General features: G+C 39.9%; 2 protein-coding genes across 3 annotated transcripts; both read right to left on the minus strand.

Moving 5' to 3' along the window:
• Positions 1 to 20,076: 20,076 nt before the first annotated feature.
• On the minus strand, positions 20,077 to 75,276 carry GXYLT1 (glucoside xylosyltransferase 1). Of its 2 annotated transcripts, XM_073000470.2 has the most exons (8): positions 74,712 to 75,276; positions 55,507 to 55,599; positions 48,560 to 48,734; positions 44,463 to 44,588; positions 41,381 to 41,632; positions 29,992 to 30,115; positions 28,183 to 28,355; positions 20,077 to 20,816 (listed from the first exon to the last, which is right to left on the minus strand). In XM_073000470.2, the coding sequence occupies exons 1-8, from the start codon at positions 74,954 to 74,956 to the stop codon at positions 20,655 to 20,657; spliced, it is 1,350 nt and encodes a 449-aa protein (XP_072856571.2). In that variant the 5' UTR covers positions 74,957 to 75,276; the 3' UTR covers positions 20,077 to 20,654. The 2 variants fall into 2 exon arrangements, with proteins under 2 accessions (XP_072856571.2, XP_072856572.2); XM_073000471.2 differs by lacking the exon at positions 55,507 to 55,599 and having other exon boundaries at positions 74,712 to 75,271.
• Positions 75,277 to 79,027: 3,751 nt separating this feature from the next.
• YAF2 (YY1 associated factor 2) lies at positions 79,028 to 120,893 on the minus strand. Its single transcript, XM_073000472.2, has 4 exons — positions 120,513 to 120,893; positions 119,897 to 120,022; positions 86,750 to 86,902; positions 79,028 to 82,131 (listed from the first exon to the last, which is right to left on the minus strand). Exons 1-4 carry the CDS (start codon positions 120,536 to 120,538, stop codon positions 81,894 to 81,896), a joined length of 543 nt encoding a protein of 180 aa, XP_072856573.1. The 5' UTR covers positions 120,539 to 120,893; the 3' UTR covers positions 79,028 to 81,893.
• Between the last annotated feature and the right edge of the window lie 1,003 nt (positions 120,894 to 121,896).

The raw sequence follows: 121,896 nt of genomic DNA on the forward strand, positions 1-121,896 counted from the left end.
CCACAGGGTCAGTCCTTCCCCCCACCTCCGGAATCAATTCCTGTTCCATTTCCAGAACTCAGCTACTATTCAGTCCCCAGTCTAATTTATTTTATACTTGAAATGTGAAGGGGCTCCATCTTGTTCCTTGAGCATGGCAACCAAATGTCTTGACATGACCCAAGGTATAAGGCACGGTGTTTGCATACCAGAACCGTACTAGACAGTTGCATATACAGAGGGAAGGGAAAGTGGGGGGGAAAGAAATATATAAATTGTTTCCTGGAAAAATGTAGGTATCGGATAAGGTTGCAGCAAGATGTGTGCATGTTATATGAACACACTTTATTTTGCATCGGCGCCAATTTGAATTTCAAATACTAGTTTTGCACAAATTCTGACAGTTTCAAATGAAGCTGCAGTTTCACATATAACCAATGAACAACTATGTTCTGCCCATACTTACTGAGTTCACAAGAAATGACAATGGAAAAGAGTAATATCCCCCCCCTTCCCCATTCTCAATGCTGGAGTAGATAATGGGTAATGGAACCAGGGCTCAGAGCCTGTAACCATGGCTCTTCAAGTGGAGCTCTGTGAATTCACTCAAAAAGGTTTTGACAGCACCTGCGCTGGTCCTCTCGGAATCTTCTAGAGCTTTTGATATGGAGATTTTAGTAAGATGTATGAATATAGTTTTAGATATACGTATATAGATGTTTTTACTGCTTTGGTGTTTTTAGTGTTTTTAATGTTTTTAGATTGTTTTTATGTCTCCTAATTTAAAGAATGTATTTTACTTTTGCTGGTCAATGACCGTAATAAAACATTTATATTTATCTGGGGATGCCCTTAAACTGTGGAACTTGCCCAAGGCTACATGGGCTGGCTCTCCTCCTGGGATGTGCAGTGGGGAATTGAATTTCAATGCTCTGGCTCTACAGCCAGATACCCAACTTACTGAGTTATCATGCCAGCTAATAATTACTTGCTGTCCAATCTGTTATGATCCATAGTAACCCTTTTCAGGAATTTCTAGATATAGAATATCCGGAAGTGGTTCACCATTCCATTCTTCTGAGGCTGCTCTGGAGATATGCAGCATCCTCAAGGCTACACAGTCTGACTCTTTTCCTGAGACATATGGTGGAGAATCAAACTCCCAATGAATTGAGTGTCTAAACTACATGGATGCTGCACAGGATTAGGAGAATGGCAGTCTCTCTTCTTATTAGGCTCTATAACGGGTGTCTGTCAGAAGACTATCAGTCCTAATACCTTATGGCTACCATGGGGTTTAACCACTCCTACCAAATGATGCATTCAGAGAGTGACTTGGCTTAGGTGCAGCTGTGAGTACTGAAGTTCTTCTGAGGACTTGAATTTTTTTTGCTTCAGCTACTAGAATTGTGGCTGGGGGAGTTTCTGGTGAATTTTGGGTGCTGTAGGCCAAAAATATATACATGAAAGTCTCATGCCTGTCTGACTAACCTTGAAAGGTTCACCTGGCCAGTGATGAGAGATATAAGACGGTACTTCCATGGACAGAAAAGCTAATTGGTCTTTTGCTGACATCCAAGAGGCTTTTAAAAAGCAGATGATATGGCCTGTAGGCTAGATGTTTACACCTGCGAGAGCAGCCTTTCTGCCTGGTGTATTCATATCTATCCAAACAATGTGCCATCAGGTCAATTTTGACTTATAGTGACCCAACCCCAGGGTTTTCTAGGTATGAAGTGCTCAGAAGTAATTTACGAGTCCATTTTTCTGGTGGCACTTTGGAAGTGTGCTGCTTACTGTGGCCAGGCACATAATTCCATCACTCTAGGTGAACTTAGCTGGGCCTTCTCTTGAGAGACATAGTGAGGGTTCAAACTCCCAGGAGGCACAGTAGAAGTCTGAATTCCTACTATATGGCTCCAGAGCCAGGTAGGTACTCCAGCTCACTGAGCTATATCATACATATATTAATGTCTATCCATACCTTTAAGTATCATGTTCTTTACCAGTGTCCAAGATGCAGCTTAATCCACTGCTACAGCCACTTGATAGGACTTTGAACTACAGAAAGATTTAACTTCACACTTGCACTGTTATAGCAGCCAGCTAGTCTGTCTAGTCTCTGGAATAAAATGCCAGCAAGAATATGTCAGGCTCTTTTCTTCCTTATGTTTAAGACAACGGTTCCCAGCCTCGGGTACCCAGGTAATCTTGGACTGCAACTCCCAGAAGTCTTCACCACTAGCTGTGCTGACCAGGGTTTCTGGGAGCTGCAGTCTGTCAATATCTGGAGACCCAAGTTTGGGAACCACTGGTTTACGAAGATATGGGAAAGATGGAATTGTTTAAAACTGTCATTAATAACTGAATCTCTGCGATGCTGTAAATAACAACTTTTAAAATTAATTCTAGATTTGTGTAGTATTATTCATTTTTATGGTTATAATTATTTTCTATTGTGTTGCCATATTGTTTTTAATTTATTTATTCGCTTTTGTGGGGTATTGCAAATTATAATATTGTGTGAACTGCCTGGCGTAGCGCTTGAACTAATAGGGGCAGTCTGTAAATTGAATATTGTCACATACAGCACTGATGGTACCTGTCTGTCATGGGTTTGGAGGGAAAGTTCCATCCTATGGGGAGTGGAAGGCGGGACATCAGGGGGGAGGAGCTGTACTGTATATATATTTGGAGCGGGTGTGGAGAAGTTGTTGGAGTCTGTGGGTCAGACTGTGGGTCAGACTGGGTACAACTGTTCGTCAGATAGTACATACCTGATAGGTTCAGGTTTCTATCTAGGTAGCCAGAACTGATAGGTTCAGGGTCTGTGCGTTACCTTGAAGTGTTCCGTGGGAACCAATCTGTTGTATGTGTACGATTGGGACTATACCAAGTTCCAGTATCCTATTTACCTGATCCTTTTATTTACCCTGTTTGTTGTTTCAATAAACCTTGTTCTTTTGTTTATTAAAATCCATTCCTGGTCTGGGTGACTGAGTAGAGCGAATGGTTGGTGGCAGCATAACTACAGGGTGGGATACTCCAGTAGGTCTGGGGTTGCCACAAATATATAAAATAAAATTAAATAAATTACTTATAACTGACACCGATTTCCACGTTGCTGCCACTGGTGAGTGCGGCCCACAGGGGTTGGTGGAGCAGAGGGCATTGTCACTCAAGCCAGAGATGCTCTAGCTTGGCTCTCCAGTCTCTTCTCTTGCATGGCCTAAGGACACCCGACTGGTGGGGGTCAGGCAGGCAGTGCCCCATTTGCTCTGCCAGTGAGATCAGCTTGGGTGGCCGCAGTCTTGGCAAGAGGTAAAAAGAACTATGCAGAACACAAGAACGTTGAGGCCTCATGGCAAGTGTTGCAGGCAGGGAATGGTGCACATAGTATTTCTTAGAGGCAGTCAAAGTACATGCCTACATGTATTCACGAAGGCTTTCGCTGCCTTCAGAACAACCTTCAGAACACAGCCAAAGAGCCCAAAAAACCCGCAACAACCATTACATGCCTACATATCTATACTTTTCAGAATATACTTAAATTTATGAGAGCCTTCATGCTACTCTTATATTAAAGGTGCTAGCTGAATCCTCTGATTATTTTTATGACCTGAAAGCAACATTACAGAGCCAGAAAAATCAATATCCAGTTTACAGAGATTCTAGTGGCATTAAAAAGTCACCTTCATTTGCGGAAGGTTTGTGCAGATTTTATGTTCCATAAAGCAAACGAGAACAGTTACAGTATTATTCCAGACGTATAACTTCAATTGTTCCACTAGCTCAGGAAGCACTACTGAAGACTCTGCGGCATTGCTTTGAAAACTCCGTTAACAATACACCTTATTTCAGCTCTGCAAGGAAGGGTGGAATGGCGCCATCTGCTGCGTATGTTTGGTAAGTGACCTGCAAAGGGTGCAGCACATTTACAACTGAAATAAATAATTAGGAATCACACCTATGGTGCCGTTGGTTGAGCAGAATTAACTGCATACACTTCATTTTAATGAGGCATAACATCAAATACCACAGCCAGTATAATGCAGCAAATACAGAAAATAGTTTCTAGATTCTATGATATCAGTTTTATTGTGCATGAAATTTCTTTACAATTCAAGAAAGAGAATTCATGACAACACATTTTAGGACATGAAATAGCATATTATGAAAATCAGCCATTTTCAAAAGGGATACGTTATAAATGTGCTGTGCTGCATAACACCTCTCGCACTTAGAAATATTCTAATTTCACAGAGAGAGACGGGGGGCTTTGTTTCCTTTTTAATATTTGTTTATTTATTGTTTCAGATTTAATAATTGGCTTTTAATGATGTAAGCTGCCTCTTTATACTCACTGTCCTTAGCTTTAAATATTGTCTTTTAATGATATAACCTACCTTGGCTTCTTTTTAAGGAGAAAGATGGGATAAAAATATTTTAAATAAATAAATACGCATACACACATACAATAAATGTGTTCTGCTGCATAGCACTTCTCACACTTAGAAATAGTCTAATTGTGTGTGTGTGAGAGAGAGACGTGCTCTTACACACACACAAGTAGAAGATGAAGTATTTACAAAGCTTAGTTACTTCCTACACTTTCACATATTTTGCATATTGACAATAGATTGCTAATTAAAAGGCAATCAATGTAACAGGTAATCTCACCGAATCATTTAAGATCTCAAGGAGGTGCTTAAACATTAGAAGAAATTGAAACAATGGAAATGATTTGCTGCACAGCAGACAGCCATGGTGAGGAAAATTCCCTTGTGCTCCTTCACCCTGTTCCAGGAGAAACGTTGCTCCCAAGAAATATGTATTTTGGGAAAGCTCGGGAATTAGTGACTTTCCAATTATACTTTGTGTCAGGAAGTTGTCAGCTGGATTCGGGAGCCCAATTAGAGGAGGAATCAATTAGCATGGGAAAGCATTTAATATGGAACACTGATTGCATAGGGTTGAAATAATAGTTCTGCATTTGTGCAGCCTGCATTTTAAATTGTCCATTTGCAAACCAAGGGAAAAGGCTGAATTGTTAAGGTTGCATTTTAATTAAGATCTTATTTGCATTCACTTGCATACTTCCATTTTGATGTGCACCATCCTGTTGGTCTAGACTGTGACCGGTCTAAACCACAAAGTTAACACTGAAATGACATTCCCCTAGTTTGATAGAGGACTACACATTTTGCATGCAGGTTTTAGGTTCAATTCCTGGCAGATTTATTTAGAAGAATCTTGTATGATAGAGCTTTGGATAATTTGACTTCGGATATTGAGAGCTGCTGCCAGTCATACGATCAAATGGACCAGCGATTTGACTGGGCAGAAGGCAGCTCCATGTATTCTTAAAAAGAAATGTATTCTAAGGAACAACTGCATCTGTATGAGATGTATTGTCCACATTCCAATGGGGTACTCTTTGAGACACACAAAGTTGTATTTCCAACAAGAACCGACTATCCAAATCACCTAGTGAGATCAGTCCTACAGTCTTGGGAAACTGTATTATATTTCTACTCAAATTACAATAATTATGCCTAACTATAGCTATTAATTATGATGGAAGGGCCAGTGGCTGCTGGTACTCATTATGGCTGATGAGGCCGAAGTCTCAGCAGCTAATGGTGGGCAGAGCCATATATATACGACTATATACACATGCTAATTTAAATAAGTATATGCAAATTTAATGCATAACATTGTCCTCCTGTCCAGTGGTAACTGCCCAATGTTTTAATGAACTATTAGCAGCCACCCTAATTGCTCATGCTGCCACAACTACTGCAAGGTAACGGTTATAGTCACAATGGTGGCCATTTGGAGTGCAGGTGGCCTCTTCAATCTGTCACCTGAGACAAGGGCCTCACCTTGCCTTATTGGAGAGCCAGGCTTGCAATGGAATGGAGAGAAAATCCCCTTCCTTTCCTGGTACATTCTTCATGGTACCCAAAGTCTTCCTCAGCTCATGAAACAGGTTTTTGTGGGGCACAGAGAGAATGCAAGAGACAAGGAAATTGCTGGTCCTGGCATAAGCAGTGGGATTCTAGGGAAGTATACCATTGGATCATGGCTGTTGAAGTGACCAAAAAACTTAAAAGCAAAGTGTGCTGCTTATAGACCACTTCATAGCACTTAAAGCACTCTCTGGATAGTTTAGAATTTGATTGTACAGAGTACACATGATCCTGCCCCTCAGCAGGCTGGTTATTCAAGTTACTGATCTCAGAAAGACAGACGGTTGAATCAATCTTGAGCTAGCTACCTGAGCTTGTTGGGATCAAACTCAAGTCATAAGCAGAGTCTTGACTGCAGTACAGCAGTTTAATCACTGCACCACGAGGATCACTGTGAAGGACAAATTTCAATGTACTCCTGTTCCATTTCATGAGGCAGGAGACTGTGCAGGAGGGAGAGGCTTGCTTTTACAGAACTTTTCAAAGGCAACAGTTTCTGACTATGGCTCTTCACAATGGAGGCTAGTATCTTGGAGGTAAATAAAGTACGACTCCAGCATTAAGGTACCTGTAACCAGTCCATTCTAGAGTTTTGTGATACTGCCTGTTTTATCCCTCTTGCTGGGCTTGAGCGTCACTACTTTCTGTGTACACTATATATGTGTACATGGATATTATTTGTGTGTGTGCGTGTGTGACTATATCACTTAAGCAGCCACACAGAGAAACAGCAGCAGATAAGAACATTTCCAGTTCGCATTTTAATGTTCCATGGAGTGAATGAATGGGATCAGGCCAAGTAGTATCTGAATGAATGTTTGCCTACCCGTGTGTATGAAGAAAGCTCTGTGTTTATGTAAAAGGCTCTGTGTGTGTGTGTGTGTGTGTGTGTGTGAATACCTACTCTGGCTCCTATGTCTGCTTGCTGCTCTCAGCTCCTCCCACCAGTAGTTGTTGTGACTTCTGCCTTGCCAACCACACTGGATACCAGCAGCCACTAAACCTTCAGTTTTGAACTGTCAGCAATTTGGGCACATTGCAAGAGTGAACAACATTTGCTTAGGGCCACTTAACAAAGGATGGCTGCCACGAGGAGCAGCATTTTTACTTAAGGCGTTGTGTGCATTGGGTTACCCACAGAGATCATCCTTCCATGGCTTCCTTTCACTCTCAATAGGAGTATGAAGGCATCCAGTACAATATCAATTCTTTAGTGAGTTGATAAACACATAAAGTATTTTGACATGGGATTGCCTTGGGTTCTGTGTTTTGGGAAGAAGACAAAGTGTACATCAACTGACTAATTAAATAAATAAAAGAGGAGAGTTGCCATGGAAACAATTTCACAGGGCTTCCATCTGGCAATTGCGTTGAAAGAAGCAGTCTTACATTTGCACACATTTCTAGCTCTATTACAGACAACCACAGAGTTTGAGGCAGATTTTCTGGTCATTTGTCACTGCAATCATGCCACAACACGGGGGACTTTATAAGCAGAGTTACAATTTACATGCCACTGTGGAATCAGTTACAAAGAAATGAACTGCAGTGCCTGAATTTCCAGTGAGAGTACACTCACCAGGAACAGCAAAACATCCGAAGCAGAAAAAATGACAGAGAAAATGAATTCAAATTCAGTCCCTCAAAGAAAACAAATGTGCATAGTATAGCCACACAATCCCAGAACAGTGCCAGCTCTTCATTGCAAATCCATTATAGGTTGCAAAGGAGTAAATGGTTTGTGTATTCCTAGATAGGAGACACAGCAGTAAACACACACACACAGAGAGAAAGAGAGAGAGAGAGAGAGAGAGAGAGAGAGAGTATTTTGGGGGGAAAGGCATATGGAGAACATATACATGGAAGACTCTAGAAAACATAGTTCTGTTCTAAAGCAAGGCACATTCTTGTCTGGTGAAAATAATAATTTGAGGAAAGCAGGAGAAGAGAATGCTCCTTCAGTCATGCTACTGCATGGGAACCACTTCACTGCAGAAGGACTGTTCTTTGAGAGGTTCTCCCATAAAGTCTATGGCGCAGTGAGACTACTCTGAGACTACCCAATAGACCATTGGGGCAATTCCCAGGAAGCAGACCAAATGAGGAGGCATTCCGTTCTGCCTTTAGACCAATACATGTGGAGAGAAGCACTCATATATGGAGGTAGGGAGACATTTCTTTCCCCTCTGGCTTCCCCTCTCTCACTCCTAGAAGTCTGACTGGAAGCCCTAGAATTTTAAAAATCATGTATGAAATACCTTCACTATTATCAATGAGTTAACTTAATAGTAACTACCATAACATTCCACACTGAAGCAGATGTTCTTCCTCCATTTCCAGACACAAATATTTTCAGGAAATGATTTTCCAGACAAATCATCATCATCATCATGTGCCATCAACTCAATTCTGACTTACAGCAACCCTTTTCAGGGTTTTCCAGATAAAGAATACTTAGAAGTGGTTTACCATTCTCTTCTTCTGGAGCATCCTGGGACCGTGCAGGTTTTCCAAGGCCACACAGCCTGGCTCTTCTCCCAGAAGGCCATGTGGACTATTAAACTCCCAACCTCTGTCTCCACAGTCAGGTACCTAAGCCACTGAGCTATCCAGCTTGCCGTTTAAATGCGCGTTTATACCATACCAAAGGATTTCTAAATGACAACACCTTATCACTTCAGTTACTTTAATTCTCTGCCTCCCCAAGATTCTGCAAAGTTGAGAAATACAGCTCATTGATTCTCAGTTGTCAGTGTTTTGATTTCCAGTCCACAGTATGCAGAGCAAGGAGAAACAATAACTGTATATATACCAAATATCGATTGGAAACTATTGATTCAAATCCCCAAGCTATCAACAGATTAGTTACTTGAAAGGAGAATAATTTCAACTACTCTTTTTGACAAATGTGGATGAGATAAATCTTTTTTTAAAAAAAAATCTTTACTTCATGATATATGAGAATATGAACCGTTTGGAGAAAGAAAGAAAATGTTTGGTTTCATACATAAGGGACCAATGTTATAAATTTTCCATTGCTGGGGCAGAATGAAGGAAAAGCAATGTTATATCAGACCACTCACCTGTCTAGTCCAACTGCCTGTTCATAGGCTATTCAGTTGCCTATGAGTAGCACTCTGCCTGCAAGTGAGTGCAATTGTATTCTCCATCTCACTTCATACACTGATATACAGAGGCATATTACCTCAGAGATAATATGCAGCCACCCTGACTTGAAGCCATTAATGGATCTAACCTCCATGAATTTATCTAAAACAGTGATTCCCAACATTGGGTCCCAAGATGGTCTTGGACAACTCCAATAAATCTAAGCCAGAACAGCTAGTAGAGAAGGCTTCTAGTAGTTTTAGTCCAAAAACACCTGGGGACCCAAGGCTGGGAACCACTGATCTAAATAAGTCCCTCTCCACCCATTTCCATGATTGTACCAATGACTAAGATGGCAAAATCACTTGTTCTGCCTTCTGGCTGAAATCCAGTAGTAAGTCAAAACTAGGTCCATTGGATACAATGGAACTTGCACAGGATTTGATTCACCAAAATCCCCACCGATTGAACACACCTACTCTTGTAACTTATTTCTGGATTTGAGCCTCTGTCGGACATCCTAAGATCCTCATTTGCTATTTATTTGTGCCATTTATATAGCCAAGTGGAGATATAAACCCTGATGTCCTGAGTCTTCATCCAACACTAATCCCTAAAGAGCTACAGCAGAGGCAAACACAGGATGGTACCAGTAAACAGCAGGACAGGAATGGTATTTAGACACCATTTTGAATTTTAAGTTAGAGGATACAATTATTCATTTTAGTCAGATGAAAATTATTGGAGTAGAATTCCAACAATAAGAATGGTAATCAGAATCAAGAATTCCAAGCAATAAGAATGGCAATCAGAATCAAGTCCCATCTTAGACATTTCACAGTTGGGATGAAAAGGCAAGATGGTGCCTTCCGCCATTCTCATGCAGAAGCCAAACATACACACACACAAAAACTGGCCACCAGTGGCAATGACACAAGGTCCTTCATATTGCTAAGGATTACAAACTATCTTACTGCAGTCCTGACCTCCTACACTTTGCCACTGCTCACCATTCCCTAAATGTCATGGCCATTAAGTAAGAAACAAACGCTCAAGATAAGATAAATAACCAGGTGGGGTTGATCATCTTGTCTCATTCTGTGTTTCTTAAACAATCATTTGGTCATATGTAAAACCTTTTCCATTCTCTTCTTTCTGGGAAATTAAATACTGTAGTTGTTGATGCACTTTGTTAGAGGAAGTTAGCTACACATCTCCTCTGAAATGACTACCAGTGTATTCCATGCATGGAAGTTTCTCTGGAGATTCTTTTAACAAGTTTTTTTTTTCTTCTTCTATCTGAATTGTTCTCCTGATGCAATAAATCTACTTTAAAAACTTTTACTTCAAAATTACCAAAACAGTTACTCCTATTTAATAGCTGTAAGCTCAACACTAGCTTGATAACAATTCACACATTCACATAATTCTCCTTAAACATTTCCATCAGCTTTCCCAAATGAGTGTCTGCCAGATGGTAGAATAACTACTCCCTTAATATCTTATGGGAGCTGCGCTTCAAAACATCCAGTGGGCACTGTGGCAACACTACATTGTAAAATATGTACACTGTACAAGTTTTCACTGGCATTCATGATAAGTGACTGAGGTTTGATTGACAGTTACAGGTTGGATGTGTGCAGGAGAGAGAGTTAAAATACCTGACAGGTGGATAGATTGTTTGTCAATTGAACTGTGAATTGTTTGGTTGACATGATTCCTACTGAGAGAATGGTTGCTTTGGTATAAGAGGTGTGTGACAGGGAGAAAGACAAAGCAGAGCTATGAAAAGCTGAGACAGATTTGGAGTTGTAGAGATAGTTTTAAGAAAAAGCCTTGTGTTCATGATCTGAGAAGTCAGAAGCAGAGACAGAGATTTAAGTCTTATGAAAAAGAGTAAGAGAGCTGTGCAGTTAGAGCGATATTTGTAAAGACACTGTGAAAAAATAGTGTGATCTCATTGGAACTTGTGCAAAAATAAGCATCCAGCTAAGGAAGTGAAAGCATTTAAACTATAAAGAAATGGAGACATAAAGTAAAAGGGTGTTTGACTGTGTGAGAAGAATTTGACAACTTGTAATGTTGAACTTCCTTACTGGGGGGGGGGGAGTATAAAACTTCTTTATTGCTTTACAAATCTTGAGTATAATTTTTGAAAATAGCTATCAGCAAACATTATAGCCATGAACATTGTTGGCCATTGCTGGGATACATGATTCATGTAGTTTATGTTGTGTCACCAGAGTGAAAAATGCTGTTTTGTTGTTGTTGTTGTCTGCAAGAAGCATTCATAGTCAGAAGGTAAAGTTGGCCCTTAGCTGTGGCAGTATTTTCAAAGCAGTGGGAAAGGAGCACTGGCCATTTGTCTAGTCTGGTGGTGGGGATATTTCAGGACAAGGAGCCCTTATTTATGAGATAACCCCAATCAGAAGTTTAGGGTGGTTGTCATTTTGGTGGCAGCACACACCAGAAGATGAGTGCGCACTGTTTGGGAAGGCTAGTACATAATAGACACAATTCATTCCAAAGCAGCATGTTAAGTTCATTGATTTGAATATCTGGAATGTTCTAACTCTACAGTATATTGAATTGTACAGAAATGTACAAAATCACCCATTGAAAGACTTCAATAGAAAGTAAAATATTGTTTTCTCACTAGTTCTACATTCAGGTTGTAATCCTATGTACCTTTACCTGGGAAAAAGTCTCACTGAACTGTGCTTCACTGACCCAGACACTGTTTAGGAGGATTGTGCCCAGTAGGGCAGTGGGTGGCAGATGGCTGACCACAATCCGTATGACCTTTATTTGGGTACAGAGCAGAGGCCCCCTACACATCCCAAGGTAGCATCAGTTTTTTTTCTCTCTCATTTCTTTTGCCCTTAATTATTCATCATTGGTGCAATGTGACATGACTAGCATGTTTGATCCACATATTTCTGTTAATAACATAATTATATAGCTATGGACAGATTTCTCTCCTTTTTTTGAGAGGATAGATGTTATGTTGTGCAGGCAGAAGATATGTAAGAGCTATGCGATGGTACCTGAGGAGAAATGCAGAGGGGGCATCTCCTCCTCAATCTGGTGCCAGTCTATGACCCACCTCTTGGTTGTGTGGTAGTTGTGTATTCTTTTTGTGTGTGTTATATTTAAATAAGGGGAAGCTAGGGAAAGAAAAAATCAGGCAGAACTGTAATGGTAACAGAATGGCTTGTACACAGTTATGTCTCAGCATCATATACTGTACTTAAGGAGTGGTGAAATGTGTCCTCTTTGTAGTTATGAGTGGCCACCCCAAGAGACGCCTGGAAATCTTTCACTAGGAATCTGCCCTTTTTGGAGGTGGTCATGACATTGTGGATTGCATTGCCTGTGGATATGCAGCAGGCTCCCTCCCTCTTGATCTTCAGGAAACGTGTGAAATTGGAGCTTTTTAAGGAGGCCTTCAGAAACATCCTCGCCCATGATTTGCTTTCACTATCCCAAGTGGTCGTATTTGAATTTAGTTAGCCATTGGCTTTGGGGGTTCTTCCCCCCTATCTCTTTTTATGATTTGGGTGTTTTCCATTGGTAGGTTGACTACACTGGATGTGGATGTATATTTATTTGCTGTTACCCAGAGTAGCAGCTCACTACTTATAGAGGGTGGTATATAAATGTAATAAATAAATAAATAAATAAATAAATAAATAAATAAATAAATAAATAAATAAATAAATAAATAAATAAATAAATATAAAACGTGGTCGTTCCTCGCATGTTGAATAGACTGCTCATTTCAAAGCAGGACTGGGGGTGGGTTAGGGTGAGGTAGTGAAGTGAAGAAGACTGACATGCTGAATTTTTTAAAAAAAATCCTGCCAATGCTGCCCTATTTCCTGCCTCATTACTAATGCTCTCCCTAGCTCACTCTGGGTAATTATAGCAAGTTCTCAGTGTCACTTTAGCAAAGCTTTTGATGTGTTAGCCAGCAGAGGTTATCTGATAACCTCTTTAAAATGTTCAACAAAAACGTATGATCTGGGTCACTTTTTATTGATTTGATACACCAAGGTTTTGCCCCCAAGGAACAGGGTGTCTTCAAATGTATGTGTGTGTGTGTGTGTGTGTGTGTGTGTGTAATATGACATTGTCTCTATGAATCCCTTAGAAAACATATTATCTTGCTGCTACTTTTTCTTTCTTTCTGCACTGGAAAAAAAAGCAGAGAAAGAGGGTTAAAAAACTTTGATTTCTATGTAGCAGCCCAGGTCAGCAGAAAATTATTCTATCTACAGTGGTGCCTCGCTTAACGACGTTAATTCGTTCCAGCGAAATCGCTGTAGAATGAAAACGTAAACCGAAAATAAAAAACCCATTGAAACGCATTAAAACCTGGTTAATGCATTCCAATGGGCTAAAAACTCACCGTCCAGCGAAGATCCTCCATACAGGGGCCATTTTCGGTGGCTGTATAGCGAGGAATCCGTCCTTAAACACAGCAGGGAGCCATCTTGAGCACCCGGTGGCCATTTTGAAAACCTGACGATCAGCTGTCTCGACCATCGTAATGCGAAGAATTGGTTCCCGAAACAGGGAATCAATCATCGCGCAGTGAAATTCCCCCATTTAAAACATCGTTTTGCGATCACAATTGCGATCGCAAAAACATCGTGAAACGGATTTGTCGTAATGCGGGGTAATCGTTAAGCGGGGCACAACTCTATCTATCTATCTATCTATCTATCTATCTATCTATCTATCTATCTATCTATCTATCTATCTATCTATCTATCTATCTATCTATCTACAAACAAGACACAAAATTAAACAGAAAAGGGAATGGTGCAACATTCAATTCAGCTGAAATCAATAGATATAAATCATCATTTGATGTGAATACAGAAATTGCAAAGAATATACTGTGCAGTTATGTACATGTCCGCCACCATCACTAATAAGCCTTACTACATGTCAGCAGAGTAGTAGTTCAGAACTTCTGGCTCCATATAGTGCTGTAGCAACCACTTTTTGGAGCTGGTGTTGTTTGGCAGTTGACTAACCCAGACTGTGGTGATGGGGAAGAGCCCGCCATAGCTGTGCAGGAGAAATATTGTTTACTTTCAGTGTTGCTACAACAATGAGACGGGCTTCCAGAGTTTTTTCAATGTGGGAGGTACTGGTGATGCCACAATTTGTGGGCGAGTGGGGGACATACACTTTGCTTTCCACCCCAGTCACTAGGAGAATTTGGGCACCCCTGCCACATGGCCAGACATTATTAAGTCCTGCTATACATATGCTACACTAATGCAGAACTCTTATTTGTTTTATTTCTAGGCTACCTTTATCCTGGTGGTGGGACCGAAGGCAGCTTTGTAATCACAATGATTACAAGTCAGAACTGATCCCTTTTGTGTGTGCAGAATTTAGAAATTCTAAAATTAAATGTCAAAAGTCTAGACAGATAAGAGTACTCACAGTACAAGAAGAAGAAATTCAAGGAAATGGCAAACCCCTTTCTTATTTAAGTTTTTTTAAGCTACTGATACTGCATTAATATGCTACAAGAACCTATTCTTTTAGGTCCAAGTCTCACAATTGGAGAGTCACAACAATGTAAATTATGCTAGTTTAAACCATCTGACACTTAGAATGTTTTCTGTTTGAAAGCACTCTCTCTTTGCAAACATAAATCATGGCTGCTCTAGCAGCAGATAGTAAGAGTTATTATTCTTCTAGGACCATCCAAATAAACATATTTTTCCCCAAAATTATCATTACAGGTGGCCACATACTTAGAAATTCCTATTTAATATGTCTACATAGTTGTGTACCTAAAACCACACTGAAGTGTTTTACCAAAAAGAAACATCAAACTCTACTTCCCTTTCCATATACAGTGGTGCCTCGCCTAGCGACGTTAATCCGTTCCGGAAAAAACAGCAATATAAAAATTAAACATCCAGCGTAATTAATTTTTAATTCCTTTCAATCCCAAATTAGGAGTAAAAAAAGATTAACATCTTCCATTTTTCTGAAAGTTTAAAAAAAAAGTGCTCTAAAGAAATGAGATTTCAACGAGACAGCTTTTGTAATTAAGTGAAACTTTTACATACACTTTCCTGAATTTAGTTTTTAAAATGTACACATGTATTAGACATTGATTTAACATGAATTGGTCCTTTAAGATGTGTACACAAATAAATAAATAAATGGTTGGCTGAATATTAAGATTCATAAGAGATGAGCATAGAAGAAAAAAATGACTTGGTAGCCAAATCCGTAATTACATGAATGAATATATGATATTAATGAACTGAAGGAGGAAGAGACACACATTGACCTCCACAGAACTAAATGAGGGTAATGAAAATGCAATAGGCCACACTCATAAATTGCACACCTCAGCAGGTTTTATAACTTTAATATGAAAATAACTAAAAATACTATAAATAAGTGAAAACTATGAAGTGGGGTGGGACAGAAAAGGATTGTATTTTCATTAAATATCACTGTTAGAAATACTTTCTGGCAATCCTTTGCCAACGTGGAAATGTTAGATGATCCTTATGAGAGAAATGACAGATACAGTAGACTACTGAATGAAATTTCACCTCAGTTAAACCTGACACAATGTACAAATCAGTACATGAAAAGGCCTCCCCACTGCAGGCATTCACTCTGTAGGCATGAATGCCTCCTGCAACAAGGTAGATAGTAACACAAGAGCAGCATGTGAATACTTGAAACAGGCCCACTCACGCTCGTATGATGAGTGCCTCCAGTTTTTATAATGCCCAAATAAAGCTCAAACAGTGAGCAATGGCTCTAGCTGAGTCTAATATACAGGTATACCTAACTACCATGACTACGTGGGTGTATGCGAAAACAACTTTCTTCAATTGATGCCATCCAATGCTTTGGACTGCTATTTCCATCTATCCCACCTAACATGGCCAACAGTGAGGGACTATGGGAGTTAAACACCCAAAATGCCTTGAAACCACCAGGATGGGCTACAAGGTATGTGGCTGATCGTATGTTTAGACCAGAGGAATTTGAGACACCCCCTTCAGTTTGAAATAGCTTGAAAGAGTAAGTTGTCAGACACAATAATAAATTTAAGAACATGACCGAACAGCCTGAAGAACCTACAACAACAACAATAATAAATTGTTGGGCCTTAAAAGAAAAGAACAACAGACACAATAGAAAACCATTTCTGTAAAAGTAATTGTACTAATGCTTTGCATGGACACCAACAGCCCTCCAATTCAGTTTTATTTTCTAATATTAATTAACACTATATTTAGATAAAAATACAATCTGCCTTCATAAAAAAAATTCACTTTTATGCATATGAACTGTTTAATATTAAAATGAACTTTGTTCCAAAATGTCAACACACACATTAAGGATCAATACATTCCATACAGTGTTTGAGATCTATGTTTTCAGGAGTCACAAACCTAGTAGTGCCTTTCACAGAACAATCTTTAGCCTTTCAAAATGTAAGTACTGGTACTTTAAGGTAGGGATGGGAAAGTACAGCTGCCCAGTGATGCTGCTGCAGCTCCCATGAGCCCTAACAAGCATAGTCAATGGTGAGAAATGTTGGGAATTGCAAGCCCTACATCTGAAGGACTGCACTTTGCTCTACAATCTTGCTCTAACAGCATCATTCACTAGAACCAACAACAAAAATATTGTTAGAGATGTATGTGTGTGCTGTCAAACTGATCCTGACTTATGGTGATCCTTTCCAAGGTTTTCTACATAGAAAATAAACAGAAATGGTTTACCATTACCTTCTTCTGGGTGCGCCCTGGGACTGTGCAGCTTGCCAAAGGCCACATAGATAGACTCTTTGCCTAGGAGGTACAGTGGAGAATCGAACTCTCAACCTCTGGTTCCACAGCAGATACCTAAACTACACAGCTATCCAGCCAGCTAAGAGATTCATAGACAGGACTTCTTGAAGACACCTTGCCAATTACAAAGTTATTATTCACAATAGTAAAGGGACCTTTGAGTCTTGTCTTTTAAGCATTTGGGAAGGCCGCATAATTATTGAATTTGAGTCACACTGGCTTTCATCAAATGAAATTAGACTGAAATTTGAGAGGGACAATTAATGGTCATCAGTTAATCATTGGGCCTCTAATAATGAACTCAGGTGTTGAATGCCAACAGATCTGACATCAAAAAAGGATCACTGAAAAATAAGAGACAATGTCAATGTACTTGGGAAATCTCAAAGTTGGAATGAAAAGGTGTATCAACTGGAGAACAAAAACTGGGTATATAGTAGTACAAGGAGGTTTGGGGAAAAAATGACTGGAGAGAACCCTGAACAGAATCCCTACTGTTAAGTGAACTAAGCTGTAACATTTTGTTTCAACACCTACTTGTAACTTTAATAATAACAGAGATTGGACATCTTGTTACATATTGATATGGTTTTTTTTTCTAAACATTTTCTATGTTGTGCAACAAAAGATATATCATATTTTTGGAATCCTGAACTTTCAGCAACTGTAAATACCTGCTGTATCTGTTACACCAAAATGATACCTTTCCTAAGGAAGATGAATTGAGTTCTAAAGACCTCCATGCTCAGGTATTACTAACTTCTTTTCTACTTAATACATAAAGTACATTAAAAGCTGCCATTTTATGAGATAAAATATTTTTTCAATAATTACTTAGAAATTTTCCCCCTAATCCAGGACGATAACTAATGCACCACATAAGGAAATAGCCACCATGTTTCCACTGAGGCCAAAAGTTTGTAACAAAATATTTTAAAGCTCTGAACAAAATATGCAGTAACAATTTGGTAAGCAAACAAGGAAATAAAGACGTTGAACATAATCAAATCCTATTACATTATCCTAGGGTTAAATGAATTTGGGTAAATTAATAAGTATGCATTAGATTTTAACTACTAGCATTCCTGTATAAACACTTCATTAAAATATGGGTTTTCCTTCAATAATGGCCAGTGAAGCTATATAAAAATACTATTTAAATGTAATAAACTTGATATTAAGCATCGATTTCACATTCAGTCTTATTTTTAAAAAAGTAGTCCAGACGTAACATTTTTCCATTATGGCTCAGCCATTATAGCACACTGGCCAGGACCCAAGGACTATACAACGAGGTTTGCAAAGCTACAGTTGTGTTCAAAATTATTCAACCCCCACTGAAATTGAATGTTTTGGCCATTTTGACATTGATTTTGATCATTCAGTCATCTTGCTTACATTTACATGAAAGAGGCACTTGTAGGTCAGAGAAATATAACCTTAAGTTTATAATGAAATAACCACAAATGTCTTTTCTGTGCTCACATCATTATTAGTTTTTATTCAACCCCCAAGTGACATTCAATCTTAGTACTTAGTACAACATCCTTTTACAGTTATAACAGCTTTTAAACGTGAAGCATAGCTTGACACAAGTGTCTTGCAGCGATCTACGGGTATCTTCGCCCATTCTTCATGGGCAAAAGCCTCCAGTTCAGTCAAATTCTTAGGCTTGCGCACTGCAGCTGCTTTCTTTAAGTCCCACCAGAGGTTCTCAATCGGATTTAAGTCTGGTGACTGCGATGGCCACTCCAAAATGTTCCAGCCTTTCCTCTGCAACCATGCTCTAGTGGACTGGAGGTATGCTTGGGATCATTGTCCTGTTGAAAGGTCCAACGTCTCCCAAGCCTCAGGTGTGTGACGGACTGCATCACATTTTCATCCAATATCTCCTGGTACTGAAGAGAATTCATGGTACCTTGTACACGCTGAAGCTTCCCTGTACCTGCAGAAGCAAAACAGCCCTAAAGCATTATTGACCCTCCGCCATGCTTCACAGTAGGCAAGGTGTTCTTTTCGTCATATGCCTTGTTCTTCCTCCTCCAAACATAGCGTTGATCCATGGGCCCAAGCAGTTCTAATTTTGTTTCATCAGTCCACAGAACACTATCCCACAACTTTTGTGGTTTGCCCACATGACTTTTGGCATACTGCAGTCGACTCTTCTTATTCTTGGGAGACAGCAAGGGGGTGCGCCTGGGGGTTCTGGCATGGAGACCTTCATTACGCAGTGTGCGCCTTACTGTCTGAGCTGAAACTTCTATACCCACATCTGACAAATCTTTTTTCAGTTCCTCAGCAGTCACACGGGGACTTTTCACCACTCTACGCTTTAGGTAGCGCACAGCAGTCGAAGTCAGCATCTTCTTTCTTCCACGACCAGGTAGCATTTCAACAGTGCCCTTTGCCTTGAATTTGCGAATGATGCTTCCTATGGTGTCTCTTGGTATGTTTAACTTCTTTGCAATCTTCTTATAGCCATTGCCCTTCCTGTGAAGACAAATCACCTCTTCTCTTGTCTTCCTGGACCATTCTCTTGACTTCACCATGTTTGTAACCACACCAGTAAATGTCTAGAAGGAGCTGAGTATCACAGTCCTTTTAAAGCTGCCTAATTGGTGCTTATTATGCTTGATTGGTGCTCGTTGACATCCACAGGTGTTTTCAATACCTGATCGAAAACACCTGAATGAACCTCTCTTCTTCAGAGTGGTAGTCTTTAAGGGGTTGAATAATTGTGGCAATGAAGAAACCACAAAAGAAACATTTACTACTGTATTACATAAACAATTGATGTTATTTTAGTTGCATTTGGTTCTTTAAAACGTCCTTGTAGGATTTCATTCTAAATACAATTCCAAATGTACACTATAGTCCCTAAACCCCTTTACAGCATTGGGGGTTGAATAATTTTGAACACAACTGTAAGTCTTTGGGCTGGTACTTCTGGAACTACAGTTCATGCTGCCTAGAACGTATATGTCCTGCACATATAGACATCTAAAAGCAACATGTAGTATGATAATGTGTTGTTTAAAGGTGAAGGGAATTGAAAGAAGGCCCACTAGCAGGCTCATATTAAGCTCTTTATTTGTGCCTACATACCTCTTTAGAGCTTAGTTGTTTAACTACAGATGGCTGAGGTTTATTTCCATTAGGTATCTTTGTTCAGAGTGGAAGCCCAATGTATCCTGTAGCGCTTATAGCTTGTGTGTGTAAAACATGATTGTCGAAATATTTTAAAAAACAAGATATTTTTAAAAGGCACATATAGATTGTCACATTCTTTTGAAAGCAACCACCTTTGAGCTTTGTAAACAACTTGTTCTCGCACTTTTAAAGTGAGGTTAGTGCCTACTCCATCACTGCTACATTCACAGTTTAGCAGAATTTAAGATTAGGTATGACAAAGAACAATTATTTATAAAGTATAAAAGACCTTCATTTTTATCCTACTCATCTGAGGTTTAAAAGCAATGGAATTATGAACATAAACCTGAATAAAAAAATCATTGCAATGAAAATGTGTAAGAAATGGACTTCAAAAACATTATCAACAGTACGCTTCTTTTCGTGAAAAAGAATTCTTTGAGATTGACAACATCTTTGCACTGGGAGATACATCTCAGCATGCATGTAAAATCCAACTTCAGCAATATGCTGTTTCTTTCCTTAAGGCTTCCCATATTCTCCCAACATCTGTCTTGTTCAGTTTGAAAATTTGGAGGGCCCAAAGTGATCACCTTCCTTTAGATCTTCTATCATAAATATTCTGTATGGTTTTTGTTAGCTGCTTTATGAACACTTTATATATTCTTCCACAGTAAGTATGCTGTGTCTTTTGTAGTTCCAGTTCAAGGGGTAGCAGCAATGCATGCATTAGGTCATCACCAAACGAATACTGGAAGAAAAACAATTAGAAATATTTTATAATAGTGTAAATTCAACATTTTGTTTCTTCTAAAACTACTTTCCTTTCTTGTGCAGAACAGTATTTTATTAAATTCTTGCTCTTTAAATGAGAGTAATACATAAGAAAGAACTAGGAAAATGTGACATTCTTAATATGCTGCAATACATAAGGTTCTCTGCTGGCAAGTTTGCAATATATTTTGATTACTCAAAACATCCAATTACTGTCAACTTAAATGAATGCAAAATGGTTTTGCCTTGAGGAAAAAAAACTTTTAAAAAGTCAACATAAACATTCAGGCAAACAAATCTAAAAATGAGTGTCAGGCACCTAAATTAATGGGTTAATTTGCATGATCACATGCCTGCCATGTTGAAGTTTTGATCTGAAATATGTATAATTATCTCAGTATGCCATTCTTTATAATCATATATAGCTCTTATTGAGTTGAAACAATACAAAAAGAATAATCTACAGTACTATTAAAGATGGGGCACTTTCATTAAACTGAATTATGAACAAGCACACACAGTATTTAATGGAAACCTGCGGTAAAAACAGTCATTAATCCAGAGTTACAGGTTATTTTACTATATTAAAAAAAGGTGATATGCAAACTCAACATGTCAAAATAAAATAATTTTGCTAATCTTGCTAGCATTGGGTCAGTATGGATTTATGTCTTTCCTCAGTATTATGCGCAAAGTCAAACTGATCATAAATAAAGCAATGAGATTTTCTTTTTAAAATATTTTTTTTTCTGGCAATATTCTAAGGAACAAAGAAATTGTATTTTTATGAGACCACATTTTCTTTCAGTGTAGTGTATTCTAAGATCCCCAATAGTACTTTTCTTCATTTTTATATGTTCATGACAACATGCAACAAAGCACCATTAAAATATGCTATTGATCTTTGAAGGTTATATACAAGATAGGATGAACATTAAAATAAGCAACATTGCTGCATTTTACAGCTCTTCAGTGAGTAGGCTGAAGTACTGATAAATAGTTTATTAGAAACCTTATTTGCTGAACAAGAAAGCTTAACAATTATGCCAAGCATGAAAAAGTTGCACATGCATTTATACATTATAAACCGCATGAATTAAAACAACTAAATTATACAGATATGTGCTAAGAATAAAAGTTGGAGAAAAATAAAAAAATGGATTTTCAATGTTCAAGCATCACTTACTAATTTCAACAATAAAAGGAGAGCAGATGAATTTTCATAGGACATCTGGCAGCAGTACTTCCATCAGTTCACGCACGTTTACTATGGAATCATGCCACACTAAGCTTCTAGAGCAGTGGCGGTGAACCTTTTTGGGCCCGAGTGCCCAAACTGAAAAGAAAAAAAAAAAAAACCCAGTGGGCGGTGGGCCGCGGTGGAACCAGAAGTGGCAGAAGGGGAATCATGGGCATGGAGGTGCCTCGAGACGTCACTCCGGATCCACCAGCAGTACCAGCTGCTCTGGATCCTGGTCCACCGCCTGTCGAAGTGCCATCACTGTGGCTGCAGACACCTCCTGAGGTTTGGCTGCAGGGGTGGGGATAGCGATCTGGCAACTTATGGCTCACGGGCCCGCAGAAAGGTTCGCCATTGCTGTTCTAGAGTAAAGGTGGGCAATCTGTAGCTCTACAGATGTCACTGGCCTATAGATTTTATTAGTAAAGTCATTAGTCCCAACAATTTCTAGAGGGCCATAAATTACCCAGACCTATACTTCCTAATGCACGATTAAGAACAATTAAGACTCGGACCACACGTTTTCTAAATAGTTTTTATCCCAGAGCTATAATTGCAATTAATAATGAGCTTAAAGACCACTAGTAGTGAATAATTAGTTGGACTGTGTTACTTGGCCTGCCGTGTAGATATCTGTATTTTTAGTGGGGGACTTTTAGTGGGTGGGGAGTGTTTGGGGAATTTTATGTGTGTGCATGTGTCTGGTCTCTAGGTGTCTGTGAATTTCGTTGTATGGGTATGCTGTGTATATAAATTGTTGTTGTTATTATTATTATTATTATTATTATTATTATTATTATTATTATTATTATTATTATTATTATTATTATTATTATTATTATTATTATTATTATTATTATTATAATAATTATAATAATTATTATAATTATAATTATAATTATAATTATAATTATAATTATAATTATTATTATTATTATTATTATTATTATTATTATTATTATTGGTGCACTCTTGAGTCAATATAATATGCTTCATTCTCATGCTGAAGTTTAAACAAATTTAAAACCCACCCAAATTTTCTGCATTCTCTTTAAAGGAAACCAGTGGCTAAAATCCTATTTTATGTTCTATTTTGATTCTAATCTGCTAAATAGGAAAGCCAAATAGCATTGCATACACCTGGGGGGCAGGAATGTTTTAGGAGTAGGATCATACTTCCGTACTGTTAGAGAGCAGGGCGGGTAGGTGGGGCTCGTCAGCCATGGAAGGCAGCCCATCTAGGAGAAAGAAAACTCAAATTTCAAACCCCCACAGCCTTGTGGCTATATCCACTGATGGAAAAGGCTTCAGGAGATAAACTCGAGGCAAAATCCAGAGCCGGAGTCCCAGAGGCAGTTCGTGTCGTTCTGGCAACTCCTGCGACGTCGCTGGAACCAGTTATATTGGCTCTTGCCTTTCCATTGGACTATTTCAGTGACGTGGAGAGGGTGGATTTGCTGCTTGAGTAACAGCCTATCCTTCATATTATTTTACCCAGGCTTCGTGCTCTGGAGAGGACACTCCAGCTTCGCATACAGTTGAAATAACATGGGAAGTAGCAGTTACTGGTTATAAGTCTTTGCTCGATTGGTGTAGAGCATGACACCAGGGGCTACTTCTGATGGTGGGAGAGGTTACTGCACCTCACTAGTTAGGGTGAAAGCTGACAAGCAGATCGATAACCCTGCACCATGCAACAATCAGAAGAAAACTTCTGCCCTAAATTTGAGCATCTGGAATGTTTGGACAATAACCTCTGGCTTTTCTGACAACCTGCAGGAAATAGACGATGTGTGCAAGACAGCTGTCATCGACATGGAACTGGGTAGACTGCAGATGGACATTGTTGCCCTGCAAGAGACGAGATTGCCAGACATAGGATCTGTAAAAGAAAAAAACTTCTCATTCTTCTGGCAGGGAAAACCATTGAATGAGACCAAGGAATATGGTGTTGGCTTTGCAGTCAAAAATACCCTGCTGAGATCCATTGTTCCACCTACTGTGGGGAGTGAAAGAATCCTGTCTCTGCAGCTCCTCTCACCAGCGGGACCGGTCACCCTCATTAGTGCATATGCACCAACACCGTCGTCCACAACAGAAGTCAAAGACAAATTCTATGATGATCCGGCAGCTACTATCAAAAAAATCCCTGAGAGAGAGCCGCTGTTTATTCTCGGAGACTTTAACAATAGAGTTGATGCTGATCACAACTCTTGGCCCACCTGTCTAGGCCATTTTGGCATTGGGAAGATGAACAAAAATAGCCAACGCTTGCTGGAGTTTTGCTATTATGGTCTTTGTGTCAGCAACACACTCTTTAATACAAAGCCTCAACACAGAGTTTCCTGGAGACATCCAAGATCGAAGCATTGGCATCAGCTTGATTTGATCCTCACTAGACGTTCTAGCCTTCCTAGTATTATGATCATACGCAGTTACCAGAGTGCTGATTGCGATACTGATCATTCCCTGATATGTAGTAGAGTAAAAACTGCGAACAAAGAGATTAATTACATCACACGAAAAAGGAAGGAAGACCACGTATTGACATCAATAAGATTCGCAATCAAAGAATAGTGGAGGAATTTGCCCAAGCGCTTCAAGAAACCCTTCCAGGCCCGGCTGATGCAAATGCACATGATCAATGGGAACATTTCAAGAATGCTGTTTATAACACTGCCTTTTCCACGTTTGATAGGAAGACCAAAAAGACGGCCGACTGGTTCAAAGCTCATTCAGAGGAGTGTCCCAGTGAGTACAACTTGCAGGCTCTTCGAGCTGCTCGTAACCAAGTCCAACAGGCTGCCAGGAAATATTTCAATGATTATTGGCTTCAGCTCTGCTCTCAGATACAGATAGCAGCGGACACAGGTAACATCAAGGGAATGTATGACAGTATCAAGCAGGCTTTAGGTCCAATACAGAAGAAATCTGCTCCCTTTAAGTCTGCTACAGGCATGATCATCCAGGACCGAGCACAGCAGGTAGACCGCTGGGAGCAGCACTACTCTGAGCTATATTCCAGAGAGAATGTAGTAACTGAAGAGTGCCTGCCTGTCTTGGAAGAGCTGGACAGTGAACCAACTTTAGCAGAAATAAAAGCGGCCTTGGATTCCCTTGCCTCTGGCAATGAACTTGGGAAGGATAACATCCCCGTTGAAGTGCTAAAGTGCTGTAAAGAGATCATCACCACCGAGCTGTATGAAGTCTTTTGTCTTTGCTGGAGGGAAGGTGGAATACCACAGGACATGAAGGATGCAAACATTGTCACATTGTATAAGAACGAAGGAGACGGGGTGACCGCAATAACTACCATGGTATCTTTCTTCTCAGCATTGTAGGGAAGCTGCTGGCCTGTGTTGTGCTGAAGAGACTCCAGGTGCTTGCAGACAGAGTTTATCCAGAATCACAGTGTGGATTTTGAGCTAATAGATCCACCACCAACATGATATTTCCCTCAGACAGTTGCAGGAGAAATGTAGGGAACAACGACAGCCACTGTTTGTGGCCTTCATAGATCTCACAAAGGCCTTTGATTTGGTTAGCAGGGATGGCCTTTTTAAAATACTTCTCAAGATTGGATGTCCACCTCGACTCCTTAACTTCATCAGGTAATTTCATGAGGAAATGAAGGGCACTGTAGTTTTTGATGGCTCAACATCAGATCCCTTTGACATCCAAAGTGGAGTAAAACAAGGCTGTGTCCTCGCGCCGACCCTGTTTGGGATCTTTTTTACTGTCATGCTGAAGCAGGCCTTTGGAACTGCAACAGAAGGTGTCTATCTTCAGACTAGATCAGATGGGAAAGCTCTTTAATCTCTCTAGATTGAGAGCAAAGACCAAAGTCCAACTGAAATAAATGCATGCAGGACTTCCTCTTCACCAATGATGCAGCCATTGTTGCCCACTCTGTTGAAGACCTCCAACAACACATGAATCATTTTAGTAAGGCCTGCCAAGACTTTGGACTAACAATCAGCCTGAAGAACATACAAGTCATGGGCCAGGGTGTGAACTCATCTCCCTCTATTACTATCTCCATGCAAGAAATGGAGGTTGTTCATGACTTTGTGCACCTTGGCTCAACGATCTCTGACACTCTCCCTAGATGTCGAGCTGTATAAACGCATTGGCAAAGCAGCTACCATGTTCTCTAGATGCACAAAGAGAGTATGGTTTAATAAGAAGCTGACGGCATACACCAAAATCCAGGTCTATAGAGCCTGTGTCCTGAGCATACTCCTGTACTGCAGTGAGTCCTGGACCCTTTGTGCATGGCAGGAGAGGAAATATGCATTGTCACCAACACATTTTTGGTATCACCTGGCAGGACAAAGTTCCAAATAGAGTAGTCCTAGAATGAGCTGGAATTTTTAGCATGTATACATTACTGAAACAGCGCAGTCTACATTGGCTTGGACATGTCGTGAGAATGGCTGATAGTCGGATTCCAAAATATCTCCTTATGGAGAATTAGTGCAGGGAAATCACCCCAGAGGGAGACCACAGCTGTGATACAAGGATATCTGCAAGCGGGATCTGAAGGCCTTAGGAATGGACCTCAACATATGGAAAACCTTGACGTCTGAGCATTCAGCCTGGAGGCAGGTGGTGCATCATGGCCTCTCCCAATTTGAAGAGACACTTGTCCAGCAGACCGAGGCAAAGAGGCAGTCCCAAACGGAGCAAAATCAGGGAGCTGGACAGGGGACAGATTGTATTAGTCTTCAGTGTGGAAGAGATTGTCACTCTCGAATTGGCCTTCTTAGCCACACTAGATGCTGTTCCAAGACCTGTATACAGAGCACGTTACCATAGTCTCTCGAGACTGAAGGATGCCTACTAGGCTAAGATCCTGTTGCTTAGCGTAATAAATAGCACTAGAGGCTGCCAACCAAATCAGTGCGGATTTGGTGAGTCATCTCTGTGACACCTGGTCATAATTAAATGTGTTTTTAATATGGTTTGGTAAATATGTGAAAAGAGGAGGTGAGTAAGGAGCATGGAATGTTGGCAAGAGTGGTTCTTTTCAGCTAGAAGAGGAACTGGATAATGAGGAGGAGTATATGTCCGTTATATCAATCTTGAGTCTGATGGAGGGCAGCCTGATGTAGAGAGATGAGGAAAAGGGTGGTTTTAGAAGTTATAGGTCTAAGAGAGAAGTCTGAGATTGAGGGGGAGGGACAGACATAATAAAAGATTGTGCTGGATGAATTTAAAGTTTAGGAATAAACAACTCTCTTTTTAGCACTGCTATTTTAATAAAACATTATTTGTTCTTTTTGAGCTGATTGATACCAAGTTCAACATCAGAGGGCTGATAATGTGGAGGATATCATAAAGGCCTGAGTGAACGGTTAAGCATACATATGGTTGTATGGACCAGCTAAAGGTTGGTGGCTGTGAAAGAGGGAAAGAGAAAATAAGTGAAGGTTATCAGAGAAAATATATTTATTCCTGTGGTGATTTTAAAAAGACCATTATCTCAACAATCAAGTGACAAGACAAAAGAGGTTTGACATCAGTATCAGAGAGGAGGAGTGTGATGAACTCCTTCATGAGTTCCAGTGATCCAAATGGGCCTAAAAACTTTACGCAGATTAAGCTGCAACTAGAGTGGGCCATTTTTAATCAATCAAGTTTACAGAGTAGTTGATTCACCAAACCCCATCAATTCAATGAGCCTACTCTAATGCAACTTACTACCACAAGCATCAAGATTTCAGCCTTTACATGTTTGAAATGTTCTCCATCATAGCCTACTCTAAATCTACATACTACAACTCTTCTAATTTCCTAATTTTAACTTATTTTGAAATTTATCTAATACCCTATACTAGTTATTGTTTAAGGGTATTAATGTCTTCTGAAAAATATATTTTCTAAAACTTCATTAAAATATTTTTGGAATAATGGCAATTAATAAATGCTGATGAAATAAGATGTGGAAGGTATGCTGATATACACATGTTGATTGAAAAGTTTTAGAGGGGTAGAATATAAAAAGGACAGAACTAAGTTTCAATTTTTTATATTTAATCCTAGAAGGCAACATAAATAAGGATGTTAATTCTTAAATGACATAAGAGATTTAAATGCTTACATTTTTTATTGCCTCATACACCGCTCGAAAAGCAGGTTGTTTATCATCATGGTAAACACCTCTGTTTCCATGAAGAATGAATATTCCATCTTTTTCAGCCTGTTGGCAATTGCTTCCATAAATACAGTGGTCAGGTCGGTAATTCCATTGGCAAGGAAAAACAAAAAGACTTTCTGTTGGTGGAAAAAAACCAAACACAATGCAAAAATTACAGGTAAATTGTTAACAGCGCTCTATACTAGTGATTCCCAACATTTTTCAGGTCATTATCTCCTTTTATAATAGCCAAGTAACCTGTGACACTCCCCCCTCCCAGCATGTTTGACTAAAAAGGCATTTTTAATGGGCTACACTCATCCCCTCTCAGAACATAGAGGCTTCTTTCTCCGTTCCCCCCAACCCCCCGGCCCTGTTTCTCATCCATACACATACATGCGAATTTTAATATGCCACTCTGAAAGGTAAAGGAAGAAATTGCCGTATTTTTCTGTGTATAAAATGACACTTTTTCCTAAATTAATTAGAGGAAACATTGAGCGTCATTTTATACACGGAAGGAAACAGTCTCATGCGCTCGGGCACCTCATCCTGCTGCCGCCGCTGCCCAATTGCCTCTTCCAGAGCTCACGGTTTGTCCCCTCTGGTGGCCCCGAGGCGGCAGCAGCAGGTGGCGGAGGCGAAGGAGCATTCATATGCGCTCGGGCGCCTCTTGCTGCTGCCTTCCTCGCCCACCCAATTACCTCCTCCAGTGCGACTGCTGACTGCCGGGGTTCACTTCCAGCTCACATCGCCCGCCTTGTTCCCTCCAGTGGTGGAGGCAGGAGGCAGCAGAGGTGGAGGCAAACAAGAATTAGGTGCGCGCTCAGGCGCCTCTTCCTGCTGCCGCTTCCAGATCACCTTCTCCCACAATCTCCTTAGGGCAGGGAACAAGGCAGCGACATGAACTGGAGGTAATTCCCAGAAGTTGGCAGTCACACTGGAGGAGGCAATCGGGTGGGCAGCGGAGACAGCAGCAGCAGGAGATGGAGGTGGAGGAGCAGTTGCTCATTAACTGCTCCTCCGCCTCCATCAAGGGTCAAAATTAGGGGGTTCTTATATACATTAGGGGGTAATATACACGGTAAAATATGGTATTAAACAAGGCAGACAACGCACCCCAATAAAACACTTTGCAACCCCCTTGGGGGTCATGAACCCCAGGTTGGAAAACATTGCTTTACATATGAGTGTGGGAAATTTTTTGATCCATGGGCTTTATTCCAATTTGTCAACTGTATATGGAGATCATATTTTAGCAGTAGATAGGGTTACAGGGTACAGAAACAGGGCCAGACGTTATTCCAATTTTGAGATTTTTGCACCAAACAAAGCATGGCCCAATTCTATGTATACAACACCTCTGTCCAAGTCCAGCAGCTGGAAATCAGAACTCAGGTGAATGCAACAGGTTTCTAGGCTTTAAATAACCTTCTCTCACATACCATTGACTGGAGATAACATAATGAAGATGAGGAACTCCAGCAGGCTGCATCTAGCCTAAATGTTGGATTCTCCCCATCCCTAATATGTATGGACATATTAATCTAATATGTTACCATAGCAAAAAGTGGAGATATAGGTAGCCATATTACAATGTTAGGCAGCCTATGTAAGTCATAAAATGCAAATTGAGGCAGAATGGGAAATTAGTTTGAAGATTCAATCAAACTGATCAGCAATTACTCTCTTAAAAGCATACACAAAACTAATGTTATATTGGTAAGTGAAAGTGCATTTTATTTAAAATATTGCCATGCGGAAAACTTTTACCTGGATTATGAAAAAACATAATGTTCAGAAGATCCTGATCACCCCACGTTATATTTAGCTTATATTTTTTCAGCAGTGGCATGAGAATTTCTTCCCACCGTAATCGTACTGTTGTCATATCATTCTTTCAAAATGAAAAACATAAGACCAGTATTAGAATTACAACACTGAATAAACTCTTTCCCATAATGAAATACAATGCCATGTACATCCTTAGCTGCAGCACCTAGACAGGTTCCCATAACATCTAAATTTTATAAACATGTGAACATCTGCTCATACATGTTTTAAGTTAAGAATTTTTAGTTTACAATTTACTTAATATAAAACATAAATTAAGATAAAACTCTATTAAGATTCCAGAAGAACAGCATATGGACAAGGATTCAATAATTAAGCTGTTTTAAACAACTGTTTAAAACTCTTAAAATGGGAAGACACTAAAAGCAAGCACATAGGCTCATTTGTATCAGATTAAAGGATAAGAGCACAGAAAAATCTAAAGATGATACTGCACTAATCTGAAGATGATTTTAGCTGTGAAGGGAGAGGAGCAGAAAGTGATCTTGTGTTTGTAAACATTAGAGTGAACTCAAAGCCTGATTGGGAAACCATTTGTAAGGCTCTAGAATAGGAGATTTAATGTATAAAAAGGGTTCCAAAGTTGCTGAACTTTCTGAGCTAACCTCTCAGGAGATGCTCTGCTCAGTTGCTGTCCTGCTATGCCATGCATGGAAGGATTCAGTCTATGTATGCTTCAGAAATATGCTGACTTTATGCTCATATGTGAGTATTCAGTATATTAACTTAACAGCAACAATAAGAACTCCAAACCAATGCCATGAAAGCTAAAATTCAAGGAATTAGTGCTTACAGCAAATGTCAACTTTGCTAAGAAAAAGATGAAACTGTGCTATACCTCATCTGTAAATGTCCAAAGATTGTACAAACAGTTAAAAAAAATCAGACAAGACAGCAGCAAAATTAGTGCACTAGTCATTGTGCAAAAAAATAAATAAATAAATAACTTGTCAGCCTCCAAAAACCCATAGGAACAGCAGGTACAAAATGACAAAGTCAAAATCTTCTGGGATTTCCAAATCCAAACCAACAGACACTTTGAACATAACACACCAGACATAGTAATAATAGAACAAAGAAATGTCATTGACATGGCAATTCCAGGGGATGCCAGAGTTGAAAATAAAGAACTGGAAAAACTGACAAAATACAGAGACCTGGCAATTGAAACATCTTGCTTGTTGATGAAACAAACTTCAATGGTTCCTGTAGTCATTGGGGGCTTTGGGAACAAGCAGTTGCAGATCTCAGAAATAGCACCATCAGAGCTACAAAAATTGGCAATATTAGGAACAGCATACATACTCTGATGATATTTGATAGATACTTGGGTTTCTGATTAAAACCTGTATTTGTTATATAATACCAATCAATGTTTTTATAATTTTGATTGGCTGTCTGTTATTTCTGAATGATAGTGATGATGTGTTCCGAATAATGATGACCCTCTTTAGGGTTTTCCAGGTAGAGAGTACAGTGGTGCCTTGCAAGATGATTGCCTCGCGGGACGAAAAACCCACAAGACGACTGGTTTTTTCGCTATGGTGCTTCACAAGGTGGGTTTCTTCTATGGCCATGCTTCGCAAGACGGTTCCCCCCCCCCGAGACCGATGCCTCGCAAGACAAATAAATTTCATTCGTCTTGCGAGGTTCCCATAGGGAACCTCACAAGACGATTTTTTCGCAAGACAGCGATTCTTGCGGAACAAATTACACTCATCTTGTGGGGCACCACTGTACTTCCCTTCTTGGAGGAAACCCTGGGAGCACGCAGGTTTCCCAAGGCCACCCAGGCTGGCTCTACTTGCAGGAAGCGCAGTGGGACATTTAACTCCCAACCTCTAGCTCCACAGCCAGGTATCTAAACCACTGAGTTATCACTGTGCCTCTTGGGAAAAGAAGCAGCCTGTGTGGACTTGTGCAAGCTGCACCGATCCAGGATGCCTCAAAAGAAGAGAATGTTAAACCACTTCTGGGTATTCTTTACCTGGAAATCCCTGAAAAGGGTCACAGTAAGTCAAAATCAACTTGATGGCATTAGATTACTTTAGCTTAGTTAATTTTTTGGTGTGTTCTCTTAATTACCTTAGCTTTGTCTCATTTTTTTTTAATTTTGGGGGGGGGTTCCTTTCTCTCCATGTGCTTTTTCAAACCTTTTTGAAACTTTCTGGAATTCCCCCCCCCCTTATTACTATCTTTAAATAAAATAAAATAAATTCCCCAACTATTTAGGTTTTTGGCTCAAAAGGTCTGTGGCATTGCCCAGCCACCAGGTGTTTTGGTGTTTTTGTGGATGTGGCTGGCATAGTGGTTCTGAGTGTCTTGCTCTGTGGATTTGGGGGCTCCCTTGAAGCACTGCCAATTCTGGGTAGACTGGTGGCTAAACGGTTAGAAAGAGACTCCATAAACCTGGGGACCATCATAATTTCTTAATGTTTGTGAAATAAACTTTTAATATTGAAGGCTTCCTTCCATGTGTTTATACAGAGTTTCTATTTCTTAAAAGCCACAGCAATTCTTTAGCAACTAATTCCTCGTATTTCTGGTGTCAGGAATTACGCCTCCTCCAGCTGCTTCTGTTGTTCTAACTGTGCCTTAAGCATAATGGCACCTCTTCGGCAAGCCTACCAAGCAACTGTGGATCCCACAGCTGTTTTTAATCAATGAATATAGTGAGTTTAATTAAGTGTTATTCTATTATTTATTCTATAATGATTTTAATGTAATCCTCAATAACTCCTAATTAAATAAATGTAACACAAAAATTAACACATGTAAGAGGCAAATTAAAAAGTCTGATTTAACTTAATTTTTTCTTTAGTAATATAAAGTATGAAATAAAATACAATAAAATATTGCCTGTTTTTTGTTTTTGTTTTTGTTTTTTATTTTTTTCAGAACAAAAATACAAAATACTTGCTATACAATCTAAACTACTGTGCACCCCATACCCATGGGACCCTTTAGAACAATACTTTTAATACAAACTTCCCTTTCCAAAATTGTGTTGATTGTTGTTTAGAGGTTTTCCCCTTTTCTTTCACTACTACAAATTCAACAAATCCACTCCAAATAGAACTCTCTCCTTTTTTAAACACAGTGAGTTGAGCAGAGATGTCAAGCGCTCCATCTTGCCCGGTGACTCTTGATTACTTTCAGCCTGCTTGATCGCTGTCGGGCCACCACCACCTCCCTTGACCCTTGCCCGGCCTGGCTAATCAAAGTAGCCACGCCTATAACAACTGAATGGGCCACAACGATAATTAATGGGTCTTTCCTTGAGGGCAGGGTTCCTCCTGCTCTCAAGGAGACACTCATTAGGCCCATAAGAAAGAAACTAAACTTGGCGGCGGACGAAACTGGCAATTATGGGCCTGTTGCCAATGTTTCTTTCATGAGCAAAGTGGTGGAGAGGGTGGTTGCTGATCAATTTCAGGCTCTCTTGGAGGAAATAGATGCCCTGGATCCATTTCAGTTGGGCTTCAGGCCGCACCATGGTAGAGTGGTCGTAACTGACCAGATAGGCGGGGTATATATTGAATAAATAAATATAGAAACGGCATTGGTCGCCCTGTATGATGACCTGTTGAGGGAGGCTGACAGGGGTAAAATATCTTTGTTGTTCCTTCTCGACATCTCGGCGGCCTTTGAAACCATCGACCACGGTATCCTCCTGGGGAGGCTCTCCGAGTTGGGAATTGGGGGCCTGGCGCTTGCTTGGCTCCATTCCTACTTGGAGGACCGTCCCCAGAGAGTGCAGCTTGGGGAGAGTGTTTCGGCCCCGTGGAGTCTTAATTGTGGGGTCCCACAGTGGTCAATTATCTCCCCAATGCTATTCAACATCTATATGAGGCCGCTGGGTGAGGTCATCAGGGGGTGTGGGGCGTCGTGTCATCCGTATGCTGACGACACGCAGCTCTACATCTCCTTTCCTCCAACTGCAGGTGATGCCGTTTTGTCCCTCCAGCGCTGCCTGGGGGCTGTACTGCAATGGATGCAGGAAAATGGGCTGAGGCTGAACCCGGACAAGACGGAGGTTCTGAGGGTGGGTGCCCCCACTGTTGGCGGTTTGGGTGACTCCCTCTCATTTTGGGGGGGGTGACCCCTGCCGCGAAGAGTGGGGTTCACAGCCTGGGGATCCATCTGGACCCAGCGCTCACCATGGAGACTCAGGTGGCGTCGGTGGTCCGCACTGCCTTTTTCCATCTTTGGCAGATAGCCCGGCTGCGGCCCTATCTCGATGTGGGGGCACTCACTACCTTGGTACATATGCTTGTAATCTCGAGATTAGACCACTGTAACACACTCTACATGGGGCTACCTTTGAAGTTGACGCGGAAACTCCAAGTAGTGCAGAATGCGGCGGCCAGACTCCTGACCAGAGTGAGAAAATACCACCATATTTCTCCTATTCTGGACGCGCTGCATTGGCTGCCCATTCGGTTCCGTGTCGACTTTAAAGTTTTGATGTTTACGTATAAACCCCTAAACAGTTTAGGACCTCGATACCTGGCGGAACACTTACTCCCACCTACTTCTACCCGTGTCACTCGTGCGAGTTAGGAGGTGAGGCTGAAGAGCCTGACGCCGAGGCAGGCCCGGAAGGAAAAAACAAGAAACTGGGCCTTCTCAGCGATGGCTCCTTGCCTCTGGAATAATCTACCTCCAGTGATTCACTCTGCTCCCTCACTGGGTACTTTTAAAAGTCAGTTAAAAACATGGATGTTTAGGCAGGCCTTCCCCCCCCCCAAAGTTAATTCCTGACTTTTTGCCCTCTTCCCTCTAATTGATTCACTTCTTGCAGATTTATTTAAACTGTGTTATAATCTTCTTTTTATATATTTGTCATGTTTGTATGTTGTAAGCCGCTTAGAGTGGTCGTAATGACCAGATAGGCGGGGTATAAATAGAATGAATGAATAAATGAATAAATGAATGAATGAATGAATGAATGAATAAATAAATAAATAAATAAATAAATAAATAAATAAATAAATAAATAAATAAATAAATAAAAATATTTGAACTTATTTCTCCTCTTTTCATCTGAAGTTCAGTAGTTAATTTATCATTTAATGCAATGTCCCATACTTCGTTATACCAATCTTCTAATTTAATGTCATTTTTGTCTTTCCAGAACCTAGCTATTAATATTCTAGCACTTGTCATAAAATTGGAAATCAATTCCTTCAAACAGTAATCAAGTTCTGTCTTATCAAAAATTGACAAAAAAGCAACTTTAGAGTTAAATTCAATATCTTTTCCAAATATATCACATATTTCCTTGAAAATCAGTTTATAAAATTTCTGAATCAATGTACAGTCCCACCACATATGATAATACAGTGGTGCCCTGCATGACGACGATAATCCGTTCCGGGAAAATCGCTGTTAAGTGAAATCGTCGTCATGCGAAAAGCCTTTCCCCATTGGAATGCACTGAAACCCATTTAATGCGTTCTAATGGGGAAATTACCTCGTCATCCAGTGAAGATCACCCATAGGGAAGCCATTTTCCGAGCGCCAATCACCTGTTAAAATAGCTGCCCTGCGAAGCATGGGTCTGGAAAAAACAGGGCAGCTATTTTAGGAACCCAACGATCAGCTGTAAAGATCATTGTCTTGCGAATAAACGGTCCGCGAAGCACGGACCTAATCAACGTCTAGCAGAATTCCCCCATAGGAATGACTGTTTTGCGAATCGCTATAGCGATTGCAAAAAGTCATTGTCCTGCGGTTTCATCGTACAGCGGGGTCGTTCGTCTAGCGAGGTACCACTGTACTCTGGTTCCTCTTCAGATCGCATAAATCTTTCCCCTTTTGCCTCTGTTTTTTCTTTCCAATTTGGCCACATCCTTTTGGGAAGCATGGTCCAAGAACAGTTGACTCATCTAAAAATGGCCTCTGCCCCATGGAGGTTGCTTATCCTTGCCAAGGACCAATGTATCTTCAGTTCTATTTTGTCTACACAAACCCTTCCTCATTCATGTTTGGCAGGTGCCTCACACCTGTTTTACTCTTTTAGGCTGATAAGGATGATACCCACCCTTTTGGAACTCTGCTCTAGTGAAGAGCTGCCTCTGGCAACCTGATTGCAGTTAAATACATTTACTTTTAGGAACACTCTGACCTTATGAGGTAATCTAGTTTTCAATTGCTCTGTTAATCATTTGGCTTTATGTAATTTTTATATACAGCCCCAGAAGCAGAATGTTTATCACTTTTTAAAAAGTAAGTTCTGTATGGAATACAATGCAGAAGATTTGCTTACTGTAAGAAACATTCCACTGTGAAGCTAGTTTCTTTTAGATGATCTTGCATTCCCATTTAGAAACATTCTGAACAACAGCATGCTGTCAAGTTGATTCTCATTTGTGGCAACCCTTTTCAGGGTTTTCCAGATAGACAATACACATAAATGGTTTACCATTAATTCCTGCTTGGGTGCGCTCTGAGACAGTGCAGCTTGCCCAATGACTACACAGACTGGATCTTCTCCCAGGAGACACAGTAGGGAATCAAACTCCCAACATCTGGCTCAGCTGGGGTCACTGCAGTTCTTACTAGCTTTCTCTACTTTCTTTTTCAGTAAGGCAGAAAAAAAAAGAAACAGGTGAAAACACACAGACAGCAGCAGCTTCTCCCTTTAAAGCTGGAAAGTTCTACCAATCCTGGTAGAAGAGGCTTCCTCTACCACAAAACGGGACATGTTTGAAAATGTTGATACAGGATCATACTGACTTTTCTGTTTCATTGCAGGTTTTTTTAAAGGCAAAGAGGCCTCCTTATAATTTCCTGTTTTAACAAACCTATCTGTACATCCAACAGGAGAACACCATCTCTTCCTGGCAACTGAGACCTAAATAGACAAGACACCACTTCATATAAATGAAGTCTATTCCTCATTGATCGGAACTAATACTTCTGAGTAGTATTAACTCTTCCTTCCTCAAAGCAGTTCAAATCAGAACCACAATGTCTGCTATTTGCACTGGAGGAAAAGATTCCATTAGTATAAACGGTTTGCTTACAGCAAAAATAACAGATGTAGTAGGCTTAATTTAGATCAAATCACAACAGCCCCCCATCTCACCCACCAAATTCAGGTCTGTCTTCCTCACACCTGCTTTTTTCTTTAGAAAAACCATTTACACCATCCACTCCTTTAAACTACATTAGTGCTGTCTTATCCAGATTCAGCCTTGAGGTGCAGGTCTGCATGGGAAGTATTTCCTAGTAAAGATGCTTCTACTATGCACCAACAAAATGAACTCAAATGTCACTTTCTAAATCTGCACACTCACAAATGGTCAACAGGCTACCTGAAGCACATTTGAGCAAGATTCCCTTCCACTTATTTCACAAGTGCCAGCTTTTTTTATTCTAGAAGCAATTTTAAAGTTCTCCATTCCAAATACAATGGGAAAATCATCTATAAATAGTCTATATTTGAAACTGAAACAATGAAATCAAAACTCATCACTCTTTCTATTATGATACTTTAAGTCAGTGTCTCTAACTTTCTTGCACCACTGGCCACACTGGGAATTTTCAGAAAGTGTCATGGAAACCATCATAAAAGGCCTACTCTGATCTTTCACACAAAAAATGGAGGTCATGACAGAGATTTTAAAAAACCTATTTCACAGAAAGTCAATTTGATGTATTTTCCGTCGACTATAGAGCATACATCTAATCACAAGTATAGCCAGTCATTTTTAATGGGCATTTTTTTACTTTTTGCAGGGGCTAGTGTTTTGTTTTGTTTTTTTTGTAACAATTATGCTTACATTATGTTGTGTTTTTTTACATTTAAATCACTAGTCAGTAAGACTCAATTGAAATCATGATTTTAAAATGTAAAGATTCATTCTTGCTGATAGTTATAATCTTTGCAACCAGACAAAGATTTCATATTTAGAATAATAACCAGTCAGATTAGTAAAACAGCTATATCAGAACAAGTTTTAGTTTAATAGGTTAATCACTCATTTTTGGAGAAGAACTTACATTGTTTCATTTAATTAAAACAATAGCATTATATAGCATACATATTCTTGTATTTGCTTTGACATCAATGTGTGTTCACTGTTTGCACACAGATTTGCAGAACGATGGGATTAAGATCTTTTCCTGAACTTTGTTCATTTTATACTTTTTACTGTGAAAAAGTGCATGCTACCAAAATGTCAATTTTGCATGAATATACAGCTTCATGTTACATAACTAAATTCTATTTCATGCTAAATAACATTTGAACTATAATGTATCTTAAATAGAAAACTATGTTTAGATAGATTTTTACTCCAAAAGCATTCCATTTAACTAAATTTGATTTAAATTAAAAAATCTGATTTTTAAAAAATCATCAGTTTTAAACCACCCTGGATTCTTATCCCTCTTTGTTTGTTTCTAGCATGTGTGACCACCTATATCGAGCCAAAGGTGATAGAGTCCTAGGTGTTGACAGTCTAACATTTTTAAAAAACGTTTTGGAAAATGACACAGAAACTGAAATAAGATAGCCTGTGGAACTGTAGTCCTTATCTGACATACTAGAAAAACATAATAATAATAATAATAATAATAATAATAATAATAATAATAATAATAATAATAATAATAATAATAATAATAATAATAATAATAATAAATAAATAAATAAATAAATAAATAAATAAATAAATAAATAAATAAATAAATTGTTCAGAGTAAAGACAAAGGGGCTCGCTTGAGCGGTGTGTTTTGTGCTGTACTCGCATACCACTCCCCTGCTGAAGGGTATGCCAGTACATTCCCCTCATGTTTGCACCTTGTCTCTTCCCCTAATTTTTATTATACTTTTCCAGCTCAGTACTATGTCAGAGATGTCAGCCGCCTCTCCCATGATTTGCTCTCGTTGTCCCAAATGGTCGTATTTGAATTTAATTTGCCATTGCCTTTGGGGGTTCTTTCTCCTCTGTTTCTTTTATGACTGGGGTGTTTTCTGTTGGCAGGTGAGTACATTGCATATGGATGTATATTTGGTTGCTCTTAACTACCCAGAGTAGCGGCTCACTACTTATAGTGGGTGGTATATAAATGTAACATTTCTCTTTCTTTTTTTCCTCTTTCTTTCTTTCTTTATTTTTTCTTTTTTTTGGCTATTCCATCTTGGTAATCCTCTCTTTAAATTAATTGTTTTAAATTGAAATTTGTAATTTTATGATTTTATATATTTTTATACTGTTTTATTTTATTTTGTAAGCCGCCCCGAGTAGACATGGTCTAGAGGGGTGGGGTACAAATCACATAAATAAATAAATAAATAAATAAATAAATAAATAAATAAATAAATAAATAAATAAATAAATAAATAAATAAATAAATTTAAAACTTCATTGTTCCTCACATGTCAAAGACTGCTCATTTCAAAGCAGGACTGGAGGTGGGCTGGAGTGAGGTAGTGAAGTGAAGAAGGCTGACTGATGTGTTGATTTAAAAAAGAAATCCTGCCAATGCTGCCCTACAATTTCACCAGTTTTTATATCATATCAACCCTATGTCACATGGCTTTTTTTAAGGGTCAGGGAAATGGGCAATGTTAATGACAGAAGACAGCGGCCAACTTGTGATCCTAATGAGAACTGTGATTTAAAGTGCATTGTAGATTATTGTTTTGAAAATTATTCAGGATAATTTAAAAATTGCATGCGACAATTTAACTGCTATAGGAAACTTCAAATCAACCCAGAACAACCTGTCTAGTCATATCCTAATCCTTCCGAGAAACTGTATATGGATCAGAAGTGGACTCTACCACCCTTTAAACCCACAGCTCTCTTCTCTTGTTCAGGATCATGCCTAAGTATATGGCACACCTCTCATTCTCTCAAACTAAACTCTCCAAATACAATCTACTCTTCACAATCTTTTCTCTTCTCTCTCTCCCCCTCTTGGAGATCACCCTTCCTTTCTAAACACTCCACTCCTTTTTCTCTCATATCTCATCCTACAAGCATCTCTCTCTTTTAACCCTTTAAAGACCTCCTTCAACCACTTCTTTAGCTACTTACTGTATCCTAATCCCACTTCTGGCACATGACTAAGTGCCAGTCTTCAGAGGCCCCATCCTTTTTCTTTTCTCTGTGGCTGAAGAATGCTCAGGGCCCAAAAAGGGGCCCCCAGATATAAATCGGAAAAGAAAAGAGTGCAATGGATTTCTACACCTTTCCAATCATTCAAGATATTTAAGCTATCAAGACTGAAGAGCTACATTATATTTTCTGCCTCTGGAATAAACAATATAAGAATAAGCCGGATAGATAAATAAGCACAGTATACCTGGCTGATGCTGATTAATCATCCTATAAAATACAGCAACATCATACAACTATCCCTTTCAAACTATTAAATACATCTTTATCTTAACATTTCATATTTTGGAGTACTGAGCAGCAGTACTACAGCAGCACTATCATGGGAAATAAATACAATTATTATAATCTAAATATTGGTTTGTGAGTGTATTGAGCAAGTAGCTTCAGAGAACCCCTCCCCTCCCATGTACCCACACTAGCAAACAGTGTATTCCACAGAAATAAGAAGCAAGGTATTATTAGGTGGTATAGTAGCACCATCTTCTGGTCAGGCTGCCATTCAGGCTCATCTGACAAATATAATCTACTGTACCTCCCACCTCTTTTTTTTTTTTTCCCTTCAGGGGGAGTATGCAATACAATAAGAAACAAATAATATTTTCTCTTCAAGAGTGAGACATGAGAGAACGCTATAAGGAAGAAATACTGGAGAAAAACAGACTCACAAAACCTAGGAACAAGTAAAAAATATTTTCACCCAGATAAAGTATCACTGCAGGACTGGGAAAACACTATAGTCCTGTTCATATATTTTAGCCTGAAACTTTGAAGGCCTTTAAGTGGGTGAAGATGTAGAAACAAAAGTAATGCTGTCTTCTAATGTCTGCAGGGGTGCCTGTAAATGTAACACAGATCTCCAAATCATGCAGCTCTGTTGATATATACAGATGAATGAACTTCGAAATGCTTCTTCGGACATTCACACTGAACACATGAAGGCCAGTGATTTCCAGATAATGGAAATGTTGGGCATGAGACTTATATGTATGACTTCATCTCCCTGATGCTGAAAACTATACATGGTTCCAGATTATAATACTTACATTTGTCTTATATGTGGCACTTAAGCCATCTCAGAAAAACAACATGTATACAATTGTGATGACCAGCAAACATATCTTTTAACCCATAATTTTATAAGCAATGGTAATATGAAAGTAACCTCATACCTTGAAATATTTTCTCCTCATGCGGGTCATATTCATTAACATTACTCCAGAATTTATTCCAGTATTTCCATAATATGGATGCCTAGCAAAGCGATTGTACCATCCAATACGAGGCTCCTCATGTTCTGGTGCCATTGCAGCAATTTGAGAAGAATTAAATTTTTTCAGGAAAGACCAAATATCATCAACAGGTCTTAAGAACAAGATGTCTGTATCGACATACAGTAGAGAGTCCACATCACTGAGAATTAACTACAAAACACAAGAGATGTTGGAAACAATTCTTAGGTCAAACAATTCATCATGCCAGTCATACTGTCTAATAAGCCATCAAAGGAAGTTCAGTATCATTCCTTCCTGGTACATACTGTAAATATGTGAACACTCTTTTTATTTTCTATACCTATAAACTGGTTATACAGCATAAAAAATAACTATGTAACACTGGCAGTACATGGTCATTATTATTCCCCATGGGATAAAATTTGTGCTAGCCAAAATTAGTAACAGAAGCAAAAACACAACCACTACCACCTGATATTCAATTAGGTTTCAGCCACTGAGCCTTGTGGCACAGTGGTTAAACTGCAGTGAAGATTCTTCTCACTACTCGAGTTCCATCCTGACAAGCTCAGGTAACCAGTTCAAGGTCTGTTTGTTTGTTTGTTTAACTTAAATGCCGCCCACACTACCCAAAGGTCTCTGGATGGCTTACAAGAATTTAAATATAATAAAAAGATAAAACAATTAAAATACAATTAAAAACACAGTACAGTAGTACCTCGGTTTGTGAACTGGATCTATTCTATGCAACGTTACATAGTATGGAAATTTTGCAAACCAAAACGCCAGTTGTGCTATGAAAGGGGCGGTGCTATAAGCACAATGCGCCCTGGGAAAACCCTTTCATAGTGCGAAAAAAGAAAGAAAAAGAAAAGAACGCAAACTGGGGCTAGATTTTCTTAGGGATTTCGGTCCGTAAACCAAAAATTACGTAAACTGAGGCGTTCGCAAACCGAGATACTACTGTACTCTAAAAACTGGAGTTGACAAAGTTTGACTCAGCCTTCCACCCAGCTTGTTGGTGGGGGGCAATGTGTAGCCTGCACAATTAAACTGTAAACCACCAAGAAAGTGCTTTAGGTGCTATGGAGTGGAATATAAGCAGCACACTTTGCTTTTTGACATTTTGATAGCATTACCCTCATTTTAGTGTATTTCATACCATCAGAAATGTTACTGTCATTATTACTGGTATGTATTGCTTTAAATTCTAGAACTTACTCAGAACATGTATTAAAAATAGAAAATAATACATTCCAAATAAGTCACTGCTCAAAATTCTCTTCCTTAGCCTAGTAAGTTGTACTACAGTAGGCCAATTTGAATCAATGGAATCTACAGAGTAGTTGACTCACCAAATCCCAATGATTCAATGGGCATATTCTAGTGTAATTTACTACACAGAATTTCAGCAGTTATTTTCTGCATGGAACACAGATATCTACTCTCTTATCATCTGAAATGTTACAAGAAACAATCATTAGTTTGTATTTACTGAGCTCCTCGCACCTGTCTTGTCACCTTACAATAGACAGCTACATGTATGTATTGTTAGTAAATATGCACATGTGAGAGCACAAGTATCACCCTTGTTTCCAGCATACACAGAGCTGTCACCTACTCCAAAAGCTCCTATATATAGGTGTCTCTACCCCACCTTCAAGCTGGTATGAGGAGAGAGAAATGTCATGCTTAAGACTCAGACTGATTTTGGACTGCTATCTATCTGTCTGTCTGTCTGTCTGTCTGTCTGTCTGTCTGTTTATTTATTTTATTTATTTATTTATTTATTTATTTATTTATTGTATTTATACCCCGCCTATCTAGTCATTTCGACCACTCTAGGCGGCTAACAACATAAAGGATAACAAGTTCAAGAAAAATTCATAACAATTAATTAATTAAATAATTTTGCAAGATGAGAAAAATACAAAATAAATCAAATAAAGAGAAAAAGAATAAAAAAGGAAAGAGGATAGGAATTAACTGGAAGGGGAGGCCTGCCTATACATCCACATTTTTAGTTGGTTCTTAAAAGTACCCAGCGAGGGTGCAGCGCGAATCTCCGGAGGTAGATTATTCCAGAGGCGAGGAGCCACCGCCGAGAAGGCCCGGTTTCTAGTTCTTTCCTTCCGGGCCTTCCTCGGAGTCAGGCTCCTCAGCCTCACCTCCTGGCTCGCGCAGGTGACAAGGGTAGAACTAGTTGGGAGTAAGCGTTCCACCAAGTATCGAGTTTATTTATTTATTTATTCGATTTATATCCTGCCCATCTTGTATATTCTACCACTCTGGGCAGCTAGGTATGCTTTGAACATTGTTTCTACTTTGCCAAGCCAAACAACAGTCTGAATGAAATAAATAAAACTGCTGCAGTTGAACTATTATTTATTTATTTATTTATTTATTTATTTATTTATTTATTTATTTATTTATTTATTTATTTATTTATTTATTTATTTATTTATTTATTTATTTATTTATTTATTTATTTATTTATTTATTTATTTATTTATTGGACTTCTATACTGCCCCATAGCGCTACAAGCACTCTCCGGGCGGTTTACAATTTTTAATTATACAGGCTACACATTGCCCCCCCAGCAAGCTGGGTACTCATTTTACCGACCTCGGAAGGATGGAAGGCTGAGTCAACCTTGAGCCGCCTACCTGGGATTTGAACCCCAGGTCGTGAGCACAGTTTTAGCTGCAGTACAGCGTTTTAACCACTGCGCCACGAGGATTCCCTCGCTGATTCACATGTAAGTTGCATTATGTAACTCACAGCAGTGTATTGCTACTAAGTAACAAAATGCTATTCATAATACTAGGCACATGTCACTAGGTATTACCTTGCAATACACCAATACTCATTAGTAAGCATCATTCACCATGGTGTGGTACATAATTTAACCTACAGATATATATCTCACCAACAGGCCTCTGGCCCTTATTTAATGAAACAAGTTAAGGATGTTTTTCAGAACATCCTAGCTTTTCCATGACCACCATAACCACTTACTGGTAAAAAAAGCCTTTGAGAAGCACAGGGTTTGAATAGTTTCTTCCATTCTGCAGCATTCTCAGTTGGAAATGAGATGGGATACAAAGTGTAATTAAATTTTTCTTGGTATGACAAACTACCAAGCTGGAAAAAAAATGCCAATGTTAGTATTCAATTAAAGATATACAATAATAAAAAAACACTGAAAAGCCAGCTTAAGTTTATACTGCACTACTTCCCATTTTGGCTGTAACAGTAAATGTTTCCAAGGCTATAAAATTAATCAAACAGTTGTCAAAACAGCAAGCAATACTGAAATGTTTCTTGTGGACTGAGATGGTGTGAGAGGGTCCCAGTGTTAGGCCATCCCCCATGCCTTCTACCCCAACTGTCCCTCAGGTAATTTTTGCTGAACCACCCTACGTCTGGAAGGTAGTCATATCACCCCCTTTGAAGCCTCCAACTTTGCCAAAATTACCAGTGGAGGTGAAAGAGGAAAACAATAACAGAGAAGGCTTGCCCAGAAGCTGTAAGAACAGATGAGACCCATCAAGAGAAGTCAGGATTCAAAGGATCTAGAAGGGAGGAAGGAGATTCTGGCATTATGAAAGGGAAGGGGAAGGCAGTGAATGGAAGGACTGGTGGTGGCAGGTTGTGAAGGAGGAGGAAAGGAAGTAGAAGACCTATCCCTATGACCCCCACTTCCACCCAACTACAGAATTGGAGGAGTCAGACACAATTTAACTACCCCAGGCAGTTAGAGGCAGAAGTACAGGCCATCCAATGCATGACAAAGGAGAGAACAACTTTAAGCCTCTTGCACAGATACTCTAACTACCTCTTTGAATTTTGAAAGAGGCTCATATAAAGAAAAGAAACCAAGACCAATGGACAGAGGCTGACAGAATTTGGTTTGCTTGGTGTACACCTAGACATGTGTGGTTGTCAGAATCATGGCCCTCCTTCAGTACTCACTGTCTTGGTCCCTATTAAGTGCTCTGCTGCCCATAATAAAACAGAAACTCGTGCTCTCTTCTTCGCCTCCACAACACTGAAGCTGGGAAGAGGTGGTGTTAATTTCCACCAGTGTGAAAACAAGCTTCCACTTCACTCTTCATCTGAATTCTGAGCTAGAAATGGAAATAGCTGTGACCCTTTGTCTGCCCGGCACTTATTTCAGCCAATATGCAGTACATCACAGAAGTGAGTACAGTACACCCCCTCAGATTTCATAAATATTTTAGTATATCTTTTCATGTGACAACACTGAAGAAATGACACTTGGCTACAATGTGAGTAAACAGTGAGTAAACAGCTTGTATAATAGTGTAAATGTGCTGCCCCCTCAAAATAACGCAACACACAGCCATTAATGTCTAAACCACTGACAACAAAAGTGAGTACTATTATGCTTTTTGCTTATCCAAGAAATATTATATCCCAAACAGAAAGTAAAAAATAATACAACCAGGTTTTGCCAAATTCAGATTCAGCCAGCAGATTTATTACCCTTTAAGCCACTGGTGGGAAACAGATTAAGACAGTTCTGAACACCATCTCCCACAGTCCCTCAACACTGGCTTTAAGAGGGGGCGGAGTGAGGGCAGCGAGAGCAGAGGGAAATTCCAGGGCTCTAGGAACCCTCTACAAACTCTGGATCAGCAGACACCCCCCCCAACAGTGGAAGGGGGGGCAGGAACCTACAAGAGAGTAGGTCTTACAGCTAAGTGGAGCAGAACTCCAAATTCAGACGGCAATCTGTACCCTTTCCCAAAAAGCATCTGATCCAGGAGATGCCATGTCTAGTGATCTAGCTTCTTAACCCCGTCCCAGGGGAAAGTTTGGAGAAACTGTATTTTCTGGACTCTATGTGAGTACCTGATGTTTATTTCTCAGGATGCAAGTTTAGCTCAAACTGAGCTGAAGCGGAAATAAAAGGCTGGAGACTTTCTTATCAACAACCTAAACAAAACAAGCTGCTGAGAAGCCTGTAAAGAAAGAGGAGGGCTGGCTGCCAAATAAAGAGATCAAAAGAGCAGTTAATTAAGGGGTAATTAAGGCATAAGCTGGTTACTACTTAATGGTCCCTTTAACTACCCCTGAGATTTTCACATGCTTAATTTCTATTGTTATTCTGTGCCTGAAACACTGGCTAAATCTTAACTTGTCACACGTTAAAGGAACAAAACTGAGAGCTGTGGAACAGACAGCTCTACCATCCCCGTCTTGCCCTGTTGTTTAAGAAGACCTGAGGCTTTAAAGAGTGTGTGGGAGGAACTGCATGCATGAAGAGTGGGGATTCCCATGCTGACTTTGTGTGGTCAGTGGATGATGGACTACAAAATAAAAGTGTGTGGTTTGAACAGATGAGCACAATTAAGTAGAAAATTGATATATAAATCCTGTGTGCTACGTGGGAGTTGGGCCTGTGCCCGCCCACTTAGGACGAAGATTGGTCTGTTTATTGTTTTACTGTGCCTGGATGGAATTTGGATTACATGAAGAAAGAAGGACCGGATAGTGTGGAGCAAGGGGAGGTGGAAACTCAGGTGGACCTACTGGAACTGTAAGAAGCTGCATCAGTGTGCCTGAACTTTTAAAGCCTGAACCGTTGTGAAATTGGACATTGTTATGCATTTGATATATTTATGGTTTAGGTACAGTTAGGTCCCTTTTGAGTTAAGAACTTTAGGGGCAAGCTCAAACAGAAAGGGCAAACAGAGGTCTACTTCCCAGTGGACACTGCTATTTTAAAAACAATCTATATTCAGGATATAGAAATGCCAGCTAAGGGCAGCAAAGAAGACTTTTCCAGTCAATCTACAAATCTATCTAAATTAATAACTCAAGATCCTTTTAAGAATTACATGCAGGAGATGAAAACAAATATCATTAAGCAACTTACAGAATAAATGAAAGCACATACTTTAGAACTTAAAGCCCAAACTTCAGAACTTAAAGCGGAAAATTGAACAAAACACTTAAAAAAATCATTTCATGCAAGCAGTAGAAGCAGCATAACAAAGTATCATGGAAGTGGAGCAAGAGGTGGAGGAGATAAGGGAGGGGAGAGTCTCAGACCAGGAACGCTTGATGTATCTGGAAATAGAACGAGAATCATATTGCTCAAGAATTCAAAATATTGAAGAGGAAGAAATCAAAGACCTAGAGCAGTTGTTAAGTGAGGAATTAACCCCACAAATGGGAATGGAGCCAGAGGAATTTCAACAATCAACAGAATTTTTTTTCAGAATGGGCACAAGATATACCAGGAAAAATAAGCTACCAAAAAAGGTGAATATTAAATTCCTGAGAAGACCAATAAAAGATAAATTATTAGAAGTGAGTAGAGATAATAAACTCAAAGTCAAAAGAGCAGAGATTAGAGTGCTAAAACAAGTCCTTTAGGCCATGCAACAAAAAGGCAAGAATATGCATTTCTGACTAAGATACTGGGGCAAAGAGGCATTCCATTTATGTGGCTAACAGGGCATCTTCATAAATTGGGACTCTAAAATTACCTTGAATAACACAATGAAGGCCAAAGCATTTTTAAGAGAAATGAGATACAAACTTGAGTTGAAACAGATGAAATTTTCAGAGGAGAATATGGAGGAGGAAGATGGCGACGAGGAGATAATGGCACAAGCAGCTGGGAGAAAACCCACCTCTCCAATGATAACAAGACGTAAGCAGAAAGCAGGAGAAAAAAAACAGTAGTAAGTCATCTCAAAATATCTAAAGCAAAACAGTATCCTGTCAGTGAACATGAAAGGACTTAATTCGGTCCAGAAACGGAAATTGATTTTCAACAAACTATTTAAACTAAAGTATGAATAATCTGTATCTAAGACTCTCATCAAAGACAATGGTAGACCTCTGTTAAAAAACTCAAAACTAGGTAAAGTCTTCACAGTATCTGACCAGCAAAAGAAAAGAGTGGCAACCTATGTAAAAAAGGAGCAGACCCTAAACTGATATATGCCTTGAAAGATGGAAGAATACTTATGGTTAAAGTCCATAAAGCGGGAGAAGAAATGTCTGGAAGTCCACAGCTGCCCATCACTGCTTTAATCATCATTTTAGCAATTACATCACTACCCTTGAATACCTACCATTTCTCTGAAATTAGGATGTAACAGATCTTCTGCAAAAATATGAAACTGTAGAGGTTTAATGCTGAAAATAATGGCAGATCTCAACATAGTAACTGTTTCTTCCAGCCTTTCACCACAGGCTACCACTGCCAAGTGCATCTTCTCAGAAGGCTCAGTTTTCACAAAATTGTACCTAATATAAACAAAACAAGATGTAGTAATTATTTCCAAAGTTCAACTTTAAATATAACTATTTTATGTTACAACATACTGTAATGTTTATTTGTACATTTCTTATTTGTACATTGTTTTTACATACAAATAAAATATTAAGATCTGCAGGAAATTCAGAGAAGCAACATGAATATGAAGAGAAATGACAAATGTTTAATGTTTTAAAATCAAATATTTTTGGTTTTTTAAAACAACTAAATGCATCATAAAAACAGAACAACTTCTATTTTTACCGTTCATACTTATGCTATTTATTTAGAGGTGTTTATGTTTGTCTTTTTGGACTATACAGAGAGCAACACCATGAATCTGCACATCTCTAAATTTTATTTATTTATTTATTTATTTATTTATTTATTTATTTATTTATTTATTTATTTATTTATTTTATTTATATCCCGCCTATCTAGTCACTTAAGACCACTCTAGAATATTTTGTTGAGATTGTCTGTTTCACACTGTCTATTATAATAATAATGTCCCAATATATATTATTACTGAATCTGCACATTGTATATCCTTACTTAATCTAATTTCTAACCGATAAAAATAGCTATGTATTATTTTATTATTGGCTAGCCAATAAATAATGATAAACAAAAATAGACTAGCCATTAAAAGCTAGTTCAAAATATAATAGTAATTTGACTAACAGAGCATTAAAAATTAGCATGAACACAATGTCAGGACATTTATTTATTTCAATTAGTTTGAATAGACTGCAGACACATGAAGTGAACAGTAAAATAATCTCCAAGTGTTCCAAGTTTTTCAAAATTCCACAGAGGCAATGATTTTTCACACTATCTATGTATCCATATAAATTGTTATTTTTTTATTTCATTCATTCTTCTACATTTATTGCTTTCTGTCTGTTGTTGGCATCTTGTGCTTTCTGTGAGTTTTTAAAAAAATTCTTGTGGTGTGTAGCAGGAGTTTGACGGTTGTTTTCTCTATGTTTATGCTCCCACCTTTGTTGCAAACTGCCCGGAACAGTGGCATGGATGCATGGATGTGTCAGGACTGGGGCCTTGCCGGAACCTGGCAACCTTAATGCAGGCAGAATTGGCCCCATCTCTCTGGGGAGAACTGATCTAAGGATTGCAGGACTGGGCCCTTTTCCTGCAGCTGTTGCCCAGCGCCTCAGGAGTGCCACCTGTGGAGGCTGAACTGGAGTAACAGGCCTTCCCTCGTTGTTCCTGCCTTGCCTCTTCTGCATCTCAAGACCCTACTGCCTTGATATGGTTCCTCCTGGCTTTGACCCCTGGACTGTCTGACCACAATTTGCATCATCCTTCCACCCAGCTGCTGTTTGGATTCAAAAACCCAGCTGGTTGGTCTCTGCTTGTGCTGTGGGGTTGGTTCTACTTTGCTCCTGTGGTCTTGCTTTGGACTAGGCCCTGGTGCTTCTTTGATGGATGATACTTTGAAAGGGAGAAAGTGAAGTGCACACATTCGTTCAAACACTAGTTGATTTCTGGAAACTCACCAACATTTTAGTGTTGTATATTTGTTTTTCATATAATACAGTGGGTTCAATGCCAGATTTATCCTTTCTTAAGGAAATCATCTTGAAACCATTCATTATAGTACAGTTATTTCTAACCTTGGATCCCCAGACTACAACTCCCAGAAATCCTGACCAACACAGCTAGTGTTGAAAGCTTCTGGGAGTTTTAGTTCAGGAACATCTGGAGACTCAACATTGGGCACCACCCTTATGGTGTCAACACAGTATTTTCTGTGACTCATGGGCTTTCAATTTGAGAACAAACTCCTGGCATCTTCCATCTATGCCACACAAGGGTAGAAAAATAAATGTGTCCTATAATTGCTTCAGTTAAATGTCTAAACACATTGAAGCAGTGTTGAAGCCAACTCTACTACACAAAGTATGCTGTTTCAGATCAAAACAAAACACTAGTTAACTAATTTGTAATTTACTCTTGTTCAAATTCCTGCAACTTTCCCTGTTTGAAAAACAAGAATCTAAAGATCAGTTCATTGATGGAATTCTTAAATACAAAAAGAGTGAATCAAGAATTATTTACTCCCATCTTCTGTTTAAAGGGACAAATAAGCATAGCTAAATGATTCCTAGATCCTCTTCTCTTAAGTCTTTTAGTGGCTTCAACCAAAATCTGTCATTCTCCTTTCACAAAGCTGGCAGTAAGATGTTCTAACTGGAAGAAACTGGAAAGTTGGCTAGAATGAGTCAGGATTAACAAAGCACCTGAGAAGCACTATGAGAGAGATGATATAGCTCTGACTCTTGATCAATTTCTTTATTTTTCTCAGCTATTTTTCTGCTATACCAGATATGTGAATTTTAATGAAGGAAGAAAGGAACATTTCAAGCTTGCAGTCACCTATACTTTTTGAAAACAACAGTAGCAGTGGGATATAACCATTAAGGTTAGGCTTCAAAGACCAATTTTTACTTCCTACCCATGCATGTTACTCCCAAGACGTATAAGAACACTTTCAAACAAAGTAAAAGATTCACAAGCAATGAAAAAATCAAAACACACACACACAAATACATAAAAAATAATATAGCACTTTTCACAGATCCTCATGCTTGTTCAGGTCTATTCTAAATACAGTATGGGGTATTTGTGCCCCTGGAAATACAAATATTACACCACAGGTGCCTGGAAATTCAAATTCCCCCCCCCCAACTGGTCTAGTTACTGGTCACTGCACAGCATGTATGGCCAGCATAATTCCCATCATGCCAATAATGGAAGTAGCCCAGCCCATGCTTCCCCACATATCTAACTACTCCATCAAGGAGGTGGGATGTTGAGTCTCCCCACTCAGCTGTTGAGTGGTCAGCTGCATGGGGAGATGGGGAGGCGTTGGCCAGACTACTTCCATAGTTGGCACAATAGGAACGACATTGGCTGCATGCACTGAGCGGTGACCAATAATTAGACCTGCTGGTTTGGGGGGAAGGACTGGAATTTCCAGGTACATGTGGTGCTGATATTCATATTCATATCCCCAGGGATACAAATATCCCATGTTATTCTATTCTGAAATATTTGCTAAGTCTGACAGAGAACTATAAAGAACATATATTTATTATTTATATAAAATTTTGCCCCACTCCTTTAAAAGGGATCCAAAGTGATTTATATCATTAACTGTAAGTATACATATCCTGTTCAAGTTGGTGCAATGTAAAGTTTTTCCTATGAAAGTGTGCCAGGCCTTATGCCCCAGCAGCCAACATAATCGATCTCATGACTCACATCGTTGTACATTACATGCTGCAGTTGTGTAACTGATTGCCTGGTTCACGACTGTGTAATTTATGGTGTGGTTGAATGATTCATTGTTAAGTTCATGCCTGTTGCACAACACATTTGCAGAAGTGCTTTGTGGACATGAATTCCCTGCCCCCATTGCTGGTATCCTGTTATATCACCAACTGCTTCTTATCTACAATAGCAGTTTGAGAAGCACAGGTCCTCTTCATGGTGCAACTCTTTGGGTCTTAGACACAGCATTCTTAAAATCACAGAAAAAGATACCCAAGACCATTCTGTATAACAGTATTAAGGAACCGCATGAAGCATGTTTCGGTTGAACCGAAATTAAATTCCATTGCAATAAAGGAAGGATCTGTACAAAGCAGTAACTAGTAAATCATTTCCAAGAGATTCATTAGTAGTTTTCCCAAACCATCTATGTACACACTGTGCTAAATATTGCTAAGTTTGCCTCACGGCCTGTACAGACTCGCCGTTTCAGGTGCGGGGTGGATCAGGCTACAAAGGGTCTGTTGAGGTCCGGGAGAGGAGCGATGTGCCATTTGGTGTGTTTCATCCATCCAACAGCAAAGAACCCATTTATAAACCAATTAACTGTCAATTAAGTACTTCCGCTGATCTTCTGCGGAGGGTCAGGGGAAGTGAAATTAATTTTTTGACGTGGCTCGTCTATTCCTCTGTCAGTGTCATTTCACTTTCTTCTTTACCCCCTCCCTGCTTCCCTTCCCTCATTCTCTCCCCACTTTTTTCTCACTTTCTCTCAGAATCTGCAGTCACAATGGCAGTTGGAAGCTGAAGCTGCCATTTCCCAGCTAAACAGGCTAAGTAGCAAGCGTGCCAAAAAGAATGCATGTCTTACTGCTGGGCCAGAAAGATGTGCGACAGTTCTTAAACCAGAAGACTGGTTTTCTTCTTTGACATGGAGTGGAAGGCTTGCCCCCCCCCACGAGGGGTCATTGAACATCAGAGTGATTACGGGTACAGGGAGATATGGCGCTGGCACAGCCCCAACTCGTTTTAGAAGAATGGTGAACAGATGTTTGAAGGCTGTTCACTGTTCTGGGACTGTGACCAACCGTCAGTATCGATGAAGCCAGATCAGCTGACCCTCTAAAACTGGTGTTGTTGAATGCCAGGTCTGTATCTAACAAATTCCAGATTCATGATCTCATTCTGGAGGAGGAGGTAGATCTGGCGTGCATAACCGAAACCTGGATGGGCGGGAAAGGGGGTGCACCCTTGACCCCTGCCTGTCCTCCCGGTTATGCTGTCCAGCACCAGGGCAGACTGGAGGGGCGGGGGGTAGCCATTGTGTATAAAAATCTGGATGTTACTAGGCGCTCCACGGTGGTGAAGCCAGGTTTGAATGGGCCACAGCAATAATTAATGGGTCTTTTCTGGAGGACAGGGTTCCTCTTGCCCTCAAAGAGACACTCATTAGGCCCATTAGGAAGAAACCTAATTTGACGGCAGACGATATTGGCAATTATAGGCCCGTTGCCAATGTTTCTCCCTTTTCTTTCTCAAAAAGAGTTTAAATTGAAATCTGAAAATAAAAATCTTGAGGAAGCCTACTAATTTAATATCCTTAATCCAAAACACAACCATCTGTCAAACATACTGGAACAGTTCAGGCAATGCTCACTCAAGTTAGTAAGATAGATATGCACAAGCATTTTGCACATGTACTCTATCTTTATATTACATTCTTTTCTCCTGTCTTTTGAACCAATGCAGTAATCCAAGGATTCTTCAATTAAATACAATTTTGTTTTACCTCTAAACTAATAAACCACAGTTATCAAGTTTAAAACCTGTGTGCCTGTGAATGGCTGGCTTCAATATTAGATTTATATGCCCTCTCTCCTTCCCCTAAACTCTCAGATTCAGTGAATTACTGTCTTTAATACAAATGATAATTTTCTCTGTAGATGTTCTAATTACATGTAATTTCCCCACTTTGTCTGTGGCTGGTGGTGCTTTACTTTGGCTGAGATAGGAAGCTACAGCTTACATTTAAAGGAAATAGCCAACTGAAGCAATACAAATGAGAGAAGGAGGGAGTACAGAAGAACAGGATTTGTTCATGAAATACAAAATCATGGTATACTACCCTACAGAAAAAAATGATGCTTTTGTGAAGAAAAAGATGGAGAAGGCAACAGTCTTATTTCTGAGGTTAAATGCCTATGTTCAAACATAATAAGAAGTGCTGGATAGTTCGGTGGTTTATGTATCTGGCTGTGGAGCCAGAAGATGGAAGTTAATTCCATACTTTGCCTCTCAACAAGGGCTGGACTTGATAATTTCCAGCTCTGCAGATCTAAGATGATGACGTTGATGATACTATAGTTTTCAGGTGCCCCTCCTCCAGTGTCCAGGAAGAGGAGATTGGAATTTTTAACTAATTGCAATTTACCATTATGTCTGAAACTGAATCAATTAGGTCAGTGGTGGCAAACCTTTTTGGGCTCGCGTGCCCAAACTGGGGAAAAAACAAAAAAACAAAATGGGGTGGAAGAACCGGAAGTGGCGGTGGAAGGCGGAATCCTGGGCAAAACAGAGTCCCGCCTCCAAATGGATAAAAATGACTATTTAAAAAAATCAAATTGATTTAACTCACAATTTAACTTTTAAAAACAGATTTCTTGAAATTTAAACCATCAAAAAATCAGGTGTGGTTTTTTAAAAATTTTTATCGAATCCACTGCCTCATTTGGAAAGCAACAGTGGGAAAGATGCTTTCTATGACTTTTTTTTTACCTACACTGCAATGCAAATAAAACCTGCTGCAGCAAGACAGAAATGGAAGTGTACAGAGATTGTTTAGGGTAGAATGTGGGAGAAGTAATGCTTAACGGGGTAGAGTATAACAGAGGTAATGACTTTGTCTTTTCAAAGCCACCATTCTCTACAAACTACTTTCCTCCCAGCTAGGGAATGTTAGAGTGTCTTTATATATCTTTCTCACAACATGATTGTTCTCCATACACATCAACCACTTCTAAACCATGCAGTATAGCTTTTCATTTTTTTTTAAGTTAAGCAACTCCAGTCAGCATGCAGTTTGGCCTTTTCCTGCCATATGATTGAGCTTTATAATATCATTAATTTAAAGAAAGAACTAACAGAAGTTTATTATATTCATATAATTCTACTGTAAAGGTAGACTGCATGACCAAACATTTGGGGTCATTTTTCTACACTGCATATAGCACCTTAGTTGCAAACCAGAAAGCTTTAATTTTTATTACAATCAGTATGCATATCTGTCTGATCTATCAGAATTTGAAAATTGGATTTCTTTTTTTAAAAACCAATTAACTAAATTGGCCCAATGTCTAGAATGCACAATAGGGACTCCTAAACAATTAATAATTATTTCAACAGCTTTTATACTCTCAAATATGTATTAAGATGTCTAAAGTGAGCTAATGAATAGCCAAAGCCTACCTAAGAGCAGCTTCCCAAAAGCAGTTCTTCCCACAAACATCAGAGGGCAGCATCCAATAGGAATTCCAGTAAGATAGAGATACATTCTTACACCTAACAGGATAAGACAGAAACAACTCTGTGTGAATAGTTTGTTTCAATTTACTGTAATCGTGTAATGCCTTATGCATACTTCTTTGTTTAAAAACCACCCACTTACTGATTAGTGCTTTGAGACAGAGTTCCACACACAGTTTATCATTAATCTATATAAAAGTACAGACCAAATGTAAACAGAGTACTGCATGTATCCTGAGTATGAAGCCCAAAGGCTTCATACATATTAATAAGTAATATATGGGGTACTGCTCTGAAGGCAGAGTAAGCGGACCTTACTCTTTTCAATATGATTCACTCTCCTGTAAGGTAACCCAGGATTACAACCTTAGTATTAGGCAGATTTTCCTTTAAACAATAAAGGTCTTCTAATGACAGACCGCAAATCATTTTATTACAATCACAAGCTCAATCATCACAATTATCATAATCAGGTAACCAGTTCAATTCCTTAGCAAAAAAAGAAATATCCCATTTTTTAAAAAAAATACATGGAAGAAACTGTGATAAAAGATTAAGGCAGGAAAAGAGTTGTTTTATACTAGAAAGGTTCTATCCATAGAGATATGACTGATCACTGAACGGTGCCTGATGTGAAACATTCGTTGTACAAATTGCAGAAGGCAGACTGGACCACTGTCTTCATAAGCTGCTCTTTTGAGAAGTTTTTTTTTTTCCTATTTCACAGATTTCATACTGCCAATTCTACAACTTTTCAGTGATGCCCCACATATTATTGCAACATGCTATGATTCTTTTCTTGTCAACTTGGGTCCTATATTTCCTTATTCCTTTTGGTTTATATTTGACTTTTTTTTCTTTAGGCCATCTGGGCTATCAATATTACTAATACTGTATTACTATAGACTACCTCATTTTTTTAGACTCCTGGACTGTTATCTGTCCATAGTTCAGGCAGTGCTTATAAACAGTTAATTTAAAGCTTATGAATGATACCGTTCATATGCTTCAGAACTAATGGAAAAGACACCTCAGATCCTAATTTGAAAAAACTCCAATCTCTTTACTGAGTGTATTTAATACCACACCTTACCTGTTAGAGTAATTAGCACTTATCTATTTTCTTGGTGTGTGTATTTTAAGCTTTCCCATCAATATTTCAGGTGAATTGCTACCAAACTAGAATAGAATTACTATATTTTGCCAAGTCTTTGCTCTTCTCTAGCAAGGCTCATCCCTGCTAGTTACCAACTATCCTGGGCAACAAAAAGCCTATCAAATACCCTCAACCTCAAACATCTGTCCTAGTAACAGGCTGTTTCATGCCAGACGTCCTAGTATCTGGTCCCCATCATGACAGTTAAAACTAATAAACAGGTATAATGAGGAATCAGGTGTGCTAGCTACAACCACACACTATATGTGTGCTGACTATTAAACAATGCAGTTTGAAATCATGTAAATGAGAGTAGATAAATAGGTACTACCACGGTGGGAAGATAACGGTGCTCCGTATCTAGTTGCACTGGCCACGTGACCACGGAAACTGTCTACGGACAAAACGCTGGCTCTATGGCTTTGAGATGGGGATGAGCACCGTGCCCTAGAGTCAGACATGACTGGACTAAATATCAAGGGGAACCTTTACCTTTACCTTACTGGATAGAGTGATGGACTCAGCCATGGAAGCTTACTGGAGGAGCACAACTGGTAAAACAATTCCTTAAATATCTCACTCAAGGTTGCTGTAAATTGGTGCACAACTAATGGCACATTCATACATACTCTAATAGTTAACTGTTAGTCTGCACTGAGGAATCTGCAAAAGCTTATGTGTTTTTAAGATGAACTGCAACTAATCATCTACTTTAACCCTACAAATGCAATCTATTTAGAATGATAGATTCCCTGCAACTGGCTATCCTATTAGCTTGCTAAAATGCATTTTAGCCATGTAGAAATGCCGTCACAATATACTGGGTACACAGTGTCATGACTCACATGCTACAGTAGGTGTATTTAATTCACAGTTTAAATTTTGAATATAGATTGTTTGATAATTTAAATAATTTGATTTTAAAAAATTATTGATTTTTATCCAGTGTGCTCACAAGTGAAACAGAATGCACAAAGGCTCTGAAAGAGAGGTTATAATTTCCTAGATTTTTCTCATAAACATATCATAGGCCAGCTTTCAAAAATAAATCCAATACAAGCTGAAAGCAGTTATATTTGATTTGATACAGTTTTAACAATAAAGCTGCTATAATTACAGTAACTGATTAATTTTAAAGTTGCAAGCTCCACAATAAATAGTGCTGAGAGATTGTGACTAATCTCTGCTCCTCCCACATTAAAAACACTAAGGTAGAGACACAAGTCTGTCCTTGCACATGGAAAGACATCAGTTGAATTAAGATATGTCTCTCATAAGACTAATATTACGCATTAAACTGAAGCTCCCTTCAGCAGCTACAGCAGCCATAATCATCATTATCATCATTATCTGCAACATGGGCAACATAAATGGAATAGCGTTAAAAAGTGGTGATACTATAAAATCACTATCAAATGATGAAAATTATACATTTGGAATACTATGAGCAGATAACATCCTGCACACAAAAGTTAAAGAAATGACAGAAAGGGAATACCTCAAAAGAATGCAGAAAATCTTAAAATCAAAATGGCCGAAATATAATCAAACCCATAAACACATGGGCAGTTCCAGTAATTAGATACCCAGCTGGAATAACAGAATGTACCCAAAATGGATGAGAAAAATTGGATCAAAAACATAGAAATTAATGAACATATGTCATGCACTACATCCAAAAAGTGATGTGGACAGAATACAATTGCCACAAAAAAATTGGAGGCTGTGGATTACTGCAAATACAGCAGGTAGTAGAGGAAGAAGAAAAAAGCCTAAATGATTATATTATTACAAGTAGAGAAAAAATCATTAAGGCAGTGAAAATAGAAAATATTTTGAAAACTACAGTAGCAAAGGCTCAATATAAGAAACAACAATTTGAATATAAATTAAATAGCTGGAAAAATAAACCACTACATAGTCAACACCTGAAAAATATTGATAGAAAGCATGATCATAATTCAGCATGGGCAAGGATAAAACCAGGGAACATTAAGAAAGAAACCAAAGGCTTGATTTTAGCTGCACAAGAACAAGCACTCCAAACCAACACGACGAAAGCTAAGATTTAGCAAGGAATTGGTGGTAACTATAAATACCAATCTTCCCACGAAAAAAAATGACACTGTGTCACATCTTACCTGTGAATGTCCCAAGACTGCACAAACAGATTTAGAAAATTAGACATGAGAAAGTGGCAAAATTAGTGCACTGGTCACTGTGCAAAAAATATAACTTGCCAGCCTCCAAATACACAGGGGAAATATCAGGTAGAGCAAGTATCAGAAAATGATGACATCAAGATCTTGTGGGATTTCCAGATCCAAACTGATAGACACCTTGAACATAACACATTGGACACAGTAGTAATAGAATGAAAAAATGTTTGGATCATTGACATTGCAATTCCAGAGGATACCAGAGTTGAAAATAAAGAACTGGGGAAACAAACAAAATACAGAGACCTGGCAATCAAAACATCTCGCTTGTGGATGAAACATCCTTCAATGGTTCCCATAGTCATCAGGGCTTTGGGAAAACTATCAGGCTTTCACACAGCATTATAAACAGTTGCAGGTCTCAAAAATAACACCACCAGAGCTACAAAAATCGCAATATTAGGAACAGCATACACACTGTCAATATTTAACAGATACAGTGGTGCCTCGCACAGCGAGGTTAATCCGTTCCGGATTAACCCTCGCTGTGTGAAAGCATCGTTGAACGGAACATAAAAACCCATTGGAACGCATTAAACATGGTTTAATGAGTTCCAATTGGGCCGAATACTCACCGTTCAATGACGCTGCGCATGGCCATTTTGGGGTGTCCGGCGGCCATTTTGTAGCCGCCGAACAGCTGATCGGCGGGTCGCAAAGCGAAGGTCGGTAAGCGAACCGCTTACCGACCTTCGCTCTGTGATTTTCGCCCTATGCGGGCACCGTTTTGCAATCGCATTTGCGAGGCACCACTGTACTTAGGGTTAATAATAATAATAATAATAATAATAATAATAATAATAATAATAATAGTAGTAGTAGTAGTAGTAGTAGTAGTAGTAGTAGTAGTAGTAAATCTGCTGTAACATGGACAATGGAGATAAAGCACTGCCAGTGCATTTGTAATCACAGTTGACACCTGATTTCTAATATTAGTTGCCAAAACTGTAGGACAGCTAATGAAATCAAATTTTTAAATGAAAAATAGCATGAAATCTTTTTTTTAGGCCTAAACCTCCATCCCTTTTAAATTACAGAGTTCCAACAAGTCAATACAAGGCTAGTTTAAAATAGACAACTGCAGAGGTAGCACTACAGCTGGAGTATGTTTTATTTCTTTTCTACAGTACACTGTATGGAAGTCAGAATGACCTCAGGCAAGTTTCAGGCTTTTATGCTAATGCTTTTGCAAGAGTTTGGTGCATTTCTGTAAAGAACTGGAACAGAAATTACAGTATTACATCACAATTTTCATCTGGTAGTAAGAAACAACTAAAAAAAGTATAGGTATGACCAGAAGCTTACCAAACAAATTAAATATCAATCCTTACCTTACTTATAAGCACTGAAACACTCAATTATCTTAAGATATATAAAACACTTTGATGTACCAATTTCCAATATACAATGACAGGAAATCATGAACTAAACCATAACAGAAAGAAGCAGAAATAAGTGATTCTTCAAATAAAATAAAAGGTGGATTACTCCATTGAGTCTGAACAGTGTCATTTTCAGGTCTGAAGCAACACTATAAATTTTTGTAAATGTGGTGTATCGACAATGTCGATGTGCTTCTAACAGGGGCACAGAATCTAAAATCTGTTAATATGTTATAATATAAGAGTGTGAATTTAAAAGGTTCCTGACTCAGACTTCAACCAAGACTAGTGCAAAGATCATTCTGCCCCTCCTTTGCCATGGTTAAATGATCAGGATTACATTCTTCTCTCATACAAATCCCCTTATTTTCCTTTTGCCAGTTCTAATCATGCTGCAGTATTATGCCTGTGTTGTCATCAGCCATGGTTAACATTCATTATGTTTTATGTACAACACTATTAATTTGGACTGTGTCCAGAACAAATAATAGTTAATGATGCTTGAGGAAAAAATCTGAAATATTTTCAAAAGAAGGGAAAATCCGATCCCAAACTCTAGATTGTTTTGGACAACCCAATATTTCTCTTCTTTCAGTCATTTAGTCATGTCTGACTCTTTGTTACCCCATGGACCAGAGCACGCCAGGCCCTCCTGTCTTCCACTGCCTCCCAGAGTTTGGTCAAATTCATGTTGGTAGCTTCAGTGACACTGTCCAAACATCTCGTCCTCTGTCACCCCCTTCTCCTCTTGCTGTCACAGTTTCCTAACATCAGCGTCTTTTCCAAGGAGTCTTCTCTTCTCATTAGATGGCCAAAGTATTGGAGCCTCAGCTTCAGTGAGCATCCAGGGTTGATGTCCTTTAGAATTGATAGGTTTGTTCTCCTTGCAGTCCAGGGGACTCTCAAGAGTCTACTCCAGCACCACAATTCAAAAGCATCAATTCTTCAGCGGTCAGCTTTCTTTATGGTCCAGCTCTCACTTCCGTACATCACTACAGGAAAAACCATAGCTTTGACTATGCGTACTTTTGTTGACAAGGTGATGTCTCTGGTTTTTAAGATGCTGTCTAGGTTTGTCATCGCTTTCCTCCCAAGAAGCAGACGTCTTTTAATTTCGTGGCTGCTGTCCCCATCTGGAGTCATCAGGGAGCCCAAGAAAGTAAAATCTGTCACTGCCTCCATATCTTCCCCTTCTGTTTCCCAGGAGGTGATGGGACCAGTGGCCATTATCTTAGTTTTTTCAATGTTGAGCTTCAGAACATTTTTTGGACACTCCTCTTTCACCCTCATTACAAGGTTCCTTAATTCCTCCTCACTTTCTGCCCTCAGAGTGGTATCATCTGCATATTGGAGGTTGTTGATATTTCTTCCGGCAATCTTAATTCTGGCTTGGGATTCCTCCAGTCCAGCCTTTCGCATGATGTATTCTGCTTATAAATTAAATAAGTTGGGGGACAATATACAGCCTTGTTGTACTTCTTTCCCAATTTTGTACAATCAGTTGTTCCATATCCACATATAGGTTTCTCAGGAGATAGATAAGATGGTCAGGCACTCCCATTTCTTTAAGGACTTCCCATAGTTTTCTGTGGTCCACACAGTCAAAGGATTTTGTGTAGTATGAAGCAGAAGTAGATTTTCTTCTGGAATTCTCTGGATTTCTCCATAAAATGTTACCAATTTGGTCTCGAGTTCCTCTGCCCCTTCGAAATCCGCCTTGTACTTCTGGGAGTTCTCGGTCCACATACCGCTGAAGCCTACCTTGGAGGATTTTGAGCATAACTTTGCTAGCGTGGGAAATGAGTGCAATTGTATGGCAGCTGGAGCATTCTTTGGCACTGCCCTTCTTTGGGATTGGGATGTAGACTGATTTTTTTCCAGTCCTCTGGCCACTGTTGAGTTTTCCAAACTTGCTGGCATATTGAATGTAGCACTTTAACAGCATCATCTTTTAAGATTTTAAATAGTTCAACTGGAATGCCATCACTTCCACTGGCCTTGTTGTTAGCCAAGCTTTCTAAGGCCCACTTGACTTCACTTTCCAGGATGTCTGGCTCTAGGTCAGCAACCACACTATCTGGGTTGTCTGGGATATCCAAATGTTTCTGGTATAGTTCCTCTGTGTATTCTTGCCACCTCTTCTTGATGTCTTCTGCTTCTGTGAGGTCCCTACCATTTTTGTGTTTTATCATGTTCATCTTTGCACAAAATGTTCCTTTAATATCCGATTTTCCTGAACTGATCTCTTATTTTTCCTTTTCAATTATTTTCCTCTATTTCTTTGCATTGTTCATTTAAGAAAGCCCTCTTGCCTCTTCTTGCTATTCTTTGGAAGTCTGCGCTCAGTTTTCTGTAACTTTCCCTATCTCCGTTGCATTTGGTTTCCCTTCTCCTCTCTGTTATTTCTAAGGCCTCGTTGGACAGCCACTTTGCTTTCTTGCGTTGCCTTTTCTTTGGGATTTTTTTTGTTGCTGCCTCCTGTACAAAGTTCTTCAGGCACTATGTCCACCAAATCGAGTTCCTTAAATTTGTTCTTCACTTCCACTGTGTATTCATAAAGAATTTGGTTTAGATTATACCTGACTAGCCCAGTGGTTTTTCCTACTCTCTTCAGTTTAAGCTTGAATTTTGCTATGAGAAGCGGATGATCAGAGCCACAATCAGCTCCAGGTCTTGCTTTTGCTGATTGTATAGAGCTTCTCCATCTTTGGCTGCACAGAATATAATCAATCTGATTTCCGTATTGCCCATCGGGTGATGTCCATGTGTAGAGTTGCCTCATGTGTTGTTGGAAAAGAGTGTTTGTGATGACCAGCTTGTTCTCTTGACAGATCTCTATAAGCCTCTGCCCTGCTTCACTTTGAAATTCAAGGCCAAACTTCCCTTTTGCTCCTTTTATCTCATGACTCCCTACTTTAGCATTCCAATCCCTTATAATGACAAGAACATCTTTCTTTGGTGTTAGTTCTAGAAGGTGTTGTAAGAATTGGTCAATTTCAGCCTCTTCAGCATTGGTGGTTGGTGCATAAACTTGGATGACTGTGATGCTGAAAAGTCTGCCTTGGGTTCGTATTGAAATCATTTTATCATTTTTGAGATTGTATCCCAGTACAGCTTTTCCCACTCTTTTGTTGACTATGAGGGCTACTCCATTTCTTCTATGGGATTCTTGCCCACAAAAGTAGATATGATAATCGTCTGAATTGAATTCGACCATTCCTGTCCATTTGGATGTCAATGTTTATTCTTACCATCTCCTGTTTGACCACATCCAGCTTACCAAGGTTCATAGATCTTACATTCCAGGTTCCTATGCAGTATTTTGTTTCTGTCCATGGAGTTTTGTTTCTGTCCATCAAGTTTTCTGTCTCCAGCAAAAATACTGGATATGATAGTCATCTGAATTGAATTGGCCCATTCCTGTCCATTTTAGTTCACTGACACCCAGGATGTCAATGTTTATTCTTGCCATCTCCTGTTTGACCACATCCGGCTTACCAAGGTTCATAGATCTTACTTTCCAGGTTCCTATGCAGTTTATTTCTTTGCAGCATCGAACTTTCCTTTCACTTCCAGGCACATCTGCAGCTGAGCGTCTCTTTGGCTTTGGCCCAATCACTTCATTAGCACTGGAGCTTCTTGTACTTGTCCTCCGCTCTTCCTGAGCAGCATGTTGGACACCTTCCGACCTGAGGGTCCCATCTTCCAGAGTCATATCTTTTAGCCTTTTGTTTCTATTCATGGAGTGTTCTCGGCAAAGATACTTGCCAATTCCTACTCCAGGTGGATTGCATTTAGTCGGAACTCTCCACTATGACCTGTCTGTCTTTGGTGTCCCTGCGCGGCATAGCCCACAGCTTCTCTGAATTACGCAAGCCCCTTCGCCACGACAAGACAGCAATCCAGGAAGGAGCGGCAATCCATGAAGGATCCATGAAGGAATATTTCTCTACCCCACATCAAAACTTGTAACTACAGGCATACAGATTTGTGTTTTCTGATCCATAGTTCTGATTTCCCCAAGTAGCTATTTAGAGAGAAATTAAGTTCCAGGAGCTATAATCTGCACAATTGTATTTATAGCCATCACTGCAATAAAACATACAAAGCATTTTTAAAATTTGGTCAACGCCATACAATTGTTGAGTAACAGCTGTTCACTTTAATAAAAGTTAGGTAAGTCATAATGTTTGACCAAACTCCAGGAGGCAATAGGAGACAGGAGGGCCTGGCGTGCTTTCGTCCATGGGGTCACAAAGTCGGACACGACTAAACGACTAAACAACAACAAAAGTCGTAATGATACATAATTTGTTAGCAAAATTGTCTGCCAACTATATCTGAAAATACAAGGCTACAAAATATAATTCAGCCTCATTCTCAAAATTGAACACTGACAAGGAAGAAAATGGATATTCCAGTTATTTGTCTGGGAACTATAGGAAAGGTGTCTGGCATGCCAGAAACGTGAGAATACTAGAAGGCAATAATGGTCAGCACTTCTTTGATCTTTACCAGCAAAGACAGACAAATTCTAAATCAGTGGTTCTTAACGTGGGCGATAATGCCCGCCAGGGGGCGATTTCAATTTTCAGGGGGGCGGTAGAACGAAAAGGGGCAGCGTGGGGGCGCTGGAGCAGTAGGGGGCGGTAGGGGGGCGCTGGAGCAAGCCAAACCTATTAAGATGGCTGCAGCCTTTTTACAGTGTGCATGAATATATATTTTCCTCCAATCTTAATTTAGTTTCAGAGTTTTCGTCTTGAAATTTTTAGTTCCTGCATTGCGGTTTGTTTTTATGCCCTTTTTATATTTCTTTTTGCGTCTTAAAATTCGCTTGCAACTAAATCATTAAATGTTACTTTTTGGGCCATTTCATTTTCTTGGAATTGAATTTTGTTTTCAGGGGTCATTGGATTTAAGTGTCATAAATAAATAAATAAATAAATAAATAAATAAATAAATAAATAAATAAATAAATAAATAAATAAATAAATAAATAAATAAATAAATAAATAAATAAGAAAGAAAGAAAGAAAGATATCATCACCGTGGGGAGGGGGGCGATGATAACTTCCTCAATGGCTCAAGGGGGCGTTTCTTTCAAAAGGGTTAAGAATCACTGTTCTAAATTACAACTCATCAATTGCATTCCTGGGGCCAATATAATGCATCAACTTTTTCAAGTCAATGATAAGTTCTAAGCATCTCATATCCTGAACTGATCTACATTAGTGATTATGTAAAAACCATGAACCTTCATGATTGATTTATGAAGGAAAGCATGCTCCATTCTCTCCCTATATTCCCCCTGCAGGAAGGAAGAGAATGCAGTAATCCGATGATCCTAGATTTCTAGTTATTGTTGTTAAAGCTGAGGTAAGGCAAGCTAACCACTTTTTCCCTACAAGCTCTAGCCACTGAGGTGGCAGAAGTAAACAGAGGAATGAACATCAACATCAAATTTGTCAGCTGCCAAAAACTCTCCAGACACTGAACTGTTGGGGAGGGCTGAAAACATCCTAATTTCCTGAAAAACAGGAAAGTCTTTTTGCCTTTTCTTTAGAGGTGAAGGAGTATGCATATGATGTTTGATGAATTAATGTTCTAATCCTTAAATTTGTGATACTAAGTCATGCATATATTTGAATAAAATTCTTTTAAACCATCCAGGCAGAAAGAAATGAAAAGGAAAATGTTCCAATGTGAACAGAAAGTGTGTGTTATTATGAAAATATCAAGGGGGTACTTCACAGAACTAGCAATATTCTAATATACACTCATGAACAAAATTCATTATATACTTTGCAACTCCACATTAATGAATCACTTAAGAATTTGGAGTGGCCTAAAGAGTCCTCTCATGCACAGAAAGGCAGCTTATGAGACTAAATAAATAAATACTGTATGCTATCCTGCTCATCATCAGAGTATCCACAGCTCAAAAAAACTAGATGTTCTTTCAGCTTTATTTTGAGATGAGAAAATACTATCATACCCTTTGCCATAATTAACCATATACAATACAGTGGACCCTCGACTTACAGACGGCTCGACTTACAGACTTTTCGAGTTACAGACTTCTCTGGCCACAAAATTTAGATTCGACTTGCAGCCGGAGAATCGACTTACAGACCAGAAAAAAAACCAAAATGGAAAAAAAATAGAATAAAAACTGCCAGTTATGGGATTAATCGGTTTTCAATGCATTGTAGGTCAATGGAGATTCGACTTACAGACTTTTCGACTTGCAGCCACCATTCCAATACGGATTAATTCTGTAAGTAGAGGGTCCACTGTAAATTCATATTCAATTTACTTTTCCAAACCAATCTTTCTTTTATTTATTTATTTATTTATTTATTTATTTATTTATTTATTTATTTATTTATTTATTTATTTATTTATTTATTTAACTACCCAAAGGTCTCTGGGCAGCTTACAACATTTAAAATACAATAAAAAGACAAAACAATTAAAATATAATTAAAATAGGTACCCTAAAAATTGCCATCGGACCCACAGTTGATATTATTTCAATTAAAAGCCTTCTGGAACAGTAAAGTTTTGACCTGGCACCGAAATGTCATCAGCGCCAGCGCCAGACAAATCTCTATCAGGAGGGCATTCCATAGTCTGGGGGCAGCTGCCGAAAAGGCCCTTTCTCTACAAGCCCTCCCTCTTATCTCCTTAAGGGACGGCTCTTTCAAAGGGCCCCCTGGCTACATCTTAACTGCTGGGTAGGTTCATATGGAAGGAGGCGGTCCTTCAGGTATCCAGGGCCCAAGCCGTTTAAGGCTTTATATGTCAAAACAAGCACTCTGAATTGGGCCCGGGCAGCAACAGGTAGACAATGTAACTTAAACAGAATCGGCTCGATATGTTCCCTGACAGCCCCACCACTCACCAGCTGCACAGCTCAATTCTGGACCAGTTGCAGTCAGCGGACCATCCTCAAAGGCAGGCCCACGTAGAGCACATGACAGTAATCTATGCGAGATGTTACCAGTACGTGTTTAATTGTCATCAGACTCTGCTCATCCAGGTAGGGCCATAACTGGCCCTCCAACCTGTCCAGCGAAGCACCCACTAACAGCACTTCCGTCTTGTCTGGATTGAGTTTCAATTTGTTAACCCTCATCCAGTCCATTATCAGGTCCAGACACGAGTTCAGCACAGAAACTGCCTCACCTGGATTGGTGGAAAACAAGAGGTAGAGTTGCGTATCGTCAGCATATTGCTGATTCCTCAGCCCAAACCTCCTGATGACCTCTCCCAGCGGTTTCATGTAGATGTTAAACAGCATGGGGGACAGTATTGAGCCCTGAGGAACTCCATGACATAAATGCCATGGGGCAGAGCAACTGTCCCCCAGCACCACCCTCTGGACACGGTCAGCCAGGAAGGAGCAGAAACACAGTAAAGCGGTGCCCCTAACTCCCAACCCAGCCAGCCTATCCAAAATGGTGTCGAAAGCCACTGAGAGGTCCAGGAGTATCAACAGGGTCACACTCCCCCTATCTCTCTCCGGGCAAAGGTCACCGTACAGGGCGAGAAGGACTACTGTTTGCCAGCTCTACCAATACCTATGATGTAGTAAAAGTTGTTATAAAGTACTAACAGTATACCTACTGTCATAAAAATAAAGTTCATATACTACAGTACTGCAATGTAAATGTAGGATACATTATATGTAAGATCGCTTCTGAATATGACATGATTTTAGTCCACATTAATTATTTCAGAAGACATTCTGGGTTCAAAGAGGCTTTGTTAAATAGTATAAGAATATATGATGCAAATATCACCCTAAATCTGACATCATATTAGTGCAGGGATAAGCAAAGTGTACGAGCTTCCCAAGGCCATTTTGAGTCCTCCCAGGCTCCTATTTCCTCCACAGACAGGGAAAAAAAATTGCCCAGAGGCATCCAGGAATCATAAAGTTTTTGAGTAAGTGCTGTAGCTCAGCCGCAGTGGGGAAAAATCAACCCGAGAGGGGTGGGGGAAATAGATACCTGTCATTTCCTGTTTTGATACGCACACACCCCGCTCATTTGGGGCATTTCCAGGTCTAGTGCTGCAGTATTATGCCTGTATTATCATCAGCCATGGTTAACATTCATTATGTTTTATGTATGACGTTATTAATTTGGACTCTGTACAGAACTAATAATAGTCCTGCGGGGATGACTCAGGAGTAGAGATGGGGACTTACCACAATCCAGTGGTTGAGAGGATCGGGCCCACAAGAGTTGCGTGGGCACCCTAGATTCTGCACTAGGCCTCCTCCCACATGCACCAACTCAGATGAGGTGGGGCAGGGAAGTCCACTGCACTGCTAACGTGGCGCCCATGGAAGGAGGCAGGGCAAGGTTTCCAGGGTACCTGCACAATACCTGTGGGTCCAATCCTCTGAACCATGCTGAACTGCCAAACCACTTGAAGTAAATATTTTGTTTCTAGTCCTACCAAAATTACTTGCCCTTGAGTTATTATTATTTGTTTATTTAAAATATTTTACCTCACCTTTCTCCTTAAGAAGGACCCAAGGCAGCTCACATCATTAAAAGACAATATTTAAAGCTAAAAACAGTAAGTACACAAATATTAAAAAGGTGAAACAAATACCACTCTAAGAAAGAATAAACAAAAGCATCAGCAAAAATATATTCAAAGCAGTAAGGCAAAACCATCCATTTAAAAACCTCCACTCAGTCAGCCAGTCATTAAGGGAAAACTTGCTTGAAGAAAAAGGTCTTAGTCAACTTGTAAAAGGATAGTAAAGATGGGACTAGCCTGATCTCCTGTGGAAGGGAGTTCCAAAGCCTGGGAGCAGCAACAGAAAAGGTCTTTTCCCATGTCCCCACCAAACGTACCTCTATGGGTGGTAACACTGCGAGAAAGCCCTCTCCTGATGATCTTAGCACCCGAGCAGGCTCATAATGGGAGACACAGTCCTTGAGATAGCCTGGACTCAAGCTATTTAGGACTTTATAGGTTAGAACTAGCACTTTGAATTGTTCCTGGAAATGGATCAGCAGCCAGTGGAGCTGCTGTAACAGGAGGGTTATGTGATCCCTGTGACCACTGCCAATTAGCAATCTGACAGCTGCATTTTGAACCAACTGAAGTTTCCAAAGGCAGCTCCACACAGAGTGTGATACAATAATTCCAGCTGGGGTGTAACTAAGACAGGTGCAAATGGTAAACTAGTTTTAACTGTGCAAAGGCACTCATAGCCATGCCAAAACTTGGACATCTAGGCTCAGAGACGAATCCAAGAGCATCCACAACCTGTGCCCTTGTGATTTCAGAGGGAGTGCAATCCCATCTAGGCTGAATCCTTTTATCTTGATCTGCCTTTCTTCATTAACGTAATTTTTTAATTAATGTAATGAAACTTCACAGTCACGTAGTTGTGCTGGACTACACTTCTGCAAGAGCACACAAACTATGTTGTGCAATTGTTTGAGAAACAGCAATTGCACTGGATATATCCCCTGCAGTAACTCTACACAGTGACAATTCTACACGGGCTTTAAAACATCAGACTTATATTTAGTGAATTTTAAAACACTTTATCATCTTAAACAGCTGTTCTGATCTCAAAGTAGCACTACTATTATTATAGTGGGTTTTTTTGTCAATTCAAGTGTTATTTGTTACCTTTGAGTAGAAGTTCCCTTCTACACAGATAAGTTTATGATGGGGGGAAAGGAGTCTTCTGACAGGAACATGAAATATATAGTAAAAGACAGCCCAACAGCATCCCCTTTCAGATTGTGCCAAAAGTCCATCTAGTCCAGTGCCCTGTTTTCTACAGTAAATAAGTTCACATACTGCATGGTTAGTTACTGTAGCAGCAAGACATGAAGGCAATGAATTTTTTACACAGTAGCCTGCTAACAAAACCATCTCCAATCTCTCCCTTAGCTTTCATGTCCTTTCTTTTTAGTTTGTATGCCTGACTGTAGAAGCTTTCTCTTTTTCACTAATGTGAGCTGCTCTTAGACACAATAATTAACTGAAATAGATACCCGTTTTCCCTGAAAATAAGGCCTAACCTGAAAATAAGCCCTAGTACGATTTTTCAGGATGCTCATAATATAAGCCCTATCCCAAAAATAAGCCCCAGTTAAGTGAAATGCTGTCCTCCACCATTGTGCAGCAAGCAGAAGATGATGACATGACTGTATTTGAATAAATGTAGATTGTTGTACATGAAAAAATAAAACAACCTGTGAAAATAAGCCCTAATGCATTTTTAGAGCAAAAATTAACATAATACCCTGTCTTGCTTTCAGGGAACACGGTAGACAGACGGACAGACAGACAGCTGACATCTCAAATCCAAATTATCTCCATGGATCTTAGCCACACACATGAACAGAAAAAGAAAAAAAAGATCCCCTCAATATTCTATCCTTCTGTTAAATGTTTTCATGGGCTCATCACCTAGCTGTCACTGAGAATTATTTCAAAATGAACATGCTTAAGACAGGTTTGTATGGTTTTCTAATTTTAAAACCTAGAACTGTGTATATAAACATCTGAAAGAATTTCAACAGTAAAAGGTTTCTAAACACAGCTAATACTGAGTCTCAGATGTATATCCTCTCCTAATAGATTTATATCAGAATTATTGCCTTTAAACCATTCCTAGTCTCCCAATACAATCTCTTTTCTCTCCTGGCAACAGCAGTGCTTCCCAATTCAACTGGCTTTAATTTTCAAGTAAGCATCCATGAGATTTAGCTATAGGTAATCCATCCAGTAGTTATTCCACTAGAAACAGTCCCTCTTCATCAGCTCAGTTGAGAAACAAGAAATTATTTTATATTTCTGCTCTGTCTTTAAACTTGTCCCATTTCAACTGGCCATGCACTAAATCTGGCTCTATTACAGTTATCCATTATACTATTGTAACTCTGCAACATTCAGAAATGGTGTCTGAATTTCTTCATTTTCTTTTCCTTCCTTATCATCCTCTTTGCATCTTGTCTTTGTTAATCAGAGATAGCCAGTAACTATGTTGTTTATAGCAACCCAGGTGTTTTAAAGAAACAATACATTTAAGAAGTAGAAAAAACAGAGGAAAAGAAAAACTGAAGTAATTCCCAATACTGTAGTAGTAGACTATGCTGTTAGTTAGAAGGAAAGGCAATTATCATATGTTTCTGGAAAAACATCCACAACTATTGTACTATAGTCTTGACACCTGATTGGAAGTTATCAGGGACAAAGCCTTTCCAGTGCTTCTTATGCCCTTCTCTTCAGGTGCTTTTTATACAGCATCTGAAAACATTTTTATTGCAGAAGCAATGTAAGACTGTTTGTGGAGCTTCTGTTATGCTCTGTTGGAATTTTATACAGGTACAACAAGATTTATATCCATGGAGATGTCCAAGATAACTAACCTCAGGCTGCAACTATATGGTTAAATAGTTTGGAATTTGTTGTGGGTGTGAAATTAATTAATTCAGTTTTTTTTAAAAAACTAAACACACGATGCAAAAGCCAATTTGAATCAGTCCAACCCTTTTTGCTCCTGAAGAGTTTTCTTCTCTGCCATTTAGGGCTTCTATCTTTTACAAGCTAGAATGATTCGAACAGATTTTTGCCCTGAATGATCAGTTCTTTTATTCTCCAAAAGGATGGGGCATGTGACTATGGGTGATATTCCTATGACATACTACTTTACTTTTATTAGATTTTTACCCCGGCTCCCTAGACAAAGTCTACTCAGGGCGGCTTACACACATAATAAAAATGTCCCAATATAACAAATATCATAAAATCATTTAAAACATCATAATTTGACACTTATTTTAAATCACAGCTAAGATGAAATAGTTTAAAAAGATAAAGACTAAAGATCAGTTAATTGACTGGAGGGAAGGCCTGCCTAAATAGCCAAGTTTTTAAATGGCTTTTAAAAACACCCAGCGAGGGTGCCAGACGGATTTCTGTTGGGAGGCTGTTCCATAGCCGAGGGGCCACTGCCGAGAAGGCCCGGTTTCTTGTTCTTTCTTTCTGGGCCTCTCTCAGCATTAGGCCCCTCAGCCGTCCCTGCTGGCTATGCCGGGTGATTCAGGTAGATCTTGGTGGAAGAAGACAATCTGCCAAGTATCGAGGTCCCATTCCCAAACCGTTTAGGGCTTTGTATGTCATCATTAGCACTTTGAAGTCAATGCGGAAACAAATGAGCAGCCAATGCAAATCAGCCAGAGTGGGGGAGATGAGCTGTAATTTCCTTATCCCATTAAGAAGCCTGGCTGCCGCATTCTGCACCATTTGAAGTTTCCGCATCAACCTCAAAGTCAGCCCCACATAGAGCGTGTTACAATGGTCTACGAGCACATGGACAAGAGTAGTGAGGGCCCCCCACAGATGAAAATAGGTGGAGTGGGCCACGGACGCCACCCAGGTTTCCATGGTAAGTGCCATGTCCAGATGTATCCCCAAGCTCCAAACCTCGCTCTTTGTGGTGAGAGTCGTCACCCCAAAAGAAAGGAAGTCACCCAAACTCTACTGCATGAATACCCACTTGCACAAACTTTCTCCCTACTTGCCACAAAGTATTTTTTAAAGTTTTAATTTTAAAAAACACTACAGAATTTAGCACTACTGTATATCACTTCTTCATGGACTACAATGAACTACAGCAGACTTCTATATTTCCACAGTAAGTATGTGTTTGTAAATTATGGAGAATTCCGGAATTCCTAGTGCCCCCTCTCCTAGTGCTTTGCAACAAACACTTTAAACACCCCACCAGCTTTACAATGAATGATAAAAGGAGAGCTGGTGAATGGCAGAGGGCAGGCTTATATATGGCTCTCAGCTATCTACACCCAAATATTTCCACCCCCTCCAGGAAGTCCAATCAAAATACCTGAGAACCATCCTTGGTGCCCCCATGCTGCATTCTCAATATCCTAATCAGGATAGAACTGGGGTTGATTCCCCATAAGACACAAACTTGGTTCCAACCAATCAGCCTATGGCTAAAGCCAAATTTCAGTCCTTTGGGGCTTAGTCCCTATGGCTCTAACTGACACTCGTGCCTCAAGCTGGACAACAACTGCTAAGGAAAAATGATCGTCCTTGAATTATCATCACCAGATCTGCTTCACTTGGATTGAATTAAAGCTAAAGGAATCATTAGACAACGAATAACACGCCAAATAGACAGAGTCCATGCCTGTATTATCCTGTGAAAAGGAATCATAGAAAAACCTTAATTCCAGCAAACTACCGTTGTCACTTAGAAATTGCTGAATACCATAAAGCTTTCACTTTGGCCTGCTTCAAGGCGCTTTCTTCAACACACAAAAAAAGATTTGTTAATGTTCCATAAAAACATCTTCTCTGCCATTGTCAATCTGGCATGATGGAAAACCATGGAGCGCAAGTAAAAATATCAAAGGGGAGTAACTCTATAAATTTCCACTTAACTTTAGTGAAGCTGATCTTACTATGGGTGGAAAAGTAAAATGTTTCAACTAAACTTCACATCAGAAAGAAGCATTGTAGCTTTTTTTTGTTACAATCTTCTAGTATTTATTTAATGCTACCACTAACAACTATTGACACCCCCTGAACTAACTCCTGGTTTTCATGGGGCGGAAAGATAAATAGGTGTGCCTCAATCTTTCAATGTTAAGGCTATCATCCTGTACACATTTTAAAAATAAATCCTACTGAACTCTAGGGCGTTTACTCCTAAAGCAACACACAGTTATCACTTAGCACCTACAGGGTTATTTCACTAATGTAGTGTCCCCTAGTGAATTCTTATAAAGCAATGTGGCCCCAACCCTGCACCAAAAGGGAATTATCAGCAGCCTCAGAAGATCTAAGACTTATTTGGGGAGTTGTACAACAGGCCAGTGCCGGCTGGCCCTTCTCAAGGCCTGTAAAAACTGAATAGGAGGTGAAATATGGCAAAAGGGATGATTAATTTTATTATTAAAGGGATAATGAGCTTTGAAACTACCTCCCATAGTAGTAGTTTCATAAGAGGCAGCCGTCTCACTCGGTGCTGGTGTATCAAGCAAAATAATTATCTTAAGTCTGAGGAAGTGGGCTTGTCCACGAAAACTCATACTAAAGTATAGAAGTTAGTTTTTAAGGTACCACGACATTGTCTTCTTTATTTTTATTTTCCCTTCATTTCTGCCTGATAGGAAACGACCTCGGACCCACTCTCCCTGTGACCCACTTCCATGGGTAAAGGGAAAGGAGAAAGCTCTTTCCCTTACTCTCCCGGGCAAGTGAAGAGGAAAGAGCTCTCCTCGTTCGTTTTCAAATACGTAACTAAACCCGCCGAGGCTCGCTCCCTGTTTCCCTCAGTAACCCATCCCACCCACCCCAGGGCCCAGGCGATACCTCTCCGGCATCTCCCGCCGCCGCTTTCGCTCGCCGCGGCCTGCGCTTCCCGCCACGGCCCTCCAGCCCTCGACGACGTCGCCGCCGCCGCCGCCACTCAGCTGCCTCCGGACGGGAAAGGCGGAGCCCCCCCGGCGCCGGGGCGCCTCCTGCTCCAGCGACAGGGCCAGTTGGCTCAAGGCGTAGAGCAGCGAGCACAACCCGCAGCCCAAGCAGAGCATCGCCACCCGCGCCGGCCGCCGCATCCTCTTCCCCCCCCCTCCCGGGCCCCGGCCGCGCTTTTGCAACAGGGGCCTCTCCGGGAGCGGGAACGCAGCCCCAGAGAAGCTCCCGACGCCACCTCGCCGGGGCCCCGTCGGTAGGAGCCGGAAAAAAAAAAGAGAGAGGAAAGGATGGGGGCGGGGGAGGAACCTGCCCGAAGAAGAGGAAGGCGGAGACGTTCGGGCGGGGAGGAGCCCGGCGTCCCCGGGGGTGGAGTCGGTGCCTTCGGAGGAACGCGGGGCTATAGGGGGAGCTGTGGTGGAAGGAAGCCCGGGAGCCGTCGGGGACTTGCGGCTGCGCGGCGTTGCCGATGAGCGTCCCCTCGGGGGGGGGGGGTTCCTGCGAACACCGAATTCCTGGTCTTTAACAGGAGGGACTGGGTGGCACTTCTTCTCCCCAAGAGCGCGTGGATGAGGGGGAAGGAAGCCGTAGCGTTCCACCCTCGGGTATCTGTTGGTTTACTGCTGTGCAGAAGGAATGCCCGGCCGAGTTGTTCTTTCTTTCTCTCCCGCCCCGCATATGTACAGATAATCTCAAAGAGAACTTTATGCCTTCTGAGTTCGCCCAGGGAAGGTCTCAGCACAACATGGAAGGACTACTAGGCAGAACGAGGCGACTCTCCCCGGCGGCAGGTGTCCAAGCCCACCAGTTGCAAGTCCGCGGCTTCTCTTGCAACGCTCTCTGCCTTTCCGCCGCTCTGAGGAAGGACAAAATGGTGAGGGTTACTCGCTCGCTGTGTCTCTCACGGCCTAAGTGGGCCTGCTCCCCTCAGGTGTAACAGGGAAAGTGGCCATTCCATCACCAACCGCGATCTGAGGTTCACTCGCTTGTGAGTGTGCTTCTGTACCTGGAAGGGAGGAATTGGTGTCCTCTTTTACTTCAGTCTGCAAATTATTAGATCAGCCCTGTGTATAGGATGCTGCACTTGTTAAAAATGTGCGCGAGGAGACAGGAGCTGTTCCAGGCAGAACTGTTTGGCAATAGCTTGATGTGGCAAAACTGCTCTGAAGTGGAGGTGTGTCTGAGATACATATCCTAAATCCTTTATTGCCTCCACAGTTCACGCCAATAGACATTTAACTACCATACCCTGAAGATACTCTATATTGCAACACATGGCTGTTCTTAAAATGTTCGTTGGATCTGTTGGTCAGCCACAGCTTTTGGAATAATAGACAAAATAGTTTTGCTTTGGAAATGTTTTTAAATATGCTGAGCTTTGCTTTCTGAAAGGAAGCAAATTATACCTTTCCAGTAAAGCTAGACTTGCATCATCTCATCATAGTGCCTTGCTGTGGCAATTAAGTGAGATGGATAATTATAAATGAATCATAAAGCTCTTCATTCCTTATTCTATGGAAAGTTAAACCACCCTTTAAATATATTGGCTGGTGCTCTGTTGCATACCTACAATAGTATCAAGACGGAAGTGCTATCCAAAAAGCACTTCTGCTACCACATTCCATTATCAGTTGCAATGGCAACCTCACCACTAATTGTACAGATTGTGCCATCTGCTTTGCCTGGGTGTAATGCCTGTCCAAGTTACACTGGTGTAATGTTATGTTGTGATGAACACAAGTTTTTTAAAAATAAGATACATTGCCATTTATTAGCTTAAGAACAGTGTTTCTTGGTCCTGTCCATCAGAGTGAGTTTTCTGAAAAGTAGGCATTTTCTGTTATCCGGTCGAATGACAATTCAGCTGCTTCTGGGAGGGCTGTTCTACAGTTAGGCAATGCCTCCCCACTATCACCACCACCAAAATAAAAATGTATACATACCACTCAACCTTTAAACAACAGAATCTTATTCAGCCATCCAGTGGCCAGCTAGCTGCCACACTGAACATTTAAGCTAGTGAGTCACTTTTATTGCTAAGAAAGGCAGTAGGAACTTAGGGAATTCGTCTTTCAACAGTGATTAATATTGTGAAAACAACATGTACAGTTAAAATTTGGGGAGCATTTTCATGATTATATACTTAAAACTACTGTGAATATTATATGTAGTTTTCAAATGATGACTTATTCTTGAGCCAACAGTGACTCCCCCCCCCCGTTTTTTTAAACTATCTCTACAAGTTCTAGAAAAGACAAAGAATGATCGAATAGCTCAGTGATTTAGGCATCTGGCTGCAGAGCCAGAGGTTGGAAGTTTGATTCCCCATTGTGCCTCATTGACAGGGGCTTTACTTGATCCATGGAGTCTCTTCCAGCTCTGCAGTTCTAAGATGATGGATGGTTTTCTCAAGTTTCATCTTCTTATAATTGCATTCTAACAAGTCAGTTCTGACTTACAGTGGCCATTTCTAGGGTTTTCTAGGTAGAGAGTACTCAGAAGTCTATTCCTTTCTTCTGGGGCTCCCTAGGACTGTGCAGGTTGGCCAAGGTTACACAAGCTGGCTCTAGTCCCAAGAGGCACAGTGGAAAATTGAACTCACCTCTGGCTCCTCAGCCAGATGAGTTGTAGAGCCAGCCAATTATTTAAAGGTTATTCTTTAGCCATGGACTTTTATTAGCCACTGTAATATATTCTGTAAAATTGCAACAGATAATGCAACAATTGTTATGCTTCACCTTGGTAGGTTTGATAAAAGCATACATTTGAACTACACTGCCCCTCCCCAATTCTTCAGTTATGGTGGGTTCTACTTAATTTGCTATTTTTAATCACCACATTGCTTTATACTTTCTATGTCAAAAAAGCTCCATAAACTCCTCAGATAAAATGAAAACAATGTATGGAAAATAGCCCCACTGTTCTTACATAAATTTTATTAAGTATCTTGGCATTAGTCACATCTCCTGTTCAAACATTTTAAGCGTGGAAATACTGTAATACTATGAAAATCCTTTTTTTAAGTCAGGTGTTGAAATGTGTTGCTTCTTGTCTTAAATGTATCTTACTAAAAAAAAACCTCCTTTTTTCTACCTCATAATAATTTGTACCTCATCTTAATTTGCCTCTAAGGCTTGCTTGCCTTTTAGGGCTTGCAACCAGAGAAGATGTTAAAATGTGAATTAAGCACTTGGGACATGTAAATTAAAGATTCTAATAGAAAAGACACTTAGGAAATTATGTTTTCAGTTACTTTCACATTTAGTTATAACTTTAAAATTGGTGATATACCTTGGATAGCTTTCATGATCAAGGAGTAAATTACTAAGGAACACTGTAAAATTGTATTTTTCAAATAACAATGATGGATGTCTCATAGCTCAGTGCAGTCTAAATTTCCTATGCACCTATACAAAATATAATAACTGGATAATCCAAAACTTGTTTTCTGTGAATTATGTACTGTATATTTTTTTCTTCCTCAAAATTTTTCAAAGCATAGGAGACTATTTAATTAAATTAGTGATGTGCTATCAAGACACTTTAATAATGGTAAACTGTGCCTGGATTCCCTAGCTATCAAGCTTTCATATTTTACCAGTCCCTTCTAGGACTGTGCAACTTGTTAGTAGTTACAGAGGTAGCTTCCAGGAGGTACAGTTGGGCATTAAAGTCTCAACTCTTGGCTCTGCAGCCAGTTATTTCAACTCACTGAGCTATCCAAGCTGCTAAGAGATTTATCATGAACCACTCGTTTGCCGTGGTTTGTTTCCCATCTGAACAGCTGATCTGCAGTTCAGCACCCTGCCCCCCCCAGCAAATGGCCACTTGGTGGCAGCACCCAGAGGATGCGGGGTGGGGCGCTGCCACCAAGTGGATGCTTGCTGGAGGGGGAGGGCTCTCAAATCATGTTCAGACAGGAAATGGGCCGCTGAATCAGCAGTTTGTGCCCATCTTTAATCTACAGCAATTTGCTTGTTTGTTTTTTAAAAAAATAAAACCAAAATCTAATTTGCTGATATTTGGAGGAAATGTTTCTTTATATTGGTCTCAATGTTAGTTTTGAAAATTAATAATAATATTGAGATATATTATTTTAAACCCATTAACATTCAGACAGGAATAGTTTCTTAACTTAACCATGTCAGCAGTTGTTAATTTGACAATTCTTATGTTAGATTTTCCGACAGAAATCAAGAAATGAGGTATGCAAATTTTAGATATCACATCAGACTTTCATTTTATGCAACTAAGTGTATTTCACAACTAACATTGTACAAAATAGACAGTACCATTGTGCCTGTAGAAGTACTGCAGTTTAGAACAGAAAAATACATTACTACAAGAAACCAGCAAACATCACAATTGGCAGGGGCTACAAAATGCCATTATTCTAGCTGAAAGGCTGTTATACTTTATTTAATACTTGGGAGTTAGAATTACTATAAAAGCCCCACCTACTGGTTTACAAAATAAATATTTTCAATGAAAAAATGTGAATTCTTTGCTAGAATGCAAATTGTGCTCCCTGCAACAATACCAAGATGGACTCTGTACCAAATATGAACTACCAAATAAAAATGTTAATAACCCCATTCTGTTTCTATTTTCTTATAAATGAGCCCTATTGACTTCCATGGGATATACTCCCAGATATGGGTGCATACAACTGCAGTCTAAAATAGGAACCCCAAACCACACATCTCTCAGTTTTGCTGTTTCGGGGGTGTTGCTGCTACTGGCCCTTAAGCAGTATATGATGTTGAGAACTTGGTTCAGTCTTTACACCTTCCTAGGTGTGATCTATTAATGAGGGCATGTGTGGGTGAAACATGCTGGTGTGAGCAAGATACTGGTAGCAACACAGAAATACAGTGGACCCTCAACTTACAGACGGCTCGACTTACAGACTTTCCGAGTTACAGACTTCTCTGGCCGCAAAATTTAGGTTCGACTTGCAGCCTGAGAATCGACCTACAGACCAGAAAAAAAAACCAACGGAACACAAATGGAACAAAAACGGGCGGCCAAGGTATTAATCAGTTTTCAATGCATTATAGGTCAATGGAGACTCGACCTACAGACTTTTCGACCTGCAGCCACCGTTCCAATACGGATTAATTCCGTAAATAGAGGGTCCACTGTTAACAGTTTTGGAGAGGTATTAGGATGTTTTCACAAGTAATAAAAACTAATGTGCAATGTAATTCTAAGCTTGTTTAGTTAGAAGTAACTTATACTGAGTAAAAACAGGCTTATTCCCTAGTAAATAAGTCTTGAAGCATCAGGCTGCTGGATCAAAACATACAGGATTGCACTGATATGCTGCAGTCCATAAGGTTTATAGCTGACCGTTAAGAGTAATTGAACTAAATAGTGCCTTTTACAGCAGACATGCATATGATTGTGCTGTCAATTTTAATGCATCATAGTTAGAATGCTATACAAGAGAAACAGAAACACTGTTAATAGAATGTTTGTTTTGAGCAGTGGGTGTTCTTCTTTTGGTTGGTATATTAATATATATTAAAACACCCATAAATTTATAAACCCTTTCCCCTCCCACTGTATTTCTAACTACAGTTCTAGTGAAAGAACTATTTATTAATTTCTGCAACAAAACATTTAACTGACTGTAAACAAAACTGCAAAACCTATACTCATAAAAATATTTTATTGGAAAGTTTACATAATACCGAATGGGACTGTAAATCTTTTTGTTCTGCATCTATATATTGCTAAATGCATAAATGTTGACAACTATATCAGAAACAAAGAACTGAATTTTCCTATTTTTTATCTATAATATTTAATAAAGGATTTCTTTTAAAAAAAGCAAAAGCCTGATATAGGAGCAAATGTTAAATATACACTACTTTGCTTATTCACTCTGGTGCAACATTTAATATCACTGGCATGGATCCAAAAGTGTGCACAAGGAACTTAATCACTATCACACACTCTCTCCTTCCTCCTCCCCGGCTGACAAAGCTTACCTCTTCCAGTTACAGTCCTCTGCACTGGCCTTCAAAGGCTAGAGATCTCTAGGAATGGTCTCTGATGCAATGCAAAGAGGCAAGGCTGAAGAAGAAAAGGGAAACTACATGCCTGCATTAAAATTCATTTACAAACTTAAGAGTGTCTTTGGATCCCAGCCTCTAGCTGATCCCATACATCACTATGACACTGGGAGAAGAAAAGAATAAGCCTAATGCAAACAGGATCATGTTCTGATTGTAAGGTATTAACAGTAGCTAGATACTAAATTCTATATTTTAGAAGAAAACAGAAAATGCGTAATAACTTGAGAACAAATTCATGTTCTATAACACAGAATACCAGTGTATAAGGACAAGGTAGTACTATACTTGAATTATAAAGCTAAACAGTTAATGCTTGTAACAGATTTACTTTTTTTGCTTGTAAACATTACAATAAATGTTTTAAGTGTGTGAGGAAAATATTGGAGAAGCCAGCAATTCAGTTAACAGCAATCTAGTAAAATGTGTCAGACATTGGCAAAAATTCATACAAACGTTTTATTTAATAACATTTTTCCTATTCAACCACACCAAGTACCAGCAGGTGTTTTAAAGATAATCATTACGAAAAGTCTTTTGCAGCAATAGTTGATTAAGTTGATCTTTGACTTGCATACATATAACTATGTTTCACAATTCTCAAATAATACATATTTAGGCAGTTTGAACTATGTTATAAAAATGTAATTCAGTACATGCCAATAGTATAGAATCCAAGAGTTGTGTTAGAATTCACTAAACTAAAGAAGAAAATGGACTTACCAGTAACACTGCATCAAGAACATTCAAACCACATTTTCATGGCACCTTTGCATATGAAGATTAAAAATTTGATCTCAAAATGTTTTGAAGACTGCAATGAAATTTAATCCCATTGCTGTACTTTGCTTGTATAAAACTGCATAAATCATATTTGAGTAAACATACAAATCGTGCATGGTGGGTAATAAGTCATGAAAATGTGGTAACTGTTGGCAGAAGTTGTGTATATTTGCAAGTTTCAGAGAGGAAAGACTAAGGAAACTGGAGTAAATAAACTTTAATGAGATTCTCCATTCAGTGATGAGGCTTCTCCTCTAGGTGATGATGACCTGGACATTCCTCTCTCTGTATTGTCAGAGCTAGAACCACTCTGACTGTGCTGATCTGCAGAAGCTGCACTGGAGGCAGGCGGTGACTTAGTTTTTTCTTTAAAGTCTGTAATTATGACTGTCAGATCTCCAACAGTGACTTCCAAGTGCTGAGCGCTACTTCGGTCAACGTTTTTCAACCTGGGCCTACAATAATGAAAATATGAACACTATAAATAATTAAGCCGAAGAGTGTATGATCCAGCTAGGGAGATTATAACATAAAAAGAGTTCTTCAGTATCAGACCAAAGGTCTACCCAATCCAGAAACTGACTTTCCAGTTGTCTCTAATGCTTCTAAAAATCCATGTGCCAGACATCAATTTAAAAAAACTTCTTTCTTGTTTATTCACATAAATTATAAGTGCACACAACTGTCTCTCTAATACTGTGTAATTAGTCAAAACAGCATTTGGGGCAGTCTAAACAAGTTACAACTTTGGACTGGGTTTCTGAATTATGACAGTGTTTGGTAGAGTAATTATAAACAGTATGGTCTTCCTCTGTACCAAATTTGGAAAAGTACACATTTCTGTGTTTTAAAACCCTTCCCACTAGGGATGTATATTCAGATTCAGAAATATTCAGAATTTGTGAATTTGAATCTGATAGTTCTGAATATCTGTAATAATAATTCTTAATACACCGAGTACTTTAGATTAGAAAGCAAAAGGCTAGTCTTCTGCTTGCTAGCTGAAGAAAATGAAATCTATTTCTCAGGCATCCTGGAGCAGTTTCTTCAGAAATGAAAAAAGACAGTTTGGCACCAAGGGTAGTTGGGTAAGGAACTCAGTCTCCTGATTGAGGTTGTCATGGGTTTTTCAAGGGAAGGTGGCTGGAGTGAGAACAAAACATGTAAATGAAATCTAGAAACAGTTATGGATACCAGAAAGCATTTTTTCACATTGGCTCTTTTCAACTGAAAGATTGGCATAGCTGTTTATAAATCCCCTGAGCATTTGCTGTCAGGATATGCTCTCATGCAACTCTGCACAGTAGCAGTTTTCTCTGTGTCCTCAACTGAACCCTCTACTTACACTGATATTCTGTACATAATATACAGTATATTGTTTAATTAATATAGTTAGGAATAAAAGTTTAGGATTAGAAGGTTCATAGATTAGTATGTAATAAAGGGAAATATTCTATTAGATTTAGGCATCTTTGGGTTATGGGTTATATTTGGAAGGGGAAGAAGATTTTGTTATATACAGACAGATCGATTGTTAACAGATTTTTGTATCTCTCTGTGTTAGTGTGATTTTTACTGGAAGCGTTTGTGTTCGGTTGTAGCAGAATAAGATAGTATTCTTTGGGTAGAGTCTGAAGGCAGTATAAAACATGGATATGGTGGAAGAAATAGGCACTTGGAAGTCTGCAGGGATGCTGCCTGAACCCACTGCAGTAGCATCTACTCAGAAGAATAGAAAAGGGAGAGGAAAAAGACAGCCGACAACTGCTATTATGAGCTCCCTAAACAAAATCTGTCACCCAGATGCCTTGTTCAGTACTAACACTATGGAAGGCAGTAGTACAGGGTGTGTATGTATCTGCCAATGAGGTAGCAAAGAAGCCTCTATTTCAAGGTGGGACAGATGTGAGTGAACCTCAGACATGTTCTAGTAATGCAAACCAAGTCAGAACAAGGCGCCAAAAAAAGAAAAGAAAAAAGAAAAGAAAAAATGGTGAAGAAAGCACTTTTCTCCCTAAAAGCCAATGTGCCAGAGAAGGATGTGGATTAGAACAGCACTCAGACTGGCACTGTCAGTTTGGGTAGCAGCAGAGCTGCTTCTTTTGTCATTGGGAAAGTTTTATGAATAATCTGGAAGCATTTTCAACAGTGTGCAACAGATGCTTGAATGCCTGACTGCATGCATCACAAGAAGGTGTTCAAGCATAAACAGGACTTGAACCATTTATCCAAAGCATTCTATTTATATATACAATAGTAGCATGCTCAACCACCTGAAGACTCAACACAGGTCACTACTGCTGATAGATGAAATGGTTACTGTAGGGGGCAAGTGGCTTTTTTCTTGTGAAGGGTAAGAGTCATCAGTGGAAAGAGGCTGAGCTATCAGCCCGGGGAAGGAAGAAGACAGACGGGCAAAGAGCAAGAGGTGAGAGGCAGCAAACGCTACACCCACATCTCAAGAATAAGTTCCAAGCTACCCTGGAATTGCTTGGAGAGGTGCAATAAAAGGCCTTCTGCAAACATAAAAATGCCAGGATTACTCATTGCCTAGAGTCGATGAAAGTCTGGGATGACCTCTCTCGTAGAGAACACTGGTTTCCATAGGTTTGTGGCAGAACTGGCACCCGATTACCAACTGCCATCCCAACCTACCCTTAGCCATAGAATGGCAGCAGATTTATATTGGGGTGTTAGGCACTTGGTTCAGCAGAAACTGGCCAGGGCGCAGGTGGTACATTTTGCAACTGACATCTATAGCAGCCAGGCACAAAACATGCCAATCTCTCTCAGACAGGACACTGGTGGGAGGTGGAGGTATCAAGCAAAAGGCAAGAGCACAATAAAGGTGGGCCCTGTTGAACATGGCTGTGATAGAGGGCAGTCATACAGCTCACAACATTCCAGAGCTGTTCAGGAAAATGGGGAAGCCCTCGGAGGGCTACTTCTGCAACTGGCATTGTGTGAACAACAGGCTGCACGTGCTGCACCACAAGCAGTAAGTGAACAGCCCAGTTCTCAAGGGACGGTCCAATCGGCTTGGCCACCTGTGATGGTGATATTCGTATTTATCTCTAATATACATGTGATCTGGCCCTTGATCTGACTTCAGGTGTACATGGAGTTAGGTGACTCTGACTTCTGATTTCCCTTTCTAGACTGTATGGCTTCAGATAACAGTCATCTTACTCCCCTCTTTTGAACTTCATTAAGAGCCCTCCTCTCAAATGGTCAATATTAGCAGCAGAACTTGACTTTCATAGCTGCTGTTTAGTAGCTGCTGCTCCTGCTCTCATTTTTGAATCTGAAATGCTAGCAGTGTGCCAATCACAATGCATACATTTCTATATCAGAGAGGACACCAGGGAAATAACTGATATTACTGGCTGACCATTGTGTCTTTTAATGGAAGAGCAAGTGATAATTCAGGAAAGGGAGATGCAACACTGATATCTAGAGGGATACAGATTCTGGGACACAAACGTTGCAGAATCAGATGTGATTTGACTTACCTACCAAAGGTTCAAATAAAACCCAAGCAGGCATCCTCTGGCAAAGAAAGACCCCACACAAAGCATATACCTCAGAGTGATTTAAAACTAGGAGGTTTTCCTTTCACTCTCTCTAATTCTAGATGTGTTGTGCCCCACTTCTATGTTGAAAAGTACATTTAACCTGAATACTGAATGAAATAAAACCAATATCCTTCCTCCCTTCCTATTTTGCCTGCTATGCTAGCACTGACTAACATGGCTACCTCTTCAACAACTACTACTATCCTAATTTTAGATTTACATGATCAGATGTATTCTTTCTTCAAATCTTCTGAAAAAGGCTACCCCTCAAGCTCAAACTGTGTTCTGTCTATGACACAGTTTGCTTTTTTTTATTTCAGAAATGGCACCTATTTTCATAATGCAGACCTCATGAATCAAATTTCAGATATGTCCGAATTTCAGATCTTCTAGAAACTTATATTAATACTATATTCGACTTTTTAAAAAGTCACTTGGAATGCCTTAACAAATTTGATAAGGTACCATATTTTTCTGTGTATATGACCCCCCATGTATAAGACAACCCCCAATTTTGACCCTTGCCAGAGGCTAATGGGCAGCTGTTAGGGGCGGCCCAGCGCGGCTGCTCCTCTGCGTCCTGCTGCTGCTGCCAGCGCTGCCCAATTGCCTCCTCCAGTGCCAGTGCTGGGGCTCACCTCCAGCTTAGTCAATGGGGAGCTGCGAGAGGTGGAGGCAACTGCACGTGGCCTCCTCTCATGGCTGCCCACTGACTGTTGCAGCCGGTGGAGGATCGCCTCCTTCAGTGCCACTTGCGGACTCCCTTCAGGCAGGGGACAAGGCAGTGATGTGAGCTGGAAGTGAACCCCAGCACTGGAGGAGGCTATTGGGAGGTGACAGCAGGAGGAGGAGGTGGAAGAGCAGCCACAAGGGGCGGCCCTTGATTGCCACTGCCTGATCACCTCCACCAGTGCTGGGGCTCACCTCCAGCTCATGTCGCCACCTTATCCCCTGCCCAAAAGGAGCCCACAAGTGGCGCTAGAGGAGGGGGTCTGGAGGCGACAGAAGTCAATGGGCAGCCGTAAGAGGTGACCGAGCGCAGCTGCTCCTCCGCCTCCTTCCAAGTATAAAACAACCCTCAATTTTTCCTCTAATGATTTTAGGAAAAAGTATCATTTTATACACGGAAAAATACAGTAACTACAACCCAATCATTTTTATAGAGATGAGTTGTGTCCAGCAATACAGGATGATGGATAGAACTGCATTTTGGGACCTTTACAAATAAACACATCTGTTTGGGAAAGCATGATCCACTGGTGCTGGGGAGTGCTTACTGTAAATATAGCACAGACTATACAAGGGGCTGATTGCAAATGTATTTTCCATATCATCATCCTCACCTCTAAAGATGAGGAGTGGAGAATTATCCTTTCCTTTCAATTTCACATACATTTTACTTAAGATTTATGTTTAATCAGGATGTCATATTAGCTCAACAAAATAATCATAATACTTTTGATATTCTTCTCAATAGCACAAGCAATAGAAAGTTTACCTCGTTTTCTTGTGACTGTTCTTTTTGATAGTTGTTTCCTTTTCACTTTTTTCCTTTTCTACTTTATCTTTTTTCTCTTTCTTTGATTGTGTAGGGGGCACAAATTGCTGGGTAACCTGTTGCGCAACCAGCTGAGAGACAGGTCGAGGTTTCCTGTGTGTTTATACATATATATATACATAAGAGAGCATAAAATTTACAGCACCAGTAAATGCATGGCAATCATTTTTGTGAATTGAGAAGACATTTGTTAATAAACATGCTCAACAAAACAGATTACAGATGCATGTATGCACATTTCATTTTTCAAAGAAAGCTAAAACAAATATCTTGAAGTCCTTGAAGCCATGAAGGTCCCCAACTTCCATTGGTACAAAGGGGAGTATTCTCAAAGTGATATATTCAACCAGACTAGAATAATGACTGAAAGTTCTAAAGAAAAGCCTTGAAATAGTGTTTTCTCAGCACTGACCTTAAAATTTTACTAAAACAGCATGAGAGTTGCAACACTTCAAAAAGAGGGAAATTGAGTACTGATCCAATGGAGAGTGTTTTATAATAGCAATGGAATTAAATAAATGTCTACTTAGAAAAAGAGATGATATCCTGCCAGCAGAAAACAACATTGCCAGCTGGGGAGGGAGTGGGAGGGGAGGGGACGGGGGGCTGCATGACTGCATTGCGCCGTCCCCATCAATAGGTGGACCCCTCCTGGCCCCATAAAGTCGCTGGAGTCGAAGCTGGCAGCCTCTGCTGTCTGAGATTGCAGCTGACGGTAAGCGCGCTTGGAGCGGGGCTGCGGAAGATGGCTAGGGCTGCCCCCCCATGAGGCCCAAACCAAATGTGTGTGTGGCCCAAACCAATTTTTCATCTTCTAATGTGGCCCAGGGAAGGTGAAAGGTTGGACACCCCTGAGTTAGAGAGTGTGCATCGGAGGAGGCTTGGGACTGCCTCCTTGTTTCTGAGTGAGCATGTGTATGTATGTTTGTAGGGAGGATTTGGCCTGCATGGTAAGGTAAGGTGCTGTTTTCTGCTTTTTAAAAACTGTTCTGGGTGCTTTTGCAGCATGGGTTTGAGCTGGGGGGTTATGTTTCTGTGCTGTGATGGGTCTTGGGGGGTTTGTTTGCTTTTTTGTTCCCCTCCCAGTTCTGATGGGTCTTCTGTTGCTTTTTGGAGTGTTTTTCCCCATTTCCGATGGGTTTTGGGGGTTTGTTTGTTTTTTGGTTCCCCAAAAAACAATTTCCGATGCATCTTGGGGGGTTTGATAGCTTTTTGGTGGTTTCTGCTGCATCATGGGGGGGTTAAGTTGCTTTTGGGGGGTTTCCCCCATTTCTGATGGGTCTTGGGGGTTTGTTTTTTGGCTTTCCCCCCATTTCCAATGGGTCTTGGGGGGTTGGCTTTTTGGGGGGTTCCCCATTTCCAATGGGTCCTGCATGCTTCCCTTGCTTTTTCCTTTGTTTTCTTTGCATATCCAACCTGCCCCCTTTGTTCTCTGTGCATTTCCGATCTGCTCTGTTTGTTTTCTGTGCACGTCCAATGGGTCTTAAACACTTGATTGCTTCACCCCCTCAGCTGGAAGGGATTAATCACTTTTCCAATGAGTCTTGCAGTGATTTTTTTCTTCGGCCGGAATGGATTAATCGATTTTCAATGTATTCCTATGGGAAATGGTGCTTCGACTTACGGTCATTTCGAGTTACGTCCATTTTCTGGAACAGATTATGGTCATAAGTCGAGGCACCACTTTATAAAAATACTATACTTACAGACATTAAAAATGAAATAAACCAAACTAATATTATTAAATGACAATATTTTCTATAAAAATAATTCCACCAAAGTTTTCCAGAACACTTTCAAGTGATCTAAATCAAGCAGGATCTGACTTAGAATGTTTACCTTATATTTAATAAACATAACATACCATGTTAATTCTGTACACAGAATATCTCAGAAGTTTTTCCATTAGCCAATAGTAACTGAACTGAAATATGACATAAGGGGAAAAAATGATAAATACACTGACAGTGCAATTTTATAAATATCTACTGAAAGTTAAGTCCCACTGAGCTCAGTGGAGCATACTCTCAGGTATAGCACTGCAGTCTTATAGTGCAAGTATAAATGCAATAACAAGGGAATAGTAGAACTTCATACAAAGTGACTTATTCCTGACCAAAACTGTACTATTATAGTCCTACAATTAGGCATAGTGAACCAAATTCAATGTTTTATCTAGAAATTATTTTTCTTGCACTAGTTGTAAATACTTGAAGACAAGACAACTCACTAGCATAGCACACTTATGTCAGAATACCCAAAGAACTATGCATGACATACAGTACTTTTTAAACCTAATCATTTGGGGTAAAAAAAATTTTTTGACTTTCATACTGTCAAATCTAAGAAGCACTACATTGACTAAATGGTCCAGCTCACACTGCTAAAATGTATTTTAAATTAATTAATTAATTAATCACTCTGTGTCAGAGGGGGGACTTTTTAAAAAACATTTTCTATTAGGCAAGGAAAGATCATAGGGAAGGGGATTTGGATCAGGGTATTGGGGAAATAGAAAATACAGAATGTGATGGAGAACAGTATATATCATTATTGCATTTGTTGATATGTTTTCTTACTAAGCTTACTTCACACTTATCTTACAATTTTTTCCAAGCCTTTAAAATCTAAAATATCTTATATTTCCTTTCTCATAATTTTAACCCATTCATGTTCTCATCTCTCATCCAATTATACAAAGGCCCCCACTGTTTTCTAGACTCAGCAATTTCTTTGTCTTTTAATACTTGTTAAAATATCCATCTCTGCTCCTTCAAAAAAAATTCTATTAAGTCCTCTTTTTTCCAGTATTTGGCATATAAAATTCTTGCTGCTGTAGTTACATGTATGATCAAATATCTTTTTTCTTTTTCTATCAAGTCTGGCATTATATTCAACAAAAGCAGTTCAGATTCATATCGAATTATAGAGGATAACAGTTTTTGTAAAAACTCATGGACTAATTTCCAAAAGCTCTTAGATTCCCTACAAGTCCACCACATATATTAAAAACTACCTGCTTTTGATTTGCATTTCCAACATTTGTTCGAGGTACTTTGATTTTTTTTAGGTGTCATATACCATCTATAGAACATTTCATACATATTTTCTTTGTAATTCATTGTTTTTGTTAGCTTAATATTGCCTTCCCATATTTGTGACCATGACTTTAAGTAATTATTGTGGCCCACATTTTGGGCCCATTTTATTATACATTATTTTAATTATTTCATCTTGCGTTTTTAATTCTAGTAGATATTATGAAACATTTTAATCAGTTTTTCCTTTACATTCAGAAGTATCTTATCTATTGGTGTCTGTTCCTTACAAAAGCCTACTGCTTTATCTCTTGTATATCTTGAATCTATTTGTGTTTTTGTCCTCCAACCAAGTATTGTACCTTGTTCTTCTAGTTCTTTCCTTGACTTCATATGTAAGACCTTTTTAAACAAATCTCTATATCTCAAGAGTTTCTTTTCCATTAATGTTGGTTGTGTAAATCAGGGGTCCCCAACCCCTGGTCCACGGACCGATGCGCCCCAGTGAGCAGCCACTGGTGCTGGAGCACGAGGCGGTGGTGCCCTGCTTTATTCAGATCCTCTAGAATAAAGATCATGTCATCCACAAATGCCTGTACTTCATAGTCTTCCCCTCTTATTTTGAGTCCTTTTATATCTGTGTTCTGGCTAAATTGTTGTAATAATGTTTCAATAAATAGTACAAACATTAAAAGAGACAATAGGTATCCTTGTCTTGTTCCTTTTTGTATTTTTATATCCTTTGTAAATTCTCAATTTATTCTGATCTTTGCTTCCTGTTGTCTATAGATAGTCCTTACTGCCTCAATGAGTCCTTTCCTGCTTCCATGATTTCTAATTGTTTAGGGGGGGACTTTTAATAGAAATCACTGCTAGATTGATGCTGCCGAGATCAGAATTATCAATAGTGATCCTGCACTGATTTTTGGCAACCAAAGTCTACCGTCCCTTATCTTGAATCTTCCAAAGGCTTCCCTGGGGCAAAAGGGGCCATTGGGAATCTCAGAACAGAGGCAAAGCAAGGTTTTTAATAATTTACAATAAATTTTAGTAGCACAATAAATTTTAGTAGCACAAGGTTCGAAAGCGAAAAGTTACATGAACAGGATTTCGGCCACTGAGTGAATATAATCTTCCTTACATTTGACAGTACAAAAGTACTGCAATGTTTTATGTATGCTGAGAAATCTCCACAAAAATATATGGTTGAAATATTTATGTTACACTTTATGCAAAATAGACCATTCTATAAACATTCGATGAATTATTATAAATACTGGTTGAAATGTTTCTTACAAAGCATAAAACAGTAGCACAGCTTTCCTGAACACACTCAGATTATGTATTTATCACTATGAACAAGTAGTACATTTCTTTTAATTTGAAGATTAATAGTTCATTCCTATTCTTCATCATTGATATACCTATGAAGAGTGGTCCAATCCTAAACATTTGGCAGATAATACCTATTTGAAAAACCAAACTACTGTTGCCACACCAACAAAATAACTTTTGCATGATAAGATTTCACTTTAAGTGCTTATGCTTAACACTGGCTTGGGTCCTGTTGCTCCACCTGCACAGCAGGTAGGATGATCTCATTGATGACAGACTGCCAGATTAGACTCCCTTTAGGGATTTTGGGGTGTGTGTGGTTCATACACAATGTGATGAAATTATACACACAACAAAAGTGCAAAAGGAAGCCTTTAATCAGCAGCAATCTGCCACTGCCAGTGATTTCATTCCTGTTGCACAGGCAAAACCCAGCCAATAGGATTTCTGCCAAGGGACGAGCTACAGTTTTCCTATACAAAAATAAAAGAACCTTTTGTCTAGCACTATTGATTATTTCAAACATTATGTAGTGTTAAATTATATATCAGCCTGGTGTCCTCAGTTCCTATTAGCATGATCAATGGTCAGAGCTAATGGGAGCTGTAATCAAACAGCTAGAGGGTATTGTGAAAGGTTGGTGCACATGTATTTAAAAACACAAACTCCCAAGAAATACTCATCATAAATATATGATATGTACTGCAGTGTTCCAAATTCAGCATTGGGAGACTAGGTTTGTGCAATCAGACCACTGTCCAATATACAGCAATCTTGTCAACTAGAGGTAAGTGCAAAATGGCACCTGAGAGGGATCTGACTTACTACAGATGAGGGATTCTATCAAAACATTCTAAAATTATATAGCAGAGCTACACAATGACCTAGTCAAACTCTCATCTTAGAGGCAAAGGATTGTTGATACAAAAGTGGCACCTATGACAGAATTTTTCCTCAGGGTTTTTTTTTTTAATTTTAAGGTACAGTGAGCTGGAAGCTTTAGAGATACACTGCACATTAGATTAGGCATCTAATAAATTCAAGTGTACCTTCTGGCTGGCCCTGATCTACGCAGCATTCATTAGAAACATATCTGTGTGCTGTATGTTTTCCTAAATATCTAAAATGCTAATTCAGTCAATTAAATATTACACAACAATTTGTCATAGCAAATTCTCTCCCATCAGAGGTGCGACTGGCCCCATCCATCCTTGGAATTAGGAGACAACTTAAGATCTGGCTCTTTTTGCAAGCCTTTTCATAGCCTTACCCTAAATTATGTAATCTCTAATTAATTTTGATTAATGTTAATTTTTTGTTTTTTGGCTACTCCCATTCTGAATTCACTGGCCATCTAATTATTTTTACCACCTTTATATTTCATATAATGTTTCTGTGCTTACTGTTATGGTTCTCTTAGGGACCATGTTTACCATGATCTCTTTTTTGAACTCTCTGCCTTTTTTTACTACATTTTTGTTGTATGTACTTTTATTATTATGATATTTTGATGTTCTTTTGTCAGCCACCTGGAGTAATAGCTCTGCTACTAGCTGGGCAGGATAAAAATGTAACTAAATAAATACATACATATAAAAATAGCACCCAAGTCTACCCGAAAAACTGAGACAGCAAAATGTAAGCAAATGTTTTGTCATATCTGAATGCTGTCAATGCTGATGACAACCTATGATTAATATTAATTTAAAGGAGAATTTGGATGACATGCATGTTTAATTTGTTCGTCGTATATTAACATTTCTAAGCAACTTAATACAATTCAGATGTTAATTAAAGCCCAATTGTTATTGCTAACTGGGTCCTGCATGTTCCAAACCCTGCCATCCATACAAAGAAACAACCCACTAGATTTCGTCATGTTCCAGTCTTCCAAACTGAAGTAATTTCTTTTAACAAATTTGATGAAACTATAATGCCCTTGGAACCATTTACAACCAAAACAGATTACAAAATTAGAAAAAAGTCGGAACAGTCATATACGAATAACAGAAAAACTATGAAGGCGATCAGTTCTATGTTGTTCCTGAAAAAAATCCACTGAAGTTAAGACTTTCTTTACAGTATGTCATCACTAAACAATGAGCAAGAGGGGGACTGGCTTGTGTATTAGTATATGTTGCTCAGCAGTCACAGAAGGGGCAGTAGACTGATGTGCTCTATGTGCCTCTGCCAAAAGCCTTTAGGAGCCACAGGAAAATGAGGATGTCAGTTTAAGGATGTTTACTGCACAGGATAACTACAGCAGGGTCTGCATTCCAGAACTATAAAGCTGCTGAATACTGTCCACATGTACTGGCTCTTTAATTTTTCTTAGTGCCAGTGGACAGGCTTTGTAACTATATCTCTGCATGCATAACCCCTGGATATTATTTATTATATTCTAACAGTTAACTAAAACAGTTATAAAATAAATCTGAATATTGGTCTAAAAAACTAATATCCAAATACAAATCAATGACAAGTTATATAGACTTCGTCCACAGTTTGAAAAAATGTTATGTGCTCCAATCTTCATGAATGCAACTAGGATACTTTCTTACGTAGTTCTAGAAGAGTTGTTGGTAATAAGCAGCTTTGTGCAGCAGTTTCAAACAAATCTGCAATCATAAACAAAATGAGCCTAATCTGGGCCATATTGTTCATGATCTTCTAGTACAGTGGTCCCCAACCTTGGGCCTCCAGATGTTCTTGGACTACAACTCCCAGAAGCCTTCACCACCACCTCTGCTGGCCAGGATTTCTGAGAGTTGAAGTCCAAGAACATCTGGAGGCCCAAGGTTGGGGACCACTGTTCTAGTAGACTGAAGCAGAATGGATATATTTGGTGACATGAAAGCTTTGGGGTGATTCAGTTAGGAGGCAGACTGCAGGAAAGGATTAAGTGAATGACTGACTAATCAGGGGAACTGGAGTGGAAATGTACTTTGGCCACTAACAGCCATACTATATCACGTGAATCACAACATTACTTCAATCATAGTGTTTTAGGGAGCAAAAATTAAAAGTATCGAATATGCAAATCCTGAAAGGTAGCTGTCTGAAATTTGGCACAATTATTCCCTTCTTTAAGGGCCATCATGTCACCAATTTCTTGTATATCAATGCAAACCAAAACAAAGTTACAGCTATTGTTATTGTCCAATGCAAGTCAAAGGGAGAGGTGGCAATCTGAATTTACAATCAAATTGGGTAGACAGCAGAGCAAACTCAGGCCCATCCCACAGTGCCAAACTGGCCTCCAAAGTCAGGGGACCTGTGATCAGGCCTAGTAATAAGATCTGCAGCTTGCAACATTTTGATATTTTGCTCTATTTCTCACTCATTTAGTAAATTTGTCTACATTTGCTCAACATATTTATGAAACGAGGCACCATCTTATACTTCATTACCTTGTAACAGTAAAGGTGCATGGCCTTGATCAAAAACAAGGGTGATGATATGAATAGGAAGCCCACCAGTGGAAATGAGATTCAAACCCATGACTTCCTCTGCCTCATTCAGGGAACATTACCCTAGGACAGACTGAGAGACACACATACAGACACACAGAATATGCCTGGTCAATTTAATTGCTAACAGGCCTTTTCCTGTTCGTAATATAAACTAACTGAAAAAAGAAAAAAGACTGAACTGTGAGGGAAACACAGAATACTATAGCTGAACTTTTGAGAAAAAGAAATACGGTCGCAACTAGCAAGAGGTGAGTGTTTATGATCCTAGATACTTAGGGAAGTCATAAGATGAGAAGAGTGAAAATAGTTTTATGCCCTGCTAAAAATTAAACAAAAATAAAAAATATTCAAGCTTAATAGGAGGTTGCTTCATAACCTCTTGCACAGAAAACTGTGTTTAGATTCTATTGTAACCTTCTCTATATAACTTCTGAAATTCTAAGAATTCCATTCTCCTTTTAATGCTAAATATTTTGAAATTGTAGAGTTTTTATATTCAATTTATATATTAAAATATATATTTTATTTTATTATATATACTTTATTTTATGTTAGATTGAGAGCAAAGACCAGATGAAATGCATGTGGGACTTCCTCTTCGCCAATGATGCAGCTGTTCCAAATAGAGTAGTCCTAGAACAAGCTGGAATTTTTAGCATGTATACATTACTGAAACAGCGACGTCTACGTTGGCTTGGGCATGTCGTGGATGGTTGGATTCCAAAAAGATCTCCTGTATGGAGAATTAGTGCAGGGAAATCGCTCCAGAGGGAGACCACAGCTGCGTTACAAGGATATCTTCGAGTGGGACCCAAAGGTCTTAGGAATGGATCTCAACAGATGGGAAATGTTGACATCTGAGTGTTCAGCCTGGAGGTAGACGGTGCATCATGGCCTCTCCTATTTTGAAGAGACACTTGTCCAGTAGGCTGAGGCAAAGAGGCAGTCCCCAAAGCAGCAAAATCAGGGAGCTGGGCAGGGGACAGATTGTATTTGTCTTCAATGTGGAAGGAATTGTCACTCTCGAATTGGCCTTCTCAGGCACACTAGATGCTGTTCCAAGTCCTCTATTCAGAGCACGATACCACAGTCTCTAGAGACTGAAGGATGTCTAATCTAATCTCTATACTGTAACTCTTACACATTTGAAGTACAGTGAGGCCTTGACTTATGAATGTCCCTACTCATGAAAATTTCAAGTTAGGAAAAGCTCCAACCGCAAAATTTTGTTTCAATTTGTGGCCAGAGCTTCCAGGTACGAACAGAAAACGGTAGGGAAAAAAGGCGGGGAATTCAAACTGTTCGTAGAGAAGAGGCTGCTTCTTTGCCCCAATGGTTAGGAAGAGGGAGGCTCAGCCTCCCGGGCTTCCAACACCACCCTGACCTCCACGCCAGGTGCCGGCTTCCTGGGCATCCAAACCCCCTCCGCTGCCCTCTGCCTCCTGTCCCCGTGGGAAGCCTTGGATATTTTTTTCATTGGCTGGAATGGATTAATCGATTTTCAATGCATTCCTATGGGAAATGGTGCTTCGACTTACTAAATTTTCGAGTTACGGCCACCGGTCCAATACACATTAATTTCGTAAGTTGAGGCACCACTGTAGTGGTGCCTTGACTTACGTACGTCTCTCCTTACGACCATTTCGACATATGACCAGCTCCGGCAGCAAAATTATGCTTCGACTTGCAGCTGGAGCTTCGAGTTACAACCAAAAAAGAGGCAGGAAAAAGGGGCAGGAAATTCAAATGTACTAACATTGGTGGCAAAGAGGCTGCTTCTTTGTAGGTCTTTTGTCCCAACAGTTAGGGAAAGGGATGCAGTGTCCTTTGGCGCTCCTCGCCGCCCTCCGCGGGGCCGATGCCACTGCTCCTGCTGGGTCCCGGTGCTCAGCCTCAGCAGCGGAGGGCCCCCTGATCCTGGCTCCCGAAGGAAGGGTCCTCCGACACTTCCTCCTCCTCCTTCCTGGCATGGAGCACCAGAGCTGCTGCTGGAGCGGGAGGCAGCATCAGGCACCACCAGCGGGCGAGCCACCTGCTGCTCAGGGACCCAGCAGCGGCGGCGGCCCCACAGAGGGCAGTGAGGAGTGCCGGAGCCGGTGCCAGACTGGACTGTGGGGCCAATGCCATCACTGCTGCTGGGTCCCTGAGCAGCAGGTGGCTCGCCCACTGGTGGTGCCTAACACCGCCTCCTGCTCCAGCACCAGCGGCTGCTCACTGGGGCGCCTGCATTGGGCTTCGGCACTCCTCTCTGCCCTCCTCAGCGCAGGGGCGGAGAGGCCCCCGCTCCCCACTCCCCACTCCCGGAGGCAGCGCCGTCGGAGGAGGCTTGGAACTGTCTACTAAGATAAAGTGCTGCTTTTTGCTTTTTAAAAACTGTTCTGGGTGGGTTTTGCAGGCAGGTTTTGGACTGGGGGGTATGTTTCTGTGCTGTGTTGTTTATTTTTTGGTGTTTTTTTTCCAATCCCCGCATGGGGCTTGCTCTGTTTATTTTTGGGTTGTTTTGTTTTGTTTTGCGGCCCCAGTGCCTTCCTGTACCTTTTCCTTTCCATTTCTATTCAATTTCAATTCTTGAATTCTTGTTACGGAATAACACAAATTTAAAAGTCTAGTAAATTCCAAGCATCATATGCATAACTAATTATTCATAACGAATTATTCATTGTTCATAAACAAAATCTTATTGGATATTTTCACACATGCAAGAGAACTCAACAACAGTGCTGCAGTGAAATGTGAATGATTATCAGGCACATTCCAAATGAGTACTAGGTAAAAATTTATTTATTTTTAATTAAACACTTTCAATTCCACCTGTGAAGACCTGGAGGCTCCCCTTTTTGTCATGGGGAAATTGCTGGGAGACATGGACAGGGAAAAGTCTTTAATTTGCAAAAAATCACATTTGCTGGTAAGATCATCCCAGTGCCACCACAAGGGGAAAGATCTTGTCTTTCCAGTATAGTTTCCTTTTACATCCTCAAAACTCGACTTTAAAGACTGTAACACTTCCAGTCTGAGCTGGTCTTCCTAAAAAACATTCAGGGGAAAGGGACAGAAATTCTGTCATTTTGATGTTGTGGTTCCAGCCAAAACATGATTTTCCTATTTAGGTCTATCCACCGAGCTTTGACAAAGCCAAAGGGATTCAGTTCATTGGTTCAGTGACATCTGGAAAATATTACCATAATCTGTGAGCTAGAACTTGAAGCTAGAGGGAGAGAGAAGAGCTGTTCCATCTGCACAGGACCACCTTAAAAAGCAAAAGAACCCACTGGAAACAAGCTTACAAAGTGCAACCTATGTGGAGAGAGAGAGAGAGAGAGAGAGAGAGAGAGAGTACTTTCCAACCTACCTTACTCCCCCTAAAGTGATCCAAAGTACCTTAAAAGGACATGAACACACAATTAAAGTCATCATTAAAAAGTACTAAATAAAATCCTTTTAAAACAAATTAAAAATCTGCCTTTAAACCCCTTCCTGAGCAGCAATTTACTTATTAAAAGCCTGTTTAAAAGGAAAGGGCTTCACCTACAGCAGGGGTGGGCAACTAATTTCTATAGGGGGCCACATAAAAAAAACTGAACTCTGTTAGGGGGCTGAACCAATTTTACTTAAAAATAAAAGATAAAAGCAACTGATCAACTTTAGACAAAAAGCTATAAATGATTTGGATGCTCAACTTGTTCAGTGAGAGAAATCCAGTCTGTCTTGGGCTTGAACAAGAGCTTGAACACCCGACTGGAGCGACGACCGGCGGACTGGACAGGAGCGGCTCGCGGGCTGCATGTGGCCCTCGGGCCGCACTTTGCCCAGGTCTGACCTACAGGTACAGAGACAATGGGGGGGGGGGAATCTGGTCTCCCACGGACGGGAGCTCCACAGCCTGCGAGTAGCCAATTAAAAAACCCCTCTCTTCTATCTGTACCACATGCCTGAGAGGGTGGTGGAACCAAGGGAAAGGCCTCTTGCAAATACCTTAGAACAGTGATGGCAAACCTTTTTAAGCCCAAGTGCCCAAACTGCAACACAAAAGCAACTCATTTATTTCAAAGTGCCAACACTGCAATTAAACCTGAATTGTCAGGTTTTAGTTTAGAAAAAAAACAACTCCCCCTGCACTGCAAGGGTTAAATGCCTGGTGTTTTCTTTTCCTAGGGGTGGTATTAACAGAGAAATACTTACTGGTCCTCCAATCCCCCATTGGGCTAGACGGACAACATTGCACCCCTCCATTGGACCACTGCACCAGCAGAGGGGAATGTCGAAATCCGAGATCAGAGGACTCATAAATATTTATCAATGGCAACTTATTGCTCACATGCCCACAGAGAGGGCTCTGCATGCCAACTGTGGCATGCATGTCATAGGTTCACCATCCCTGCCTTAGGACTTAGAAAGCATAGGAAAGAGCTGTCCATTCACTTGATGAGAAGGGGTTACAAGCTCCAGGTGTACAACCTGCAATAATCATTCTATCCCTAGGATCCACCATATTATTATATGTGAAGTCCATTTCCAGAAAGGTCACCTTGGCTCACCCTGTGAGGGGCAAAGTGGATATTCCCCCTAACTCACAATGTCTCACTCTTTTAACATGTTTCCATTTATGCAAATCGCTCCTTGTATTTTGGAGTTAAATTGCCCTCCCCTTTTACTAGGGACATGGTGATGCTGTGGGTTAAACCGCAGAACCTTCTGTGCTGCAAGGTCAGAAGACCAGCAGTCGTAAGATCGAATCCATGCGACGGAGTGAGCTCCCATCGCTTCTCCCAGCTCCTGCCAACCTAGCAGTTCAAAAGCATGTAAATGCGAGTAGATAAATAGGTACCACCACAGTGGGAAGGTAACGGTGTTCCGTGTCTAGTCACGCTGGCCACGTGACCACGGAAACTGTCTATGGACAAATGCTACGGCTTGGAGACGGGAATGAGCACGGCACACGGCACATCCTCTGGACTAAATGTCAAGGGGAACCTTTATCTTTTACCTTTAATTTTACTATTAACAAGCTATATTTTATTTTTATTTAAACCAATTAAAGAAATAGATGGAAGCTGGATCAACACTTGCTGCTTCCAAAACAGGAAGGCTTCATCTATCTGTGGAAGGGACTGAGCAAGCCAAGGCCACTATTGCACAAACAACAGTCCCTCAGGGCAGGTATCCCTTCTTGGACTCCAGTCAAGAATATGTTACCTAAACAGTAGCTCCTGTTAGTGTTAAAAGCAAGCCGTGTGAAAGAAAAGCATCAAAGGCTGTTCTACTGACTTCTCTCCGGTATGTAGAAACTGGTTTTTAACTTCTGATTCACAGCTCCCTAGCTCTGCTTCTCTTTCAAGTTAAAAGAAAGGGATATTCTGAAATGCCAGACCTTAAAAAGAAAAGGAAAAAAAGAACATACTTCAATTTGCATTCTATTTCTAAAATTCAATATGCATTGAAGATCTGATAAAATAACTGTTAAGATGCATTCATCTGGGGAATAATCTAGACTTCACCTATAAGTACTGTATGTGGTTTGCATGTTTCGAAAGTTGATAAAATAACTGTGGTTGCAATTTAACATCTACTAAAAAGCTACAGGGTGACGTGGACGTGGTGGCGCTGCAGGTTAAACCACAGAAGCCTCTGTGTTGCAAGGTCATAAGACCTGCAGTTTTAAGATCGAATCCACTTGATGGAGTGAGCCCCCATTGCTTGTCCCAGCTCCCGCCAACCTCGTGGTTCGAAAGCATGCAAAATGCGAGTAGATAAATAGGTACCACCACGGTGGGAAGGTAATAGTGTTCTGTGTCTAGTTACGCTGGCCACATGACCACGGAAGATTGTCTTCAGACAAACGCTAGCTCTATGGGTTGGAAACAGAGATGAGCATCGCCCCCTAGAGTCGGACACAACTGGACAAATTGTCAAGGGGAACCTTTACCTTTACCTAAAAAGCTACAGCTGTAATCCCATTTAAAATATTTTAAAATTATATGTAATCATGTCTTTAAAGAGTTATTCCTTGACCTATACATTTCTCGCTAGTAGCACCTGTCTTTGCCCACATCTAATTTTAGCAAATATGTGCTACTCTTGAAAAATCAGTAGCCCTTTTAAAAACTGACTACTTTGCAGAAATCTTATCTGGAGTGACACAGTGGTATTAACTCAATACACTCCATATGGTGATGACCACTCATACGATAAGCTTATGCTAAAGCAGAAATTAAAAATCAGGCAATATTTTAAGGTCAGCAATTTATGATGATGTTTTACTTAAAAATATTATTCCAAGTTCCCCCAAATACTTTTTACGTGTGCACCTCCAACATATAAAATTAAATGGAGCTCAAAGCATTTTTTGTCTGTTTTCCTTGGAGGTAGGTATCTATTACTAATATTCCTTATTTAATATTTAATAACTCTTGCTGGACTCATTGAAATCCAGACATGGCTTTTAATCTGTTTGACATGAAGTCATCTGCAGGAGACCACCATACATAATAGGACAAGATAGATGAATTCCATTATCAGTTTCCAGTTCAGTAATTTATTCAAGAACCAAACAGAAATAGTTAAAGCCACTTATTTTTAAAATAAAATGAATATACAATTAGGAAACAACGAAACACCCTTAAGACTTCAGGACTTAGATCTGTCCAGCTGGAAAAAAAGGAAAGTTGAGTTCACACAACAAAGAAAGTAGTTTTATGAGGGCTGGATAGCTTTCAGACAGCTTGTGAGAACCTGATCATGAACTTTCATTGTGATTCCTGTAATACCTACTTGACAGAAGATTAAGTATTAAATTAAGCATGACATTAAAAGCACTGCATATTGCTGAGAGCTTTTATACTGCACTTTTAAGTAAGCACACAGAGGATCTTCAATGGCAGAAGGCAGATGGCACAAATGTAACACAGGGTTGAATTTAACCCATGCTCATGGGGCAAAGAGAAGAAAGTCTGAAATGAGTGAGCAAACCTGACTCCCAATTTCTTTCTCTTCTGTAATTCACTATTCATTGTCTTCACTTTTCCTGGCTGCCTCTATGAAAACAATGCTTTCTCCTACTGTCTTCAAGATGCAACTTTCAAGGTTTGGGACTGTATATATACTGTATTTAAAAATATTAAGGAGTGTGTAGAAAAAGCAACCCTAAAAGTGTGCATTGTACTTTTATAACAGCCAAGTAAACTCCATCACCACATTTGCATAAAAAGGAATTTTAATATGGTAAAGAAAACACATTAATATTAGATTTTTTTCAGAATATAATTTTACCCTAATAATATTAATATAATAATACAAAATTATTGGGGAGGGGCTGTGAATCTGCTTCTACTGGATAACACTTGAGAAGGAAAAAATTCAATACACTTTGAGTTTAATTTACTTTTTTTGTATGGAAGTCTCCCATCTCATTTCCTTGCTCCAAAAAAGTACCCTCTGTAAAGAGCCCCTTGCTCTCAAGGTCAAATAAACACCTTCTACACACACTCCATGCCCTTTTCCCTGGTTCTCCTCCCTCACCTTCTTGAAAATTTACTGGCAGTAACTTCTCAATATGAAAAAAATGATTTGCAGATTTTGCTACTGTGTTTCCCTGAAAACAAGACAGGGTCTTATGTTAATTTTTGCTCCAATTAAAGCATTAGGGCTTATTTTCAGGGGATGTTTTTTTTTCATGTATAACAATCTACATTTATTAAAATACAGTCATGTTATTTTCTGGTTGCTGCACAGTGGTGGAAGGCAAGATTGCACTTAACTAGGGCTTAGTTTTGGGGTAGGGCTTATATTATGAGCATCCTGAAAAATCATACTAGGGCTTATTTTCAGGTTAGGTCTTATTTTCAGGGAAACAGGGTAATCACTGTGAATCTGAAATGCTTTTATTCACAATGTATCTCATAAAGAACTTGTTAAAATGTACTAGGAAAACAACTTTCAGCAATTTGACACATATACTACAGTGATGACGAAGTAGATGAGGTTCAGTTTATCTTCACTCAGGAAGGTCAAACACCAGTCACTAGGAGTGGTGAACCTTTGGTAATCCAGATGCCTTCCAACGGGGCTGCTGTGTGCTTTATTTATTTATTTTGGGGTGTTTTTTTTGGGGGGGGGGCGGAATGGTTTAATCACATTCCAATGCATTTCAATGGGAAATGGTGCTTCGACTTACGATCATTTCGAGTTATGTCCATCTTCTGGAATGGATTATAGTCGTAAGTTGAGGCACCACTGTAATAGCAACACTGAAAGGGCTTTCAAGGTGAGGTATTTAAGGAGTAAGTTTCTATGGCCAAATGGGAATTTGAACTCAGGTCTCCTGAGTCCCCAGTTCATCACTCTATCCCAGTGATGGCGAACCTATGGCACGCGTGCCACAGGTGGCACGTGGAGACGTCTCCCTCGGCATGCAAGAAGAGCACTACCCCCTGCTACCCCCCCCCCACCCCCACCCCCACCCCCCGCAGCCGAACCTCAAACTGCACCATCGTCAGCCACCTCTTCCTGCTACCTTCCTTGCTTCCGACACTCCTTCTTTGTCAGATATAAGATTCCTTGATTGATTACAGGTGTAGAAGGACCCCTGGCAGTCAATCCGGGGCTTGTGAATGACTGCTTCTGCCTGGAGGTGACTCCAAGCAGGAGGAAGGAAAGGCTTCAGTTAAGGAGGAAAGGAACATGTGACTTCATCAAGCTTGTTTAAATGTATGTAGAAAATGGAAGGAGCAAGGATGTGTGTGTGTGTGTGTGTGTGTGTGTGTGTGTGTGTGTGTGTGTGTGTGTGTGTGTGTGTGTGTGTGTGTGTGTGTGTGTGTGTGTGTGTGAGAGAGAGAGAGAGAGAGAGAGAGAGAGAGAGAGAGAGACTCAAAACTATAAATCTCCACTGCATTTAGCTCTGCAGTTCCTGCTGAGAACAGCAGAAGTCTGAAGTGTGTAGCAATCACATTTCTCTATTTCTCATCCCCAAAGCAGGAAAGAGTATCACAGTTTATTCCCCAAATCTGAATCCCAGTTTTTCTGCTCCTGGTCCTACTTTGACTGCAACACCAAACAAAAGCTCTTAAAACAAAAGACTGTGGGTTTCTTTATTAAGTCAATCCATCTCATGTGCAGTCTTCCTTTTTTCCTACAGCTTTGCACTTTTTCCTGCATTGCTGCCTTTTCCAGTGAGTTGGTCTTCTTATGATGCCACTGTAGTACAGTACCCTTTATTTGGTTATTTTAGCTTGTAGTGAAACTCCACATTTAATATGCTTTACTTACCTTTCTGACAAGTCATGATATCTGTAAAACTCTTTTCCACTACATTTCAAATAAGTAAAATGTGTGTATACACTTTATGTAGTGTATAAAATGTGCATTAAAAGTCTGCACTCCTATATATAGCTGCTTTTCTGAGGGTGGTTTACTTTGCAGGAAACAAGTCCAGAATTTCAATGTACTTAATAAGCTTTATAAATGTTGTTGTTGTTTAGTCGTTAAGTCATGTCTGACACTTCGTGACTCCATGGACCAGAGTATGCCAAACCCTCCTGTCTTCCACTGCCTCCCGGAGTTGGGTCAAATTCATGTTGGTAGCTTCGATGACACTGTCCATCCATCTCATCCTCTGTCGTCCCCTTCTCCTGTGGCTTTCACACTTTTCCAACATCAGAGGCTTTTCCAGGTAGTCTTCTCTTCTTGTGAGATGGCCAAAGTATTGGGGCCTCAGCTTCAGGATCTGTCTTTCCAGTGAGATCTCAGGGTTGATTTCCTTCAAATGATAGATTTCTTCTCTTTACAGTCCAGGGAACTCTCAAGAGTCACCTCCAGCACCACAATTCAAATGCATCAATTCTTCGGTGATCGGCCTTCTTTATGGTCCAGCTCTCACTTCCATACATCATAAAAACCATAGCTTTGGCTATTCGGACTTTTGTTGACAAGGTGATCTCTCTGCTTTTTTACCTGTCTAGGTTTGTCATTACTTTCCCCCCCAAGAAGCAGGCGTCTTTTAATTTGGGGGCTGCTGTCCCCATCTGCAGTGATCAGGGACCCCAAGAAAGTAAAACCTGTTACTGCTTCCATATCTTCCCCTTCTATTTCCCAGGAGGTGATGGAACCAGTGACCATGATCTTAGTTTTTTTTTGATGATGAGATTCAGACCATTTTTGCCCTCTCCTCTTTCACCCTCATTACGAGGTTCTTTAATTCCTCCTGACTTTCTGGTATCATCTGCATATCTGAGGTTGTTATTTCTTCCAGCAGTCTTAATTACGGCTTGGGATTCATCCAGTCTGGCCTTTCGCATGATGTATTCTGCATATAAGTTAAATAAGCTGGAGGACAATATGCAGCCTTATTGTACTCCTTTCCCAATTTTGAACCAATCAGTTGTTTCATATCCTGTTCTAACTATTGCTTCCTGTCCCACATATAGATTATTCAGGAGATGGATAAGGTGGTCAGACACTCCCTTTTAAGAATTTGCCATAGTTTGCTGTGGTCCACACAGTCAAAGGCTTTTGCATAGTCAATGAAGCAGGAGTAGATGTTTTTCTGGAACTCTCTGGCTTCTTCCATAATCCAACGCATGTTAGCAATTTGGTCTCTAGTTCCTCTGCCCCTTCAAAATCCAGCTTGTACTTCTGGGAGTTCTTGGTCCAAGTACTGCTGAAGCCTACCTTGGAGGATTTTGAGCATAATCTTACTAGCATGTGAAATGAGTGCAATTGTATGGTAGTTGGAGCATTCTTTGGCACTGCCCTTCTTTGGGATTGGGATGCAGACTGATCTTTTCTAATCTTCTGGCCACTGCTGAGTTTTCCAAACTTGCTGGCATATTGAGTATAGCACCTGAACAGCATCATCTTTTAAGATTTTAAATAGTTCAGCTGGAATGTCATCACCTCCACGGGCCTTGTTATTAGCTGTGCTTTCTAAGGCCCACTTGACTTCACTCTCCAGGATGTCTGGCTCAAGGTCAGCACCCACACACACTATCTGGGTTGTCCGGGTGCTGCATGTGTTGCTCTCAAACTAACAGCCTATGGGCCAAGGTTTGACAGATTATCAGCATGCATACAACATTAAAAAATCACAATGTGCAATAGGATGCCAAGTTGAGTATCCCTTATCAAAAATACATGCGTAGAAATATTTTAAGTTTGTATAAATTACTTCGCTCGTATTACTTTGATATTTGCTTCCATTTACTAGAGTTCATCTTTATTTTTCAATAAAAAAGTGTTTGTATCATTGAAAGTTCTGTTATGTTTTTCTTTGAAGACAAAAGGTGATGGTTAATTCAGATAACTGTATAAGTTGTTTTTTTCTAAACTAAAACATCAGTATTCAGATTTAATTGCAGTGTTGGCACTTCGAAAGAAATAATTTGGTTTTGTGTCGCCGTTTGGGCACTCAGGCTCAAAAAGGTTTGCCACCACTGCTCTGTCCATTACTCCACACTGGGCATTCAAGCTAAGATCATACTTTCAAGGATCCTACCCAAATAAAAGCAGCTAGAAATTGGATATCAATCATTTGCTAGAATGGAGGAATCCAGTAAAGTTACCACTGCTTCCTTTACATCAGCTGAGATTCCAGTTTCTTGTGGAAAGGTATTTTAAATCTCCACCTATATGACCATCAGTATATGACAGTAAAGCCTTTGACAGTGTGGACCATTTTAAAAGAAATATGTGTGGCACTATATTTGATTGTGCTGATGAGTAACCAATAATCTGGGCAAGAGGCTAGTACTAGGACAGAGTATGGAGAAACAGAATGGCTTCTCATTGGCAAAGATGTGAGATGAGTGTATTTTGTCTGTCTGTTCAATCTACACAGTTCCTAGCTTACCCTTCAGGAAGAAGGGGATGATAAACCACTTCTGAATACTCTACACCTGAAAAACCCTGGTAAGGGTTACCATATCCCAGAACTGACAGCATGTAATTAGTGAATTTATCTGCTCAATCTAGATGTAAAACACAGCATATGAAAAGCTGGACTGGATTCAGGATGAATGTAAATTGTTGGAAGATGAATAATTTAAAATATGCGGATGACGCCATATTATAGGCAGAAAACAACTATTGCATGAAGTGAGTACTGATGAATGTGAAAGGGGAAAGTGTAATAGCAGGATTATAGCTGAGCATTAAAACTCAAAACACCTACACTATGGGGTCTGGCAGTATTATCTTGTTCCTTGCACATATCACAATCTACACTTAACTGTTAAGAAACATCCATAGACACTTTAGTTGCCATCAATGTACAGCTATCACTAAAGTAAATTTTTATATTTTGTATCAGATTCAGCTGACACCATAGATGTGCTAAATTGTTCAGCGAAGGCAGTGAGGAACAAAGTCCAAAAAAGTTCAATCCTAACTTAAATATTAGTGGATCGTTCACTAGTTGGTGTTCAATTGCTTTGAAAGCCACTATGCTTGCATTTAAAAATCAGATCTACAGGCCCTTCAGTAAATCTAAGTGCTTTTTATCAACTTCACGATACAGATACGCTGGCTATAGTTACTTATGCTCTGGCAGCCTCCAGGTTAGACTGTTAACTTCATTTTTTGTAGACATTATGGACAGTTCAAAACATCAGTGTTAGACCATTAACTGTGATGGTTGTTCATCTGGATTAGTTTATTTGTTTATATGTTTCATGTGTATGCCACCTTTCTCCCAGAATTGGGGCTCCATCTGCAGTCCAATACTGTAAAGTCCATTCTACTGCCGTATTTTGTTGCATATGTATATCTGGTCATATTTCCTGGAGTACCAGCTGGCATAGAATCTCTTGTTTACTACTCACATTAAGTGTTCCCAATGAAGTACACACAATGAGAGGCAGTAAGATTTCCACCACAATATGCTACTGAGATGAGAAGTCTATATACCATGTTTCCCCAAAAATAAGACAGGGTCTTATATTAATTTTTGCTTCAAAAAAACACATTAGGGCTTATTTTCAGGGAATTTTTCTCATGTACAACAATCTACATTTATTTAAATACAGTCATGTCATCTTCTTCTGCTTGCTGCACAATGGTGGAGGGTGGGGTTTCACTTAACTGGGGTTTATTTTGGGGTAGGGCTTATATTATGAGCATTCTGAAAAATCATACTACGGCTTATTTTCAAGTTAGGTCTTATTTTCAGGGAAAAGGGGTAATAGCCTAGATTACTACTAGCACGAAAAAAAAAGAAGAGCCCCCAATGCAGTATAGCTTTGTAGTTTCCCCAAGTTACTGTTGGTGTGATAATCAACCAAGCAACATTCATCTCTTGATGATAAGGTGGGATCAGCAGAAACTAGTAATCAACCAGAATACAGTATATGGGAAGTAGGGCTAGAACATGGGATTAATGAAAGGAATCTGAGATCTTGATTGGACCAAAATTATCCAGATTAGATTATTATCATTTCAACTGGTTGTTACTTCCTCTGAAAATAGGACCAAGAGTATTTGCCTCTCTGCTCCTAGCCCCTTCCTCTACAGAACAATGGCAAAAGATTGAACCTGAATCCCTTAGTTGTCTACAAAGCTTACTGGGAAGGCAGTGTCATATGTTTAATCTACCTGATACTACAAACATTTTATATCACAAAATTGCTTTTTCTCAAGTTAAGAAACTCCTCTATGGATTGGGTTAGGTTATTGCTATTAACACTTTTGCATTCAGATTCACTGTCCTTGGATGCATACTCCAAAACTAAGCTTTGTTTTGTGGAACTGATTCAGTGTCTCAACATGCACCCTTCTATGCAGTTTTGTTAATGATGCCTGAAGAATCCTTGATGTTGTCGCTACCTGTCCTTTGCATATCTTTTTTGCAAAAATCCTTCTCCTAGCTATAGATATAACTGTGTTGCATGGAATATTCTAATCATTTTCTTTGTGTGAGCCTTATTCCCACAGTGGAACATGAAGCATTTTACTGGGACAGCTGATGTTTCCAATGTGCATGTCACCTTGCCACTCAGCAGGGGAGTAGAGGAGGTGCTGTAATGAGAATGGAACTGGTTGCTTTCCTTTGTGGCTCCATTTGTCTACCTGATAAAATGGTGTTTGGTTTGTCAAACCACTGTTTGTAGAAAGCTATACTGTAAAGATTATGGCTACATATGCCAATTGCTTTTCTTTTAGGCCACAGTAATCCATCACAGGGAAGCTACTGTGATCTATTTCTAGCTCCCTGATTCTGTACTGTGTCTGAAGAAGGGAGGGATACAAAGTCACAGGGTCATTCAGCTGTTGCTGTGCATCTGGTGCTTTCCATGCATAGCTAATGTTGACATCATCATCACACGATGCTTTCATTGGTAGTGGTGTTACCAAGGTCCGTGTGAGACTGTCTGTCCATAATGCTAAATCAGTGCTTGTTTCTATGGCTACTGCTATGCTCTTGACTTTGCTGCAGGTTGAGGATGGGATTACAACTACAATATTGCCAGCATTACTGTTAGTGTAGCAACCCTCTACCTTAATGGGACCATGGGATCATACTGTCCAAAACTTTTTTAACAAGAAAACTACATTTCAATAAAGTACCAAGTGTATTTTTTAAACTTTTTATTTCATAAACTGAATTTGCATAACATACTTTTGCTTTATTAATCAGCATAATATTTAATAAATAGGTTCTTCCCCCTCATGGTTGTTGTGGGTTTTTCGGGCTTCTTGGCCGTGTTCTGAAGGTGGTTCTTCCTAACGTTTCGCCAGTCTCTGTGGCCGGCATCTTCAGAGGACAGTTTGCTGTCCTCTGAAGATTCCGGCCACAGAGACTGGTGAAACGTTAGGAAGAACCACCTTCAGAACACGGCCAAGAAGCCCGAAAAACCCACAACAACCATTAGATCCCAGCCGTGAAAGCCTTCGCGAATACATCTTCCCCCTCATTTTAAGAACTGAAGTATAAAGGCCTAGAATGCTTCTTGTGGAGATCAAAAAAGAGTTCATAAATCAGTGATGAACTCCAAGTGTTCAAAACATATTGACATTAAATAATATGTGAAGATGCTATTTACATATAGAATGTATCTATCAGTTTGTCTCAATTCAAATGTTTCAATTGCAAGAATTAATATACCCAGCTGAGAAAGCCCAGATCCCCTTAATTGGAACATAATTTAAAAGGTTTGCCTATTAAAACACTAATAAATGTGTAGCCCTCCAGATGTTGTTGGTCTACAGTTTCCAGTCTGAAGCAGAATACATGATGGAAGAGCACAGGACAACAACTGCAGAACCACAAATCCGTCTGCCTCCATCACTGGACTACTGGATTGCATCCTGCACAGTCAATGTGATGCAGTGCACCAACCCCCCCCCCCCCCAAAAAAAAAGGTTTTCAGATATCTCTATGGTGAGATGGAAGCCTGGTGCCTTATCTCTGTATTTCCATCTCTTCTGACCCTCTCCTCACCCCTGCTTCAGAGTGCAAGTGTTTGAACAAGGCTTAGTAACTAAGTGTTGAACCATCAAGGACAAGCTAGTCTGTGAAAGCCAGTATCATATTCAAAATCTATCTATCTATTTCAGGGTCATATCATATCAAACTGTTCATAATTTTATCTAAATGTATGAAGTTTCTCCTGCAGGCACTTCAATTTCTTTGGCGTGTACTCCTATTGAACATTAAGCTAAAACCAAATCTGTGCACGTTACATTTTCATAGTGAAATATCACTTTTGAAATGTGCATCTTAAATTGTAACTGTATGAAACATCTTTCAGCCATTTTCTAAGCAGAAAACACTCAACAAAAGAAAAGAGAATTATAGGTTTTATGCATCCAGTTCCACGATAAACCACTGGACCTTCTTAAACCTTCTGAAAACTGGCAGAATGACACAGATTAATTTTTCTGTCTTCTTAACTTTTTTTAAGGCTCACATTTAGAAAGCTATACGAAAAGAACCCTGAAGATGCCAAATTTAAAGATCCACAAGAGAACACTCTTGCATCTAAACATCAGATTCTCCTTTATATCTTGTCTCAGCTATTTTTTCTCCTGCATCAAGCCTCCTTTATACTGATATGAATTTACGCTCCCTTTGGTTTAATTCTACACACTAGGTAATGAGGAAGGATGAACAAAACCATTAAGAACTAGAAGACCCAGCAACCTCTGGTATAACCGGGGTTTAATGACTTCTGTGATTAACATTACAAAAGAAGAGTGAGAAAGGTCCTTCCCCAAACCAGGTGGGAAAACTAACATAATGTCCAACATCACAAGTCATGCCCTGTTCTTAGAGAATGTCAAGGCATCAGAGAATAGTACCCTAAACATCAGTTAATACCATAAAAACTCAGTTCATTGTGCAAAAATGTCTAGCTCATCTTCAGTCATAACTTTGCTAAAAAAATAGTTCATATAAACCTGGAACACTGGTGTCATCAGTATTTTATTTTATAAAGACATAAGAAACTAATAAGTGGTTATAGAAAACAACTTCAAAAATTACATCCACATTTTAAAAAGAACAATGATTTTACTCTCAGATGCACTATTCTCAACAACTGTACAATGCTTCTCGTGTTCTGTTAAAATCTTCCCAACTGGGAGAACATCAAAGCAGACATGAAAGAGACATTAGCAATTCATTGCTGAACTTTTTCTAAAGAGAGTGTGAGAAAATAAGTTTCTCAGAATTTCTTCTAATATCCTCCCATCGGATAATACACTATATGGAAAGCAATTTATTTTTGTGCCATCTTCCCCCTAGAGAGCAGGAGAGTCACAAAGATTTTCCACACTGCCCAATCTCTGCCAACTGTGGGAAAACATCAAAGGACACTGGAAGAGGCTGCACTATGGAATAGAGAGCTGCATCTTCCTCCATTACTCTGAATCTGGGAGAAAGACAGAAGTGCAAAATCAACTTGCCTGAGAGAATTGTCTTTCGTGTGTGATTTTTTAACACAAGTACACTAAGCTCCAAATCCAGTTACTAGTCCCAAGACTCTAGAGAACTGGTTCTTAACCTTGGGTTACTCAGGAGTTTTGGACTGCAACTCCCAGAAGCCTTCACCACCAGCTGTCCTGACTGGGGTTTCTGGGAGTTGCAGTTCAAAAGCATCTGAGTAACAAAGTTTAAGAACCACTGCTCTAGAGTAAGCGTATTGAATCAACTGCTGAATAGTAAGTCAATATTTCTGCCAATCCTACTGATTCAACGTGTCTACTCTAAATGGGACTGCAAATTAGATTCAGGCCAACTCCATTATAAATTCATACACATATAAAGATCCTAGTCATGCACAGCTAATCACAAAATTGCAACACTTTTGATTTTACCTGCTGAAAAGTGTCCATCACCCATCCTTAATGGAAACTCCTATTTGAAGTGTGCTTGCTTTGGGTACATGATAACGATGATGGCCTGCACTCAGGTAGGTGGAGGGATAGAGTAACAACCTAATCTCCATTAATATCCCTGCCCTGTATTACAAAAGGTGTAGATAAACCATTTCTAGTCTCTTGACCTCCACCGAGGGGACTGGAGGAAAGTTGCTCATTTTTTCTTCTTAAATAAGCAACCATCTTTTCATGAATTATTTGAAACACTAACGTAAATATAACTGAGCTTTTAAAATTCTGGGATGATTCCTTAAAGTATAACCTAAAAACAAATCAGAGCTAATAAAATGGTGTGACAAGTCTTCACTCCACTGAACTATTTATAGTTCTCCAGACTGCAACACTTCTTAACCTTCATAGCTACCTTTGCTGGCTATGGCTGATGAAGACTGCAGTCTGACAGTGTATGAAGGACCACATGTTTTCCATCCTTTGTTTTGTTAGTGTCTACATATATGTTTTTATGGCTAGTGAGGAATTGTGGTATTTATTCCAACGGAAGAGATCTTAAAAACCTACCTGCTTGTTGCTGTTTTTAAATAACAGGTACCTTATTTCTTGGCTTTAGAGAGCAGGATACATTTTTTTAAAAAACGCCAGTCAGATAAATAAAAGCCCTTCATTAAAATTTAAGTGCTCTAAATAGCTCTTTCCCTTCTATTAAAAAATTCTTACAATCTATCCATTCTCACCTCCCTCCCACCCACTGAGTTCAGTTGTAAGATCTGAAGCCCACTTGCAGAAGAATGCAAATTATTATATGCACCGATTCTTACTTTGACAGGGACCCAGAAAAAAAATATTTAAATTCCAAAAATTCAATTGAAGGATGCCTAACTAACATACACAGAAATGACTGTGTATTTACAGTCATTAACTTCTGTAAATCAAAGTTTCAAAGCTTTAATGCTCTGTAAAAATGCTAAAATTTAATCTTCTTGGATCCACAAAAGACTTAATTTTATATTAAGCCACAGGAAAAATGGCAACCTTTTGAAATAATTTCCTGTAACAATTACCATTTTTCCTCTACACATATATACCATCTCTTAACACTAACAAAAAAATAGTATAGATAAAGAGTTAACTAAATATATGTCTCAGTCTACAATGACTAGCGTCTTCTTCAGGTTCCACAGTGTAAATTAGATGTATATTCTAGCTTCACTGAATGTATTCACCAAACAACAGGATGTTCATCCAGATACGCAGCACATCAACATTTTAGATATACATGTTGCTTTCTTCTAGAGTTGTCTTTTAGAGGTTCTAGAACCATCTGAATGATTAATATTGCCATATATAAAGGGGCATTCCCACTTTGACATCCTCAAAAGTATGAGATTACCTCCCCTACTACAGTCAATGGTCTGCTTGCTGGGGATTGTGTGAGTGGTAGTCCAATGCTTTTGGGGTGGCATTGTCAGGAAAAGCTCAAGTATAGCATTCCAGATTTTTTTTCTTTAAGAACATAAGAAAAACTCTGCCAGATCATACCAATTATCTACTAAACTCACCATCCTGTTTTCAACCAATGAAGGCTATAATGAAAGACTGTTAGAAATACTTATTGCTCCATCAGATTCTTCTCTTAACTGTTACCTGGCAGCAACCATTCCATCAGGCTGCAGCAAAGATGAGAAACAGGCATTGCTGAAAGACTAGCTCCATCAGACCCCTCCTTTTCCCTGAACAGTTTCCATTCTAGTCGGCAATTATAAAGGGTATTATTTCTCTTTAACAATTGATTCCTGAATTTGCTTTCCATCCTACCTTTTTTCCCTTTTATGCGATATCTTTTAGACTTTAAGTTCATGTTTGTCTCGGCAAACAAAACAGGAGTTTGACTTGTTTTTTTTTCTGTAAAAAGCTGCTTTCAATGCTTTTCAGCTAGAAAGGATAAATGCTGCTTTAAATAGAAAGACAATATTGCTGTACTATAAATGTATTTGGTGAAAATATGGAGTTACTTGATTTAATCCACACATATCTGTCCTGCACACTAGAACAGGAAAAACATATAGACACATCATTAGCAAACACACACATCTGTTAATGAATACATAATAATCTGAAGCTGTGCATTTCTGAGGACAGAATTGCTAATGTTTCTCAATTTTGAAGATTTAATAGATTGTCACGTAGTATTGTGGAATATTTGGGCAGAGGTTTTATGATGCAAAGCAATGCCATTTGGGAACCATCTGAGACTATCTCTTCCACACAGAAAGCATTTATCCTCAAAAGCACAACAGCAAGGGAATTTGTTCATTGTACCACCTAGCAGTTACGACACCATACTTTTTACAGAATACCGATCTCACATTCAATCCCCAAATTTGTTTTCAGTCCTGCAAAATCTATTTACATTTGGTCTGATTTGAATGGACAATGTGTAATGTCCTTGAAGTGTAAATTTAGAAAAGGCTGTCAACATAGCTGCTAAAGACCTGATATAACAATTCTATACAGACTCACTTGAGAGCTGTACATGGCTAGAGGGTAATTGCCTGAATATATATGCATGTAAGCAAGATGGATAGATATAGATATGAAAGCAAATCAAATTTTCTTATATCAGAACATTTAAATGTTTTGCTTGTCTCTGAGGTTACCCCTTTAAAGTTATAGGAAAGAATGGGTATACATAATCTTCCTGGTATTTCCCCACCACTATGAATCAATGGGACTTATGCAAGTTTTGATTTGACAAAGCTCAATTCATTCTACTTTTTTTGGACTAAAATAGGATTTATCCCTTCATGTTTAACAACAATAATATAATCTCTAATTACCAAATACCTGGAACAAAAGCAAAGACAAGCCCATATATTAATATGCTGCTTCCAAGGTTTCAGACGTGTATTGGAAATGGCATGCTGAACTGCACAGACCTTGATCTACTCTAGCAAGGCGGCTCTTTAAAATCTGTTACATTCATATACAGTATTTTAATTCTGTCATTATGCAGCTGAATACAATCAATAGTAATAAGGAAATACTAGAGAAGTACCAGGCCGTGGCAGACAGGGGAAAGACCATGGTACCACATCTGCTCTATTTTTATATTTAGCACAATCTTCTATCAGCTTGCTGGATAGCTCAGTGGTTTAGGTATCTGGCTGTGGAGTCAGAGGTTGGGAGTCTGATTCCCTGCTGTGCCTCCTGGAAGGTGAGTCAGCCTGTGTAGCAGTGGGCAAGCTACACAATCCCAGAGTGCCCCCAAAAGAAGAGAATGGTAAACAACTTTTCAGAGCTTTCTCTGCCTTGTATACTCAGAAAAGGATCACCATAAGTCAGAATTGACTTGACAGCACATGATCATCATTATTAGCACAATCACCTGCCTCTTATGATACCAGTGAAAAATACTAAATTTAGGCAAACTGAGAATGAATATAGGTTAGAAAGAGCTCACTAAATGAAATTTTAATGAAACACAGGTTTCCTGAATAACTAAACTACAAGGAAAACAGGTAAATAAACAAGGTGTATAGTATCACTAAGACTAAGAGAACATACAAACATTGATGAAAGTCAGTTAGCTAAATCTGGATTCTACTGAATTTAATAAACTTCAATTAACAAATTTAACTGAACAGAATATTCAGCACAGAATTGTACAAAATGGAAGAATTTTCTTGTTAAAAAAACTCTAATCTCTATTTATATCGGAAATTATTTAGACAGAAAATAATAAGAGGATATAATCACATGACCTCTTACTGCAGCGTAACACTTGTCAAACTTCATGAAATATATACAGGATAAAGATCTTAGAACTGTAGAGCTGGAAGGGACTCTATGGATCACTGACTTCAAGCCCCTGTCGAGGAGGCACAGTGGGGAACTGAACTCCCAACCTCTGGCTCTGCAGCCAGATACTTAAACCACTTGTATACCTAAACCATTTTTATCGAGATACAGATTGACAATCTGCAGAACAAATATTTCATTCACAAATTCCAATGCCCCTTTCCATTTGGATTCCTGAGGTAACACTTTGGTCTTTTGGGAATTGGTGGGTGATGTTTTATAGTGCAGTTCTCTGACCGACACTCAACAGAATATGTCATCTACAGCTTTAGAGTTAGGTGTTATCATCGAGCTGTAATTCGTTAACTAAGCACTGAGTGCTGTGCCACTTTACCTTTTTAAGCCCATGCCCACTTTTGATAAAGACAAAAAAGTCATAACTGCTTTCAGTACTGCCCCCCCCTCGAAAACTGTTCAAAATTTGAAATATCATGACCAAAAATACCACCCCAAACAAATCAATTTGGAAATTTATGGAAAATTATTTTTACTCAATTAAAACCCACACTTACGCATCATGCCATGATGGAATCAGTTGTACATTAAGAAAACCATAGATTCATAATATTCTCTCAATAACGTTTTCCAATTTCCTAAAAAGTACAGAATCTTTTTCTTTTTCTTTTCTTTTTCTTTTTCTTTTTTTGGTCAGACTGCCCATATCTGAAATTCTAACATGCAACCCTAGTTGAGAATCAATGATCTGTGGTTGCAGCCTTTTTTTAAAAAAAAAATCTATGTACTATGGTCAAATGAATGGAGTTAACCAAGTTAAAGCTGACTCCAGACAAAATGGGGTGAATCTGAGAAAAACTGCCAGGTTTTGGAAGCGTTTATTATGCCTGTAAGAGATGAAACCTCAGCAGGTTTTGAGGCCAGAATCCTTCTCAACACTGTCTTTTTTAACAAACAGGCAGTAGCTGGTCATCAAGAGTACATTTCAAAATCTTCATAGGCACCCACCTCTTGGAGAATATGGGCATACATATGCTGAACTATGCTCTTATTAGCTTTAGGATTGACTGCTACAATGTGCTTTATGACTGGATTACCCTGGACATTATTTAGCAGCTGTGCAAAATACTAACATCTGCCTCCTAGTGCATTTGAAACCATTCATAACTAACAGAGATTTTCAAATTTTTCTGACTTACAAATATTATAATTCTCCATTCAAGGATTTCTACCTGTCTTGTAGGCACCTTTCAAACACCTCAGTTTGATGCATCTCTGAGAAAGGTCTACACTAGAACGCTTTGAGGCTTAGCTAGGCCAAGCTCCACCCAAGCTTCCTGTTCCTGCTCCTGTGCTAACTGGGAGCTTTCTTTCTAAGCAAAGTGCTCAGCCTAGCTTAAACCTCAAAGCCTTCTAATTTCTACTTTTCCTCTGGGAGCATCACATTGAAAAGTGCCTGTAAGACAAGCAGAATTCACAGAATGGAGAATTATGGTATTTGTAATCCAGAAAACCCTAATCTCTAATAACTAACGTTTGTAGGACCTCTACCCGCTTCAATTTTGTTTTCTGTCATGTACAAGATACATTTGGGGCTCAAGATCTAGAGAAACATATTCACTTCTATCAAACCATAAGCCTCCTACACTCAATGTAACATTCACATGTATTAGGTAAATAAAAACTCAATGATCTATGTACTTGCTCCAATGAAGTCCTTGGTACTTGGCAAATATATATTTGTACCAAGGACTCCAAGCACAATTTAGTACCCCAGCATTTCTCCCTCCCATATTAGTGCATAACAGACTCTTATTTCTTGATCATACAGAATTTTCCATGCACTTAAATGGATCTCTCCTATAACAGGTGTAATAAATGTTTTTCATTATCAATAAATGGCACAAAAACATTTCTCTTGGTTAAAAATCACCATCAAAAGCCAAGTGTATATGAAAATGCTATGAATATGAAATCTGATACCGTTTGGTAAGCTAAGAAAAATAAATTACAATAGGCCTCACAGAAGTCAGCATTACTACCAATGACTGGGAATCAGAAAGTGGATTTAGATGCACAGGCTAAAATCTTGTTGCAACAAGTTGCTGCTTAAGGCTGATAACATCACCATCCGCTATGATTATTCAGAAATAAAAAATATCTGATCCCACCTGTCCTGAGTCCTAAGGCTCTCAGAAGCTGCCTTCCATCATGGAGAAGCTGTTGGGGGCCATAGGATGGGTGTAAAGTCTTGAATTTTCTAAAATAGCTACTGCTGTGCTGATTTTATGGTTAGTTTTGGGAATTTATAGACTCCCTCATCCTGTGGTCTCCAATAACTTCTTCACAACAAAAAAGATCCAATGGGAGCCTTCAGACCTTCAGGGGAGAATCAGATTTTTTGTATTTAAATAAAACGGCAATGGCTCATGACATCATCAACTTTGTGCGGTGTAAGTTACAGAACAGGATTTCAGGCACTGATTCACTAATATCTCCAAATCACACACTTTATTCATGTAAATAGTTGCCGGTTGAAATAAAGTACTGCAGTAAATTACAGTATTGAGAACAAAACCTTATTTTCAATTCTATATGGCCCTGTCTAACAGCTGATGAAGTGGTCCTCTATTCAGAACCTTGCACTACAATTCAAGATACTGAGGCAGGTAAGAAAAAAAGCAGGTTTGTCCATATTTATTATTAATTAATTTCCTATGCCACAATTCCCCCAGTATAAGGAGCTAAGGCTGCTTACCAATGATTAGAAAAGAGATAAAAATAAATATTAAGTAACATTTAAAAAAAAACTCTAATTAAACATTTATTGGTTTGAAGGTGAGGATGAAGTGTGAGAAGTGAGAGGAAAAAGTGGTTCACAAACCTTCCAGGTAACCACTGGGAGCTAAGAACAGTGCATTTTAGCACTATTAACTTCTTAGTTCCTCCCCTCAACAGCCCATGCCAAGAGCTGCTACTCAGTCAGCAACATTATGTTTCTAGAGGGCTAACTGATGTATCTTAAAGCTCCAGAAAGTTACTAGTAGCTATATTTTTTCCTTTCCTCCTGCACCTTGTGGATTTCAACAGCTAATCCCCTTGGCAGTCCCCACACCCCAATACTAATTGATAGATCACTCTAAAAGAAAGGTCCTTCTTCTCTCCCTCACACACATTCCATTAAGCAAGGATGGGTACCTTTTTCTGAAAGGGAAAGTAGCAGTCAACAAGTTCCTGATTTAACGAAGTAATAGCAAGAACAATGCAGACAAATTCATTTGAGAAACACTTTAATCATCTCTCACTTTATTATAATCCACCTCTGTATATAATTTTAAAAATAACTGTAAGTTAATTAATTGGGAAGTACTGTGAAAGTGTAAGTAAGGGTGTCCACTGTCTCAAAACCAGCATCAATATCCTGAGCCATTTCTGCACTTCCTTCAGCAAAAGTCAAACAATGATTCTTTTCTTCATGGTAAATATAAATGGCCACGATTAGATTTGATCAGCTGAAGCGTGCCAAGATACTGTGAATGTCGTATTTCATTAGCAATATGCATGCCTTTTTAAAATGCACCCAACACTTCAGATAACTGTGTTATGTGATTACAGCAAAGCCAAATCGAAAAGGTTTTTAGCTTCTCATGCTACTCTCTTTCTAGCCCAAGTGACGGGCAATGTGAACCACGTCATTTAGAGGCTGTTTACCGATGTACACATTTCAAGTTCGCCGAAAATAAATGCTTCTTCGGCTGGCGAAGAGTCTTCATTGGGGCAAAAGGGGAAAGGAGAAAGAGAAGGAAAGCAGCGGCGACAGCTGCTGCCTGCACTAAATCCCTTCCCTTCTGTCACCCTCCCCTGAGGAGGGAGGGCAAGAAATAATCATCCTGCCCTGGTGGCTCTCATGGTGGCTCGTCTCGTCTTCCTAGCGGCCCTCCCGGCCGCTTTTCCGAGGCAGCTTTCTCGTCCTTTGGCCGCCCCCGCCCCCGCCCCGCCGCGGCCAGCTCGCCCGTTCCCACCCGCTCCCCCTCGGCTGACGGGCTCGTCGGGTGTCCGGGTCGGTCCAGGCCTCTCGCTCGCTCGCTCGCTCACTCACTCACCGGGTGGAGGTGCCCTTCCTCACATCGCACATCATGCACTTGAAGGCCTCGGCGCTGTTCCGGAAGGTGCACACGCTGCAGTCCCAATAGCCCTCGTCGGAGGAGGGTTTCGGCTGCCGCTTCGGCCTGAAGGGCCCCCCACCCCACAAAATGGGGGAGAGGAGGAGGAGGGGGAGAGAAAAGAGGAAAGGCACCGGGAGGGTTAGAAGACGAAGCAAGACATCGCCGCGGCCGCTCGCTCACTCTCGGGCTCTCGCCTTCCTCCTTCCTCCGAGGCCTCCTCGCTGCGCCCCAGAAGCTGCTGCCGCCGCTCGCCCCCCATTACCTCGCCCCCCTTTTTTCCCCTCCTCCTCCTCCTCCTCCTCCTCCCCCGCCATCGCTCCGGCTACAGTGGGGGGCGCCAAAGGCTTCGGCAGCGGCGGCGAGAGCGCAGACAGAGGGAGAAGCCGGAGCCCCCTCGGTGCCCGCCGCCTTTTCCTTTTTTATGTACTCCCCCACCCCCGGCGCCCCCTCCCTCCCTGCCTCCCTTCCCTCCCTGCCCGTTCAACGCCGGCCTGGCTGAGGAGGCCCTTTTCCTTCCCTTTCCCGGCCCCGCTTGCCGTGCCTCCCGCCTCACCTGGTGGGGCTCTTCTTGTCTCCCATGCCGGCTCCAGACGCGTCTCCAGCCCGGCGCGGCCCTTTGTGTATTTGTCAATAAGGAGGAGCGAGCGGAGAGAGGCGGGCGGGCGGGCGGGCGAGCGGGGTGGCGGGGGGGGGGGAGAGAGAGAGAGCAGGCTCGCTGAGCCGACGGACCCAAAGAAAGGGAGCAGCGAGAAGACGGGGAGGAGGAGGAGGAGGTGGAGCCGGAGCGGGAGCCGCCGCCGCCGCCGCCGCCGCGAACAGCAACAACCACGACCCCGTACCGGGTCTGCGGGCTGCTGTTTTTCTTTTGCGGCCGCCGCCGCTTCCACCGCCCGCTGTCGGGGGGAACTCCTGCCGCCCCCGCCGGCTCCCCCCCTCCCTGCCTCCCGCTTTCTTGTCCCTCACGTGTCCCCCGGTCGCCAACCAGCGGCAACCCGCAGCCAGGCCAAGGCCGAAGCGCCCCAGACGGTGGCGGTGGCGGCGGCGGCGACGCGGAAGAGGCTCGCTCGGGCGTCAGCAAAGCGGAGCGGGATGACAAGCAGGAAATGGAGCTGGAGGGAGACGCCGAAGCGCCCGCCTGTCGTCCGAGCGAGCGGGGCGCCTCGCTCCAAAATGTCCGGATGGGGCGCGACGCCTCCCCACCCCCCTCCTCCTATAGTCCCGAGTCACCTATAAAACCCCTCCCCCTTTCCTTGCCCCCCAACTCGGAAATCCTAATCTTTTTTTTTCATGTGGTGTCTTTTTATCGCCAAATATGCCCCCCTCGCTGCTCGCGGCGCTTTGGAGGGAGGGTTCCCACGCAAACCAGAAAGGAGACCCAAGCTGGTGCCGTTGGATTCCCGTGTGAATCCGACGTAACTAATGACCACCATCTTTTCCCCTTGTTCATTCCGGAGATCAGCATCCTGGCTTCATCTGTTTTAGTTCAGCACCTAAGCGGCTTGCAAATACAGTACGCTTCTTTATCGTGTAGAACGATTTCAAGTCCGAGAAAAAGGGGAAACCAGTTTCTCTTGAGTGATGTTTTAGGTATGGATCCTAAACGAGTAGCCCTCATACCACATCATCCTGCTTGTGATAATGAATTGGGACTGAAATAAATGATGTTCAGTAAATTATTTTGAACCAAATACTGTACAGCTTCTTAGCAGCAGTAAATCTAGCTTCCAATACAGTTTCGTTTTTGTGTTTTTTGCTAATATCCACGCACTTTGTTTTCTTGGAGAAGGTACAGGAGTGTGAGATGGTATTGACAGATACCCCTAATTTGGGGTGTTTATTCATTATCAGCGGTGTGGTATCAATTTGTGCCATAGTTCCATCCCAGTTCGATTACTGTAATATGTTCTACATGGGGCTGCCTTTGGTAAGTATTTGGA

Source organism: Pogona vitticeps, chromosome 5, assembly GCF_051106095.1.
Source record: "Pogona vitticeps strain Pit_001003342236 chromosome 5, PviZW2.1, whole genome shotgun sequence".
Lineage (NCBI taxonomy): Eukaryota > Metazoa > Chordata > Lepidosauria > Squamata > Agamidae > Pogona > Pogona vitticeps.

Coding starts and splice junctions, on each gene's coding strand:
- YAF2 (XM_073000472.2), bottom strand. CDS start 120,538: ATGGGAGACAAGAAGAGCCCCACCAG. Junction 120,023..120,512: donor GACAAGAAGAGCCCCACCAG/GTGAGGCGGGAG, acceptor GGGGCCCTTCAG/GCCGAAGCGGCAGCCGAAAC. Junction 82,132..86,749: donor AACAGTCACAAGAAAACGAG/GTAAACTTTCTA, acceptor TCATTATTGTAG/GCCCAGGTTGAAAAACGTTG.
- GXYLT1 (XM_073000470.2), bottom strand. CDS start 74,956: ATGCGGCGGCCGGCGCGGGTGGCGATGCTCTGCTTGGGCTGCGGGTTG. Junction 48,735..55,506: donor TTTTGGGAAGCTGCTCTTAG/GTAGGCTTTGGC, acceptor TGTTTATATTAG/GTACAATTTTGTGAAAACTG. Junction 28,356..29,991: donor TATGTTTTTTCATAATCCAG/GTAAAAGTTTTC, acceptor TTCCACCAACAG/AAAGTCTTTTTGTTTTTCCT.